General features: G+C 40.8%; 2 protein-coding genes and 1 long non-coding RNA gene across 3 annotated transcripts; 1 reads left to right on the forward strand and 2 right to left on the reverse strand.

The window, feature by feature from the left end:
* Positions 1-5,560: 5,560 nt before the first annotated feature.
* LOC137287299 (uncharacterized) lies at positions 5,561-37,996 on the reverse strand. The gene is made up of 4 exons (XM_067819537.1): positions 37,802-37,996; positions 25,430-25,503; positions 15,923-16,172; positions 5,561-7,026 (listed from the first exon to the last, which is right to left on the reverse strand). Exons 2-4 carry the CDS (start codon positions 25,494-25,496, stop codon positions 6,978-6,980), a joined length of 366 nt encoding a protein of 121 aa, XP_067675638.1. The 5' UTR covers positions 25,497-25,503; positions 37,802-37,996; the 3' UTR covers positions 5,561-6,977.
* Positions 37,997-54,659: 16,663 nt separating this feature from the next.
* Positions 54,660-55,703, reverse strand: LOC137286693 (fap1 adhesin-like). Its single transcript, XM_067818671.1, has 2 exons — positions 55,642-55,703; positions 54,660-55,395 (listed from the first exon to the last, which is right to left on the reverse strand). The coding sequence occupies exons 1-2, from the start codon at positions 55,701-55,703 to the stop codon at positions 54,660-54,662; spliced, it is 798 nt and encodes a 265-aa protein (XP_067674772.1).
* Positions 55,704-55,783: 80 nt separating this feature from the next.
* LOC137287632 (uncharacterized) lies at positions 55,784-78,128 on the forward strand. Its single transcript, XR_010957045.1, has 3 exons — positions 55,784-55,953; positions 58,344-58,470; positions 77,756-78,128. It is a non-coding gene; the product is annotated as an uncharacterized lncRNA (long non-coding RNA).
* The last annotated feature ends 45,899 nt before the right edge of the window (positions 78,129-124,027 follow it).

The raw sequence follows: 124,027 nt of genomic DNA on the forward strand, positions 1-124,027 counted from the left end.
ATCATTCCAGGGATCGCTATCAACTGTAACCTACATGACCTGTACCCAACGAGACCTGTAAACAACATGAAATATTACATCTACCTGACCTGTAACCTACATGACCTGTACCCAACGAGACCTGTAAACAACCAACATGAAATATTACATCTATCTGACATGTAACCTACATGACCTGTACCCAACGAGATCTGTAAACAACCAACATGAAATATTACATCTATCTGACCTGTAACCTACATGACCTGTACCCAACGAGACCTGCAAACAACATGAAATATTACATCTATCTGACCTGTAACCTACATGACCTGTACCCAACGAGACCTCCGAACAACATGAAATATTACATCTACCTGACATGTAGCCTACATGACCTGTACCCAACGAGATCTGTAAACAACCAACATGAAATATTACATCTATCTGACCTGTAACCTACATGACCTGTACCCAACGAGACCTGTAAACAACATGAAATATTACATCTATCTGACCTGTAACCTACATGACCTGTACCCAACGAGACCTGTAAACAACATGAAATATTACATCTATCTGACCTGTAACCTACATGACCTGTACCCAACGAGACCTGTAAACAACATGAAATATTACATCTACCTGACCTGTAACCTACATGACCTGTACCCAACGAGACCTGTAAACAACATGAAATATTACATCTACCTGACATGTAACCTACATGACCTGTGATATAATAACGTTTTATGACCTGCAACCTACATAAACTGCACCACAGAGACCTGGGACCTCTATAAAACGTATAAAATTGACGGACTGGAACGTCTGTCAATTATTACCGTCATCATCTGTAACCTATGTGACTAGTATCACCCAGAACAGTAATTGCATGAATTATCTCCCGGGCGACACATGTCTCTTAGCGGGATTTTGTAAGGTGTCATGGCCATTGTCACTAATACTTACTGACATGTCGGAACGTGAAGAAAATGGAATGGCAACGCCCGAAAGTGCTGCTTTTGATTTTATGCGTCAAATACGATATGTGATTAGGTCGGTGAAGTCGCCAATTCTATCACGTATTTAAGTTACAGAGGGGCGGTGAAGTTACCGAGAGTAATGCAGTGGACATTCAACAGGTGTTATACTAAGGACGCGCTCCAGAGAGTGAATTATTACCACCTGATTTGAAAGTGGACGATTCGCTTCCTAGTGTTGAGAGGCATATTCGAGTTAATTGTGATTTCTCGTAGTGCTTGACATGCCGAGGCACGTTTCAAAGACAAGCGCAGCACCGATAACGTGGATGGTCGTCTTTCGGTTTTTGTCGGTGATAGGCAAGACGACCATGCTCAGATTCGTTATGTGCAGGGGGATCATGCTATGTTGCTAGTCCATTTTATTTTCGGGGACGGTGTTGAAAACGTTTACGGGAATGATCGTAGAAATACAACAGTGTTTGACAATGATGCTGTTACAGGCTGCAGTGACCATGAATAACTGTCACAAAGCAGGCAGTGGCCGTTGTGTCCTAGTAACTCTGCATTCCTTAAATATAATGGGGTTTAGGTCCCTCAGGACCCGAGACACATTATCTTAAGGAATGGAAACTGGTAAGGAATTTGAGGACTGGTACACGACACTTTGTAATGGAGCCAGGAGACAATGGAATTACGTCACAAAAACAATCTAAATGGGCAGTCGTGGTCGCCCATACAGCGCTGATAGTGGTGCAAGATTTACCGGCCGTATATATCCTCCCAGCCATTTCCAGCCACAGGTTGGCGAACGGACTGCCAACAATGATCAATATCAATATTACTGATCACAGAGACTTTATAATTCATACTTTTCAGGGACTCTATTAACCAGCAAATTATCCTTCACTCGCTCCCGCTAGTGTAAATACAGTGGGACGTCATTGAATCTAAGGGAACAGGTGATAACCCCCGGTTGTTTATCACTAAGTAGAAGATAAGGAAATTGAAACAAGACCTTGTTAGAGCTATCATGAGTGGCGTTGCTATCATGGGTTGCTGAAGGCATATTCTACCCCGCTTCGGGTCTCCGCTCAAATAATAAATTCCTCAGTTGTGTGTGTGCAGCAAATCTGTGTTTCAGATGTTTCTGTTGTTTGTAGTTTCTTTTATATTATGATTGGACTTTAAACTTTTATCATGAGCCTAAACAGTTGTGTACTGACTGAGAGAAACTTGACACGGGCTTTTTAGATATATTTATAATTTATTCTTCACGTTTCACGACTAAAAGTATCTCCGGGCAGATGAACAGATAAAGTGTTTACATTTAGAACACACGGGTCAGTGCTTTTACTATGCTGGGAATCCGCTGGTACCAGCCGGTGGCTGAGAGACACTGGCTTGCCCGCTGTGGCCAGCTGCTGTGCCAATGAGTCCGTAACTCACGGTACTAATACCAGCACTGGGCCAATGCTACGAAGCGTAACTCACGGTACTAATACCAGCACTGGGCCAATGCTACCAAGCGTAACTCACGGTACTAATACCAGCACTGAGCCATTGCTCCCGAGCGTAACTCACGGTACTAATACCAGCACTGGGCCAATGCTATCAAGCGTAACTCACGGTACTAATACCAGCACTGGGCCAATGCTACCATGCTACCTGGGATTTCACGTCGTATGAATCAGCATCCAGGCAGGCTAAGTCGGTTACCTATAAAATATGAGTGGATGCTAAATCAGACTATGTTCCTGTTCGTAGACAAGTTGTTGGAAAAAACACACAATAGGTCGGTTTGTGTCCAGCAACACTCAACCCCTTCAATACAACAGCCGGTACTACGACCCGGAGACCTACACACAATAGACCGGTTTGCGTAGTCCAGCACAACTAAACTCTTTAAATACACGAGTCGACACTATGACCCAGCGACACGCGGGATCTATAAAGACGCTTTAGCTCGACACTATTGTAGAAATGCCCCAAGGGAAGTTTGTTTGACTCAAATGGCAGTTGTTAGTCGAACATAGTGTTTCAGTTGAGGTTCTCTATAACTTTCTACCGCATCAAGAATGAGTAAGAAACTGATGGATTCGGTGTAACAGTTTCCTCCAGCGAGTTGTGATAAAGTCGACCCAATAACGACACTTACATTGAACGTACAGAACTACAACAAACGTGTGTGTCTGGAAATCCAGTATTTTTTGTCTTTTTCATTTAACATTGCATAAACCTTACAAAGCTCACCTTATCGCCTCAGACTGTTACCTCAATATCACAAGAGGCAATCCGTTTGGAGGGCTTAAATGACAAAGTCTACTCAACTAAGAACCACTGTATCTACTCAGGCCAATCATGGAGTGAAACACTAGTTTGCCTATAGATTGACTTAACGACAAGGCTCAGTCTCCAACCAAATAATGGTTGTTATGCTATTTCAGCTCAAGTGTTATCTTGCAGAAATAATACTATGCATATAATGTTGTCAAGTGATTGTAAATTTGACTTAAAATATATATATATACCTAGTGATAGTCAGGATGATAAATGCAAGTTGGTAGGGGTGCCAGGTGAAGGTCAGTTTAAATGACTTATACAATATGAATCCTAATCTTGGAACGAGTAATGAGTTATGATCGACTGAATGGATAAATGGATAAATCGAATGAATCCCTAGGCCTTGACCAGCGCTCGTATTTATAGGCATCATGAGGAGGGCATGTGACCTATCTCAGCCGATCAGAACTCAGGTTTGATGGCGTTCATAAAAGAAGCACTGCATGGGCAGTATCGGTTCTAATACAAGTAAGTGATTACTAATTGTCCTTTTGTTGTCCTATTTGTCCGAAATCAATTAGGATACAATAGAAATAATCAGGACATCAAAACAGTTTGTCATAATTAAACGGACAATATCTTTCCGTCAACGTAACGTCAGCAGCCGCCATCTTGGTTGGTGGTCAGCTCTGTGACAGGTGAAATGCACAAAATATTCAGTTTCCGGCATCATTTGGTGTTGTCCTCATGGGATAAACATGTCCGAAATGATCAAACGTGATCGACAACTGCGATTTGTGGTAACATTTGATATGACAAGAAGAAGGACAACAATATCTTGAGACCATGTGACTAGGACGACATTTTGACGGCTTCAACTGTAAGCTGCGACTGTTGTCAACTTGGTACCGATGTAACGTAAATATGCCCTGTTTCCAGGAATTGATGTTGTCCTACGTGTCCCTGATAATTCGGACACTAACAAGATAGTCATTTGGTAAAAGCAAACAAAGAAAATGGACAGGACATGTGTACAATGTCAAACGGTGCCATTAATGATTGTCGGCAATGAATGTCCAAACATGGAACGACTGTCATGTTTCAGGTACAAATGTACAGAATGCCGGAACATACCAGATAACGAATATGTGGCTTTGATATAAAAACGGACATTCAATTTGTAAACCGTCACTCAATCTAACGTAAATGTTGACAGGTCGAATTCAAAGACATCTTTAGTCCATGCCGAAACGGTGCAGAGCATTTTCGGGTGCTCATGGTCGCCACAACAAACATCTGGCACAACGCTAAGCTAGGAACGGACACCTTCACTCTCTTTAGTTATACATGTTAACGGACATTAGGTCCATTTCTACAGTGATTGGTTAGGGTTAGGATTAGGGTCTAACCCTGACGGACACCTTCACTCTCTTTAGTTATATATGTTAACGGACATTAGGTCCATTTCTGCAGTGATTGGTTTGGGTTAGGGTTAGGGTCTAACCCTAACGGACACCTTCACTCTCTTTAGTTATACATGTTAACGGACGTTAGATCACCAATTTCCTTACATCTGTTGTCGTTGCTGAGTTTCCATGATCCTTTAATGCAAATGCAATGGCAGTTTGGCACTGTGCGCCGAGTCGAACATTTTTTGCCACCAGATAACTTTCCGGTGTTGTGATATGTGAATAGGTTATCCGTTACTGAACATTCTTCACCAATGGAACAGGAACCTGCATACTATCCTTGCCTTAGTTTCGATATATTTCATTCAAACTGCAACTGACTGCAAACAGTCCCAGGTGATCCCTATAAGCTCACTTGAATACAGGTCATGTAGGGACAACACAAGACATATAAACTGACGCACATACGTAACAATGTGTCAGGTGTTTTGGGGAAATACGCAAATATTTCAAAAGGTGTTTGATTGCGTACGCATTATGTACTCGTTGCCTTAACACCTCAGATATCGTATCCAACTCGCCCCATGTAAACGATTCATTTAATGCTGACTGATAATATACCATGCCCAGAGTGGTCCAATGAGCCCGATAACAACATGCACTCGTCTAATCACTGCGTTCAAAGTGATTAGATGCCCAACCCTGTTGACGATGTTATTGGCAAGGTCTGGTTGCGCAGATAGAGGTTGCTCTTGTGTTGATGGTCTGTCTTGGAAACAGAGCCTGATGGCAGTATGCTTCCAAAGGCTAATTATCGCTCCGCTGCTGACAATCTTAGCACTTTCAAAATGTTTGTCTTCACCAGAGACATAAGTGTTTGCTTAAACAGAAACATTACTAACAGCAACAGTTGACCGTGTTTTATACGTGTTACAAAATAGTAATATTCCTGACATACAACTCACTGTAAACAAGATAGTGGCCACACGTGCACTTGTGACGTCATATCATTAACGCGAGGTTTAGGGAAAGGGACGTCTGTTTAATAAGAAATCAAGTCGTGTTACCAACACAGTAGTTAACATATACGACTAATCTCGGTATTAACCGATGACCTCGTGGAGTAATGTCCCTATAAGATATACTGTGGCCTTAATCCCGTTACTTGTTTCATATCTGCTTCGCATAAGATGTCAGACTATCCATGGTTCAGCATTTGCATCATGTCTTTTAACTTGTGAGTATACAGTATACAACATATAACTATTGTTTTACATTATCAGAATCTCTATGATTTTTAAATTTTCCATAGCTCTTGTGGTATTATTTCTTTGTTTACCTTCTTCCGGTACTAGATTCCATGGGCGGATGGCAACTGAAAGAATGGACAAAATTTAAAACATGGTCTCGAAAAGATGCTACAATAATTATGTACGTTTATGTTACAAGCAATTAACTCACATATACATTATATCAGCATTGTGTAATATACACACGATGACTTGTTTTATACTATTACCTTCAGACGTTCTTTGCCGGTTTCGTTACATTCGTGTATAATGTGAAGCCACTGAAGATACAAGAGGTGACAGAGTGTGTATCAGTGCAGGAGTCAGTGTGTTTCTATGACGGTATGCAAGTTGTCTAGACACGTACCTATTTGCGGTATTGTCAGTTTGGGTATATTTGAGGGTGGGCACTGACACCTTTAATACACCAATACATGCTACTGATCCCATCACATACAAAGTCGTAAAGGTCCATGTTAATATTTGTCCAGATAAGGCAAAAGCAGGCTATATTCGATCTCTCGTCACCCACTGCTCTGTCATCGTAACCAAATGTTTGTGTCCTTTTGCACATGAATGACAGGGTCCATGACCGCACCGTAGTGTTCGGGTGACAAGAGACAGACGATTACAGAGGGTCAGGTGGTATTTCGGGGTTGCCGGTGACAAGAACTAAACGATTACCTAGCACATTGTGGTGCTGGGTGGCAGTTACAACAAATAGGCGATAACATTGAGTGGTGTTGCCGCCTGACCGGGGACAACAGAAAGGCGATAACATAGAGTCCGGTGGTGTTGCTGGGTGGCTGGTGACAGCAAATAGGCGATAGCATAGAGTCCGGTGGTGTTGCTGGGTGGCTGGTGACAACAAATAGGCGATAGCATAGAGTCTGGTGGTGTTGCTGGGTGGCCGGTGAAAAGGAGTAGACAATTATGTAGTCTGGTGTTGGTGAGTGGCCGATGACAACAGGTAGACGATTACGTAGTATGGTATTGCTGGGCAGACAAACACTCAACGGATAGGGCTCAATGGACTACTGGAGGGCACAGGAGATCCAGCCAAAGTCTTCAAGTACATTGTCCCTGAAAATTTCAATTACAATTTCAAAATTACAAAACAACATTACATAGCTTTATGTACTTAAATGAGTGATGCCTGTCTGCTCTTGTGGACTGATCCAGATTAATGAAATATAGTACACGACACTTACTCGAAAGTAGGCATCACTATTAGAGTGATTTACATTGTCGTAAGTTAAACATCTTTGCCATACCTAAGTGGATCTTTATATGGCAGCATTGTAAGTTTAACCTCCTTGCCATAGCCACGTTGTTCTTTTCGGAAGCATTGTAAGTTTAACCTCCTTGCCATACCTAAGTTGGTCTTTATGACAGCATTGTCAGTTTAACCTCCTTGCCATAGCCAAGTTGGTCTTTTTGGAAGTATTGTCAGTTTAACCTCCTGGCCATACCCAAGTTGGTCTTTATGACAGCATTGTCAGTTTAACCTCCTGGCCATACCCAAGTTGGTCTTTATGGCAGCATTGTACGTTTAACCTCCTTGCCATAGTCAAGTTGGTCTTTATGACAGCATTGTCAGTTTAACCTCCTTGCCATAGCCAAGTTGGTCTTTATGACAGCATTGTCAGTTTAACCTCCTGGCCATAGCCAAGTTGGTCTTTTTGGAAGTATTGTCAGTTTAACCTCCTGGCCATAGCCAAGTTGTTCTTTATGACAGCATTGTCAGTTTAACCTCCTTGCCATAGCCAAGTTGGTCTTTTTGGAAGTATTGTCAGTTTAACCTCCTGGCCATACCCAAGTTGGTCTTTATGACAGCATTGTCAGTTTAACCTCCTGGCCATACCCAAGTTGGTCTTTATGACAGCACTGTCAGTTTAACCTCCTTGCCATACCCAAGTTGGTCTTTTCGGAAGCATTGTAAGTTTAACCTCCTTGCCATACCCAAGTTGGTCTTTTTGGAAGCATTGTAAGTTTAACCTCCTTGCCATAGCCAAGTTGTTCTTTATGACAGCATTGTCAGTTTAATCTCCTTGCCATACCCAAGTTGGTCTTTTCGGAAGCATTGTAAGTTTAACCTCCTTGCCATACCCAAGTTGGTCTTTTTGGAAGTATTGTAAGTTTAACCTCCTTGTCTTACCTAAGTTATTCTTTATGGCAGTGTTGTAAGCTTAACATTTTTAATACCCAAGTGTTCCTTCTCCTTAAACCATGTTGATTTTGGGGCAGTATTGTAAGTTTAACCTCTTTCTAATGCCTAAGTGTTCTTTCTGGCAGTCCTAGCCACTCTGTGTCCGCGATGAAAGCGCATTGTTACCGCGTGGATGTTTGTATTTGTGACGTGACATGACCTCCAGGAAGTGTTATCACCGTGACCTGTAACATTACCAGTAATCAGCACGAACTCTAAGCAGTATGACCTGTAACCACCGTCACCTTTATCATTACCAGTAATCAGCACGAACTCTAAGCAGTATATCCTGAACCACCGTGACCTCTAACAGCATTACATGTAACCAGCACAAACTGTAAGCAGTATGGACTGTAACCACCGTGACCTTTATCATTACCAGTAATCAGCACGAACTCTAAGCAGTATGACCTGTAACCACCGTGACCTTTATCATTACCAGTAATCAGCACGAACTCTAAGCAGTATGACCTGTAACCACCATGACCTTTATCATTACCAGTAATCAGCACGAACTCTAAGCAGTATATCCTGAACCACCGTGACCTCTAACAGCATTACATGTAACCAGCACAAACTGTAAGCAGTATGGACTGTAACCACCGTGACCTTTATCATTACCAGTAATCAGCACGAACTCTAAGCAGTATGACCTGTAACCACCGTGACCTTTATCATTACCAGTAATCAGCACGAACTCTAAGCAGTATGACCTGTAACCACCATGACCTTTATCATTACCAGTAATCAGCACGAACTCTAAGCAGTATATCCTGAACCACCGTGACCTCTAACAGCATTACATGTAACCAGCACAAACTGTAAGCAGTATGGACTGTAACCACCGTGACCTTTATCATTACCAGTAATCAGCACGAACTCTAAGCAGTATGACCTGTAACCACCGTGACCTTTATCATTACCAGTAATCAGCACGAACTCTAAGCAGTATGACCTGTAACCACCATGACCTTTATCATTACCAGTAATCAGCACGAACTCTAAGCAGTATATCCTGAACCACCGTGACCTCTAACAGCATTACATGTAACCAGCACAAACTGTAAGCAGTATGACCTGTAACCACCGTGACCTTTATCATTACCAGTAATCAGCACGAACTCTAAGCAGTATGACCTGTAACCACCGTGACCTTTATCATTACCAGTAATCAGCACGAACTCTAAGCAGTATGACCTGTAACCACCATGACCTTTATCATTACCAGTAATCAGCACGAACTCTAAGCAGTATATCCTGAACCACCGTGACCTCTAACAGCATTACATGTAACCAGCACAAACTGTAAGCAGTATGGACTGTAACCACCGTGACCTTTATCATTACCAGTAATCAGCACGAACTCTAAGCAGTATGACCTGTAACCACCGTGACCTTTATCATTACCAGTAATCAGCACGAACTCTAAGCAGTATGACCTGTAACCACCATGACCTTTATCATTACCAGTAATCAGCACGAACTCTAAGCAGTATATCCTGAACCACCGTGACCTCTAACAGCATTACATGTAACCAGCACAAACTGTAAGCAGTATGGACTGTAACCACCGTGACCTTTATCATTACCAGTAATCAGCACGAACTCTAAGCAGTATATCCTGAACCACCGTGACCTCTAACAGCATTACATGTAACCAGCACAAACTGTAAGCAGTATGGACTGTAACCACCGTGACCTTTATCATTACCAGTAATCAGCACGAACTCTAAGCAGTATGACCTGTAACCACCGTGACCTTTATCATTACCAGTAATCAGCACGAACTCTAAGCAGTATATCCTGAACCACCGTGACCTCTAACAGCATTACATGTAACCAGCACAAACTGTAAGCAGTATGACCTGTAACCACCGTGACCTTTATCATTACCAGTAATCAGCACGAACTCTAAGCAGTATGACCTGTAACCACCATGACCTTTATCATTACCAGTAATCAGCACGAACTCTAAGCAGTATATCCTGAACCACCGTGACCTCTAACAGCATTACATGTAACCAGCACAAACTGTAAGCAGTATGACCTGTAACCACCGTGACCTTTATCATTACCAGTAATCAGCACGAACTCTAAGCAGTATGACCTGTAACCACCGTGACCTTTATCATTACCAGTAATCAGCACGAACTCTAAGCAGTATGACCTGTAACCACCGTGACCTTTATCATTACCAGTAATCAGCACAAACTCTAAGCAGTATGACCTGTAACCACCGTGACCTTTATCATTACCAGTAATCAGCACGAACTCTAAGCAGTATGACCTGTAACCACCGTGACCTTTATCATTACCAGTAATCAGCACGAACTCTAAGCAGTATATCCTGAACCACCGTGACCTCTAACAGCATTACATGTAACCAGCACAAACTGTAAGCAGTATGACCTGTAACCACCGTGACCTTTATCATTACCAGTAATCAGCACGAACTCTAAGCAGTATGACCTGTAACCACCATGACCTTTATCATTACCAGTAATCAGCACGAACTCTAAGCAGTATATCCTGAACCACCGTGACCTCTAACAGCATTACATGTAACCAGCACAAACTGTAAGCAGTATGACCTGTAACCACCTGTTTCCTCCATGAAGTATAATCACCATGCCATGCATGAAATAAAACATGTAACTTACATGAGCTGAACCTAACATGACTTGCAACCACGCTAACCTGTAACCTCAATAACCTGTAGCCTATACGCATTGAAACGTCCATGAATTGTAACCTATATGACATGTAACCTCCAAGAACAGTAACCTATAGTCACGGAGCGGTACACCAGAAATGAGCTTCACACATTCTGCCAGTGCGGTGAGTCAAAAGCAAGTCTTCCTCGCGACAAACGAAGGCTTTCTCTGGGTTAGCCTACTGCCTCTCTGTGAACTGTAACTGTAATCGCCATGAACTGTAACTGTAATCGCCGTGAACTGTAACTGTAATCGCCATGAACTGTAACGACCATGACCTATACCCTCTACGGGGACCTCTATGAACCGAAACCATCTTGAACCTAACATGTCACACTGAGCCATGCTGACTTGGATCAAACACACAAACAACAACAAGTGTGGTAAATTGTGTAAAGGTTGAGATTCAGTAGATTGTGTAACGTTTGAGATTCGGTAGATTGTGTAATGGTTGAGATCCGGTAGATTGTGTAATGGTAGAGATCCGGTAGATTGTGTAATGGTAGAGATCCGGTAAAGCTGTGTAATGGCAGAGATCCGGTTGATTGTGTAAAGCTTGAGAACCAGTACAGTGTGTAAAGCTTGAGAACCAGTACAGTGTGTAAAGTTTGTGTATCTTCTACATGTTGGGTTTCAGTTGTCACAACACTCAGCGAACTTAATCAGCTGTTGAAAATAAACCAGACTCAATCCTGAATACTAAGCTTCCGCCATATTGACTACACAGGTCACGTGACGAGCTGAGGCATACGTTCAGAAAATGGAATTGTCACAGGTCAAAGAATCTGATCCCTGTTCTTTGGCGTGCTGTTATTCCACCCAAAATCATCACGGAGCCACCACCAAAGCGATTTCTCTCCACGACACAGGCCTGTGCATAACGTTCTCCCACGAGTCAGTAGGCACGTTGACGTCTATCACTATGGGAAATGTTAAACCTGGACACATCTGTAAAAACATCATTTCTCCACCAAAACAAAGGTCTGCAAACATGATTTCGGCGAGATTGTCGATGCCGTTGTGTCAGGATAGGTCGTATGGCGGGACGTCGTGGTCTGATCCCATGATGATGTAAACGTTGTCAAAGTGTGTTAGGGTGAATACGGCGAAGTCTTGGGATGGTCCGGGCAGTCATCATTGCAGTCTGAAACCTGTGGCGAAGATGTGTCACCCTTATCCATCTGTCCTGTCTTGGCGTAGTTACACGTGGACGTCCAGAACGTTGCCGATCGATGACGTCATTTGTGTTCAGGTAGCGTCTCATGAGTGCAGAAATGCTGTTCCGGTGGCAGTGGAAATGTGCCCCACGGACCGTCCCAATGGCCTCGTGACGTTGTGCAGACGTTAGCCTTGGCATACTATGCGTTTCAAGGGGGGGTGGGGAGTGGGGAAGGGATAAGCTTTCCAAAGTGACAGTATTGTGTTGCATTCGTTTGCTCTGTTTCTCTTTCCCGGAATGTACGTGCAACAACGTATTTCACGTCTCAATGACGAAACCACTGACGTCACAGAACGTCGCACGTGCATGCATGTTGAATACATGTCACAAATCCCTGAGTTTAAATCCTTATGTGTCTACACTGGTTTGTCAAATTTAGATTTTAAAATTTTTGTATGCAAAGTTTCTTTATTTGTCTAATAGCATTTCACCGACATCTGAATCGCACTGCGACCATACCTTTGCAGCTGCGACCGTTATCTTGTTGACACTGGCAAACTCGGCTGTAATGGTGGCTTTGCCCAACCACTACAGTGAGAATGCGGAGCCAGCAAAGGGAAGTAATAAAATTATCGTGGCAACCCGTAGATTCATCCAGGGTATAGTGGAGAGTCATCGAAACGTATATATGTCATCGAAACGTGTGTATATACTGGCATATACCTAAGCTCTCGGAGCACCCTGAGCCTATCCCTGTGTAAAGGCGTTATATGATAGACATATTATCATTTTTTTTCATAGATTAAAAATAGTAAGCAGCAGAGAGGGTTCAGGTGATCTTGGCACAGTCCGGCTGGCAAGGCTCATCATCGGCTCAGGCCCTTGTTAAACCTACATGCAGCCCAGAATTCCCCGAGAACCGATGTGTAATCGAGCCCATCAACTACCCGCTGAATATGTAAACTCATCAACAATGCAGCCTTCGGCATTACCGACATTCCCCTGATCAAGAGATTCCAGACACTCTCCTGATCCAGAAGTTCGAGAGGTACCAAACCGAGGGCACCGAGAATAATGTTGAGCCTGACGACACTATTCTTGGAATACACGACTGACATTGCTGTCAAAAGGGACAGAAAATTCGATTACATAAATACATTCATTGGCGTTATGAACGGAACAAGATAAGGTACGTTGGCCGAAATTCTCCTGAGACTTTATATAGGCCTCGTCCAGAGAAATGTTCTTTTTTTTCCATGATGCCATGGGCATATTCAGGGTCGTACCATATACTGACTTCAGAGTAAAAATCACAGGCAGGACAAAGGCGAAGACAAAGGCCGAAGACAGTCTGATGTGCTGTGATGTGCTGTTCGTACTACGGAAGGGCATCCACTGACAAGGTGTTGGACAGTCTCTATAAATTAATTGTAACGTCGACATTTCTTATTTATGTTGTTTGTTTAATATAACCACATTGTGGTGATTGCTAGTGGGATGTGCCTGGTCATGGTCAACAAAAAGAAAGAAGCCCTCACATTCACCTTTAAGACTAGACAACCTCATCCAGGCGAAAGATTCGGTTGGGTTACTGTTCTGTACCACACACTGCATGTATGCAGTGGTTTCCCTGAAGGTTTCTCCACCAATGACAAACTCTGCGTAGACTTGATCAATAGCTCCACCTGTTTTACTCCCACTGCTGCATGGTCCATGTTAGGACGTTAATGTTCTGTAAACCATGTTTGTCGACTAATGGGATCGGAAGGTTACACTCGCTGACTTGGTTGCCACATATCATCGGTTCCCAAATGTTCATTCAATTGATCACTGGATTGTCTGGTCCGATTATTTACAGACCGCCGCCATATAGCTGAAATGTTGCTTACCGTGTGGTGCGAAACTAAAGTCACTCACTCACCCATCAATGCAACGTCCAGCAGTACATCACCGTCAATAAAATGAACCGCAAATTTCAGATTGTGTCCTTGTCAACCTTAGCACGTTTTAAATAGCTGTGGAATCCCTTACTTTCATCATGAATCTTGACATGTATTTCACGACGATCATCCGATGAATACATATGCACAGAAGTACACAATACAATTCTGTCATGACGAATTACCTGAAATACATGCATACCGATTAAGAGAGGAACGAGGCTGGTCTATATTGACTCTGGGCATTCTGGAGCTTGTCTCGAACTTGTATTCCATGATAGGTGTAGGCCTGATCTTCCACAAGATGCTCAATAACTCCTCCCCCTTGTAACTTGGCCGATCCATCATAAGCTACCTCTCCACGTTCCAAATGAAGAGTATCACATTTGTCGAGTCCAAATGTCATGCTAATATGATGGAAAAAAGGACTCGACAAGGAAAACCTGTTCTTTCATGATGATATCTCCTTTTCGCAAGGATCTTCATGTTATCCATGTAGAAGAGATGAGCAAGAGGTGTTGGGGATTTGTACCGAGGAAGTCCAGGATGGCAACCTTCCTCCGTATTGAGCAGAAATCACAAATGATTTAAAGACATGCATGAAAGCAAATCACAGAAATAGTTCCCTTGAAATATTCTCCTTCTCACTGGAATAGATTCCTAAGTCTGCGCCTGCTCTTGTGAGTACATTTCAAGTTGAGTCGACCAGCAACTCATTAAAGACTTGAGTAAATCAAGCAGTCTCTCAGGGAGGCCAACACACTGAAGAGACTTCAGAGTCACATGCTTTCTGTAGTCTATCCAGCACATGGAGGGGTTGCGGTGATATGTTTTAGCCTATTCCAAAATCATTTTCTGTACAAGAAGTTGGTCCTTGCACCCCAAATATCTCTTTCTCGCCCCCTTCTGTTCTCTGTAAATTATGTCATTGGAAAGGCAGTACGATGAAACAACGTGTGAATATTTTGTATTGTGTATTCAAACGTGATAGGATCAGTCAAGTCTCCCCTTTTGGGAAGGAGTATTGTGCGACCTTTGCAGAACCATGGAGGAACATCACCTGTGTCCACGAGAGTACTGAAACAGTGACGCAATAGTGTTTGGACGCAGCGGAAGTGCTTCCACCACCGGTTTCGAATGCAATCAGGCCTTGGAGCTGTATCAGATTTGGACTTCTTAATGACACTTTTCAGGCAATCCGGTGATTTGGACTTTTTAATGACACTTTTCAGGCAATCCGGTGAGATATAACATATAAACGACCTACTTGTTTTCTCCTACATTGCATTGTCATAATCACGGACCCATGGTACCTCCAGGTTACAGTTGCCGGGTGCAGACCACAACGGCTTCCAGAACCTTTCACTGGCATCCATGGGAGGCCGTTTATAATGCTCACCATCACCATTTGTATTTCGTTGCCTACAGAAGTGTTTTTCATTACTTCTAAAAAGTTTATTTCGTTTGATAAATGTATTTCTCTTTTCCCATTTTTTCTTTCTCTCAGCCCAAACCTTTCATTTGGCCTTAAGGGAATCGACAAGGATTTCCTGATGATATGAATTTCAGACAAGTCTCTATCCAGGAAATGTACTGGAAATGTTTCTGTTAGTTTTACTTGAAACCGGTTTTTCTTTGATTTATTGTTCTTAGTATTCGAAGATTGTTCTTTTGAAACCGTGTGAAGTTCCTCCAAGGTTCGAGTGGCAGGATAGACACACCAATTAACTTCATGTAGTGAAGAGAAAGTTTCATAGAAAGGTTTATTGTTACTATAATTACGCACCTGCGACTATGGCATCACGTTTGAAGCGAAATTATTTAAAGACAGCATTCCTATGAAGAAGAGTTATAATCAATTACAGACTTGCACTTCATCTGTAAGCTAATAATATGAAAATTCCATAGCGACAATGCGCATACATATATGCACGTCGGACATATATTTATTACTTACATACACACTGCCTGCTTGACACGGCAACTGCCAAGCACCACGGATCCATTGGCCAGACAGTGAGGGTGCTCATCCTTCCTGCACCCAGGCAGGCCCTGGGCTACAGCCATCCTATATTTCTTGCAATAGTCGTCCAGCAGACCTTTTCCAAACTGAAGCCTGGCCAGAGTGCGTGTGTCCTTGTCATGGAGAACATCCTTTACGCTGTCAGCAACAAGTTGAACAGTCACACCCTGACGACTGCCGGTCACTTGAAACAATACGGTTTTCTGAACCAGATGGATATATGCAAGCAAGGGGGCTCTTACTACGTCTGCTAGTTTATGTGCACGCCACGTTCTATAGGTGTTATAATTTATACAATTTCTATAGCTTGTTGTTTACTGTTTAACGCCCTACCCAGCAATGATTCTATGTAATTGGGACACGATACCATGTGTCAAAACAAGTCACTGACCAGCCAATCCTGTTACTCGCCTCTTACGACAAGGATGTGTTGCTGAAAAGCTAATGCTTGCAAAAAGACTGGTTGGATGGAAAATACATGTAGTGCAACTCGTCAATATTGGACATGGTACAAAAGTACGGCGCCAGTAACACAAGTGAGGACCACAGCGATGCAGCACGTGACATTACACAAGTACCTCTGCTATACCACGTGTTATATTGTGTGACTACTACTACTACTACAACTACTACTACTACTACTACTACTACTACTACTACAACTGCTACTACTACTACTACTACTACTACTACTACTACTACTAGTATAGCTCAAATTGGAGAATCAGTGTGCCAAAGGTCGAATATTGTTTGTACTATTCGTTAGGTTTCATAATGCTTACATCATGGTATTGCTTTAGGTTCATATTACTTGCTTTACAAACCACAATTTAGGATGCCTATATTCTGGTTCATTTACTGCAGGTTAGTCGCCTATTATTGTATTCGTTGCAATGCGTTGCAATCTTAATCTGATATTTGTTTGCTCGATATGTAGGTCCTTGATGTAGGAAATGGAAAGACGGACACATTTACTATAGTTCTTTGAAGATTTAAAGCTGTCAATCCTTTACACTCGTATGTCACATATTTGTCAATGTTTACACTGATTGCATGTGACATTCTTGTCAATGCTTTACACTGATTGCAGGTGACATTCTTGTCAATGCTTTACACTGATTGCAGGTGACATTCTTGTCAATGCTTTACACTGATTGCAGATGACATTCTTGTCAATGCTTTACACTGATTGCAGGTGACATTCTTGTCAATGCTTTACACTGATTGCAGGTGACATTCTTGTCAATGCTGTACATGTATTGCATGTGATATTATTGTCAATGATGTACATGTATTGCATGTCATATATTGTCAGTGCTGTACATGTATTGCATGTCATGTTATTGTCAATGCTGTACATGTATGCATGTCATATATTGTCAGTACTGTACATGCATTGCATGTCATTTTATTGTCAATGCTGTACATGTATTGCATGTCATATATTGTCAGTACTGTACATGTATTGCATGTCATATTATTGTCAATGCTGTACATGTATGCATGTCATATATTGTCAGTACTGTACATGCATTGCATGTCATATTATTGTCAATGATGTACATGTATTGCATGTCATATATTGTCAGTACTGTACATGTATTGCATGTCATATTATTGTCAATGCTGTACATGTATTGCATGTTATATATTGTCAGTGCTGTATGTACATGTATTGAATGGGAGATTAGTGTCAGTGTTGTACATGTTTTTTTAATGGCAGATTAGTGTCAATGACTCACATTGTATGGCATGTTATTGATTATGCTTTACATTGACTGTATTTTATATTAATGTTCTCCATGTTTTATTTTGAAAGTATATCACATTGTGGGATGTGGGCCATGTTACTGAGATGTATCCATACTGATTTTGTGTCGAATTCTTGTTAATTTTGTATAATGATTGTATGCTATGTTGCTGTCTTGCGTCCACGTTGATTGTGTGTCATGCTGTTGTCTCGTGTTCATATTGCTTATATGTGATATCATTGTCAGACACAAAATCAGTGTGGATGCATCTCCCTATTGCAGCATTGTTTTCTGGATTTCGTATGTCTCCTGTGTCATCAGAATATTTATGATGTAGTCTGGCACATCATGGTCTTTGTTGTGTATATATCAGGCAAAACTCTAGTATGAATAATTGTGTAACATAGGCAAAAACGTGTTCAAAATAGTTTGAATGTAAACATTTAAGCAGTAGGCTATTAATTTTAACCTGTATGAATGGTTTCTATATCCTCCAAGGACCCAGCACTGACATTATTTTCCAACAACTCAGACAGGCCTGACTTTATTGTCAAATATGGATCACTGATGGAGGTGAAAGACCCAGTTTGAATCCAGGGATATCCCTCATGCACATAAATGTGGTCCTCATATGTGGACACGAGGTCCAAGCTTGCCCAAAATATTTCCAGTGTCCATGTACGAATGCCATGTTGGAAGAGATATGTAGTATAATACAAAATTGCATGCTAAATAAAATAGTTCTCATGACAACCAGTCTGTATGTAAATCAATAGATGTCCTTTATTGGGAAACAACACCACTGAATATCAATTAGAACTTAATTATAGGATGCAAAAAAGAAAAACGTCCCACAGTCCTCGTTTGTGGAGACTTATCTGACTATCAACTGACACTTTCAAGGGAGGTGCATTGGCTGATTCAGACTTCTCCATTAGTTCCCTTGTTGACTGAATATATGTCATGATCAGGTTCCAGTTTCAGGTTCAGGTTCAGATTCGGAATCTGATTCATTTTAGACAGTGCAAACGCAGCATCACGATCAGAGTCCTCAAAACTTTCGGCCTCTCAGGAGTCATGGTCAGTCGTACCGTAATTCAAAGGTGCGTAATTTGTTCATATCGAATTGGTTGTCATAATTCAGAGTTTTTTTAAAGTAAAGCAAATACCCGATGAGGTGACCTGTTGGCTGCTACACATGGGCAATCTTCTTTTTTAACTTCCAGTATGGAAAACTCCAGCATTGCCTCCCTTGAAAGTGTTAGTTGACAGACTAATAGTGTCCACAAACGAGGACCATGTTTATTTTCATCCTATGAATGAATTATAATTGATTAATTGATGAATTGTGTTGTTTGTTTGTTCAGGAAGTGGGTTTCCATACGGATATGATTAATCAATATGCTGGCTTGTATTTCTTGTTCTATAAATGTTCTGAATGATGTAAGATTGATCTATTTCATCAGTACTGCGCATTCCATGTAATTCACTAGTGGTAGTTTCAAAGCTATGTGTATGTTGGTGTAGTGGTAATATTTCATGTGGTGTCTCATGGCCAATGCCTCTGGTCAGTGTGTAATATTCCATGTGGTGTCTCATGGTCAATGCCTCTGGACAGTGTGTAATAATCCATGTGGTGTCTCATGGCCAATGCCTCTGGTCACTGTGTAAAATTTCATGTGGTGTCTCATGGCCAATGCCTCTGGTCAGTGTGTAATATTTCATGCGGTTTCTCGTGGTCAATGCCTCTGGTCAGTGTGTAAAATTTCATGTGGTGTCTCATGGCCAATGCCTCTGGTCAGTGTGTAATATTTCATGCGGTGTCTCATGGTCAATGCCTCTGGTCAGTGTGTAATAATCCATGTGGTGTCTCATGGCCAATGCCTCTGGTCAGTGTGTAAAATTTCATGTGGTGTCTCATGGTCAATGCCTCTGGACAGTGTGTAATAATCCATGTGGTGTCTCATGGCCAATGCCTCTGGTCACTGTGTAAAATTTCATGTGGTGTCTCATGGCCAATGCCTCTGGTCAGTGTGTAATATTTCATGCGGTTTCTCGTGGTCAATGCCTCTGGTCAGTGTGTAAAATTTCATGTGGTGTCTCATGGTCAATGCCTCTGGACAGTGTGTAATATTCCATGTGGTGTCTCATGGCCAATGCCTCTGGTCAGTGTGTAATATTTCATGTGGTGTCTCATGGCCAATGCCTCTGGACAGTGTGTAATATTTCATGCGGTGTGTCATGGTCAGTGCCTCTGGTCAGTGTGTAATATTCCATGTGGTGTCTCATGGCTAGTGCCTCTGGTCAGTGTGTGATATTTTATGTAGGATTATTGCACGTGTTGGCCGCTCTCCTGCTGGCTGCATGAACAGACTCCCGTGTCAGCCACCATAGGGTAGGTGGCTGTATATAGTAGCTGTAGCCTACATCACAATATGACACATGATGCCCTTGTTATAATAATAGTCAACATGCCGTTTTGTACATTTCCTTCATAAGACTTGTAAACTGTTTACTTATACCTGTATGAAAGTATACATTCATCAGAAATGCTTTTACCTTACCATATGTATGTATGTCACACTAAATTCTACACAAAAGTTCAGACTCTGAAGCCACGTGCGCATATCAACCGAAAGCCATGAACAGCGCAATTGCTATTTGTTACCCGAGATGTTCTATAGACGATTTGCTTCCTGCGATACAGAAGGCGTAGGGATAACAGGTTCATTTCGAGTTCGAGTTTGAGTTCGAATCTGAGGGCATTACTCTCACATGAACGTCGATGCCTACAACTGAACCTTTGACAGTTATCATAGACATTAACCACACATGCACGTGCATTATCTGCGCCCAAGAAATTGTGAAACTCAATCACTTCCAGAAAATGCCACGCTTGGCGCAAAAGGAAGCGAATCAGACTATCGGTATTGTCAGTCAAGGTGCTTCAGACTTCAGGTGCTCCTGACTGCCACGTACTGTAATGTGCATCTACCCATTGCTGGTTGTCTCAGCTGCTGAGTGTCCTTTGCCTGATGCAGCACATTGCCGCAGTATTCAATATCGATCTCGTGCAGTCGGTTCCAAACAGCTGCTGATACAGCAGCCAGGACACGTAGGACGATACAACGTCATGTCAGCGTCCAACCGGTGCGAGTCCGTCTTGCTGCCTTCACAACACCCGGTGTAATAAGCCACACCATGGTCCAATTTAGTGCACAGCCCCAGACTGCCAGACAGCGACGGTCAGTAAATTGGGACAGTACTGGCAACAGGCCATGGCGAAATGTCATTGTGTAGATGAATCCGGGTTAAACATGTCCTTTGCAGATGGACATCAACGGATTTATAGACGTGGAGGAGAAAGATTTGCGCCAAGTAGCTGCAACGTTATGTGGACTATGGTCTTAGTGAGACAGTATTCACGGTGATGCATCGGTCGTACGAGTTTCAGCATGATAATGCACGTCCAAGGGTAACATGGGATAGGGGGAATAATGGGAATGTTTGTGTGATGGACTGCCTTCTTTATCTCCAGACAAGAGCCCAATCGAGCATCTGTTCCCTTAGGGACAGTGAGTTCAAAATCAAATTGTACACCAAGTACAGTTGCTGATTTAACATAGGTCCTTCAGCATTAAAGGCAGACCATCTCCCAGCTGTTCATGATACAACTTTTCAATGTCCCAGGGACAGCGAACATGACTTAATGGTGGAAACATACGATACTGCCTGCAAGCGTCCCCTCCCTTGTTTAGGTCACTGATGCTGATGATGATTGGGTCACTGATTTTCACGTGACACTATCCACTCATCTGTCAGTTACATTTATATATGTTGATGTTTGTGTAAAGAGTAAAGAAGGACAAATCGCGTTTATATCGGCTTACGTGACGCTGAAACAACTTTGGCAAGCGTTTAAAGCTATAAAAACAGGACAACAAAACGTGGGATCAAAAGTACATAATCCACCTTCATCCTAATCATGATAGCACAATGTCTTTTGTCAAACGCCACCTTTATGTTATAAATCGTAGTCAGAAAATGAAACGAAAAGCATTTTGAGTAAATCTAATTTTGTTAACACCTGTTAGGGAAAGAAACCTACTCAAACTATTAACGGCATCTAGGTTTGAGTCAGTTAATGATCTTTTCCGAAACTGTGGAGATTCTCTTGTGATACTTGTGAAAGTATACTTGAAGGAAGTTCTATTAACATTGTACTATTTATTTACAATGCTTTTTGTTTTAAGAAATGAATTTATTAGTTTGAAAGTTGATCATATTTAGCCATTTGTAAGATGCATCCCTTTTAGTATATGGGCCTATGGCCTTTCATACAATAAAGAATTGAATTGAATTGAACACCCTGTCAGACATTTGTTGTTAAACAAAACATGAATTGAGACAATTAATGTTGTATACCAATATATGTTGTGGATGTACAAGACAGGTATATCTGTAAACACAGAACAAAACTTGTCATATTTATCAACCGAAAGATGGTACCATTCAGTGAACGTTTAGATAAATGTGGTAACGACAAGTTCAAGGTTTTCCCGATGTATAAATTATAGCACAGGTAATGTGCTGCTCTTGAAAGAAGCATATCTAATGTGGCAAAACATAATCGTGTGTACATGATATCAAGCTATTGTTGTTACCCATGATATCATGTTCCTTTGTGACGTCATAGTGCTACAGAGTCTATCTGACCATGACGGTCTAAAGAAGCAGGTAAAGAATGTACCTGCGGAAACCATTTGCCAAACCTATTTCAACTTCATTTCTATCTACTAGTATATAACACGGTAATATCTGTGTCGTCACGTTACGCGTAACGTTGCAGTTAATGAAATAACCGGAGACAACACATACTTTTTGTTGTTGGCAGAGTTCCTTCTTCCTCTTCCTTCCACCTGTGCTAATAACGGAGAGAAACACTACTTTCCTACTACATCGTCTTTGAATGGCATCCATGGAGACAACATGTGTCACGTCGTGTCTTAACATATTGACTGTTGGACATGATGCTTGTGGGGCATTGTGTGTGTGAGGTGTTACTGAACACAATGGGATTATTTGCTCTGGTAATATCTGCGAAGGAAATCGCTCGTGCGTCAGATTACTGTGTGCCATGCATGTTGTATGTGTGTGGACAAATTGCCAGGTGGCGGTGTTTTATTCTAGATATCCCATGGTGCTTGTGCGTTATATTCTTTCTTTGGTTGCTTCTCAACTGACTAGCGTTACTTCTCCATGTTCAGATTGTAGACATTGTAAACATTGTGTACCGAGCTACATATTTCTGTATAATTTCTTCACATACCTCGCAGCAAGTGGGAACTGGTGAAATAGTTATGGCAGCAAGCCGGAAGTAACGCATGGTTGAAAGTAGAACTACTTCATCCTGCGCCAGATATAGTCTTGTTCATAATTATTGAGAATTTTTCTTCTTACTTTGAGCTATCCTAACACCTCAACTGATTCACTGATACTTAAAACTAAGTAATGGTATAAGGGAGGTAACTCATCTTGGCCTACTGAGTATAGTACAATTAGAGTTACCTCCCCTGAATTTGTAGCAGACGTCATTTTCCTCAGCACTGTCAACAATGTCTGCTGAAGATAAAAGAAGGTTGATTTTTGAGTTGTGTAATCAAGGAATTGATGATGTAAATACATTGGCAGAGAGAACAGGAACTCTTCTTTCTACTGTGTATAGGATTAGGAAGAATTTTGAAGAGGGAAAGGATTTTGGGCACCAGAAAGGAGCAGGGAGACCCAGAAAATTGGACTTCTCAGATCGCGTCCGGCTGGGAATTTTAGCGTCTAAAAAGCAAAGGGCAAGCATCTCCAACATCAGGTGTGAAATGATAGAAAGGGGATCAACAGTTGTATCAAAATCTACAGTTAGAAGAAATTTGATTGATATTGGATGGGAGAAAAAGACTGGAATTCCTTCTCCTCTCATGTAACAAGAACATAAAGACAGGCGTGTTCAGTGGTGTTTGGCACATGAAAACTTTGACTGCGAAAATGTGATTTTTACTGATGAAAGCTCAATGTGGGTATATGCCAATAATGTGAAAATATGGACTAAGTCTGCGTCAGCACCGTTGTATCGATGACCTAAATACAGCCCAAAGTTTCATGTATGGGGAGGGATATCCTTATTAGGAACGACCCCGCTCTGTGTGTTTGAGGGAAATCTAACAAGTCAACGCTACACTAACATATTAGATAATTTTCTCCTTCCAAGTGCACATGTGTTTTATGGAAATGACTGGATTTTGCAGCAAGATAATGATCCTAAACACACCGCAAAACATGCCAAGCAGTGGTTTCAGGAGAAAAATGTGACTGCATTACCATTTCCTGCATATAGTCCTGACTTAAATCCCATAGAGAACATTTGGGGGATGATGAAGGAATGTGTGAATCAAAGTGGTCCGATACTGGGACAGCATAACTCACGAGACACTAACCTCTCTGATAGGAAGTATGCCTACCCGTCTTAGACTGTGCCGTGAAGCTCAAGGAGACTTGATAAAATATTAAATTGTTACCTACACAACATGAAAAGGTCAGTTCACTTTCACAGTACATTCAATTTTTTCTGATTTGTTCTCGTTTAATAATATGAAATGCTTTAGCTATTCTCAATAATTTTGAACCATACTGTATTAGGGCAGAATTCTGGGGGAGCACATAACAAGGAATTGGTGTCTGCTGCCTCTTGCAATCTGTTCTGAACTCTTTTATAATAGATGGGAGATTCTATTCTTCTATGAACTACATTATGTACGTATCACGTAAACGGGCCTTGAGAATTAACATGCTTCAGGCTCCAGGAAACACATGCATACTAGTGAAAGGCAACACAAGGCGAGCATGTTTGTGAGACTTGCACAATACAGACACAGAGTCATAAGTAAAGATTGATCTTGGGAACACTTGTCAGTACTAATAATCTATATTACTATACATTACAGCAGTAATATTCGATACCAGAGGATAATACAGAATGGAATATTACAATCAATTGTGCACGGACACACTGGGTGACTTGAGGCTAGTACAACACACACACACACTCTATTTAGGACAGATTGAGACTAGCACAACATGGAGGCGTTTGAATAACGTAAAGCCAGTAAAACAGACATACGGAGAAACACGATTCGTGCAGCATGGGACCGGTGAAACACAGAAAAAGTTAAGAAATACCACACGGAACCCATTATCCCGTGTGAGTTGAGGCCAGCACAAAACGGGTTAACCAACTCGTGTAAATTAGGGCCAGCACAGCACGGATGCATTATCACAGACAACGTGGGACCAGCACAGCACGGATGCATTATCACAGACAACGTGGGACCAGCACGTATGCATTATCTCAGGTAACATGGGACAAGCACAGCACAGATGCATTATCTCAGGCAACATGGGACCAGCACCAGGACTAGGTGATGGATAAAGGGGTAGGAAGGGGAAGACATGATGGTGGAGGGAGGTAGGAAGGGGAGGACTAGATGATACGGAAGTGGGAGGGGTGGGTGGGTATTTTATAAAGAGAGGGGGTGTTGGGGAACGCGGATTGAAAGGGGAGGACTAGATGAGGAGGAAGGGATATTTTAATGGTGGTAGATGTGGGGGCAAGGGAAATTTGCAGATTAAGTTTACTTACCGACGCAAGCAGTTAGAAGCAATGTCCCTGCATAAACCCAGAAAGTCATAGTCGGCAACTGAGTCATCCGTCTCCTCCAAACATACAACGCACAAAAAATAAAAAACAATACAGTGTACATTAGAAATATCTAAGAAATTACAATGTACAATAAGATTAATTATTTTGGCATATATAATGTACGGTAGCAGACGTACATGAAACCCGTGCAAATGAACCTACGTACTCACCTACCCAACTAACCGCACATCCATCTGCCCACCTGCCCACCTGCCCACCTGCCCACCTGCTCACCTACCCACCTACCGGAACACTCATCCATCTTTTTTCACTAATGTTAAACGAGGTTGTACCTCCTCCATCATCAGATGTAAAAGGTTACGTATGTTCTTAGCGCCATATCGTCTGTAAAACCATGATGTATCTGACTCGGAAGATTCTTTATGACAAATTTCTTGTCATAGTCGACGTGTCTCTACCCAAGAAGGCCTCACAGCAGAACAGTCTAAGGAGGATTTGCCAAGTATAGTCTTAAATATAAATATGGATGTGTAAGAAGGGAAGTATACAAACACAATGATGCATATGAGGGGATGTATACTGACAGATGGATGTGAAAGAAGGGAAGTATACAGATAGGTGGATGTGTAAGGAGGGAAGTGTACAGATAGATAAATGTGTAAGAAGGGAAGTGTACAGACAGTGGATGTGTAAGAAGGGAAGTGTGCAAACAGGTCGATGTGTAAGATGCGAAGTATGCATATGCATGGATGTGTAAGAAGGAAAGTGTACAGACAGGTGGGTGTGTAAGAAGGGAAGTATACAGGCAAACAGATGTGTAAGAAGGGAAGTATACAGGCAAACAGATGTGTAAGAAGGAAAGTATACAGGCAAACAGATGTGTAAGAAGGGAAGTACACAGGCAAACAGATGCGTAAGAAGGGAAGTATACAGCAAACAGATGTGTAAGAAGGAAAGTATACAGGCAAACAGATGTGTAAGAAGGGAAGTGCACAGGCAAACAGATGTGTAAGAAGGGAAGTACACAGGCAAACAGATGTGTAAGAAGGGAAGTATACAGGCAAACAGATGTGTAAGAAGGGAAGTATACAGACAGATTGATGTGTAAGAGAGGATGAGTGATTTTGGTTTTACAAGGATTTTAGCGATATTTTATCAATATGATGACAGGGGACACCGGAAATTTCGTCCCCCATTGTACCCATATGGGGAATCGAACCGGGTCTTCGAGAGTGATGAGCAAACGCTTAAACTGTTAGGTACCCCGCAGCCACGGATGTGTAAGAATCGAAGTATGTATATGAGGAAGTACACAAATATACTGATGTTTGAGAATGGGAATATATGTGTTTAAACATGCGCTTTGTGGGAATTATGTAAATTTCTGCATCAGATGTAGACTGTATGAGTATTCATCTTATTTATGTGTATGTGTTTCTGTTAAATTTCTGCATTGTAACTGCAATGATGTGATTCTAAAATTCTGACGAACCGGTATGTTTACAAACAATTTGCCTTAGTGAGTAGATGTTGGACAGTTTCCCAAAGTGAGCGCCGTGTAGATTACAACTATATAAGCATGTTCGGCCTGAAGCGGCGTAGCAATTATCTGGAAATGCCTCAGCTGAATTGAAGGAGAACCACTTGAAGAAAGATCAGAATGATATAGTTATAAAAGGTCACGATCATAATTACCTTAAAATGGTTTACAACATTTTTAGATGAATATGCACTTTCTCACGTAATCACATATGCAGATGAGAATTTACAGTTTATGTGATCTTAATATGTGCTTCATCCCGCACTACCAAGCCCCGAACACATTACGACCACGTTAACGACGTGTCGGTCATGGCCCTTCCAAGTTCGCCCTAGATATACATCTTGACGTCACACTCGCACACCTTACTACTATTCAGTTTCAGAACAATAACTTGTAAAGTCGACCACTTTGTTCCCATAACTTCTAATAATTGATACATACAGTACTTCACGTTACTTTGGCATTTTCACATAAAATATGAGCGAATACATGGGCGCACGTGTGTCATTAATTACGTAACCCCTGTAATACTCTGCTGTGATTGCTAGCATCGCCTTGTACCTAGTTAAAGCATCTCTAAGATACAATATTTCCCATAATGGGTCATAATGGATAAGTTCATCATATACATCTTAATGTACAGGTAAATAATGTAACTGAACGTGTGGATGTCAGAAGTCGCATGTCACATGTATATATATATACGCATGTTCTTTATGGTATATCACAATTCTACAAACATCTTATGAATGATACATCACACTTCTATAGATGCATCGAATGTATATCACACGTCTACACCTACATGTCAGTGATCGTATATCACACGTCTACATCTACATGTCAGTGATCGTATATCACACGTCTACATCTACATGTCAGTGATCGTATATCACACGTCTACATCTACATGTCAGTGATCGTATATCACACGTCTACATCTACATGTCAGTGATCGTATATCACACGTCTACATCTACATGTCAGTGATCGTATATCACACGTCTACATGTCAGTGATCGTATATCACACGTCTACATGTCAGTGATCGGATATCACACGTGTACATCTACCTGTCAGTGATCGTATATCACACGTCTACATGTGAGTGATCGTATATCACACGTCTACATCTACATGTGAGTGATCGTATATCACACGTCTACATCTACATGTCAGTGATCGCATATCACACATCTACAGGGCAGTGGTCGGATATCACACGTCTACACGTGAGTGATCGTATATCACATGTCTACATGTGAGTGATCGTATATCACACGTCTACATGTCAGTGATCGTATATCACACGTCTACATGTCAGTGATCGTATATCACACGTCTACATGTCAGTGATCGTATATCACACTTCTACCTGTCAGTGATCGTATATCACATGTCTACATGTCAGTGATCGTATATCACACTTCTACATGTCAGTGATCGTATATCACACGTCTACATGTCAGTGATCGTATATCACACATCTACATGTCAGTGATCGTATATCACACATCTACATGTCAGTGATCGTATATCACACTTCTACATGTCAGTGATCGTATATTACACATCTACATGTGAGTGGTCGTATATCACACGTCTACATGTCAGTGATCGTATATCACACGTCTACATGTCATTGATCATATAACACAGGTCTATATGTCAGTGATCGTATATCACACGTCTACATCTACATGTCAGTGATCGTATATCACACGTCTACATGTCATTGATCATATAACACAGGTCTACATGTCAGTGATCGTATATCACACGTCTATATCTACCTGTCAGTGATCGTATATCACACGTCTACATGTGAGTGATCGGGTATCACACGTCTACATCTACATGTGAGTGATCGTATATCACACGTCTACATCTACATGTCAGTGATCGTATATCACACGTCTACATCTACATGTCAGTGATCGTATATCACACGTCTACATCTACCTGTCAGTGATCGTATATCACACGTCTACATGTCAGTGATCGGGTATCACACGTCTACATCTACATGTCAGTGATCGTATATCACACGTCATCAGCATGTAAGTAGTTGTGTACTGTATATCTCCATTAGCCCTTTGTTGATCTTAAAATATGTGTATAAAACAATGTCTACTTCAACTTGGAAGAAACATGCGTTTTCATTCTCCTCTTTGTATTGACGAGCCATAATGGTTTTTTTTATGTTTTGTTTTGTTTTTATTTTATTTTATCATTCTAGTTTTTTATGTGAGATGTTTTGACTTTGACTTGGATTTATCCTGTGGTGTCATGTAAGTGGTTTTGCCTGCAACGGCTTGTAGTTGTTAACTTGCAAACAATTTATAGTTCACGTTTGATTTAATAAGCTCCTTCCTGTAGAGGAGTTTTAATGACGACACTTCCGTGGATCGTTACGCTGGGATGGAGCAAGAAGGATAAGGAAACGTGATTAGCCTGGTACAGTTGGCCGACACACATAGATTATATATAGATGTGCTCATATGTAGGTCTCTGTGGATGTACCTGCTGTTGTAAAGGTAGAGTATTCTGTGCATGGAGCGCACATTGGATAATGCCTGGGCTTCATACGTGTGACCATTTGAAATAAAAAAACTCCTCTACCGATACACGTCACGAAATTTAAAACTGCGTGATCATCACTTAAACCAGGAAAACCTAAGAAAAGAAAACGTGTATAAAAACATATGTCCATGCAATGAATGCACCAATCAGCATTCAGTGAAGCACAACCTTACAACAACCAGTAGTTTAAAGACCACCTAACAATATCCAGTGAAGCACAACCTTACAACTACCAGTGGTTTAATGACCACCTATCAATATCCAGTGAAGCACAGCCTTACAACAGGGAGTGGCTTAAAGGACATCCTAACAATATCCAGTGAAGCACAGCCTTACAACAGTATGTGGTTTAAAGGCCACCTAACAATATCCAGTGAAGCACAACCTTACAACAGACAGTGGTTTAAAGACCACCTAACAATATCCAGTGAAGCAAAACTTTACAACAGTATGTGGTTTAAAGACCACCTAACAATATCCAGTGAAGCACAACCTTACAACAGTAAGTGGTATATATATAAAGACCACCTAACAATATCCAGTGAAGCACAACCTTACGACAGCCAGTAGTTTAAAAACCACCTAACAATATCCAGGGAAGCAAAACCTTACAACAGTATGTGGTTTAAAGGCTACCTAACAATATCCAGTGAAGCACAACCTTACAACAGTAAGTGGTGTAAAGGCCACCTAACAATATCCAGTGAAGCACAACCTAACAACAGCCAGTGGTTTAAAGGCCACCTAACAATATCCAGTGAATCACAACCTTACAACAGTATGTGGTTTAAGGGCCACCTAACAATATCCAGTGAATCACAAACTTACAACAGTAAGTGGTGTAAAGGCCACCTAACAATATCCAGTGAATAACAACCTTACGACAGCCAGTGGTTTAAAAACTACCTAACAATATCCAGTGAAGCACAACCTTACAAGAGCCAGTTTTTTCACAATCACAATCACACCGTTTACAATCACCACCAATACTTACTGAGATCTGCATTCATAACCACACCGTTTACAATTACCACCAATACTTACCCAGATCTACATCCATAATCACACCGTTTACAAACACCACTAATACGTATTAAGATCTACAAACATACTGCCACCTCCTCAAGCATTGCCCATACTTACTACGTGCATAATTTCACCTTCTACAAACAACATACATATTTACTTAGGTCTATATGCATAATCCCACCTTCAACAATCATTACCCATACGTACTCAGCCATACAAACTTAATCACACCTTCAACAATCATTACCCATACGTACTCAGCCATACAAACTTAATCACACCTTCAACAATCACTACCCATACGTACTCAGCCATACAAACTTAATCCCACCTTCAACAATCATTACCCATACGTACTCAGCCATACAAACTTAATCACACCTTCAACAATCACTACCCATACGTACTCAGCCATACAAACTTAATCACACCTTCAACAATCATTACCCATACGTACTCAGCCATACAAACTTAATCACACCTTCAACAATCACTACCCATACGTACTCAGCCATACAAACTTAATCACACCTTCTACAATTATTACCCATATTTACTCATCTATGCATGCATAATCCCACCTTCTACAATCACTACACATACTTACTCAGCTCTGCATGCATAATCCCACCTTGAACAATCACCACCCATGCATACTCAGATCTGCATACATAATCCCACATTCTACAGTCAGTACCCATACTTACTCAGGTCTACATACACAATCCTACCTTCAACAATCATTACCCATACTTACTCAGCTCAGCATGCATAATCCCACCTTCTACAATCGTTACCTATACTTACTCAGATCTGCATACATAATCCCACCTTCTACAGTCTTTACCCGTACTTACTCAGGTCTACATACATCATCCTACATTCAACAATCACCACTCATACTTACTCAGCTCTACATGCATAATCCCACCTTCTACAATCGTTACCTATACTTACTCAGATCTGCATACATAATCCCACCTTCTACAGTCTTTACCCGTACTTACTCAGGTCTACATACATCATCCTACATTCAACAATCACCACTCATACTTACTCAGCTCTACATGCATAATCCCATCTTCAACAATCATTACGGATACTGACATAGATCCATAAACATAATCCCACCATCTACAACCATCACCATACTTATACAAGCATGCACACATAATATCGCCGTCTACAATCATCAGACATACCCATATAGATCTACATACATAATCTCGTCCCTTACAATCATCAGACATTCTTACCCAGATCTACCTACATAATCCTACCTTCTACAATAATCACCCAAATTTACTCAGATGTACATACATGCATCTCACCTTCTACAATCAGCCCATATACTTCTACAGATCTACATACATAATGTCACCTTCTACAATCAACCCCTATACTTCTACGGATCTACATACATAATCGCACCTTCTACAATCAGCCCCTATACTTCTACAGATCTACATACATCTCACCTTCTACAATCAGCCCCTATACTTTTACAGATCTACATACATAATCTCACTTCTACAGTTAGCCCCTATACTTCTACAGATGTGCGATGTCACTTAAATTACTACAGCTCGGCCCTACACAAGGAGATCCACATGTACCATGTCACTTACTACAGCTCGGTCCTACTCACGGAGGTCTACATGTGCAATATCACTACAGTTCGGCCTTACTCACACACATCTATATGTATAATATTACTTGAACAGCCACTGTCTACCTAGATAGGGGAACGCATAGGAGCTCGCTTTTTTGGAAGTGTACTTCAAAAGGCGATACAAAGTGACTGCAGATTCAGCAGGACAAGTCGAGCATAATGATTGAGTGCAGGACGAGTTTCCGCCTGCTCTTTGGACCTGATCTCACAAAAATGCTTACGACAGATTGGCCCAGAGGGACGGCACAATAAATAGCCTATCACCTTTCACACGTATTTTGATGACGAATTCTGTTATTCAAATATTAATCTTTAGTTGGAGAATATACGTTTTCAAAAATTAGGAGATAAACATCGCTTATTGTTAAATTACTTGTATGTCAGGAAATTATATTAGTTCTAAATTTTATTTAAAATCGAACGCGTAGATATATATTTTTAGTTTGTGAAACCTGGCCTGGTAAACTATCATTTTATACGTATAGAAATACCGCTCCTACAACATAACCAGTCAGAAATCGTGATGGATACAAGTAATCGAAAATAACTAATAACTCGTGTGTTTATTAGATATGAGGCGTGTTTTTATTGGATATAAGGCATGTGTTTATTGGATATAAGGCATGTGTTTATTGGATATAAGGCATGTGTTTATTGGATATAAGGCATGTGTTCATAAGTACATGAAGCCAATATGCAGTCAACAGTAGAATATGCTATTAAGTGGTGCAATGTAAACATGCAGTTCTATCCTTTTTAGGTTTTGCAGTCACAATCATACGAAACTTGCCTAAGCATTTACAAATCTTTATTTTGCATTTTTGTAGCATTGTTACCCCACAAGATCATACCCATGGGTGTAAAAGAAAACATTTTCCTGGTTGCACTATATTAGTGAAACACGTGCAAGTAAAGGAATGATGATACGAAATCTCAACTTGGCGCCAAAGAGGGCAGACCGAATTTTCTGATATGTATACTCATCACCAAAAGGAAGGCGAAAATCACCAACATCTACTGTGACGTAAATCCACAGTGTTGGAAGGGTTCCTGACATGTTAACCCTATTTTTCAGGGCAAAAGACAAATGTTTACCACAAGCGCAGAATACGTGACGTGAACTTAGTGGGATTTCTTTACTTTTCCAGAACAGACACAGGTCGTGCACTTTGTGCATGAATCTCTTATTCTTAGGATGGTAATTAAAAAATGGATTCACACTTTCAGGCCACGTTCAAGTGCTAACGATCGAACGTCAGAAAGCAATAGGGAACACTCAGGCAGTTTGGAGCATCCAACGCGTCGCCAGGCCAGATGGAACACATCTGTCCACCATCTGCGGACTGCTTGACCGCTATCAGCAGACAAACACCGTCGCTGACCACTCTCGTAGCGGATGGTCACGTGTGTCGTCACACCGACAAGATCGTTACATTCGGACTTCTTGTTTGCGAAACCGCTTCATAGCACCTACCACAACCGCTCTTGACATCATAGGCAGACACAACAGGCCTATCGTCAACAACACTGTACGTCGTCTTCTCAGTCAGGCTGGTTTACGTTATTGTCGACGGTACGTGTTGGTTCACGTTCGACGCCACGACATAGACGTGCTCGGCTGAACTGGGCGACAGTACGCAACTGGCGTAATGGACAGTGGTAGAACATCGTCATCCCAGATGAAAGTCGCTTTTGTATCGATACTGCAGACGGCAGAGTAAGAATATGGTGTCGTCAAGGTGGGCGATACTCAGAACCCTGAGTTTTGGAGAGAGTTCGTTAGGAACGGCCTTCTATGATGTATTGGTGGTGCCATAAAGTGGGCATGTCATGTTCAACATGTAATGTTTCAGAACAATGGACAAGGTCTTGGTAGGGGTGTCATTGCGCAGCGCTAATTCGACTAAGAGTTGAGACGAGTAATTGGTCCATTTGGAGCCAAAAGATGTCAACTTGTTTGTCAGCAAGATAAAGAGGGAGCACGCACAGCAAGACTGGCACAGACATTCCCCCAGAACATCCACATCCAGGCCATGAATTGGCCAGCTTTGAGCTCTGTTTTGGATCCCATCGAACACCTCTGGGATGAGGTTGAAAGACAAACTCACCAACACCGAGTACGCCCACTTGCAGCAACTGCTACGGAGTGTTGCTGACGCTTACAACAACATTCCCAGGCGGTTTATTCCACGTCTCCTCAACAGCGTGGGGAGGAGATGCCCAGCTGTTGCTGTTGCTAATGGAGGTGTTTATTGACGTTAACATTTGTTTCCCTTTTAAGGACAATGCCTAAAGCCATGCGTTGTGTGGTTTCCATATTGATTTATTAGGTTTTCATGTCATATGGAGAATAAACACACTGAGTGCTTTCTTTCGCGTTATCGTTGTCTCTTGTGAAAGTAAAGTCAGTAGAAAAAATGCCATGTTTTCACTCATTTCACACTATTAGCGGTTATTTTGGCGTATCTTTGCAACGTGTCAGAATAAAGATCACTGTATCCTGGTCTCAGTCAACTGTGAGTTATTTGACAGTTTCTACTACCACAGTATACATCGACGTAAACTTTCCATTTATCTTGTTCTTTTGAAATCAGACAGAGGCATACAATTTCTAACTTCGAGAGGCAGTGCATTGAAGAGTTTGGCTGTGGCTGGAATAGCATATCTTGTTGTTCGGTAATAGATGCTTTTGAAATTGGTGCCATCACGTAACGGATAACAACAATTTTTCCCTACTAATTTGGGTACCAGATTATACAAGTAGTCCGTTAAAGAACAACTAAACTCATTTTTTTACTCTTTTTGTCACTGCATATGAAAGGCTTTCGGTTAGTCATAAATGGAACACCATTTAAAAAAAAACAAAAAAAAACAAACTTGTGGTTGATTAATGCCAAGCGCTCAAAAGTTGCTAAAAAGCCGTCTGCTTCCCTCTCGCCCGCAAACGAAACCGCAGACAGGTTACGTAACTCTGTCGCCAGTGTCCGACGGTGACGTCATAGAAGGAACGATTTTCAGTTAAATGTATAGAGAATGTGTAGGAAGCTCGTCATTTTGCTGATTTCTCGACGTCACCAAAGACATGTCCATTTGTTGTGTTGCCGTCAATTGTTCTTTGGGGTCGGGTGATGGTGTCACTATGCACAGATTTCCACCGGACCCCTTAGTTTGTGCTTAAATTGGTTGTTAGTGTGTGCGAAGTAAGCGTTGTGAAAGCCTGTGGTATATACTAAATCGGATGGTTCGCCCCCTATCACGCTTCCAGGATAGAAAATGGAGTTCAATTTTCATCGTGTATATAAAATCAAGACTGCTTACTACACGTTGCTGACCAAAAGGATTTTGCATGGCTATAACGCTTTCTTCCTCGGAAACGAGGTTGTGGTCGAAGTGACAATATTACCGTAAGTAATATTATATTGACCCCTTATACTGGCCGCTTCCAATAGTGAAATTGTTATGTTATAAGCAATATCATGCAAAATCCTATTGTCCATCAATAAAATACATATGTTACTAGCAGTAGAAAGTAATTTTGCTTTTGTAAGTCTGTGAAAACAAACTTAAATAGCATTCATCCTAAGACAGGGCGTCGCCATTTTTGAAAATCATGAAGAAATCAAAACTACATAAATATGTATTTGAATCATGACCAAAAGGAGTTTTCATGGCACAATCTGTAACATAACCAAAGCGAGGTCGGTGTCGAACTGAAATTTTTCACTTGCTAAATTTACTTGGTTTGTAACGTTCACTCACCAGTATGTAGACACTTGTCAATATACGTCTTTATACTTGGTCTAGTAATCCTAATAACTTTATAATCATACTTGTATGCATTGTGAAATAATAAAAACAAGCGATCTGCGAATGTATAACAGGAATGCAATATGTACACATTTCATAGTTTGCCTATATGAATCATAATTCGCACGCACGCCATAGTGTATGTCGTCTTCATTATTACACTTAACGACGAAAACAATGATTCTGTTGAAAGCTAAGACAACTTAATAAAAACAAAAATGCAATTATTAAAATTAAAGTTATAGGAGCAATGTCAGGCTATTACCTTGTTCGATGAATGTATCCATCAATATCCACAAAACGAGTGATATGTAATTCATCTGCAGATTTCCCAAGTGATGTGTCTTTTAACAGTCTAATATACTAAAACTTGATGTATGGTTTCAGGTTTTTCACATTGCTGTATAGTTTCATTGGTTACCCAAGATAGCACACCTGGCAACAAATATTTAATTGCATAACGTGCGTCATTCTTTTTAAAAAGTTATTTAGTTAGCCAATAATGAGCAATCAATCAATGTATTGGCGGTTAATCCTTTGAAAGAAAGGTGTTGTTTTTACATAGACACAGACACGACAGAGTGTATTCAGTATAGATTAGTAAATGTACATACATAAACACTACCTTTTCACAAATCCCCCATTTAAATCCGCATAAACTAATTAATCAATCAGCATGTTATCCGTTAATCCTTTGATCGATCCAGACACAAGAAATGCCAAAATGGGGGCCTTTGTCGGGTAATCTAAGTGGTGTTACCACTAATTATACCTGTCATAAATTCATTAACTGAGCATCAAGTGAATGATGAGAAATAACGTGTAGGTTTATGCCACCTAACACGGATTACATCCTAGCGACACCAAGTGATTTTGACAGAATCGTCTATGAAAACAAGGGTTGTAACTCGAAAACTAGGCAAAGCAGGAGACAAAACTAAATGATGGTAGATAACATATAGCTTTCATTTTTCTCAACAGCTTTCGCGATTTCAGGTTTATACAGACCTGTATACGAAATATTTAACCCCTGAAATGTAGATGAATACTGCACAGACCCTCATTTCTATACCTACAATTACGTCAGGAAACGCGCCGCTCTGATTGGTTGAAATTTCGTTTGCGGCTGGGAATTGTGCACTGTTGACAAAAAGGTCGAGATAAGTTAAGTAAAGGTCGAAATGAGTAGTTTTAATGCCGGGGTTTCATTTATAGCGATGTCAGCAAGTGATTTTGTATTTGTACCGTATTAGAGTATATGTGATCTTTAATACATTTTATAAAATGTTAGCAATTTATAGCATTTTCTCCTTTCACCCAACGAAGTGAAGGAAGCTTCGTGATAAATATTTTCATGGCCAGTTCCACGGACGTTGTTGTAAGCGTACCTGATGTTGTTGTTTGAAAGTATGAGATTGCTGATGTGTACAATTGTCCCCACTATGACAGCAGTAATCCTCTGAAGGGAGGCTATAGGGGTTGACTATAATTTCTGTTTTTCCGACACACTTCGTTTATCCTCCATTCTATCATAATCGCGTTATTAAGACTTTCTTAAATACACGCGGTGTTGAAAATCACAGGTATATAACGTGACTATGCACTTCTGAATGACATCTCTCTATCTTCAGGCATAGAACATTAATTGTTGATGAATATACTCCCGTAATGAATTCTAGGATGTGTGGTGCATGTTAAAACAAACGTTCGTACTTACGAAGCACAATGCAGAAATACTTTTCTGTGCAGTAATGTCCAAAAGCGCACAACGGGCTATGTTGACAGAAGAATCCTGTCTCAGTCTGATGGTTCGTAAACCGCTAACATCAACAACCAAAGAAGCTAGTGTTCTGTGTGTAAGGGAGGGTTACAGATATGACATGAACGGCCTCTCCCTTTGCTGCCTCTTGCTGCAAACTCCAGATCGGCGTTAGTGGCATAGCAGCGAGGGCAATTATCCCTGCCCTACATTAGGGAGGGAGCATCCTTCATTTTCTATGTAAACTGTCTGAATGCAACCGGTCTTACATTTGTCAGAGGGGTACACACAGCATGTGGCAGGGAATACCAGCTGTCAGATTTCTGTGTATGTGGAAGTAGTTTGGCGCTGAGTAGCTTTTGGAGTGCTGGTAATTAGGTGTATGACTCACAGAGTGGAGTTAGAATCCCGTATTTAACTCAGAGCAGTAAAATACTAGAATCTGTACTTTATCATTTAGTGTATTTTAGACCTGTTAGCATTGTATTCGTGAACAATTTCTCAATTATAATAAAGGCGACGTTTTGGGGTAGATTCTAACACCTTATCAGACCACATCTCAGGCAATATCGACCACAACATCCAAAAGGGACAGAATCAAAACCCGAACAAGCAATTTTTAGATTTGAATTCAGCTGGAAGCTCAAAAATTAAACCTACAACTTTATAGATGACACACTTCTTTTTCGTTACCAAGCTATCAACATTTAGCTTCATAACGATTTAAGAACCTACATCGAAACGTCGCTCTATGCAATAAATAAGAAGTTAACATTCATAAAGTTGTATGTTTGATTTTTCCGAACAAGCAGCTTCAAAGACTTTGTAATTAGAAAACTCGAACCATCAAACGACTACCACCACCAATCAGCAGCGACCAAGGCTAACTATGACATACCTTTTGCATACTCACCGAGGATCAAGGCTAGCTATTACACACTTCCTGCATACTCACCAAAGATCAAGGCTAGCTATTACACACTTCCTGCATACTCACCAAAGATCCCCACCAGTCATATAAACCCTTGGTTTACATTTCACTTGGAGCTTACAGCTGAGCGTCCACGTGATAACTCTTCTATCTACCTTAAATGTCACATGCAACGTAAAGCATAACTTTGCAGATTATGATACCTTTCGGTATGCACTTACCGAGACAAAACATCAAAAATGCCAATTCAAACTACAAACTTGAATAAAACGCGATGAAAAAAGCCCCCGAAATCGGAGTTGAAACGATTCACTAATTTTCAATTGTGCCTCAGCTGTCGTTATGTAAAACATATATAAATGATATCTGCTACTGAACCAAATGTTCACTTTAGTTCACTATCAGCATAATAATGATGCAAGGTATATCTAATGTGTCCATACATGAGTGCAACACAGGCGCAACTAATCCATGACAGCACATCTAGTTCACTTACATGTTCAAATAACGACTGAGATATTATGCATGACGATGTTCATGCAAAGACACTATTGCATAGTCAGTAAAGACTTTGAGATTATACATGACGATGTTCATGCAAAGACGCTATATACATGATATTGCCACTTTCTATTCATAGATAAAACATTTTAGTCATGGCATTAAAGGGGCACTGATGCCGAGCGAATACTGTTTCTCGTCAACGGTCTAATTACGAAACCAAACCTCAAATTGGTCAGCGCCCGCTCCCTCGACCGTGACGGACAAAGGGACTGGGCTCCTGTCCATATTAGCAGAATTTCTTCATCTAAACAGTCAGGAGCCCGGATGCCCATTATATGCCATTATTTAAAAAATATCCATGGTATTCCTTATTTTAGTGTAGTGTATTCCAGTGTAGTTTGTTTTCGGATGCTTGGATGGTATAGTGACTGATCCAATTTGATCCTATTTCTGTGTTTTTAACCTCGACATTTAATCATGTTACGTGAAAGTCTGATGTCTACAGACACGTAGAAAGCCATTTGTTTCAGTCCAAAAGATGGCAAAGGTTTATATTTAGGTAGTTTTGAGTGTTGGTTCAGCTGTGATAGCAAATATCATACGTAAATTTTGGTAGCTATGGTAGCTACCCTGGTATAATATTTATGATAATAAAAACAAATAGTTGATTTATTTAAATTCGTAAACTAAAAACGATGACTTTGCCTTTGGTAGAGAAATCTGAAAATTTCCTTACGTAAAACAAACCCCTTATTACACCTATTTACCGAAGTACACAGCAAATGCCTGTATGTATTCCTAATACAACGAAGTTCCGTTGGTATCCTCAAAACAGTTTCGGCCCATAAGTGTTTTCACGCTGCTTGCGACACAGAGATTACATCTTCCTTGCTGTAACTTGCGTTTGATTGTGTAAACCTACACGTGTTATTTGTCATCATTCTCTGGATGGTCAGTTAATGAATTTATAACAGGTATAATTAGTAGTAACACCACTTCGGTTACTCAACAAAGGTTCCCATTTGGCATTTCTCCTGTCCGGAATAAATACTCATCATTATAAATAAAGGTCTGTAATGGCAAATGTATTGTATGTTGTGTAATATGTGCATGTAAGTGATGCAAGAGAGTTTATCAGCTGAAAAAACAAACATCGATGAAAGGATTAACCGATAACACATTGATTGATTAATTACTTTCATCTTCTACAGCGGATTTGTCAAAAGGCAGTGTGTGTAGATGTGTTAACTCGCGAGTTTGGGGAATCAGCTCGCTTGGCAGCTAGGAGGTGTAACTATACCAACCCACACACAACACGAGAACCTGAGTAAATAAACAAGGAGTTTATTGCGCCACAGTCACAGGATGATTTGTGACTGTGGTCGTCCCTGTTTTATACCCTTTCCCAGTTGTCATAGCTAATCGGGTTTACTGATAATATTGCTGATAAGTTGTTGTATCTCAATCCTATTGCCTAATTCGAGTACCGATAACGTACCTACTGCGAAGTTAAGTTACTCTATCTGTCAGAATTACATAAAAATTTTCATAACGTATTTGACCACAACGGCGTTGACAAGCGAAAGACATGATGCAACTGCTGACACATACAAGATATTGGTCTTGGACATTCGATATCAGTGTGACCACGAGTGAAGTACACGATAAATTGGATTAGCCTATCTCTATCTGTTGACACTTACAAGATACTGGTCTTGGACCTTCGTTATCAGTGTGACCCTTGGCAGACTGAAGATGTGGAACGTGTAGCATTTCGATATTTCAATAAAATATTCTGTCATAGAATCTTTATAAAATATTGTGCTTTTCCGCCATGTTAATAAATTTCAATAAAATATTCTGTCATAGAATCTTTATAAAATATTGTGCATTTCCACCATGTTAATAGATGTACTAATTTATATTGAATACACCCAGTGGTAAAGTGCGAGTGTAAAAACAATATCCTCCATTCAAGCGTTGATTGCTTGATTGTTCATTATTGGTTAACTAAATTACTTAGAATGGCGGACATGATACAATTAGTTGCCAGGTGTGCTATCTTGGGTGACCAATGAGAGGTTTATCAGGTTTTCACTAATGTGAAAGACGTGAAACGATGTGTTACTTCTTCGCAAATGAGACGGTTGTAAGACACGCGACAGAGAGCAGGATTATTTACCAGCTGCAGATGAATGGAATACGATTTCTTTTATGTGGATATTGATGGATACATTCCTGAACAAGGTAGTAACCTGACATTGTTGCTCTAAAATTAGTCTGTTTTACATTCATTATTTGCATTTTGTTTTAATTTATTTGTTGTAGTTTTCAGCAGAATCTAACTGGCAGAAAACACACACTAAATCGCGTATGTGTGTGAAATATGATCCATATTGGCAATCTATACAACGTATAAATGTTGCTGTCATGTTAGAAATATGCTATAAGTATAAGCAGACCGTGTGTTCTTTTATAAATTTTCAAAATCATACAAATATGACAACAAACTAATTAGGGTTATGAGACAAAATATAGAGACGTACACTGGCTTCGTTATTTTTCCGTCCTAATAGTTTTTTACCATTTCCACCACTGGCAGATGATTAACCTTCAAAGTGTTTCATTTGTTTTCATAATACATTTGTAATGAAGCAAAAGTGACTTCACCTCAGTTGATCTGTCTATAATTGAACTATTAATTGCGCATACGGACGGCGCAGCAGAGGTCACGAACCAGTCACGAATTCTGGGATATCATTCGGGTACTCACGGGAGAAAAACAATAACAAAAGTTTACCCCAGTCCACGGAAATCGCTCCGCATCAGTGCCCCTTTAAATAATATAATATCAGTGTTGTACAAGAAAACTTACCTTAAATAGAATGTAGAATTCCGTAAGTCAATGATCAGTCAAGGAGATGTTTCAACATTTATTGTGAGGTCAAGTTTGTAGACAAGAAATCACTGACCTCTTTTATAGCCGAAACACCACTGATCAATTCTGGAATTCTTTTGTGATTGGCCGAAAAGGTACAATAGGTGTTTTCGTTACCATTTTGATTCAGGCCCCCTAAGTAATTGAAGGAATTATAGCAAATGTGAAGGAATTGCATCTCAAATGTAAACAAACGCAGCCACTCGCGAAACTATTGCAGCCATATCGGCAATTTAACGGTAATAACTGAAACACATCGGCCATATCGGAAGCAATGTCGGTAATACTTGAAACACACGCGGCCGTCTTCGGAGATGTTTCGGCTCACATCCGTGATTTGTCGGTCGCGAACGGAAACTCACGCAGCAAACCATGGCGTCGTTCGAAGAATCACCCGTCTCGGTGAGTTTTGTTTTTAGTTCCTACTATTACATTTTTATACTTATCCATCTTTGACCACCCTTGTTGAATGCGTTTAGGTATGAGGTGTTGTAAGAGCTATAGCTTATATTTTTAGGAAAAGACTGTCACTGCAGAGGAGTGTCACAAGTCATGCCCCTGGAGGTTCAGATGTAAACAACACCGACATTGCTTCCGATATGGCCGATGTGTTTCAGTTATTACCGCTAAATTGCCGATATGGCTGCAATTGTTTCGCGAGTGGGCTGCGTTTGTATACATTTGAGATGCAGTTCCTTCAAATTTGCTGTAATTCCTTCAATTACTTAGGGGGGTCTGTGATTGTTTGACCAAGATCAGATATATTTACTATTGGTTACTGATTGGACAAGCCGAAATGAATTTTTGGAAGGGTAGTCACGTGACCGTGACAGGATTGTTACACCGACTTAATTTCGGTTTGTTTTACAACCTCCTACAGCTGATGGGGCTGTACTTGGGGCTAATTAGCTTGGGGTTAAATAGACTGGATTTGTTACAGTTCTGGTCTGGATGTCTATACCGCGTGTCATTCAGACATTTACTGGTGCAATAAACAGTAGCCTGAGTTTTAAGCGTGACATGTTCAGTGGTATATGGCCTGTGCTATTTATTCTTGCCAGGTGCGCTACATCAGTTTGAACCATAACATGAACGCTAATTAAAGAGACATTTCAAACTTGCAACTCTTCAAAAATGAATGTGAACACACAGAAAGATATAAGTGGCAAACATATACAAACTACATACATACAAAAATATACAAATATGAAGAATGCAAAGATGAATTGTGCACTGTCACAATAGTATGTCTGCCCGGAGTATGAGGTCGTGAGCAGTAATATCATCTTGATTGTGTACACAAACAAGTAAATAATCTACTCGTTAACGTTACATAAAAACCCATGTTAATGGTGATAAGCTTATCATATATCATGAATAATTGATAACTGTGTTTTAATTATGTTTGAGTTTATGGTTGCATGTGACCTTTAAGCAATGTTATTCTTCATCTTCCTCTTGCGATTGTAGTCCTAACCCCAAGTGCTGCACAAGCACTGCCTCAAACGCGTGGACATGCCTCTCGGTACCTATTCTGTTCAGCACCTGCTATTCCATTATGTAAAGATTTGCCTTTCAGTCCATTGTATTGAAAACAGGGAGTACAAATTAGTTAACCAGGGCAAATAGAATAATGTACAGAATTGACGTAACGCACCTTCCCATCTAATCTATGATGACCCATCTCGGGTGTTTGAAGCATGCTCTGTTGTGGAAACGCGACCCTGCGACAACAATTTCACGTGCCAAAATATCATCACGTGTCTAGAATTAGCTGAATGATACACGTCAACAAACCTTGAGAGGCCATGCTCGTAGAGTGCCGGTCTCCCGACGTTGTTCCCACGAGATACAGTAAACAAACAATTCAAACGTGTTCTTGAAACGGGTACGCCACAGGTGACGTGCATGTGTGACGTCACATACCGAGGACAATCATATTCGGCTTCTGTATTTGTACAATCGTATAATGTATACATAGTACAGCCAATAGTGTACTATGTAGCTGTCACTCAATTAGCCGACTCAACGTCAACCAGTAACGCACTGTGTAGCTGTGAGGTTACAGCCCTTCTTAATGTCAACTGGTAAGTCACTGTGAAGCTGTCACATAACTACCCTGTCCATATCAACCAGTGGCGCACTGTGTAGCTGTCACATAACTACCCTGTCCATATCAACCAGTGGCGCACTGTGTAGCTGTCACATAACTACCCTGTCCATACCAACCAGTGGCGCACTGTGTAGCTGTCACGTATCTACACTCTGTATATCTGTCACTTCACTTTCCGGCTCATAAACCATAAACGCATTTTTTGCAGCTGTCAAGTAACTATTACAGATGTGACGTAACTCCTCGGCCAAAAGCCAACAAGTAACACACTGTTAGATGTGACGTAACTGCCCGTCCCAAAGGCAGCTGGTAACGTACTGTTAGATGTGACGTAACTACCCTGCCAAAAGCCAACTAGTAACACACTGTTTAGATGTGACGTAACTTCTTGAACGTCGATCAAACAATTAGGATAGGACAAGATATAGGATATACATATAGCGCACATACCCGCACACTGGTGCATGCTCATGGCGCTGGTATTTTCCCCTTGATCACTAGATGTCAATCCCAACAGCACATCGAATTATCAATCTCAACTCCCTGAGAAATATACAACTCTTGTTGACACTAGGCTCACCGAGTTTATTGTAACTCTCTCATCCTAACGAGGTACCCATTAACAGCTGGGTGGACTGGGACATAGTCACAGTACTTTGTCCAAGTTCACTGCACGTTGCTGTACCCGCAACTACGTGTTTGTACGTATTCATGTGGCCACCATCTGGTCACATACCAACGGATTCGTGGGTTCTTTTAAGTGCACAGGGTTGTGTACTGTACACTGTACAATAAGTTAACTCTCAGATTTTTATACCCGGTCACAGGTGGGTTCAATCCCGGAACCTCAGCCTCGCTGGATCACTAGCCTGGCGCCTTAGTCAGCTCGTCCAACGCACTGTTTAGATGTCATGTAATTGCCCGGTCCTCACAAGAACCTTAATCCCAGAAGAAAGCGACAACCACAAGACGTTGATGTTCATTATATTCACATACATATATTTATTAAATATTTCACTTCTTAATTCTAAGAATAACTTCCTTCTAAATCATCAACATGTGTTTAAAACGTATACAAAGTATCACGTGACATGCAAATCATCGTGGCATTACATAAATTAGATGTACATTTCACTTAAAATATTTACAAAGTTCACTTCCACTGTCCATCTTAATCATTAAAATATGCACGGAGTATAATTTAACATGCTAATTCAGTTCAAGAACATGGCAATCATGTGACCATAATTATGACATAGTATTAATAATTAGGAGATAAACATCATGTGTTGGCCAATTTCCGGGTGTTATTGGTGTTATTGAGTATTTGAAGCACGGGAATATTTCATTTGAAACGGAGGTTTCAAATGAAATATTCCCGTGCTTCAAATACTCAATAACACCCGGAAATTGGCCAACACATGATGTTTATCTCCTAATGTTAACACAAAAGTAAACCAAAGGGGTTTTAGTGTCTGCACTCGTTTACATCGAATACGGACACAGCAGTCAAGTGTCATCAGCTGGCCGTTTCAGCTGGTTTTCATGGTGACATCTGGAGTTGCTGATTTGTGACGTCATTCTAACTTTACGTCACAATATGATTTGAATGACGTCACCACTGTTGATGACACAGCAAAACAATTGTTTACGTGTCAATAAGCGGTGAATAGTCTTTCAGTTTCCGGGATTCTAATACCATTTAATCATGTTTTTCAACCAATCAGATTACAGAACACGGTAACTTTTGGTTTACAGTGTATCATATAAATTATAAGGCATTTAGAAGCCGGAATTTTACATAAGACAGAATGTTATGGATGTCATCTTCCTCTTTATTGTCTACACACCGTCTCTGGCCTATTGCTTGCCCCTGCGTCTGGTTGATATATGTATATATATATGGCTTGTCTGTCTGTCTGTCTGTCTGTCTGTCTGTCTGTCTGTCTGTCTGTCTGTCTGTCTGTCTGTCTGTCTGTCTGTCTGTCTGTCTGTCTGTCTGTCTGCATGCATGTATGTATGTATGCATATATATACATATATATCCACCTGACGCAGGGGCAAGTAATAGGCCAGAGACGGTGTGTAGACAATTAAGAGGAAGATGACATCCATAACATTCTGTCTTATGTAAAATTCCGGCTTCTAAATGTCTTATTATATATATATATATATATATATATATATATATATATATATATATATATGTGTGTGTGTGTGTGTGTGTGTGTGTGTGTGTGTGTGTGTGTGTGTGTGTGTGTGTGTGTGTGTGTGTGTGTGTGTGTGTGTGTGTGTGTGTGTGTGTGTGTGTGTGTTACACACTACTAGTAATGTACATGAAGCCAGAGGGATGGTTTTTAAACCGGTCTGGTGTTGTTACAGTGGATTACGCAATAGAAGCCAGTGTGTCAGATTGGGGTACAACAGTGGAGGCTGATAGAAGATTGTGTTGGGAAGAGAAGGGCTGGGATGAAGCTGTAACAGTGGATTAGATGGTGACTGGTGAAGCCTTTAATTAAATATATAAAATCATCACACTAGCTTCATGTACAGTACTTGTTAACGTCGTGTAAACAATAAAGAAGAAGTTGACATCCATAACATTTTGTCCTTATATTAATATTAGATATACTACAAACAACAAGTATGGGAAAACCCTAAAATTTGGATAGTCATTTATACACTTAAACGTGTTGTGGTCCTTTATACTGCTAAGGTGAATGCAACTTTTTGTGTGTTGAATGTGCACTTCAGGCAGCATCTTATGGCTTGTAATGAAACAACTGATACAACCGATCCATATTCACTGAGTTTAAGTCAAACGAAACATTGTCACACAAGCACCATGTTAGATTCAAACGCGCAAACACAACAGCATGTGCAAGACATTCTTCCTAACATAACAGCATGATGGGACGGAGTGTCATGACGTGTTTGATTTCGCTCCTGCTGAAACGGAAGTAAAATGGCTTAAAACAAATTAAATACAGCATGGAATGTGGAACTAAACGGTGATAAAGTGTATTCCAGTGTGAGAGTTGATATTCATGAGGAATTATTGACGGATGGATGATGAATTTGGAGATTTGGAATGGATTGTTATTGTTCACAAAGCGGCGAGTAACACGCCACATTGAACACTAATTAACTTTGTGTAGTGACTCTGATACACGCCGTCGTTGACTTTTCATATATCATTCCATTTAGCTTATCATCAACAGTCCACTACCATCAACCAGTGAATGTCGAAACCATCATTTTCAACGGAACGTCGACGTAGCTCCCCCGACTTTCCAACGCTATCTGATTTTGGTTAAAAAGCGTACAAGATCTTTCTCTGACAGTTCACTGTGCCTTCCATCCAGTCCAGAAATATCCACCATCTTGGACACGAAATTAAATGCTTTCAACGAAAAGATTAAAAAGAATGAAAGTGACATCAAAGTGTTTCATGAAAAACTAACTAATCTGTCCGAAAGATCAAATATTAAGGACAAACAGGTGTATGAACTCTACCAGTATGTCTGGCGTAACAACATCAGAGTGCACAGTATTCCTGAAGAGCGCAACGAGAAAACCGACCAACTCATTCTTAATCTATCCAATGTAATGGGTGTTCAGATGGAACTTGAGTATTTAGATGGTTCACATAGAACGGTCGACTCGGCTAAATATAGCCCAGGCAAACCCAGACCAATACTGTTGAAGTTTGTGTCTTTTAGGTCCAAACGGGCTATTATGTTGAATCTGTCGAAACTAAAAAATCGTGAACCTAGGATATTCATCAACGATTATCTGACGAAGGAGAGAGCTCGTCTCTCAGCGGAGGCTCGCCAGCTGGTGACGTGTAAACGTCTGGCAGGGACATAGGCCAGAGATGGAATATTGTATGCCAAGAAGCTAGATGGCTCAATTCACTAAATCAAAACCTGTGATCAGTACACTAAGCTCACTGAATCCTTATGACGCAAGATGCGATTCAAGCTATCCCAAGGTCCACGTGACCTTGTGGAATACACTGACGCTGACGACAGCGATAACTGACCAGTTCCGTCTGGAGTGGCTATAAGAGTGAAATCACAAATTGTATGAGTTGTTTTTGTGTACCCACGTGTTGTGTGGCTACCTAAACTGAACACCTTCTGCCCAGACAACATCAAATATTCAAGGAAAATAGTTGTCGATATGCATACTTAACTGCAATGAAGTTAACATAATTTGTACCATAAAATACATAAACATTGTCACTCAGTGACTTACCTTTCACATGTATTTCAAATGAACAATTGTTCCTCTTCAGATTCATGGCAAATCTGTTCAACTTGATGTACTACTCAAAAGAAGTTAGGGAACGCTGATTTATTTACGAATACAAACTGACAGGAACAAACGACAAAGACAGTGGTACGTTCTTTATCTTGTGAGTGTAATGAAATCAAAATTCATCATCAGTTCTCGATATTTCATAACATGATCATATGGTGATGTCATGGAAGTCACTGGGGTCAAAATTGCAAATCAAGGCTCAGATGCAACAGTCAGTAAGGAGTGAGACCGCCTCTTGGAGCCAGACATGCAGCACAACGACGTCTCATGGAGGTTACTAGCGTCTGTAACATGTTCTGTGGGATAGCCTGTCACTCCAGAGTCAGCCACTGAGAGAGTTGATGCAGATCTTGAGGGGAGGGTGTTTTTTTCTAACCCATGCATGTTCAATCGGCGCCATATCAGGAGAATATGCAGGCCATTCCATTCGAGTGACATTGTTTTGTCGAAAAAGTCATTGACTATGCGTGAACGGTGACGTCTTGCATTATCATCCAGGTAAAGTGCACGGTGACGTCTTGCATGATCATCCAGGTAAAGTGCACGGTGACGTCTTGCATGATCATCCAGGTAAAGTGCACGGTGACGTCTTGCATGATCATCCAGGTAAAGTGCACGGTGACGTCTTGCGTTATCATCCAGGTAAAGTGCACGGTGACGTCTTGCATGATCATCCATGCCCATGCGTCTCTGGCAACTCTGTGACGCGGAAGGAGGCGTGGTCTCACGGCTTGACGTCAGGGTCGGAGATTTCTTTCCCTCAGATGGTTCATGATTGTCTGGTCACTAACATTGGTCCCTGTCGCAGTCCTCAGTTGTCGTCGGAGATGGTTTGCAGTGACGGTTCTCCTTCTCAATGCTTCAAGGGCGACAACCCGATCTTCCTTTCCTGTTGTCACTCGAGAGCGCCCAGACCTTGGTCGATCACGTACATTTTGGGTCTGTAACGATGACGCAGCCTGTTGATGACGGATGGGCTAACATTTAATCTTCGAGCTGCTTCCCGCTGCGAAACACCCTCGTTTAACCAACCAATAGCTCTAGCTCGTTCATCGATACTCAGGTGCCGACGATGAGGAATGTTGAACAATGTGATGCATTTTCGCAAATTTCACTCTTTTTAATACCAAATTTCGCACACAAAGCCCTTGAAGCACCTGCATTCGGAGGACAATTGAGAAAAATCACGTTTTCAGTTTTTCTGGCAGCTGTGTTGGGTAGATCGCAACCCAAATGTAGTTTGTGTTTTCTCGCATCCTGGTTAGATGGGTTCAGATTGTATCATAAATCACAAATCAACACTGTCTTTTAGTCTCTGACTTCCCAGACGTTTCCATAATGTGTTGTGTCCATTGCGAACTGTTGCTTTTTGTTGGGTTTAGTAGGTGGTCTTTCGTTTTCTTTATAAAACCACATATATTCAACCTGAGAATGTTTTTCTCCTCCACAAACACTTATTAACTGTTTTTGACAAGAGTATTAACAACACAAACAATTTCCTCCCTCTGCATCACAACGGTGTCATTTATGAAGGCGCAAGTGAGAAAGCAACTATACTTAATGATTTCTTTACTGATCAAGCCAAAATTGACTTCAAAGTTTTGAATCGAAATGAAGTTAAAGATATTCTTTTATTAGTTGACATAAACAAGGCATGTGGCCCTGACAAAATAAGTTATATGTTTATCAAGTTGACTGCAGAATCAATTTCTTTGCCCCTCACCTATATATTTAATAAGTCATTGCATGCATGTATATTTCCTACTATGGAAAGAAGCTTCAGTATTTCCGTTGCATGAGACGGGTAGTGTATGAATGTCTGAATTACAGGCCCGTTGGACTTACGAGCTGTACTGGGACGGCATTTGAAAATGAGTATTCAAAATATGTTTTTAGTTTTCTTGGGGACAATAATGTCTTAATAAATTTGCAGTCCTGATTTATGCCGGGAGATTGCACTGCTTATCAACTTACATATCTATATGACTTTATAGCAAATACCTTAGATCATGGAAAAGAAGTAGCAGCCGCTTTCTGTGACATTAATAAAGCTTTTGATAAAGTATGACATAAGGGTGTACTGTTTAAATTAGAGGCCTATGGAATATGTGGCAGTTTAAATGAATGGTTTCACAGTTATCTTAGTAATAGAGTACAAAGAGTAGTTATAATGGCCGATCATCAGATCTAAAACCAATATCGGCTGGGGTCGCCCATCGATAGGGCCGCAATTGTTCTTAGTGTATATAAATGATTTTAGTGTATATGAATGATATTGCAGATGGCATCAGCAGCAATATTCGACTATTTGCTGATGACACGTCAGTATATGTAATTGTAGATGATCCAGACAAAGCAACAAAGGTTTTGAATAATGACTTAAATCGTATTTCTGACTGGGTCGATAACCCTGGCAAGTAAATTTTAATCCAACAAAAACCGAAACGATTTTATTCTCTCGCAAAGTTAATCCCTCTGTTCACCCATCAAAATGAAAGGAACTCAAGTAAATGAAGTACATTCCCCGAAAGATTTAGAAGTTTACCTTCAAAAAGACTGTTATTGGAGAAAAAACAAATTGAAGAGATAGTAAAAGTTGTAAGTCCTGTGGTAAACTGTTTAAGAAGCTTTAAACATAGATTAACTAGACATACCTTAGAATGTATGCATACTTATTATATACTTCCACACTTTGATTATTGTTGCCACATATGGGACAACAGTATGACAGAACTATCTGTTATTTTAGCACTTTTACAATTAGGCGCTCTAAGAACGATTTGTGGAGCAGTGAGAGGAACTAGTCATGGCAAATCTACATTGAAACTCTCTTCGTACCATTAGTCAAGCGTAGAGAAATCAAGAAACTTACTTTATTCTACAAAATGAATAATAATCTTACCCCAAACTACTTATCTGATTTAATTCCAGAACATGTTTCAGCTTCAAGTTCTTACAATCTGAGAAATACTGATAGTATTCGCACAATTCGTTGCCATACAGAGTCGTATGTTCGGTCCCTTTAGCCAGACACCATACTCTTATGGAATAATTTACCACCTGAAATAACTAACTCAGAACCAGTAAATTCATTCAATAAACGACTGCAGACCAAAGAAAGACATGTTTTCTTTCACAAAAACTTTGTATCTAGATTTTGTCAAATAATTCATGCTCGTCTCAGAATTGGGTTTAGTGACCTGCATGTTCATCGTTTTGATAGATATATGTCAGATAATCCAAATTGTGCTTGTGGGTATCCATGGGGAGAGTCTCTCCACTCCTTCTTTTCTTGCCGTTATTAAGACTTAGTAAGATCAAATCAATTTTTCTACACTAATTTTTGACTTCTTCAAGGTAATCGAACTTCAAGCAACAGAATTAATCAGTTCATTCTTGACTCTGTTACATACATACATACATACATACATACATACATACATACATACATACATACATACGTACGTACGTACGTACGTACGTACGTACATACATATATACATACATACTACTTTCAAACAGATTCAAATATTTCTACACTACAATTACTATGAATTTTTTTAATGCAACTTGTGTAGATTTATTTCCCGAATATGAATAATCTCATGCCCTTGTGGAAATAACTGTTGTTTTTTTTTTTTGCTTTTTCTGAAATTCATTGCCTGTATAAATTTTTGATTGTATGATATTATAGTTAATGGAGAGGCACTTACATACGCCTTTGGCTTGTTGTGCCAATCCATATACATGTTATTTATATTTTTCATGAATAAAAATATGTTTATAAAAAAACATTCTTCCCAAGTCGCTTCTGGCATCGTTTCCCATAAAATATCTACAGACATTATTGAAGGCTCACAATTTCTTCTACATGCCACAGCTCAAACATGGGCCCATGTCAGAAGCAGGGCCATTGCATGGTTACAAGAAGCAGTGTTGTTCGCCTTAAGCAGTGCTGTTCGCCGTCCACGGGTGTCTCCCCCTGTCCTTCACAAAGCGAGGGACAGATTCGACAAAAACTATTCACGAAATCGATGTCAGTATGAACGTCCCAATAATTTCAGGAACAAATTTAGTCTCCACCTGTATAACCCCCCTTGTATAAACATTACTGTCACATCACTAAACATCAAAGAGTACCTTGTTTCGTCTTCGTGAGAATAACTAAAGCTAAAACGTCGCGTCCTGCGAAGGCATGATTCTGACACAAGTAAGCCCTACCCTTAACTTGAACATCTACGCTGGACATAATTGGACTGCAACCATTGACAGGGGAGTAGGGTTGTGTTGTGTATAGCTGCTCAATTTACGCATTGATACGATGAAAGAGTGCGAGTGCGTATATAACGTTACAAGTGTTGCGTATATAACGATATATATATGACAGTGCTACACACATCTGTTTTACCACGACGTGGACATCGCGACAACCTGTCCTGCATCCAGTCGAACACGCGTGGAAACCCTTGTGAGGAGTCCGTGTGTTTTGACGGTCCATCCCACAATGATCAAGAGCCATACTGAAAAAAGCACAGATTGCCAGATGCTGTGTTCACGGGTTGTTTTCTCTATATAATCTACAATATTTCATGGTCTGATACACTTATGTACCCTCACTGATCTACACGTGGACTCTTCTAGTTCAAATAGTTGAAGGACAAAACCTCGATTTCAGTATTCGTTTAAAGCATTTATTGATTTCTGATACTTGACATTTTCTGATCACAGTGAAATGCTGATTATTTATCACGTATCAGATTGTACACTGAGTCACACTGAAAACGAAAAATAACATGTTAGCAATTTCTAACAAGGTTGTGTGACGAAATTTCATTCATCACTCGGAAATATATTGATGTGAGATCGCCGAAATCATAAACGCATGTGGGTTCGAAACCTTTTCGTGTTTCTTCCGTGACGAACATGTTATCTTGAAACTTTCAATATTACAAAAAAGACATAATACAACGGAAAATATAGATAACATCTTGAGTGTAATTGTCACCTTGTAGCCTACGACTATGCGTATGGGGGCTTCCACATTGTAAGGGGAAAATCTTGCTTGAAACAGCATAAAACAACAAAACGCCCTTCGTCCCCTGTGAGATGAGAGAGGACAATGCAGTGAATGGGGAGGTTTTATACAGTAAGGAAAAGAATGTTTGCATAGCAGAGAGGTGAAAGCAGAAGCAGGATGAGTCTTTCATTTCTTGATGGTACCGCCACTCACTGGGGCGTGAAATACTTGATTCTTCTTAATTTCGGGCATTAATATTCTTGAGTTGATTGATCCGAGATGTTGTCTGACATTTAAAACCATGATATCAGTGTGTTGCCTGTTGATAGAGTGATTTTGTTTGTTAACAATGTGTCCTGTGAGAGCACATTTGTGATCAGATTTCTCAACTAAATTTTATGTTCATTTAGTGTTATATCGAAGGGTCGGCAAATATATCCAAAACAGCTGCTTCCACAATCACAGCGAGTTTAGGAGTATCCTCTGTGATGCGCAACTGCTATTTCACTGGACAATTTGTCAACTGAGATATCAATCTTGCATCCATGTCCTGTGGCAATACTGAACGGCAAAAACGTTCAAATTGTCTGTCTTAAAATAATTTTTATATAAGGCTTATAGAAAGAAAGCTTTCAAAATCATAACTTTGCGATCAAGTTCATTATGTCACAGTGCAGGTTATTGCAAGAACAAGAATTATATAAGAATGGCTAGGTAATATTGCGTGATTCCGTGGGGAGAATCATTGTTATCACTGTTGACCATGTTCTGTATTGATGTATTGAGAGATTCACTTTTATCACTGTTGACCCTGTTCTGTATTGATGTATTGAGAGATTCACTTTTATCACTGTTGACCCTGTTCTGTATTGAAGTATTGAGAGATTCACTTTTATCACTGTTGACCCTGTTCTGTATTGATGTATTGAGCGATTCACTGTTATCACTGTTGACCCTGTTCTGTATTGATGTATTGAGAGAATCACTTTAATCACTGTTGACCCTGTTCTGTATTGAAGTATTGAGAGATTCACTTTTATCACTGTTGACCCTGTTCTGTATTGATGTATTGAGAGATTCACTGTTATCACTGTTGACTCTGTTCTGTATTGATGTATTGAGCGATTCACTGTTATCACTGTTGACCCTGTTCTGTATTGATGTATTGAGAGATTCACTTTTATCACTGTTGACTCTGTTCTGTATTGATGTATTGAGAGATTCACTGTTATCACTGTTGACTCTGCTCTGTATTGATGTATGGAGAGATTCACTGTTATCACTATTGACCCTGTTCTGTATTGATGTATTGAGAGATTCACTGTTATCACTGTTGACTCTGTTCTGTATTGATGTATTGAGACATTCACTGTTATCACTGTTGACTCTGCTCTGTATGGATGTATTGAGAGATTCACTTTTATCACTGTTGACTGTGTTCTGTATTGATGTATTGAGAGATTCACTTTTATCACTGTTGACTGTGTTCTGTATTGAAGTATTGAGAGATTCACTGTTATCACTGTTGACTCTGCTCTGTATTGATGTATGGAGAGATTCACTGTTATCACTATTGACCCTGTTCTGTATTGATGTATTGAGAGATTCACTGTTATCACTGTTGACTCTGCTCTGTATTGATGTATTGAGAGAATCACTTTTATCACTGTTGACCCTGTTCTGTATTGATGTATTGAGAGATTCACTTTTATCACTGTTGACCCTGTTCTGTATTGTTGTGTTAGAGATTCACTTTTATCACTGTTGACTGTGTTCTGTATTGATGTATTGAGAGATTCACTTTTATCACTGTTGACCCTGCTCTGTATTGTTGTATTAGAGATTCACTTTCATCACTGTTGACTCTGTTCTGTATTGTTGTTTGAAGAGAACCCTTATTATCATTTCCCAGTATGTATATATTTGTATTGTGTAGTTTCAGCTCTCTCTCTCTCTTTCACTCACTCACTCTGTTTCTCTCTCTGTTTCTCTCTCTATTTCTCTCTGTCTCTCTGCCCTCCCTCCATGCATGTCAACATGAAGCCAGGCACGTATTTTGTGGGTGTTTTTGATAGTGCGCGACGTCACATATTGATTGACATCGGTGGCTTGAGTGTGACACAGGGCCCTGCCGCGACCAGGGACATATATTTCACCCGCTGCTACATGTGGGCATTACGGTTGAGAAACGTCCTGGAAAGGATAATCTATCAGTTCTTCAAGCGACTGAGGGAGAGATATACTATGAAGTCGCTATGCATTCTACTCGTCCTGGTTTCTGGTAAGTAAGATGTACTCACCAGGATGTAATACAGCAATAAACGTTATATTACAGGATATTACAGGATATATTTTGCATTTCGCAAAATAATGCCGATGACAGACATTCCCATGATTTGAAAGTGACCATGTTTCTTCAATATTTGATTACGAGTGCGATCGCTCATTCATATTACATTCAAACGCTGAAGACATTGTGATTTTGTAACATCATAATGAACATGTGAGTTGACCGTGAATAGCTGTGAAATGTTTACATGCGTTTGAAGGGAAGTGCGACTTGAAGTTATGTCTTTTATTGAAATGTGTCCAATATGTATGGCGTGGCACACATTGCTAGTGTGCTGTCCGCGTGGCTGATCACACCACAGGACATATTTTTTTACACATTACATGACATTCAAATTTCTGTCCAAAACATGAAATTACTACAAAAGTGGCAGCTTCAAGGTTTTATTACAAACAACCTTTAAACACAACAATAACCGTGCCATGTATCCGTGCATTGTATCAAGTCTAGCAGCTACTAGATGTCAATATCAGTACGGGACATCCTCCTGCAGCCGTATCCGAGTGTATCCGTATCGAATGTAAAGGAAAACAGTTTTGATGTCGCCTCCATAGATTTCAGCAATGCCTTCCATCTTACTGATTAGAAAAAAGTAATTTCCGCTTCTTGAAAAGAGTTTACACGGCAAGACGCATAAGATCGTTGCAAATATGTACTCATACATGTGTGCATCTGTTCATGTTACTAAGGCTGGAACTGATTCCTCTTCAACTAGCAATGGCGTCTACCAGGCGGGTGTCCGCTACGCTTCATTCTGTTTATCCAAAAACTTGCAGACGATCTTCATCGGGCCAATACTGATGACTTTATAAAAGTTATTTAGATAGTATTGTTGTCCGAGGATGATGTTGTGCTCTTAGGGAATGGCATTATTGATGTACAAAGACAATTAGACATTCTTGAAGATTTTTGTAACATGTGGGGTTTTGAAGGAAATCTGCATAAATCTAAAGTGGTCGGTTTTCGACACGAGGGACGTGTTAGGAGGAATGAACAATGGTTTTGAAGTAAATCTGCATAAATCTAAAGTGGTCGGTTTGCGACAGGAGGGACGTGTTAGGAGGAATGAACATTGATTTATTAACAGTTTATTATCATACATACTTAGGAATTGTATGTTCCTCTTATCTAGTTTGGTCCAAAGCCCGTGAAACTATATTTACAAGCCAAACATGCATTTTCCGTCTGTTTCAACTGTTCATCAAATATCAAAATATGCCTTTGTCTATTTGTCAGTACGATATTAACGATTTTGAGACAGGGAAGTGAATTTGGGGGCTATAGTTATTGAACGTGTATTATAACGGTTCATAGTATTTTAAAAGATTGTTGTCAGTCAGTAAAACAATAGCATCATGTGCTGTACTCGTTGGAGACTTTGACATATACAATGTGTACGTACATTATTATCCAAGGTGTATGGAACATTGGTGCCCAATAATCCGTATGGACAAAAATAGTCGCCCAAATACCCTCTATAATACGATAAACGTCTATGATGACAACGGGACACAACTTGGGTTTCACATGTTCGAATGCTTTTATTTACGACACGGGTTTCCTATCTCTGTTTGCCCAAAATTGTGGCGATTGAAAAGTCGCTTCATGTTAGATACTGAACAAAGTTGTTTAGATATTAACATGTGGCACTGGAAGAGTAAAACTCAAATAACTCAACATTTCCAGTAAATAACAACACCTTTAAGTCACTTCTTGAATCTGAAAAGTATATATCCTGTGGCGCATTCGATCTAATGCGAATGAAAATCAATCTCGAAGTAAATCATTTAACATGAATATGCAAAAATAACGTCTTTGAAAGAGAATGGTTCCGTGTAATGAATTAGTTTGTAACAAGTGTAATTAGGAGTGGCTTGAAGATGAACATCACACGTAGTAAGCTAATGTGTCCATTTTGTAACCAATGTATTCCAGCCTATTTCTACAGTCCACCGTCAATTGTCAGATTTCGAGCTCTTATGAAGGTACAACATATCAATATTCTCAAAGGGATACGCATATTTCAGAAGTACAACCGAAGTTAACATCATTCAATTAGCATTCATTATATTTCAAGTCTACTCACTGTGACACTGTTCTTACGATTCCTGTTGTATACTTGGCCACGTGGCCATCAATTCTGAAAAAAATGTGAGAATAATATATGTCTCCAGGAGCAAAATCCCTTTTCGTCAAAACAGTATAGACACGAGGGGGAACAGATAAAAAACTGTACAATACGTTTATGAAAATTTTGAAGGCACAAGACGGTACCTGTTTTTAAACTTGTGTTGGTATTTTTGCCTTATTTTGTGTTACAGTTTGTGAATTACGGCGTCCACCGCATGAGTGTCAGCTGCCGGGATGTCACTACGACCTAAACATCTACTGCCTTAAATCAGGGCATCTCGTACTTGGCGACTGCAGACGCAAGCGTGCTGTATGTCTGTAAGTATCACGCTAATGTTTCAACTAAACCCAGCAATTCAAACTCTCATATTATCAAAGAAACCCTCTTAGTGGAACAAGAAGAACAATTCTTATTCATTCACAATCCATGACACACAGACACACACAGACACATACAGACACAGACACAGGCACTCACAGACACAGACGCAGACACACATACACACACAGACAGACATACATACAGACACAGACACACACATGCACACACACAGACACAGACACAGACACACACCAACATATATTTATGGTCTACCTAAAATACACAATAGTCAATAAATAAACAAAGCTATAATGAAGTAGAATTGTGAATATATGGAAGTAAAGAACCCCAAACACCTATCATTTAGACCCATTGTTGGGGGACCAAACAGTCCTGCACAAAATGTAAGTAACTTCATAGATATCTTTTTGAAAGCACTCACAGACAAGGTTCCAAGTTTTCTTCGCGTTGACGTAGACTTTTAAGGCACCTGCCCTACGTCATACCTACGGATGCAAAGGACTTTGCGTGTGTGTATGTATACGTGTGTGTGTATTAAGTATTGCAAATGCATAAGAATTTGTGTCCCAGGTTGTGTGTGTATACAGGTACATCATAGTTACAGTTTGCAATATTTTCATTATCATGTTTTGTAAAAATGTAAACATGTTAAGTCTTTAGATTTAGAAAAAATATATATAATTAACGAGAAAGTTTTTCCTTCTTTGTTCTACACAACGTTGACATTTAAATATACTTCTGGCAAAAGGTTGGGTGATATTGAAGTAAAAAGAGTGACAAAAACGCAGGGATGTAGATTTCTCCAATTACTTTAAGGATGTTTGAAGACAACCATCGGCCTTGTGTTGCACAGTTGCCAATAGGTGTCCTTAGATCCGAAAAAACAGGACCTAAACCCACCAGAGGGCAGGCATGCACATGACACCAAGTTAGGGCGGGGCAGAACTGAGCGCAGCACTCCAGGAGAACTAGTAGTGTATTCCTCACTGGTCGCCATCTTAGCATTTTGAAACGTCGGTGTCAATGTTGCTTGAAGCTAATGGTGGGCCACCCGCTGTTCACATGTTTGTGGGTTACCACCCCTGGTGTACTTCGCATTGTCTGACAAGAACATCTGCATCGTTATCAAAGTTTATTTGTTGAAAGCTGTCGCTAGACATTCCTATTTCCACATGAACACTGTTTCCCCATGGCAGTTAAACATACATGTACTTGTTATTGTCGCTTTTCAATATCCCCTACATTTGGTAAGCAGTATAAGTAACACCGAGTGATTTATTTTCCTGTTTTCTCGATCGATGTCCTGCCAATGGGCAACTTCAACAGTCAGGTCATTTTACAGGTTCTTCATTTCCAACTTGGTAAATGTACATACATCAAGCAGGAAGGAGGAGATTGTTGTCTAAAATCGAAGATGTTTAGTGTATTTGCATTTGATGCTATTGACTACCTCATCTTTCCAGCTTGCATAAGATGAATGTTTTAGAACTGATTCTACCCGAGACCAGTGTTATGAAACATTTAGAGGGTTGTGAATGTAAAGTTCGGACACATTTATAAAGCAAACCTTCTACATATTTGGTCAAAATATCACATTCTTTCTCTCTAGTGCCTTGGATAAGTGCATAATTATAAATCATTTTCGATAGTTTTGGAGTACTTCCAACAGAATGTGCTGTATGTCAGTAAAGAGATTACCGTTTTAGCGGTAACATAGACAGTTCTCAATATACCATATCATGAGGGGTAGAGTTGCGTAAACCAACAGCTAAATTAGGAAATCTCAAATCAATCCTCTGCCCAGGTTTCTCATCCAAAGTGCAATATCGGTGAGATCATAACATTAAATGTTTTCAATAAATAATATAAGGCGGCTATGTTTGTCGTAAGAGGCAACTAACTAACGGGATCGGGTCGTCAGACTCGCTGACTTGGTTGACACATGTCATCGGTTCCCAATTGCGCAGATCGATATTCATGTTGTTGATCAGTGGATTGTCTGGTCCAGTCACGATTATTTACAGACCGCCGCCATATAGCTGAAATACTGCGGCGTAAAACTAAACTCACTCACTCACTTCAGTAAATAATCTCTACGTGTATTAAAAGTTATATTTTTTAAAAGCTTTAGACGCATTTTCTTGAAGCTTTTTTTTATTGCTGTCTTAAATTTCCTGATTCTGTTCTAAGTCACCCCAAGATAAGTGTAATTATCTACAATTTTTATCAAAAGATTTCCAAAGCAGGACGTTACCTTTGGTGTGTATTTGCTGTTACAATATGTATGGGATGAGTCACTGATGCCACATGTTACAATATGTATGGGATGAGTCACTGATGCCACGTGTTTCAATATGTATGGGATGAGTCACTGATGCCACATGTTTCAATATGTATGGGATGAGTCACTGATGCCACGTGCTTCAATATGTATGGGATGAGTCACTGATGCCACGTGTTTCAATATGTATAGGATGAGTCACCGATGCCACATGTTACAATATGTATGGGATGAGTCACTGATGCCACGTGTTACAATATGTATGGGATGAGTCACTGATGCCACGTGTTACAATATGTATGGGATGAGTCACTGATGCCACGTGTTTCAATATGTATGGGATGAGTCACTGATGCCACGTGTTTCAATATGTATGGGATGAGTCACTGATGCCACGTGTTACAATATGTATGGGATGAGTCACTGATGCCACGTGTTACAATATGTATGGGATGAGTCACTGATGCCACGTGTTTCAATATGTATAGGATGAGTCACTGATGCCACATGTTACAATATGTATGGGATGAGTCACTGATGCCACGTGTTACAATATGTATGGGATGAGTCACTGATGCCACGTGTTACAATATGTATGGGATGAGTCACTGATGCCACGTGTTACAATATGTATGGGATGAGTCACTGATGCCACGTGTTTCAATATGTATGGGATGAGTCACTGATGCCACGTGTTACAATATGTATGGGATGAGTCACTGATGCCACGTGTTTCAATATGTATGGGATGAGTTAAATGTAGGCTGAAGGCCAGGAGCTCAATCAGCAAATCGGACTGTCATCTGTATTAGGTAGTATCATAAGTGAAATGCATAAGTTTTCTATCAGTACCTGGGAAGTTACGAAGATTCACAGATGAACAGTCATCCTTCGGAAGGTACTCGTCCAGGCCAGTTATGAATGGAACCACAGAGGGGAAATAACATATGAGGAGTAATCAAACAAATTAGTATGTGATAGTTTACAAGATTTCATAATAGTATACATATTTTGTACTTCTACCATTAGCTCCATAGCATAGTTCAACCATCCATACATTATCAAAAGCTTCCATAAAAACACAAAACAGTTTCTGTTACTAGTTTTTAATTATTAGTTGAGCATATTCATCACAAAGATGTTATATTTTTGCTGAGTGATTATTCCTAAAACCTGCCTGGGTACGGGTTCATATACTATAATATCATATACATAAACTATTCAGCATATGGGCTACGCAAGTGAAATGAATCGATAAGACAATAATTTTCAATCTGATCAGTTCCAGACGCTTTGTTGCATGTAAGAGTTTCAACTGCCAACTATGTTCCTTCAAATCATATGTCTTTATTAAGCACAGAGTCGTTGTAAACGTTCATGCTGATTCGCGGTCAGTGTCGTGGTAATCTGTACACTGTTTCCCATTTATACGACTGAAGTGTTCAAAACACTTACCGATATCACGTGCATCACTGGAGATATTGTTTTAACTCTTTGTAGGGATTTTCCAATATTCACCAGGTTTATGCTTTTGGTTTTCTCTTATCAATTTACAAATTTCAATTTTATACGACTTGATATGCTTCGTTTTATTCTTCTTTTCTTCGCGTTTGGATTTTAAAAAGTTACTTCGTTGAAATGCATTCTTTGCCAAACCAAGGTGTGTGATCACTAAGTGCGTCTGCTTCATTTATAAACGCTTCGCATAAAACGTGGAACGTGTAACATTAGAAAGTAGATTGGCTACTCCTCAGGCAAATCCACTGATGGTGTGGGCTTTGTCATCATGAATTGTTGCCGATTGCAATATGTGTGGCAATCTGGAAACATTATTGTTGATATCATCTTCAAATAATGTAGGCGAATTTATTCATAACGTTTAAGATCCCGGGTATTCTCGTCTTGGGGTAGCTTGGTATCCATATTTTAAACCTTAAAACCTTGTTTTACTATTTATATCATTGAGATCGTAATTCAGAGAGGACACAAACTGAGATTAAATCTGATTAAAGGGCTGAAAATTCTGTAATCTCAAAGTCTGTAAAAAGTAAATATGAATAGATCACTGAAACCTGTTTCCTGTTTACGTACCTTCGTGTGTATATCTACAACAATGAAGGTAAGCCAGTGATGATGTCAACAGAACCCAGTTTAACCGTGGTATTTCAGGCACATGGAGTGTTTTCATACAGTCGTCGATGCCACACGCAATATGCTTTGTCTACACGCGCGTAGCACAATAAAACAACTCCTCAGACTTGAATATATTACATTGGTACAGACCATTAACCTTCGGGTGATGTATTATCACTTATCACGGCAGGGTACATCACTATTGCGAACATCAGGAAGCTTCTACGACTGATCGTTAACAGATAACCAAGGTGATCTTTGCCAAGTAGTATGACATGTGTTCAACACATGCAGTATTATGCAGGTTCTGTCCCTCTCAGTAACGTATCTACAAACAACCTGCACTGTATAACTGTATGCAGTTTCTGTTTCTGTATGCACTGCTAGCCTGCACTATATAACTTTATGCAATTTGCATTTCTGTATGCACTGCTAGCCTGCACTATATAACTTTATGCAATTTGCATTTCTGTATGCACTGCTAGCCTGCACTATATAACTTTATGCAATTTGCATTTCTGTATGCACTACCAGCTAGCACTATATAACTGTATGCAATTTGCATTTCTGTATGCACTACCAGCTTGCACTATATAACTGCATGCAATTTGCATTTCTGTATGCACTGCCAGCTTGCACTATATAACTGTATGCAGTTTGCATTTTTGTATGCACTGCCAGCCTGCACTATATAACTGGATAGTTTCCATTCCTCTCGACACTATCATATGCAACGCCAGCTTGCACTATGCCCTCAGCGTACTGTGAGTCAGTTGTTGCATGCTCCAACATGTCGCTTAAAGTGCTCATCAAGCACACAATAAGTTGCATGTACCTTACAGTATAAATTACCTCAGGTCATGCAGGTTTTCGTATAACTATCAATTTTAAGATGTTCCTACACTTTTTGTTTGTAGTGTATATGACAGTCATAAATATGTAATTGACAACGATTAATCGTCAATAAACAAGAATTTTAGTTGAAAGAGGCACTGGATAGTCTGCAATGCGCAAATTGGAATATTCAGCTAGAACGAGGGCCGTGAACGTGAAGAAGTGGGTCTCGTGACCCCAATTAATGTCAAGAACAATGCTAAGAACAGTGTCAAAAAAGGAGAAGAAGCACATCGTCACTGACAGACCTAAATGTACGTACTGATTGTCAAAGTGTGTCAACGTTGTTGAGAGTCTGGAACTGACGCAGCTGAGTTCTCAACTGACGGCGTGGTCTGGTTCACGTCACGTGAGTTTACCGAGCGGTTGTTTGACCTGACAACTCCATGAATAGAACCTGAATGAACAATGTCAGATGTTGATGAGGCATTGAAACTTGTCATAGGCTGTGAAGTATAAGGCAGTGGATTATACAAGGTCGACGGTGACACTGTACTTGGATTCGGTGTTTGAACTGGGAGTTATAGCCTTGATCCCTGACGGTAGGAAATCACTCACGCATACTACGGTGGTGTTCGTCTGAAACGGATGAGTATTTGTTAATACCATGAACTTTACTGTCCATAAATTTGGTGGAACATTTGCATTGACTAGTTTTTGTGCAAGATGTTGCAAGCACTACGATTTGTGAGTCGTTCGCGGAAACAGTGGCGTGTTTAGCCATTTGTATCATCACAGACCCGCGAGTGTATTTGGTGATTTCCATACCTTTCAACCATAGCTGATCCGATCTCGGGCTGGTACTACAACTAGTTCAAAGGCAGACAGGAGAATCGCCCACACGCGAGGAGGATATTTTCACCCGTGCGAGTTTTTGTCCGACGCTTATTGTACTCGAGTAATTCACAGCTATTTGAATCCTGTTTCAGGGTTAGGGTTTGCCCTCGTAGATAACACATACATGTACGCAGTTGATATCACTCTGTGCACAGTGAACTTGTACTGGATGCAGCTGGATGCAGTGCCTATATCCCTCTAAGCATAGGCAGCATGTACTATATAGCTGGATGCAGTGTCTATATCCCTCTATGCATAGGCAGAATGTACTATATAGCTGGATGCAGTGCCTATATCCCTCTAAGCATAGGCAGCATGTACTATATAGCTGGATGCAGTGCCTATATCCCTCTATGCGTAGGCAGCATGTACTATATAGCTGGATACAGTTTCTGTCCCTCTCGGCAGTACCTTATGTACAGCCATGTACTATATAACTGGATGCAGGTTTTATTTATCCTTTGTTGAACAGCCACCTTGTACTATATAGCTGAATACAGTTTCTGTCCCTCTCGGCAGTACCCTATGTACAGCCAGCATGTACTATATAACTGGATGCAGTTTTTGCCTCTATGAGCAGTAACGCATGCACCAGAAGCTTGTACCAGATATACCCCATTCAGCACTTATTGCTTCATGAACTTTATACCTATCCTGCTTTACGATCTGCTTCTAAATGTAAAGTTTACAATTATTCTTAAGCTGACACCGATATAAGCACCATGACAAGCTGACACCAATATGAGCATCAAAGCAGCATGACAAAAGCATGATCATCACCATGGGCCGACATCACAAGCTAACACGAATATAAACAAACACCTCACCTCTGCATGACAATCACATCAGCATGGGCAAGCTGACATCAGCATGGGCCTCGTGAAAAGCTGACATGAACATGGGCCTCGTGATATGCTGACATTAACAGGGGCCTCGTGATATGCTGACATGAACATGGGCATCGTGATATGCTGACATGAACATGACACTCGTGATATGCTGACGTGAACATGGGCCTCGTGATATGCTGACATGAACATGGGTCTCGTGATATACTGACATTAACAGGGGCGTCGTGATATGCTGACATGAACATGGGCCTCGTGATATGCTGACATTAACATGACACTCGTGATATGCTGACGTGAACATGGGCCTCGTGATATGCTGACATGAGCATGGGCCTCGTGATATGCTGACATGAACATGAGCCTCGTGATATGCTGACATGAACATGGGTCTCGTGATATACTGATATTAACAGGGGCGTCGTGATATGCTGACATGAACATGGGCCTCGTGATATGCTGACATTAACATGACACTCGTGATATGCTGACGTGAACATGGGCCTCGTGATATGCTGACATGAGCATGGGCCTCGTGATATGCTGACATGAACATGGGCCTCGTGATATGCTGACATTAACATGGGTCTCGTGATATGCTGACATTAACAGGGGCGTCGTGATATGCTGACATGAACATGGGCCTCATGATATGCTGACATTAACATGGGCCTCGTGATATGCTGACATTAACATGGGCCTCGTGATATGCTGACAGAATGGATGTACATATACATGGATATATGTACACAGAATAGATGTACATATACATGGATATATGTACAAAGACTAGATGTACATATACATGGATTTATGTACACAAAATGGATGTACATATGCATGGATATATGTACACAGAGTGGATGTACATATACATAGATAAATGTACACAGAATGGATGTACATATACACGGATATATGTACAAGGGCTGGATGTACATATACATGGATATATGTACACAGACTGGATGTACATATAAATGGATGTATGTACACAGACTGGATATACATATACATGGATATATGTACACAGAATGGATGTACATATACATGGATATATGTACAAAGACTGGATGTACATATACATGGATATATGACTTTTGTACAAAGACTAGATGTACATATACATGGATATATGTACACAGAATAGATGTACATATACATGGATATATGACTTTTGTACAAAGACTAGATGTACATATACATGGATATATGTACAAACATAAGAACACAGTCGCGTGAATGTGCAAGATAAGATGACAAAATAATTACAATAAGATGCAATAAGACAAGATACAAAGAAAACAATTCGTTTAAAGGACAAAAAAAGAAAACAATTCGTTATAAGGACAAAAAAGAAAATAATTCAGGGCCAATCCCAGCGCGGGAGGTGAGGTGTGGTGATGGCCAAAGATAGCACCAGTCAGATAGGATTAACATGCAAAGGTAACAAAGTGATGTAAGACAAAACCGGCGATCATACACTATACACGATCATACACTATATACCATACACTATACTGGGGCATTAAATGCCTTGTTCCCGGTTCATGTCTAGTTTCTCTCTCTGGATTTCGATGTTTTCTTTAAGTTCTCTCCTTTTCCAGCGCTTGATGCTGGTGTGTAGGAACTTTGTTTGTTGCCAGGAAATTTGGTGGTCGAGAATGTTTCATGAGATGTTCTAGATCTACATAAATATCGGTTTAAAATAATCACTGAAAGCCGCCGTTCACGGTTATCAAGCGTTCGAAGGTTTACTCCAGTCAAAACTACGACTTCTCCTGTTGATACATCCCGGGTCAAGAATTTATTTATAGTTTAGAACCTTGTGGTGTGTAACATGTTTCCAAATTCAGCAAAATAGTTTGAATTAATATTTTTAAGTGGCAAATGGACCGCTAGCATGGTCTATCATGTCTAGGGCTGAAGATCACACTGTTTTTCTGTGATGGAATATAAACCCATTTATCTGCACTTTTAGTTAAATAATAACCCTTACTCGTTTTTAAACGTAATACACGTGTGAAATCAGTAGCCATTCGATTTCTGTTACGACCATAGTCCATGTTTTACTTTCAATAAAGACAAGATGGCACAATGTGTTTTTAATAAACCCCAGTCTAGAGATCGTTTAAAATCTCCTAGATGACCACTTGGTGCTGAGAATTTGACTTCTTAACTTCGCTTGTATGCATTACTTTTGCAATTGTACGACAAGTAACTTATGGTGAGTACCGGGCTTATGGAATTAGGGTGTGTGTTTTTTTCTAACATAGCCAGGGCGTGAAGGGTCAGTGATCCTATGTGCACAAGCTGATCCATGTTATTAGTGTGGTTAGAGAGTCAGTCCTGAGAGCGCAAAATCGCGAGTTCGATCCCCAGTCGCGAGTTCGATCCCCAGTCGTGCCATAGCAAAAGACTCTAAAATATGGTACTTGTTGCTCCCTGCTTGGAGCTCGGCATGAAAGGGTACAACAAACACTGGTCGTCTCGGAGTCAGTATAATGTGTCTGAGTGGGGCCTTCAAAATTAGCTACGTCATGGTATCTTAATGAGCTGGTACTATAAAGGAAGCTTAAGTGAGGGCTAGCACAAGTAGTCACACATACACACGCGGGTCGTTATATTAGCGAAATATCCTTAGGTGCGACGTTAAACTCAACTTCACCTTGCCTAATATCTACTGCAGACACTTTGGGACACTTTTCGGAATGTAATAATGCAAAGTTTTAATTCTGTTGCCATTGCATTTTTCATCTTTAATCGGAACAGCTATTATTTTAGGGACTTTCGCTTTCAATATTATCCGTTGTGCTAATGTCACGGGGGTAACACCTATCCATGGTCAACCAGAAGTTGGCGGTCATCAACTACTATTTCCCTGGTAGTCCTAAACTTCGACTGATTTTGATATTTCTAAGCTAGAGGTTAGAATCCATGACCACTCAGCTTATGAAAGACAAGTCGATTTCATACGCATTTACTAATTGGAAATATCAAAATCTCTTAAGAGCGATATTGAGCTGCCCACATGTGTTATCACTAGTGTCAAGCACTTGGATAAACTATTCGTTTCTTATTCACGAGAGCGTAACAGACATGGTAAATGAGCAAAGACATTAGTTCATACTTAAAGTTTCCTTTTCTTCCAAAACTGAGAACATAAGTGCTACCTATCTCAAACAAATGATAACTGTGGCTGGTGTATGTGGTTCCAATTCCGAGTTAGGATTATATGCATTTTAGGTTTGCCCTTCAAACAAGCCAGAAGACGCTGCTTTGGAAAACCTTTGACAACTGTTCTCACTAAAAGGTTAACTCTAATTTCCTGGATATAAATAATATCTTTACTCCAGCGCTAGTTACTCTGCAACTGACATCATTTTTGTCTCGGATATATTTAAACAGATACTGAAACAATGTATAACATGTGGCGTTGAGGGTGAAATCTTAAAGGTCACATGCAACGTAAAACACAACTTTGCAGATTCTGGTACCTTTCGGTATGCACTTACCGAAACAAATAATAAAAATGCCAATTCAACCTATAAAGTTGAAAAAAAACGCGATGAAAAAAAGCCCGCGAAAACGGAGTTCAAACGTTTCACTAAATTTTCCCCAGGGCTGGGGGCGGGAAACTGGTTTCAACAGCTGTGCTGCGCTGCGTCCATAACGCATGCGCAGTGAATAGGTTCGCGGAGCTTGAACAGTATGCATGTCCAGAGTCTGAGGTTGTGAGCAGTAGTCTAATCTTGGTTGTGTACACAAACAAGTAAATAATTTACTCGTTACGTAAAAAAAACTTGTTTATTGTGGTAAGCAGTCTCTGTCACAGAGAAAGCTCAGTGTCTGGTTTATTCACACCTATATGTCTGCCTGCCTGTCTGCTAAAGACAACATGCAGTACACAGCTTCAATCATTGACCACGTGCAATTTGAATTTAACACCTATCAGACTATACGACATAAAGAAAATAAATTGATTTATGACTCGTGCACCCGAGTCCCGTCTCTGCCACACTATGTAATTAGGCACGTGTGATACACATGACATGTTTTTATGTCTGTGGGTTGCAAACAAACTACATTCATTTTTTTCGGATGACTGGATTTGACGGAAACTGGTGCAAACTCTTGTCAGTTTCAAGTCCTGCTTTGTACTTGGACGAATGACAGATTCCAGCCACGCAGTAGTTTACCATATCTACTGAGATGATTTTTGATTGAATCGAGCGCAAATTTAGAGAACATTTTCAAAACCTAACATCTCTATATACATTCTTCATGGATAACGACTTCTTTTAGTGCATATGATTTTGTTTGACAACAGTATATGAATCCATACTGAAATGACGCATAAAGTACACAAAAAGAAGTTGTTTTCCATAAAGAATCTTACTTTCTTGTGACTCGCCATACTTCTAAAATGCCCATCAAACAGATCATCTTTCTGTACACACAATGAACCCTCAGCATATCAGCAAATGAAACAGCCAATCGGAAGTCGTCCTTACACTTGAGTGCATATCCACCCGCTATGACTGGGTTCTGTCTCCCGAGGGCTTCATTTCGGGGGAAGTAAGCTCAAGTACAAAATATTGCACTTTTGAATTGTACGCTTATAATTTTGTTTGTTTGTTTTTTTAAAGCAACAGTGTATATGACATGTCATGAATAAGTGATAAATGTGTTTTAATTATGTTTGATTTTTTGGTTGCATGTGACCTTTAAAGCTTGTTCACAGTTATGTATGTAAAAGAAAGATCGGATGTGTCTGTTTTCAAATGGTGCAGTAGTATACACGATAGTGGTTCTGTGACAGGTCCTCCCGAAAGTTGGTTCAGTCCCGATCACAGTACCGCTATTGTGTACATTACTACTGACATGCAGGGAGAAACATGAGTTCGGCTTGGTAAATGTGATTTGACGTCAAAACGTCAAATTTTCTTCCCGAAATATACCAAGGTGCTGGCAGGTAGACTTGCCAGATGGCTTGTTTTTGGAGCTAAGCTTTGGTTTTCTCTTCCAAGAAACTTTGGCGAGCTTCAGGATGGCATTTCAATTCCAGCTCCCACGCAGGCTGTAATAAATTCTCTCCAAGACGTTGTGTAATGCAATGTGTGCGTGTGAGTGTTCAATCAATTGTTCGATACCCGTATGTGTCCGTACACTTAAATGGTGACTCCATTGATGTGATCCATCGTTTTGTGTCCATGGGAGACAATGAGGTCTTGTTGATTGTCACTCTGTATATCTTATTCCCTTACTTCTCAGCATGTTCTTTGGTGCTTGAACATTTTGGTTTCGATCAAGGCCTCCTTGAATTCGACATGCTTGTGACATATTTTCTCACACCTTTGGCCTTTCTGATTGCCGTGGCAGCAGCTATTAGGATGGAAAGTATCTTGGGTCTCAAGCTGACGTGTTCGGCAATGGGTGTGCAGGCTCATTCCTTCTTCATCTTGCTGACCACTTTTATGTTAGTCTAGCTGTGCATCAGGTGGTCTTTGCGATAGTCACTTGTGTCATAGAGGTGCATGCATTTATTCATGCATCGGTGCGAATTTCCATGAGGAGGGAATCCATGTACAGCACTTCACATTTGTCGTCATACTGCGTCTTGAGCTCATTGTAGTCTAATTTGTACATCAAGTATTTGCATAAGTTGAGGATGCTCATCCTGACATAAACGGGTCTACTGAATTTGATGTGGTTTTTGTTATTGTGCAGCACTGACAACAGATGACTGCTGTGTGCATCATGTAACTCCACTGGGTATCAAATCAACTTCGAGGATGTAACCTTTGCTCGAATCCGGGGCAATATTGATAATGTCAGTGGATGAAGGAAAGGAGACCCCTTTGAATCCACTGATGGGGAGGTACTGACTCATGGCCTAGCTGTGCGCGTTGTTGGCATCGAGGTAGAGGATGTGTTCGGTCATTTGGGATGGATCATAATCTCTCACGTAACTGTTGTTGGATTTGGTTGAGTCTTTGGAAACCTTTTTCCATGAACAGGTGCACGTCGTAATCCATGAGCAGCTTATATTCCACGCCAGCTTTCAGCAAGGCATCCCATGAGAGTCCCTAGTACCATGTGGGATCCAGCCGTACTTGTCAGCCAACAACATCACATCAGTTTTAATGTAGAGGTCGTGGTCCACACTTCGATGGCGTGTGCACAATCGACCTGGTTGATGTCACAGTCAAACTGCTGCAAATGTAATCACATTTTGTCTTGGGGTCGGTGTAGTGATTGGTGATAGCAAAGCCTGCTGTTTTGGCTTTCTCCAGGAACTGAATGCTGTTGAAATTTATCAACAGTTGTTGAGGAATTTTAACAGCGTTCCAAAGAGAACGGGTCATTTATGTCGGTGTTTTGGGGGATTACGTTATTCTGCTGCTGACTTTCACGATGGCCTGCATGGTCAGATAGGAATATATGCATGAACGTTGTGAATGATGACAGGGATCTTCATGGTCTTGGAGTCGATTCTGAGCTTGAGCGTTGTGAGCGGCATCTCTGTACTTGCCGGCGATATGGCAGTGATCTCTCACGACGTTGCCATTCAGGGGTTCATTGCACACATTGCAAATCTTGGCATTTTCGTGGGTGAGTTTGTCCTTTTGCGTCATGAACATGATAGTAGGATAAGATAACTTTTTGGCATGTCCACAGTCCAACCTGAGTCCATGTGCATGTTCAGCAAAAAATGGTGTCGATGGATTCGTCGACAATCTCAGGACTGAGTCGTGACTTCTTGTTTGCCTCTGAACCAAACTGGACGTTTTCAGAGTGTTGTCCGTCTGCTGTTTGTCCAGTGAAATTGTCACCATGAGTTGAAATTTGAGGCTTCCCAGATTGTTCAGTTCCTCGCTGACTTTGGCGGCAATCATGACTGATTGTTTTGTCAACGATCATCCTTCAATGCTTGAGATACTTACATACGACATTACCGAGTGGCTTGTGTTCCTCCTGCAGTTTGACCAGCTCGACTTTCCTTGCATAAATAACCTCTGAGTCCGCGCTCCTTCCCTAGGAGCTTGAGTTGTTGCACTGTGGGAGGTGGTTAGCGAGGGGGATTTTTTAACATCTTCAACAGCCAAGGTTCCTCAAATGGGAGCATTCAATCATTTCTCGTTCTTTGACACGCTTTGTTGAGTTCTCGAACAATTGACATTGCTTATAGGGTCTTTCACTTGTGAAGTAGATTGTTCGTGTGTGAATTATGTCTTGCCATTAAGTATTAGGAACCCCACCAATACGTTGGATAGTTAAACTTTCAAAACAAAATTTGCATACACATTTTTCAGATTTTGACGTAGTCCCATTTCATCAAGTAGATGAGATCAGACCACATCCGCCCTGTGAGCCTTAACAGCAGCAATAATGGCATTTTACGCCTTTGCAACACATATCACACGTGTAGTTAATGAAACCTTTGTTAATGGACATCATGTGCATAATGCTGTATTCGTGGTGCATGTCTTGCAGGTCTTGGCTTTGCAGAAAATAAAGGTGCTCGTCGTCCCATGAGTTTCATATATAGTCACATAGATACGTTCTAGTCTAATTGTTCTAGACGACAAACGCGGTCGCGACCGTTTGCCGATGAGCATTTAGTCATTTTATGCCATGTTGAAGACCACATCTTTGGTGGCCAACACTAGCTTGGGCACATCATGTGGATTGAAAAGGAACATGGTTATCATTGTGCTCCTATGGCCAGCAAGCTGACCAGGGACAAACGTTTTCCTGTCAGTCATCGACTTTTTTTTATAACATGATGTGAGGGTTTACTTCTAATTGATAAGTTTTAGGTGCTTGTGGCCTCAGCAGTGTTCTGAAATGCAGTTGTTGCATTGACTCTGCACGTCACAGCTGCGGCTATTGCGTGCAGGGTGCATTAACAATAAAGAGTGTTTTTCTTATTCATCTTCTGTTTAACTAACTGCAACCGGCAGCTTCTCTCATGAGATTCTTCTTTTTCTGGTTATGGTATCAATCATTCATTCTTCCTCGTCCATCAGTGGCAGCATCTGTTTGAGGAGCATTCTCCTGCTCCTTCACCGACATTTTCCACTTTGTTTTGCATGTTTTGTTTCAGTGAACTGAGGTTTCTTGTCTTTTCTTTTTAGGCTGCCACATTTTTTTAGGCTGGTTTGCTCGGAATCACATCGTTTTCTTGCAAGCATTCTTTAAATGAATCCCTGTCCTTACAGTGAAACAGGACAATCCATAACATCTACTTCCTCAGATTTTTCAGCACCGAGTTGAATTTCTGCATCAGCAACAAAACGCTGTGATTCGTGTGTCGGCCCGAGAAGACAAAGTACGACAGCGCGTCTCTCTTTGTCATGATTTCTCTGTTGGCGATGCAGTTACCCAGGAGGAACAGTGTCGATTCTCCTTTCAGGTTGCTATGATAAATGCACAACCAGTCCTGCAGATACGTTCCAGGACTGACTGGGCTAGTCGTCACCCATGCTCCCTCTGCATACGTCTTGCTCACGCTCACAGACAGGCAGAGGATGGTGACGTGGTCAAAGACGTCCCGATAGTGGTCTTCCAACAGATCCAGCGTGAATGCCATTTTGCTGCATCCGATTGTGTAGTGAGATGGCTTGCAGAAAACTCCCATTGTGTATGTTAGTTGCCCGTAAATGTACAAGTTCAATTTGCCCTCAGCTTGAGCCTTCTTGGTGACCTGGCCAGTGAACCCCTCACTGCTGTTGTCGATACGACATCTGCCATGCAGCCAGTCATTGTCTGTGGATTGCAAGTCCAGCCACAGGCCATACTTTTCGGTCAGGTACTCTCCAGGCACTCTCGACAAACTGACGACATCACTGACCACCACATGGGATCGCCAGCAGATATTTTATCTCGTCCCAGTGCTTACGAGCCTTTGTGCCTTGGCTGAACAGCTTGTTGAGCATGCCTTTGCTGGTTAGTTCCACTTTCGTGATCATAGGGTTGATAACCTTTTGGCTGTCTCTTTCAAATGGTTCGTAGTCCTAGGCGGGAATGATCAAAATGCCTTTCATCGATCACATCATCGATCACACGGTCACATTCAGGTTGACCTGTTGAACTCCAGCTAAATGTTGTCTACAGTGTAGCCGCTGGGATCAGTGTTTGGGGTGCGAACGACTTCAACGTAGTCGTTGAAGGTGAGTTCATATTTCAACCTGTTGTCAGCACGGACTAGTAAAGCGGCACATGTCCCTCGAGCAGATCGAAATCGAGCAGCATGCAAAGTCTTTTCCTGTAAGTAATTTGCCCAGTGTGATCTTCGCGTGTTGGTCTGTACTGTACCCCATATGCAATGGAGTATCTTCATCACCTTTTGCATTCTTTCGTCATTTTCCAGAGACTCACGTAGCTGTAAAACATGTGGCTGTCGCCAATAGTCTTCACCTCGTTCCCGCTGATTTTGATGGTGTTTTATTAGACGATGGCATGACCGAGGTTCTGCACAACTTCCTGCTTGTTGTTGTTCTCAGTCAAAGTGATGTCCAATGCCAGGCAAACTGTGCCAGGGACGATGACGTTGTTCTTGCCCAGGTTGGGAAACCAAACGAACAGCGTTGGTTTTGATTGCTCGCTTTGTTGGTGAACATGGATTATGTTACATATCAAAAACCTTCTGTTTAATTCAAAATCATGGATGACTTTCCGATGGACGACGATGCAGACTTTCCTGGACAACAATGCACAAGCGGACACCCAGTTCACAATCAATCTCATGACTGATAAACTCTTAAAACAGACTGTCGACGATTATTATGATCATTTAAACCACTCCAAGTTTTTCATTGACATGAGGGGTGCGCTTGTTTAAGATCAGGTCGAAAGATCAATCTCATGAACACCCGGACGATAAAGCTGCTATCTCTGTCGAGCTCTGGTGGGAGAACACAGTGTTCAATTCCTGTGAATTCATTTTGATACTACGGCGGCACACGACCCAAACGCATCAAAGAAACGTTGGACGGTCTTGAAAACCATACTGCAGGTGAAAAGGGACAAACCTTTCCCCAATGTGGAATTCACCCTCCGGGAACTTTACAGTCTAGACAAAGACTAGGGGCAAGACTACAAGGCCTTGAAAAACAAGGAAGATGAGAGAAGTACCTGTTTGGAAGCCAGTTCCTTAAACTGAGAAGCCTATCTGTCCAACATCAGCCACGTGCACAAAACCATCGACTGGGTTCTAACGAGGACACCACGTTGACTGACAGGTTCCGAATTTTGCTCCGGGAACATGGCATCAGCAAAGTCAGTGTTCTGACTGCTCCTGGGTTTATCATATCGACCCTGGTCGTGTTCCTGACGGGAGCAGGATGAACACTAACCCCGCCATGTACAGTCCGAACACGTAGTCGACTTTCGAATAGGCTCATTCCAACATGTCTTTGTATTGCTCCATGGTGCTCAGAAAATCCATTGTTCTGGTAATGGCGTCCTCGACGTTGTCCATGAACTTTTTCTGTGCATTGTAAGCCGCCCCTCAACTCAAGATACTGGAACGCGTTGTGGCTGTGCACTCAGCACGGTCCAGATGTACGTTCGAATGGAATCGTTCATGGGTCCCTGTCCCTGTCAAAACCTCCAAACAGGTAATCTTTGCTGTTGTTGGAATGTAAATGTCGTTCCGCTCGTTCGTTACGAGGTAATGACACGATCCGTCACCAGCTCTTTCCTGGCTTTCGCGAGAGGCTTGTTCTGAATAATGGGAATGAACCAAACCATGAACGTGATGTTGAAAGACACGCGTTGCAACCGCACATAGTGCAACACAAGGCAAAATTAAACTGATTCTGCCAGAATTGCATCAGGTTGTCAAACCAAGTGTGCACCATTTCCGATGTTCATGACCTAAAACATATACTTTTGAAAGACGTTGATGAATTGTGCTCGAAAGTGCGAACCATTCTCGGCGTCCACCATGATGGCAATGTCATTAACATTTTCACTTTTACGCCTCCCTAATATATAACAAGCACGACAATACGTTGGATTGTTAGCCTTTCGCCAGACCGATGCCATGCTCACTAAAAGGTGATTATTTCTGTTTGACCGATTTTCGTGAAGTTTTGCATGTATCGTGGCGGATGGTAACGCTATAAGGTAATGCTCTTTATGACTTCATTCGATTAATTAACACTTATAATTAATTACAACAAGACGGTGGACATTTTGCCGTTTTCCGACCCCATGCTCACTAAAATGTTATTATCTCACAAACTATTCGACAGACAGATTTTACTGAACTTTTGCATGCACATCGGTAGCAGTATACACGGTAGCGGTACTATGATAAGGGCTCACCATTTCTTTTTAAATTAAGCCTAATGGGAGCTCGAGGGCCTGTCACAGTACCGCAATCGAGTATGCCCCTCGAATCACATCTTCTAAAATAATTTTTACAATACCGAAAATTGGATGTTAATAAAAAAAACCACACACACTCTAAAAATTCCCATCAATAGGAGAAGGCCGTCCAAAAACAACGGTTGTGTCATACGATTCGATATAACTACTGATGGTGGATGTGATTCCAGAGAAGTCGTGTTAGGGTTAGAGTCAGTGTCAGGGTTAGAGTTAGTGTCAGTGTCAGGGTTAGAGTCAGGGTTAGAGTTAGTGTTAGTGTCAGTGTCAGGATTAGAGTCAGGGTTAGAGTTAGTGTCAGGGTAAGAGTCAGGGTTAGAGTTAGTGTCAGTGTCAGGTTTAGAGTTAGTGTCAGTGTCAGTGTCAGGGTTAGAGTTAGTGTTAGTGTCAGTGTCAGTGTCAGTGTCAGAGTTAGAATCAGGGTTAGAGTTAGTGTCAGTGTCAGTGTCAGTGTCAAGGTTTAGAGTTAGTGTCAGTGTCAGGGTAAGAGTCAGGGCTTTAGTTAGTGTCAGTGTCAGGGTTAGAGTCAGGGTTAGAGTTAGTGTCAGTGTCAGTGTCAGGGTTAGAGTCAGGGTTAGAGTTAGTGTCAGTGTCAGGGTTAGAGTTACTGACCCGGTGCAGCTACTAATGGTGGATGTGATTCCACACAAATCTAGGGTATCAATGAACAAAGTTTCATTATCAGTTGTTCGTTGCGTGATTTAGATTGTGTAAATAAATTGAGCGATATCTTTGCACTCTCGCAACTTTTTTCCAGTAAGACTTATTCAACAGCTCTCATTTATATAAACATTATCTGGAATAGCTGTGACATCACTGTTTGTAATGGTCAAATCATTCAAATATATATGCAAGTCTTTCTGTCTTCAGTGTTGGTGAAGAAGAGGATCCTACATTTCGGTCCTGTTTGGTTGTTATGGAGTCAAGACCATCCAGCTGAACACCAGCTACAAATGGATTCATATTTGCAGTGTTACAGATTGTCTGCTGGTGTTGGTGTCATAGCGACAGATCTGCTGTGACGTCACGACGAAACTCCAGTCCAGTATGTTTGATAGTTAGCATGGAGATAGAGAAAAACAACAGTAGCATACTGTGATTGTTTGATGTTTGATGCAATGCAACCAAGGTAATCGGCTAGATCGAACGCAACAAGGTTATCCTCGTTGATTAGTAAATGTATGTACATCATGCATGTTTCCCGAGGAAAGGGCAGAAATAAAGTATAATCTTTATGCATTCAGAGGTTGTTATTGGTTTAAATATATGTTTTATTTCGCCAAACCATGTAGAAATTTGGATAGGCGAACAAACCAACTGGCTTATATAAACGCCGCGCCAGTACATTCAATTATCCCAATAGCTGGATACATAAATGAAATAGTTTGGCAACAAAGAATAATATTGAAACCAAATAACATATGATTATTGCTGGTGTTGGTTGCCTAGTAACCAAGTACGCTGCTGCAGGAAGTCAAGTTGCATCAAGCTTGTCTTACATTGAATATATTCATGTATACAGGTGATATCACTGAAAACGGTTACTTTTTGCAATGAATTGACGTAATGAGTTGATAATATCACTATTTGTTGAGCTATTCAAGCGCCGTTACCGTGTAAAGTAGTGTCATCGTCATATCCTTGAGTATAAAAACACATGGTATATTTAGATTCTTGTTGTTCTGACATGTAAAAAGAATAACGTCTTCATTATAATGACCACATGAACACTTGGATGTTTCCGATATACGTCGATTATGTATGTTCGAGTATAGATCGCTACAGCCGAGCATGCCCTGACAGTGGGTGATTTCACAAAATCTATCAAGCTTGAATTGCACAACATAATCGCGCTTGGTAAAAATGATATTTTGAAGGTAAATAGTTTGAACGGAGGTAATATTCCCAAGATTGTAGTTGCTCTGTTGGAATACTCTACCGGGTACAAGATCGTTCATGTAATCTGGAGTCAGACAATGAAAGTTAAGAGAATAGAGCGGTGTCGTCTTTCTGTCAGTGTGCTATAATTGGTTGCCCTGTATAGATGAACATGACTTGTGTGCACCACATATAGAGATACATGTTTTTTTAAACTTCTCAGACAATCAATCATTGGACTATTTTTCTTTATCATGTCGCCTAAATGAACTTTCAAAGTGTACTACCTAGGTGTTTGTGGTTATCAACTTCTTTAATAATGTCGTCATTCATTAATACGTTCGGTCTGACATAGTTTTGCTGCGAGTAAATGCTATACTCTCAGACTTACTAGGATTATAACCAGCTTGCCACTTTTGAGCCCAATCTGAACTGTAACCATTTATTATAACTCTCTCTCGATAACGTTTCTAAGAGATTACCCCTTATGCAGTAAGCATGAAGGTTATGAATAATGCCTCGATGACAAACTCTGAGTGTGTTTCTTTATGTTTCCACTCCATCATGTGAACCTAGCCGTGAAAACATTGGCTGATAACACACTCGCATTGCACATTTTAATCGCTACAATTTTCTCACAAACGCCGAAACTAAACTGACAATCAAATGAAAACACGCATTCGATTCATTTGATCGCTTGCTTGAAATGTGGCTCTCTTAATGAGATCTTGCAGCACCTTTACAAACTGGCGGCCAAATGTGTACATCTACATTATTGTGATATGTTAAGTATATACGAGTTGAGTATTCCACACCGCAGTGATAAAAAGTGATAGGTTTGAAAGAAACGGAAAACAATGTGCATTTATTACTTTTTGGCTTTTATTTCTAGAAGTATTTATCTGTTGTGCTGTCTTTCTGTTAAATAGAGTGACTGCTTCCAGTGGTGACGGTAATATCGAGGTACTGTTTAGTTGCCTCGGTGAGTCATATGATACACACAGAACACAAACAAAATGCTTGTACAACGGACTTATTATTTGTGTCTCGTATTGAAGAACCTTCCACTGAAAGCGCAAGGGACGTAGAATATTAATGTTTCTTTCAATGCTATAACATCAGAGAGAATGCTTTAACCACTTGGCTACCCGACCGCCCACATTCACAAGCGCATTTGCCAATTTGCAGTGAAGTTATGGGGTGTTCCCAATATTTATATGCACCATCTCACTGTTTATGTGCTGACTTGTCACAACTTAGTTTTTATGGATTTAGATATACTAAACACCATTAACATTATTACGGATGCTCATTAATCATGATTTTATTTGACGCACTTACTGCTGCGAGTAATTTTGACATGACTCACGTACCTGTATAAACAAAAACTAGCTTGTTCAGCCTGTCCTGAGCTACTCTACATATGCATACACCAAAGGTTAAATGGCACAAACGGCAGGTCGAGGATGTCAAACGGTGACCTTGTCTCTGCAGTTCGGACTGACTTGCTGACAATCAACTGACAAATGTGCACCCCTTCACAATAGTAGGCCCAACCAGTTGTAACACGTCCACACAATATATAATGACGATGATGATGATGATTATGATGATGATGATGACGGTGATCACACACACACTCACTCACTCACACACACTTTCTCTCCCATACACACTTACACTCACACTCACACACACACACGCGCGCGCGCACACACACACACACACATGCATACATCTACAATTATGGTTAAATGACACAAGATGTATATGTACATTGATATTTGTGAACAAACATGTTAGTCGTTGTTGGGTATAGCGTATGTAAGAACTGTACGGGCATACGTGATTATAGTACAATTAAGTAAAAGTCTTCATGGACGTAATCAGCAGCTTTTAAAGACAACATTGACAAATATGGGGAAGGTTTGCAGTTCCATAAGATTTTTTTGTTAACGTTAGTCAGTTACATTTTATCAAATTTGGCAGACATAGCAAGAACGGTTAATCACCCGTTGAAGAGTCTCGTTCTTCAGCAAGAAGTGAAACTCGTTACAGTAGTTGTATCAACCACTGAAGCAAGTCATGATGTTGAGCAGATTGATAGGTTTTCAAAATAAGAGAGGAGGCCACATTCTTCTAGAACTGAAAACCATAAACTCTGTTTTTCGGTAGATTTAATACTTATGGACATGAAGGAATAAGGAACCCGGAAAAGTTTACGCGACTGCATGATGGTTGCAAGTTTATGATAAGGGAAATAACCCTTTCATATATAGCTATGTGCAATGCACATCTTCCAAATTCACTGTAAAGCACGAAGGAAGGAATAGAGGTTTTGAGACTAGCCGCCAATTTTAAAAACTTTCAAGAGAAACAAGATTTGCATGATATATGCCCATACCTTACAACCATACAGCAGTATCGGGACAACCATAACGTCAAAAGCTGATACCTGACAATCATTTGGTAAACTAACATCTCTAGCCGGTTGTAATAGACATAACTTTGCTTTGTAACACTTTCTGACAGAATCTTAATAGCTTTCTATGAAAGCTCATTCAAAGGTATGTGTAATCTTCTGCTATGCTACGTTTTTTTATGTTTTGCAGGGCCATCACCAAATATCACAATATTTGTTTTCGAGATATTGACGTTTAATTTCCATTTCTCACAATAATAGTAGAAACTAGTGAGAGACTTTCCAATATCATCTGCAATATCATTTACCATGTGGTTTTGCTAACAAATTTATCTCTCCCAATCCCGCTATTGGATATAAACATATTCCGGTTGTTACATGTATCAATCATTTTAGATCCAAAACTGTTATTCATTTCTTTACTTCAGACATACTTCTCTTCAATAGGTAAACGCAATGTTTCAAAAATAGTTTCTGGTCTTAAGGTTGCATTAATATCGGGTAAACCAATATTCAATGACAGTGGTCACACAAGTCCCAAGTTCGAGCTTTAAAATCACTAACATAGTCACTCATCGATAAGTAGTTCAAAAATGATTCTTCAAAAATATCAAACATAAAATTAGAAGGTCTAGAACCTTCTAAGGGAATATAATCATTTTCAATGTGCATGCCGTTGTCAGTATCAAGGTGTGATTTTTGTTTGCTTTTAACTGGTCGGGCGGCAGAGGTACCAACATCAACAACATACTTATCAGTATCTGCAAGGAACAAAACGTCATTTACGCCTCACTGCCCGATGCCGGTTACAACACATCATACGCACATAAAAGGTGGGAAGAATATTTCTGAAACCTTTCAGTAACTACAAAATGTTGGAACACATTTATTTAATGGTACACAGGTGCACAGACAGAAATGAGCTCATCCGGTCGCATTACAATATAATCTGTGGAATATGATCAAGTAGCATATTCTGACACAATATTGGACTCAAGGATTCCTTTCTATGCGAGTGGAAGAGTACCTGAAACTGACATGCATCTGTTTTACATGTGTAGCCAAGTAAACAAGCTTTGTGGACGTCTGACTGTTTGGTTGAAAATTGCCGCAAAAGGAGAAATTACATCTAATGCAGACAGTAATACTCTTAGGATTTCAAGGAAAACAAAATAACAGACTACATGCTGAGTTTCCGATAGTAAAACAAGTGATGTTAAACTAATAATGAAAAAAAGTATACCTTTTAACCACTCACAAAGATAAATTATATATTTTTACGAAACCACCAGATATAACGTTTCTTCAACTTGCTACAGGAAGTCTACAGGAATTAGTCCATACTCTTCCTGAGGAATGGCGGAGGATTCAAGTGATGCACGTTCAGCGTTTCATTTCCAGCTTGAGGAGGAGGAGGGTTGCAGCAGTTATCCGTGCGAGGGGAGGATACACCAAATACTGATGTCAGGGTTACTGTTGTCTTACGATTGAACTGTGAATGTTTTTGAGGACTTTATGTACGTGGGACATAGCTTTGGACATGACTATTATTAACGTTTTAGTGCCCTATATGACTGTCAATAAATTATAGCCGAAAGTAGAAGCGGTGTTGGTAGTTGATGGATTGACACTTTAGATGGTTCAGTTAACGAAATTATAACCATGTGTTTGGTTTCCATATCATGAATGATCAGTGTGTTGTGTTAAACACAATCTTATAGCATGAAAATGGGTGGTGCTTAATCAATGCTCATGTGTATAGCAGTTTCTTTATATAGACTGCTACTCAACCACCCCTTGTTGCCCTATCTTATCTGAAAGGTAACTGAAAACCGGCATTTCTGAATCAGAACTTTCTATTCATTCATTTAACCAACTTTCGAAATACAAATAACACCATAATCGCTTACTTCACTTTCAGTTGAGTCAGGTGTTTCTCTTAGGCTACTAACATTAACATGAACACTTTTCAGATCTCTACTTACTGGCGCAGGGTTTGGGTGGATATCTTTAAAGTAGACTGCTATAAAGAAAACTGATTTTGAAAACTGTGCAGTCTGACAGATGAAAATAGCATTTTGAAATAGTAGAACTTGTATGTATGTATGTAATGAATTTGTATGTAATATCTTATGAAAGAGAATAACTAAATGTGGCACAAGAACATATTCGGCAGCTTTGAAAAATTTTGCTGTGGTACCATCATCACCCGGGAACTTATTTCATTTCAATTTTTTATGGCATTAATAACATCCTGTTCGTCTACTGAGAGAATATTATCTTCAACACACCATTCTGTACATGCAGTATAGTCATGATCGCTTAGATAATGTCCTTTACAAAACCACCATCATCCGGTTGTGTAGAAAAATAAGGGGAGAAGTAACCAGGGGATTCAAATAAAGAATAGAATAAAATGGTGCAGAGAAGGTGAAAGCCAACAAAATAGTTCTGCCATTTGGAAAACCAAAATTACACAAGCAAATTGATTAGAAGACCAAAAACAATTTTATAAGAATATGTATTCCCAAAATGACAGAGCTTCAGATAGAAAAATTCAAAAATTATCTCAAAATATAAATAACAAAGAGACGATCTGGGTAAAAGAAATTAGTCCGTACGAGGTTTCAGTAGCGGTAGAGGGAATGAAAAACAATAAGAGGTTTGGGGTAGATGGCTTTCTGATAGAGATTTCCAAGTTTTTTTTTTTGAAAGAACGGAAGGTTTTTGTGTACAGATTTATTAGCGAATCATTTAATAATGACTGTTTGAGCTTAAATATTAACAGAGGTATTTTTAACTTGCTTGCCTGTAGGAAATAAAGATAGGACCTATCTTAAAAACTGGTGACCAATTACCATTTTACATTGTTTATACAAGATCATTAGAATATGTATTACCAAGAGAATTAAGACAGTGTCATGGTTAAGAATGTACCGTGACAAACGATGTAAGAAATCTCTTGTGAACCATTAGAACAGAACAAAGACACGTCATAAGCGTTCAAATTATGTGTTATTATGCAACGAGATACAAGGTATACAAAGTCACAAGTCAATTTCACAATGTCGATTGCAAATTCAATACAAACGAGACAAATCTAAGTCAGTTGGTCACAAAATATATTTAGTAGCAAACTCACCAAAGTCTTAGTGCGAGAGAGAATCAGCAATGCAGAATGTAAACACAGCGATCGGTCTGACAGGAAATAATGTAGATTCAGACGTTGACGGGTTTTGATGATCAAGCGTTGGCAATGACGTATATCCTCCAGTTATGTGATTGTGTGTCTGTGTCCCCCGCAACACGGCAACAGCCTTTATATATATACCCAGTCATTGTCGAAAGTGCGGTCACTAACGACAATCGTCAACACTGTAGAATGCCGTCGAATAAGGCTCCTGGAAGTAAACACATAGAAAACTAGGAGCAGATAAAATCCGGAAAACCAGAATCATAAAAGTGCTCATCATCTATTAAAACGAAATGTGGCCCATCATAATTATTATTCAAAACACTACATGTTGTGACCCAATAATAATTATTCCTTAATTAATAACAAAATATACAGAGAATACGCATTCTTAACAACAGTTTTGGTGTATTTGATGCATGGCAATCAAACAGGATTCATTCCTGGGAATTCTCTTGCAGATAACATAAAATGAATGTATGACATTATCCTGGAAACAAAATTTAAGAATAGAAACGTATGTTACTTTCTATGGACTTTGAAAAAGCCTTTGATTCTGTATCAAAAATAGCTATGCTTACAGTTTTTGGAAAGGTTTGGCTTTGGCCCTCAAATGATTAAGTGGATATATATTTTGACAAGCAATGCAACCTTTTGTGTTTTACAAAATGGCCATCTTTCTTCATTCTTTGATAATGGTACTGGCTGTAGACAGGGTGATCCGATCTCCCCGTACTTATTTCTCGTTTTTGCAGAAACATTGGTCACAGTGATTAGAGACAATGTCATGATTAAAGGTATGTATTTAAAACACACAGAGCACAGATTAGGGCATTATGCCAACGATACATTTTTGGGCATTGCTAAAAAAGCTGCACTAAATTCTTTGAGGAGCCTTTACTATTGCTCAGAATTAAGAATGAACTCATATAAAACTAAGGCAATGTGGCTTTGGTCAATGATTGGGAAAAATGTCAAAGTCTGCGAAGATGTTAATTTAGATTGTGTTCATCGTTACTTTGAAGTGACTATGGGCTATCAATACCAGAAAACGACTAGAAAACAATACGAAATTGTTAGCAGATTGGGGTAAACGTAAATTAGCATTAATTGAAAAGATAACTGTTATTTAAAAAATAGCATTATCAACATATGTCATATTTGGGATTTCACTTTCTCAGTAAAGTACAAATTCTAGTACTTTTTTGGTTGAGTCCCATCCGGGATTCGAACCCACACCCTCAGAGTCAGGCACCTAATCGCCAGCAAACAAAGTCAGCCACCTAACCCGCTCAGCCACCGCGACTTCCACAAACATGAAAGTCGGACAATTGGTAGTGTAGACTGCGTACTTTGTGTACCCTTCTGATAAGTGTGAATTGGCACGGCCCCCACGGCCGAAAGCTATGATTACACGATGCCATTTATAAAGTGGTCAGATGCAACATATGTCATATTTGGGATTTCACATTAGCACTATCTACACTTGTACATATATTTACTGCACTGTCTGTACTTCCCAAAGACTTTGTCGATGAGCTAAATTCAATTTTCTCTAAGTTTATTAGGAACTCCAAACCAGACAAAATTAAACGAGCGAATTAAATGAAAAGTTATGTGAATGGTGGGATAAGAATGGTATATATAAAGCTGAGTGTCCTTGACGGTCACTAAATCAAACACAATTAAAACACAGTTGTCACTTGTTCATGATACATAAAACGCATTGGTGATTGTGAAAAACAGATTGTTGCGAGTGTTTATTTTCTGTAAATTGCATTATTAATTAAGCAATAATTCTTATTTGGGCCACAATGTTTATTGTTCTGAATGATAATTATTATGGGTCACATTCCGTATCATGAATGGTCAATAATATATAGTATCTTATCGGCAGGTAGTTCTCTAGAGTTACCTCCCCTTTACCTTATGTTTGATTATTTGTGTTACTTGCGGGAGACTGTTCTAGAGCTTTCCATGGTCGTAAGTGCTCGAAAGTTCTTGAAACTATGACATTATATATAAAGGCTAGTTGCCCTCTTGTCGACACGGAAATACACGGTTACACACATTTACAGGAGTATATTATTCTGCCAATATCTGTCAACGCCTGAAAGAAAAAAATCAATCTAAAGGTTAGATATTTTGACCACTATCGAGTTATTAATAACCTCCCAAAATAATGGAGAACTGCAATAAACAACTGTGACCCAATATCTACCATCTTAGAATTAAGAACTTCCTCATGGAATGGATCAAACTTTCAAAGGGATCGCTGAAGATATATGATAAACTTCCTCAAAATGATGACCTCCCTGCTAGGTGTAATTACCTCACTTCTCATCCGAGAGTATCGACTTGAAAACTACAATTGCGGGACATCTTTACTGACACATATAACGGGACGTTATATACGTCAATCAAGATCTCCCGACCAATCGTGGTCTTGTGGCAGGCGTATTTTAGTGTAAATATGGTATTTTAATCTTATTATCTTAATTATTTTCCTTCTTTCCTCGTTACCTGTATTATTATTAGGCAGGTTAAGGGTTAAGCTTTAGAGCTTGGCCACATAGACTAATTGCCCAAGTCATGACGCTTCTCAGTTGATTGGTCTCACTGCACAATTACACTCATTTCGCACTGAATCTTAAAGACAGCTGAGACAGACAGTGTAAGATTAAGGTTAGTATTCATTTAATTAAAGTAGTATTGCATTTAATCCTTGCAGTATGTATTTAATAAAGATATGTCTATTTACTATCATTCATATAAGCATTAAATTGTATAGCATGTCAAGTGCGCTATATAGAATTACGCTAGTTTTCCTATCCTAAGCTATAAACACGAATAAGTATTACTAATATATTCTTATGTTTAGTATCCTTTCACTTTATGTGTGAGATGAGAGAATGTGTCTTAATAATCTTAATAACTGCTATGTTTTAACCATGATAAATATTTGTGTAATTATCCATGTGTGGAAGTATTTTCAGAATGTGTTCTTGAATGTGGCTCTAACTCTACTCCACATCACATTAAATATGATTTATTATTTAATATTATTTATAACAGATAAGCCCCCCGTTGATAATACCGGTGCTGTGCACGTGACCGACTGGTTAACACCCGTGTGCCAGCCACTAGGGTACATGTATATAGTATCATTACACAATGAATGAAGAATCATACGTTATTATTATCACTAAAGAGTAATGATGCATTATTATCTACCTTAACTGTACTGCATTGTATGTATCATTATTACGATATGCTTAATGATGTAATATTTAATGTATAATTATAATGTTCTTTATGTGTAATAAGTAACGCTATTCATGCTTTGAGTCATTCTCAGTATTTATCACAAAGTATTTATGAGTATGAGTGTCAGGTAAGTGACTTGTATCATGTTGTCATGTGACTTCACATGCTTGCGCCATACAAAATTTGCCCGGGCATTTTAAATCGCTCAACGTTGTCACAAATCGCCGATTCCTTGGAGATGGAACTTCTTTTTGCCTCGGGTTCCGACTTTTCCTTATCACAGGCCTTCGAACTATATGAATTAACAAATGAAGGTGTGCGGCACGGTGTGTTTCAGCTACAGTTTGACCCGATGATTGATACTGACAGAAAGGAGTTGAGTGTTAGTTCACAAACTGAAATGCCTTTAACTAAAAACATTCAAAATGTTCATTCTAACACAGATGGTGTCAACAGCCGATTTGCAGAAACTGTCAGTGACCAAGATAAACACAAACTGGTATCCGAAATGGAAAGTTAAAATACAAGAACACACTGTGGGCGACTAAGGTTTTCGAAAGTTGGAAAGTACAACGGTCAGAATGCGGTGTACCACAACTGAAGGATTTTACTGTGAATGACATTAATACATGGCTTTCTAAATCTGTGGTAGAATGTCGTAAAGGTGACGGTTCACATTATCCACCAAAGACTATTTACATTCTTTTGACAAGCTTGCTGTGCAGCATGAGGTAGCAAGGGAATTACCTTATTTTCCTGGATACAAAGAATTCTATGTGTTTTCCTTTTCGTAAAGTTTTGAATTCACAGATGGCCAAGCTGACGTAACAAGGGATAGGAGGGACAGAGGAAAGTGAAGTGAAGCAACTTTGTGGGAAAAAGGCTTACTCGGTGAAACGTCTTCCCAGACTTTACTGAATACTGTCTTCTTTTATAATTGCAAATTACTTGAGGCCGCGAGTGATGAGCACAGATCCCTTCAGCCTGCACAGATAATCGTGGGGAGTGACCAGCAAGGCCCGTTTATAGAATTTCACGGTACAAGTGTGAAGAACTACAGTGGAGGCCTACAGCATCGTGCACTTCAAGCAAAGCATCTACGGCATCATACTGAATGCGATTTACCCCGGCTGTACAACATGCACCTGAAGGCCATTGGAAACGAAGGATTCTTCTACAGATGTCTACTTCCCCTGGGAAAAATGGCGTCATTAGATTCAGCATCCAAGTGATAGGTGTTAATAAACTGAGAGGCTTGACGCGAACCATGTGTCACTCAGCTGGTACAGAAGTATACATTACGAACCACTCCGGGAAGCGAACCTGCGCCAGTGGTTTATTTTCTGCAGGAGTAGAACAGCAAGTAATCACTGGACACCGTAGCACCGAAACTGTACTTAAATACAAGCGACCATCCGAGAAAATGCTTGCCGACATTGCAAAGAGTTTGGACCCACCAAAGAAAGTCATGTCGGAAATGAAAGTTGAAACAAATCCACAGACTGAAAACGTGAAAACACAAGTTCCAAAAGAAATAATTTATGTGATGATGACTCGAACGTTACATGTGGACAATATTGATGCGTCATTGCAGTGATTTGATTGTTTGTAATTTAAATTGCTAAAACGAGTAAAGTTTCATGTTAGTTTTGCAATAGTCTTGCAGGTATTGTGTTTTGAGTTGTAACTTCAAGCAACTCTTTAACCTTGTTCCTATTTTGCAACGTTACTTTCTGAAAGTATGTGAAAGCGAAACGGTGGTCTTTGTGATGCAAGGACCACAGGGAAGATCAAAGGGCCGACGCTCTATCCACACCTTCGCATGGTACAACATGTAGTAAATGACAGCAAATGCTGTTAACTGACTTAAATTGGAAGGGAATATTCAGTCCTTTCAAACAATGGTGTAGGGATATTAAGCTACAATATTTTCAATATAAATACTTACGTCGTATTTTATACCCCAGAATGAAACTGTTTAGAATGAAATTTATTGACAATAGTCGTTGTCAAAGATGTAATAATGAAAATGAATCCACCCAGATCGTATCACCTATTGCAGCACGGCTCCCTTGGGAGCTGCATTCGCCGCCTTACACGCGCATCCTGCACGTCATTGGATAGCGGGACCCTTGCGCGTCACGTAGAATTTTTCCGTTTCTTTTTTGGCAAATTTATAGCCCAGCAATTAAGGTTTCCGTGATTTTAGGCCTTCTGAATTTCTTCCACAGGAGTCTCGGTGGAAGACTTTTCTTCCACCCAGCCTCCGGTGGAAGTCGTTCGCGCCATTGTATTTTGGAAGCCTTTCACTTTGTGATATCTATGCATGTTATACATGGTTGGAAACCCGATCCAACGCTCTCTCCAAAAATGCAAACGTGATTCTAATGGTGCCCCTGGTAACCAGTCCAGATTGAATCTCCGACATGATGGTTTGTGTAATTTTGTTGAACTTCAATTCTTCTATATCACAGTAGTCATCATGCCACCATAGTCCGGTCATGATGTAATGGCAACCACTCTTACGATTCACCTTAGAAAATGCATTTCTATACTGCGTTTGAAAGCCAGTTAAAGCGTGTGTCAGACAGTGTATAAAACGCACACGTTGCGCATTTAGTGGTGGAGCTACATGGGTATTAATGTGCGAAATGCAACAAATACCGCAGGTGATATAGATTGGCGGAATTTACATGAATCTGTTCACCGGCTATACCGGCGTCGTTAATATTTACAACTACAAAGCATTTGCAAGGGGATTTATGTGGGATTCTGGAAATGTGCAACATGCTGGTGTGCAACATTAGACATTTGCTCTACACAGGAATCAATATACGTGACAGAGCTAAAGTTGCAACGAACTGGAATAAAGCCATAGAAGCAACGCCTGTGGTCTTAATATATAAACTTTTACGGTGGTGGAAAGCCCTTGAAAGTGCGGTTCTGCCAAGGTGTAATGTGCATTCGAGTCGCGTCTGAGAGTCAAGCAATGCGCGCCATTATGTAAATGCATTTGCGCCAATGGCGGGTAAAGTAGTCGGGGATCCGGCGCTCGTCTCCCGTCAGTGTTACGGCAGCTATAATTTCACGATCCACCATCCAAAATTTAATGTTTAACATGCATCTGAAAGCCCTTGAAAGTGCGGCTCTGCCAAATTATAACGGGCGTTCGAGCAACATGAGATAATCAGGCAATGCGCGTCATTACGTAACTGTTCTTGTGCGACTGGTAGGTAAAAACGGAGATCTGGCGCGTACCTTCCGCCAGCTATTATTTCATTATCCTTCATCCAAAATGAAAGATTTAAAATGCATCGGAAAGCCCTTGAAAGTGCGGTTGTGCCAAGGTGTGACGTATATTCGTGTCACCTCAGACAGTCAAGCCATGCGCGTCATTATGCAACTGCTGATGGCGGATAAAGTCGGGGGTCTGGCGCACGTCTCCCGTCAGTGTTACGGCACCTATAATTTCACGATCAATCATCCAACATTTAATGTTTCAAACGCACCTGAAAGCCCTTGAAAGTGCGTCTATGCCAGGTTATAATATGCATTCAAGGAACGTCTTTTAATCAAGGAATGCGCGGCATTATGTAACTGTACTTGTGCGTGTGGCTGGTAGAATTGGGGATCTGGCGCGCATCTTTCCTCAGCTGTTACTTCAGCATCAGAAACCAATGGTGTAAAAGGGGTCGGTAATACCTTGACAATGTGGATGTGCCAAGGTATACTGTGCATTCGAATAAACGTTCCCTTATGTAACGACGCGCATCAAACAGACAAGATGGCGCCATGCTCTGACAACTGTAACTTATCACAAAGGCCGCCTCTGTCTGGCCACTTAGTTACTGAGTTGCGTTCGCAACTCCTTATCATCATTATTTTCATAACTTCTTTCAGATCTGTCCGCATGGACTGATTGTATATACTACGAGTACACGTTCTTCTCTACCTTCCTGTAAACTTAATTACTACGTGATTAGCTGCATATCACTCGTCTGTGTTCACATCTTCGTACCCTGGAGATGCTATTTATCAGCAATTGTAATTTCGTCACCTGCCTTGCTCTCTTATGGTTATAATCACTCAGCTTGGGTCACTTCCTTTTGACATGCCGCTACTTTGTGATTTTAAACCTCGTCGCCCCACTGACTTCAACTTTGCGTATAAAATTCCTTTGGCATGTGCAATTCACACCTTTTGGCATGCTCTTGCCCCTCCAAATGGACATCACGCATGGAATGGAGATGGACAATTTCCAGTTTCCTCCTCCCCCGTAGAAACATCCGGCTTGGCCACGTGAACTTCATCTAAACCATCCCATTGGTTGTCTGACCGCGACATGGTAATATAAGGGAATGCATGTCACTGCAATTTCATCATCACAGACCAAGTGTCTTAGTGGATCACTACCAGTCAGCGCTGGCAATCACCATTGGCAAGTGAACTTTACTTTTATTTCTTCTCGTTTGTTCTTAATTTCTGCATTTTTCAGTCATTTACGTTGCTCACTTTATCAAACTGATACTCAACATTACTAGGTTTATTCCCTAAATAGACATATCGTATAAGCAGTTTATTTCTTAATTTGTTCAAGACTGTGACATCCAGACCAATCATTCCCAGAAAGTAAGTGTCCCAGCACTATCATCAAGTATGCCTTCCACAAACATTTCGGTCGTTTGTCAAAAGTGTAAAACATATTACAAAGGCATCGCGCATTTAAAGCAATGTTATCCTGGTAGCTCTACTCCTGGTCTACACGCCATACACGCCCAAAATCGCCGCCGTAGCGAGTCCTATACTGCTACACAGCTGGTGTCAATGTCGGCTCTACTGGCATTTTGTGGCACATACAGTGTCAACAAAAATCAAATCCCTGATTACATCAGGGTACTTAAACACTTTGGCCACACAATTCAAGGAGAGGACGCATCTGCAGCCTCTCCTTCAACTAGTAATCCAATGCCGAGTACCAGTGCTGGTTTAACTGGGTCTACCAGAAGTGGTACTCGGTATAATTACAAACAAAACACAGTCAGGGCTAATCTTACAAACACTGGCTTATACGATAGGTTCCCTGAAAGTGAGCCGACACTTTCAGGGTTTTATCAATATTTAACCAATATTCTTAAAAAAGCAGGGCGTAATGCTGGTGACACGTGTCGCCGCGTTTCTAAGTTTTTCTATTATATCCAAAAACATGTTTTCCCAAATAGTAATATGGCTTGTATCAACTTTGATATATTTGAGCATGTAGATGAAATTCATTATTTTAACACGGTCCTTTCACAAAATGGGGTATCTGCAGGTGGCATTAAAAATTACATGTCAGCTGTCAAATCCTTTCTCAGCTACTGCCAAACGTACGTTCAAATGTCCCCAAGGGTTTTCGATAATTTGCGTAGGTTTACAAGTGCTACGCATTGTTCATATACAGGTGTCTCTAGCCAGTATAAACGCGAAGAGGTCCGTAAATCTGTTACAGAATTCAGAGATGAAACCAAACAACCGCCGCCCATTTCCGTTGTTCAAAAGGGGTACACCGATCCTGCAACCAGACAAGAGGTGAGGGACATCCTGGACCGGGCCAAGGCAGATCAACTTCCATCTGAGGACGATCAGCGCCTGGTGATGCGGTACTTGTCTTGTGGGATAATTCAACTTGGACATGCCCAAAGACCTTCAGTGCCGTCGTGTATGAAGTTGGCAGATTTCAATAAGGCACGGTGTGTTGCCGGGAGGTACCAACTTTCTTTCATGGACCACAAGACGTCCATGAGCTTCCTGGTCACCCTAAGCTTGTCCAAAGAGGATTACGACATGTTCAGGGATTACCGTCAATATGTACGTGGTGACATGCCTGAAGATGCTCTACCGGACAAATCGCCTTTCTTCAGGAGAGTGGACGGCACTGAAGTGGGGAATATGTGTCTCGAGTTGGCCCGCTATCAGAGGACAAGAGGTTTCCTTAAACCCAACTTCGAAAACGAACGGAGGACATTTACGGCCACGGATGTTCGGAAAGCTTTGGAGACTGAAGTGGCAAGGCAGCATCCCGATGATGCTGCAAAACGTAAGATGGCCAGTGACTATCTTGCACATGGCCAAAAGACTGTCAGTAGGTACTACGCTAAGAAGACTCCCTTACAGGCTGCTAGTGAGTGTGCTTTTGTGCAAGATGTTATCCAACAAGCAGCGGGTACATCAAACGCTGAGGAATCTGCATCGGCGTCAGTTCCAACAGATTCCTCCAGCCAGCTCCAGCCCCAGACCCAACCCCTTGAAGGTAGGGGGAAGGGAAAAGGGAAAAGCAAAGGAAAAGGCAAGCTCATAAAGCCCAAAAGGTGAGAAACAAGTAGATGAAAGTGAAAGTAGACCGGAAAGTTGATAAAGCCAAACCCGTAGGATAGAAGTAGTAGGTTATAGCCTGTAATTCCATAACCTTATGTCAGTTTCGACCCATTAGGTTTATACAGCAGTAGTAAAGGGGTTCGCTGTTCGAACTTGCTGTTGTGGGAATGGTGCAGGAAAAGCTACATGACACTAGACCAGAGAGTAGATCAAACCAAAACCGTAGGATAGAAGTAGTAGGTTATAGCCTGTAATTCCATAACCTAATGTCAGTTTCGACCCATTAGGTTTATACAGCAGTAGTAAAGGGGTTCGCTGTTCGAACTTGCTGTTGTGGGAATGGTGCAGGAGAAGAAAAATGGCACTCTTAAATGAGCAACCTCCACGTGGTGAGTGCTGGTTAACACAAATAGCTCATAATGTATTTGGTTCAGTTATACAATTCTTTATGTATCTAATGTGTTATGTCTTTTTCAGATATATTTTTCTATATCCATTCTGCGCTACATAAGTCAAATTTCAAATGCAATGCAATGTTTCGTTCATGTGGTTTCGCAAAAGTCTATTTCATGATATATTTGGTTCAAACATACAATTCTTTATATATCTAACATACTATATCTTTTTCAGCTATATTTTCTTTCTACCAAAGATGCTAGGCATGTCCGTAGGTGATGCCGCTTGTCCGTTCCGTCGCAACGGCGCCGGTAGCGGAAGTAGACTTTCGTTCTAATTTCGTTATCCCTCATTGGATTTCTAATATCTATGATTCATTTGAAAGGTCTCTTCATGGGTTTTCTGGCGATGCATAACATGCACGTCTGCAATGCTGTGCACAGCTGCAACCGTCTGCATATAGTGCCGCTTTTCTATCCGGCTTGACTTCCGCCGCCGACTCATGTCGACCCCACCAATAACCCCTTATAATATCTCTCTCCTTTCGAAGATCGCTATCATCTACAGTGCATGTGAAAGCCCATGCAAATGGGCTTCAAGACGATGTAAGACAAGCCCATGTGCACTGGCATGGCAAGCTACATACGTCTGCGTGTCATGCCGCGTGTCCCGTGCGTCGCCAACACCATCAGTGCGTTATTTCTTGGTTAATCATGTGTACATGTCTGATGCGACTTTCAGTATCTTATATTCATTAGAAAGAACATTTCAATTCGCTTCTGGTGGTGTATGGCATGTGCATGTGCGACGTTGAGCAAAGATGCTAGGCATGTCCGTAGGTAATGCCGCTTGTCCGTTCCGTCGCAACGGCGCCGGTAGCGGAAGTAGACTTTCGTTCTAATTTCGTTATCCCTCATTGGATTTCTAATATCTATGATTCATTTGAAAGGTCTCTTCATGGGTTTTCTGGCGATGCATAACATGCACGTCTGCAATGCTGTGCACAGCTGCAACCGTCTGCATATAGTGCCGCTTTTCTATCCGGCTTGACTTCCGCCGCCGACTCATGTCGACCCCACCAATAACCCCTTATAATATCTCTCTCCTTTCGAAGATCGCTATCATCTACAGTGCATGTGAAAGCCCATGCAAATGGGCTTCAAGACGATGTAAGACAAGCCCATGTGCACTGGCATGGCAAGCTACATACGTCTGCGTGTCATGCCGCGTGTCCCGTGCGTCGCCAACACCATCAGTGCGTTATTTCTTGGTTAATCATGTGTACATGTCTGATGCGACTTTCAGTATCTTATATTCATTAGAAAGAACATTTCAATTCGCTTCTGGTGGTGTATGGCATGTGCATGTGCGACGTTGAGCAAAGATGCTAGGCATGTCCGTAGGTAATGCCGCTTGTCCGTTCCGTCGCAACGGCGCCGGTAGCGGAAGTAGACTTTCGTTCTAATTTCGTTATCCCTCATTGGATTTCTAATATCTATGATTCATTTGAAAGGTCTCTTCATGGGTTTTCTGGCGATGCATAACATGCACGTCTGCAATGCTGTGCACAGCTGCAACCGTCTGCATATAGTGCCGCTTTTCTATCCGGCTTGACTTCCGCCGCCGACTCATGTCGACCCCACCAATAACCCCTTATAATATCTCTCTCCTTTCGAAGATCCCTAACATCTATAGTGCATGTGAAAGCCCATGCAAATGGGCTTCAAGACGATGTACGACAAGCCCATGTGCACTGGCATGGCAAGCTACATACGTCTGCGTGTCATGCCGCGTGTCCCGTGCGTCGCCAACACCATCAGTGCGTTATTTCTTGGTTAATCATGTGTACATGTCTGATGCGACTTTCAGTATCTTATATTCATTAGAAAGAACATTTCAATTCGCTTCTGGTGGTGTATGGCATGTGCATGTGCGACGTTGAGCAAAGATGCTAGGCATGTCCGTAGGTAATGCCGCTTGTCCGTTCCGTCGCAGCGGCGCCGGTAGCGGAAGTAGACTTTCGTTCTAATTTCGTTATCCCTCATTGGATTTCTAATATCTATGATTCATTTGAAAGGTCTCTTCATGGGGTTTCTGGCGATGTATGACATGCACGTCTGCAATGTTGTGTATAGCTGTCCAGATTTGATGCCGCATGTTAGTTCCGTCGCAAAGGCGCCGGTAGCGGAAGTAGACTTTCGTTCTAATTTCGTTATCCCTCATTGGATTTCTTATATCTATGATTCATTTGAAAGGTCTTTCCATGGGGTTTCTAGCGATGTATAACATGTACGTCTGCAATGTTGTGTATAGCTGTCCGTATGTAATGCCGCATGTTAGTTCCGTCCCAACGGCGCCGTTAGCGGAAGTAGGCTTTCGTCCTAATTTCGTTATCCCTCATTGGATTTCTTATATCTATGATTCATTTGAAAGGCCTTTCCATGGGGTTTCTAGCGATGTATAACATGCACGTCTGCAATGTTGTGTATAGCTGTCCAGATTTGATGCCGCATGTTAGTTCCGTCGCAACGGCGCCGTTAGCGGAAGTAGACTTTCGTTCTAATTTCGTTATCCCTCATTGGATTTCTTATGTCTATGATTCATTTGAAAGGTCTTTCCATGGGGTTTCTAGCGATGTATAACATGCACGTCTGCAATGTTGTGTATAGCTGTCCGCATGTACTGCCGCATGCTATTTCCGTGTCAACGGATCGGTAATCGGAAGTTAATTTCGTTGATAATTTTTATATCGTTTTCTCGTTCCTAAATGTCCATAATGCGTATGAATGCCCTTTCAAATCTGCTTCTAACGACGTATCACATGTACATATACAATGGTTTTTGGAGAGGCTACACACGTCCGTATATACCGCCGCTTTTCGCGTCTACGGCCTTTCAATGGCGCATTTGCTCTCGTGTTGCCTTATTGCGTCTTTTTTGCTTCTAACTGCAGCACTCTAGTCTGTAGCATACATTTTTTGGTATCATTAGAAAGCTCTTCTGGTGACGGCAACAATGGTGTAAGCAGATTTCATCTATTCTGAAAAGTAAAGTATATTGCACAATTTGTTCGAAAAAATAGTCGTTTTTTACTGTACTTTTTAAAAAAATACTATGTAACTTCTTTTCTAAAAGTCAGATGTCAAATTGGATGGTATTGCCAGAAAGCCCATTTAATGGCGGAGGTACATGCAAAATTTCGTTGCTCTATCTTTTCAAATAAAGTAAATCTAAACTTTTTAAAATGTGTACTATCGTCAGGTGAAAGTTTAACTATCCAACGTATTTACGTACTTTTCTACACAAGGGGAACCCGAGCCAGCTTGGCCACTGCTCGGAAAATGCCTACGTTCCCCGGGCACGAACGTAGACGGGACGGGAACGGAACGGCGATGCGGAAATTGCGACGCTGCCCTCTACGTCTGCCCACGGAGGTTGGAAAGTATCAAGGTTGTGCATAGGGGGATAATTCCGACCTCCACCATGATCAAGCACTTGGTTGACGTGGTGGTTAGCGTGAGCAACGGCGCGCGACGTTGTTCATACTATTCATCATTCGTTCTGCCGAAGACGCTCGATCCATAAGCGGCCATGGTGTAGCAAAACGGAAAACTATCGAGTCTTGACAGGGGGCTCAATGGCGAGTTTGCGAGAAGCAGAACGATATGCTGGTGTTGCATAGCAGGCGAGGGGACGATCCCGAGAGGAGAGTCGATGATGGTGAAACGGTAGCTGGCGCAGGCAAACCCGTTCGAGTCTTGATTTGCCCGTGAGCAAGTGTAGACTCTGCTGACTTTTGCCTAGAGATGGGTGATAGTGTCGGAAGCAGATCGACATGCTGGTGTTGCATAGCAGGCGAGGGGACGATCCCGAGAGGAGAGTCGATGATGGTGAAACGGTAGCTGGCGCAGGCAAACCCGTTCGAGTCTTGATTTGCCCGTGAGCAAGTGTAGACTCTGCTGACTTTTGCCTAGAGATGGGTGATAGTGTCGGAAGCAGATCGACATGCTGGTGTTGCATAGCAGGCGAGGGTCGATCCCGAGAGGAGTGCCGATGATGGTAAAACGGTAGCTGGCGCAGGCAGACCAGTTCGAGTCTTGACAGGAGGCTCTAGGTCGATTTGGTGGTAATTGTTCATGATTTGCCGTGTCAAATCTTTGCGATTCCCTAAGGTGTGGCATATGGGAAATGAGCGGTTTATTGCTGTAGTGTCTACAGCTACGTGAGACATCTACTTGATGGGTAGATGCGACGGCATGACATGCCAGACGGACATTGACGTTTTGTTATGCATGTTGATGTAAAGCGTAGTGTGTGTTGTTCACGTGTAGCAGCTCAACTGCCAACAGTACTTGAAGAACCACGACCTCCTTCCTACGTCGACTCAAGTGTGCCTTCACAGCAATCAGACTTTGGAATGAAAGTTGTATCCTTCCAGGTTTCATGATTTGTATGATACATTTGTGTTAACATATTTGAGGTATCTGTCCATTATGTACGGCAATTGTATGGGTATTCAATAATTCGTGAGCTATGGTTATCATGGTGCATGATAACGCTGTTCCCTTCTAATCCAAACCATTAACCTCCAATCAAAGTAACATAAAATTAAAACGGAAAGTCCACGTCCTTCTCTCTACACCAAATCACTAACCCATTCCGAATTAACCTAAATGACATAACCTTAAAGCTAAAATCATCAATACCGACAATGTTAAAACTAATCCGCTAACCCAAACCTAAATGACATAAATTTAAAGCTAAAACCATGAATACCGCGGTGCGTATAACTGAATAATAAACACTGACAATGACAGAACGTAAAACTGGAGATAAACGCCAAACTAAAAGGACAAAAGTAACACCGCCTAAACCACTTAACCCCAAACCAAAAACATTAAATTAACGTGAAAAAATTACCAAGAGAGAGAGAAGGTGACTACGAAACTCAAACATTACCAACTCAAACCAAAAACACCTAACACCACTAATAAAAAACTAAAAGCGCGAAATAAACAAAGTAGGTGGAAAAGGGTAGATGATGTAACCCTTGACCCAAGTGAAATGGTATACTTGCATCAAGGTCTACAAAGTCAGTCGTTCGGCCGAGGCATTGATAATATGTTACCGGGTGAAGGTGCCATATTTTCAATGCCTACAAACTGGCCCGGAAAAATTGTCTTTAATTCCAGCTGGTGTGATGCTTAGTACCGGGTTTCCATGTTTGCCGATAGTTTGATGTTGCATGGAAATGTAGCCTTGGTATTGTCTTTAGTTCCAGCTGGTGTGATCCGTACTCCCGATAGTTTGATGCTGCATGGAAGTTGTTTGATGTTGTATGGAAATGTAGCCTTGGCATTGTCTTTAATTCCAGCTGGTGTGATGCTTAATGCCGGGTTTCCATGTTTGCCGATAGTTTGATGTTGCATGGAAATGTAGCCTTGGTATTGTCTTTAGTTCCAGCTGGTGTGATCCGTACTCCCGATAGTTTGATGTTGCATGGAAGTTGTTTGATGTTGTATGGAAATGTAGCCTTGGCATTGTCTTTAATTCCAGCTGGTGTGATGCTTAGTACCGGGTTTCCATGTTTGCCGATAGTTTGATGTTGCATGGAAATGTAGCCTTGGTATTGTCTTTAGTTCCAGCTGGTGTGATCCGTACTCCCGATAGTTTGATGCTGCATGGAAGTTGTTTGATGTTGTATGGAAATGTAGCCTTGGCATTGTCTTTAATTCCAGCTGGTGTGATGCTTAATGCCGGGTTTCCATGTTTGCCGATAGTTTGATGTTGCATGGAAATGTAGCCTTGGTATTGTCTTTAGTTCCAGCTGGTGTGATCCGTACTCCCGATAGTTTGATGTTGCATGGAAGTTGTTTGATGTTGTATGGAAATGTAGCCTTGGCATTGTCTTTAATTCCAGCTGGTGTGATGCTTAATGCCGGGTTTCCATGTTTGCCGATAGTTTGATGTTGCATGGAAATGTAGCCTTGGTGTTGTCTTTAGTTCCAGCTGGTGTGATCCGTACTCCCGATAGTTTGATGCTGCATGGAAGTTGTTTGATGTTGTATGGAAATGTAGCCTTGGCATTGTCTTTAATTCCAGCTGGAGAGAAAGCGAAGACACTGCCTTTGTGATTCTTAGTGTTACTACAGGTCACCCTCACACAAGACAAACACAATCACATCACATCACTACATTGTCTGGAATTGTGCCGTGACTGGTGTCATGTTTGCAGAAGCACTTGTCGGGGTGGGACACACAAGCTTGACTCTGATGCTTTGATGGTAATGCCTAATCCGTGAGTTTCTGAGTGAGACATGGAAGCCAACCAAACTGGCGGCAATTACGACTGAAAACACCAATCATTGACTCGTTGTTTTATCCCATAACTGAACGAGATGAGTGAGTCGTGTCAGGCTTAAGCTAACAACAGGTCTTAATCCATGAACGATTGATCCCGTGAGTTCAATGCAGAGCTCAGTACAAACACTTATCAATGACCCAGGCTATATATACTTAGCAGTCAGATATGAGCATCACGGCACTTGTGCTGATATTATTTGACACAACTCATTGTCAGAAATCGTTCTTGAAGACTAACTTCATTCAAGTCATGGCCTGCGCACTTTTTGAAGCTCCTGTTTCAAAGCCACTGCACTTTGCCATCCTGAGGCATAGTTTCGTGCGGCGACTTGTTCAAGTCTGTCCCCCTCCACATGGCATCCTCACTACCGTGCGTGGGATCGGAAGGGCGACCGTCGCTCGGATGAAAGCTATTTTCACAGGAGGAGTCTCAAAAATGGTTTCGTGAACTATACATGCTCCCTGTGTGGTAATGAGTGAAATTATGAGAAGTTATTTACGAGAAGAAAAAGGAGTACGTAAACTAAAGTAAGCATCTCCTCAAGATAGAGGTATAAGGGCTGCCTTATTATCATTTTTGAGGCACTAATTAGAGATTGGCTTTACACCTGGGTATATTAACAATGAATAATCTCCAGTTCGAGCGAAATACACCCCAGACATCTGAGATACTGGATATGTATGTAGATCAAATTACAGACAATGGTCTCCAACATCTTATCATTATCAAATTCGGTGAAGAACTGGATGACCTGGAAAGCCTCAAATTTGAAATCATGGTGAAAGTAACGCTTCTCGTAGAGATGAAGAGTGAGGCCTGTGAGCATGTTCCAATATGTTTCTTATTCAGGCAAAAAATAGTGACTAAACTAGAGGCAGATATGTATGCCGACATCACGCTGCCCAAAGCATGGGAATACCTGGAATACAACCCATGCAGGAAGGTACAGTGGACCATGGAAGTATTCAATATGGTCTATCTAAACATAGTGAAACCTGGAGCAGGCTTTTATGGACGCCTCCTTTATTTTTTTGACCTGGTAGAGAAGGCTGATGGAGTTACCTCCCCTACCTAGCTGGAAACCCAATGAGAGCTTGTAAAAACTGAGTATAATAATGCCTACGCAGATTGCAAGAGAAGGAGGGATAGTCGCTTATTTCAGAATGGGGAAGCCACAGCTGTTGAGATTACTCAACGTAGGTGAACATCGGTTCATGAGGAATGAACACGCTACAGGTAATTATCTGTGAGCTATCCAGAAAACGACAAACTTAACTGGGATGGCTTAATAAACCCACACACATCTCCTACGCAGCCAGATTTGAAAAAAGTGAACAATGTGCTCAGAATTCATTTATTTCTGACAGGCTCCTATGCGTATGAGTCAAGACGACCGGCAAGCTGACAATAGTACTCACATATGTCACATGTGTTACTTACCATTGGATGATGATTCGGTGAGAGATCACTGCCACATCACAAAGCACACAATCTCAAAGCCAAACAATCCCCAAACCACCCCCAAACCATCATTGAGAAAGGCTTGCGAAATGGGATTTTCATGGCCTCTAAATGCTATGCAGGGGCTAACATAAAGTACGTGAAGGGATATAATCCAAACCAACCCACGACCCATAAATTCTAGCTGAATGCCAACAGCCTGTATGACTGGGCCATGAACTAGTACCTACTCAATGGGCCATTTGAGTGGATGCCTGAGAGAGACATTATGAGTATACCGCGAGACTCTCGGAAGGGTTACATACTGGAGGTGTACCCTGCGGCATTCCACGCAGCACACCAGAGCTCCCCCGTGATAGTAATAATAATGATAATAACAATGAATTTACAGAGACTGTCCAACACCTTGTCAGTGGATGCCCTTCCTTGGCACAAACAGCATATCTTAAAAGCCATGATGGCATGGCACGCTACTTTTACCATCGTCTCCACCATGCCTGTCGCTTTGACCCCGAGGTCCATCTATGGTATGACCCTGAACATGTCCAGGCCTAGGGAGTCCTGGAAAAAGATGCTTTCAAAATTCTCTGGAATAGACCAATATACAGCCTGAGACGAATTCCTGCCAACAAACCTGATCTTGTCCTTTTTGATAAAACCAATGAAATTATTTATATCATTGAATTTTCTGTCCCTTTTGACAGCAATGTGATTGGCAAAATTCAGGACAAGCACGATAAATATGCAGACCTCGCCTTTGAAATGTCTCGCTTGCATCCCAAGTACACTGTCATCAGGTTCCCATTGTTCTCGGTGCCCTTGGTTTGGTACCTCCTGATCTCTTGGCACAGATGAGGAGAGTGCCCGGGTTCCCCACCGGGAGCACAACCCTTCTGACAATCTGGAAGAAGGATGCAGTGTTGGGGAGCCTCCATATTCTCCGGAGACCCGTAAAGGTCCCGGGGTAGAATAGGCCTTCAGCAACCCATGCTTGCCATAAAAGGCTTGTCGTAAGAGGCGACTAACGGGATCGGGTGGTCAGACTCGCTGACTTGGTTGACACATGTCATCGGTTCCCAATTACGCAGATCGATGCTCATGTTGTTGATCACTGGATTGTCTGGTCCAGACTCGATTATTTACAGACCGCCGCCATATAGCTGTAATATTGCTTAGTGCGGCGTAAAACTAAACTCACTCACTCACCCATATTCTCCGGAAAGTTCTTGGTGGGTGTCAAGATCACAGATGATTTCGTTTATATAATTAGTTTATGGTACTGTAAATAGATGTAGTATGGTATTGTTAGAGTGTGTTATATATTGTTGGGAGTTGTTGTTAGATTATGTTCGGTAATACTATGGGAACAGGGTTATGTTCAGGGAAGCGTGACCAGGTATGGCCAGAGAGCTGGGGTGTTAATTTGTAAACAATAGAGAGGTGTTGAGTAGCTTGGGTATGGGAGGTCAATATAAATAGTGAGGAAGGGTAGTAATCTGCACAGTCAGCCAGAATCACCACTGTGTTCACTTGTATGGGTTCAACTTTTGTATGGGATTGCATCTCACGCTGGCTGGCGTAAGTTTTTATTATCATTATTACTTTTGTATTTATTGATTGAGTAGATGTAGCAAGAAATTGTTTTACTGATGTAGTATTTCTAGATATATGTGCATATTGTAACACTATATAGCCACAAAGCCATTCAAAATTTGAATGTTATCGTTCCACAAAAACTGTTCCACTTTCAAATATGTAAATCGGAGTAAAGTACATGCATAAAGTATAAGACATTGACACATGTCTTACTGAGTAACTGTAGTTACTTATATTGTATTGTAGTGTCCCGGAACTGGCCGGTTATCCTTAAAGTAAGGAGAGGGGTAGTATCTCCGCCTGTAAGGAGACAGACAAGAGTCTTCCCTGTTGTACAAGGAGCATGTATCTCCTAGTAATGTGAGATGTGGATGGCACAGCCATCAACCATTACACAGGCCCCTTAAACTCCGTGAGGGAAACCATCGCCTGGGTGTGAGGGATACCACACAAATACCATGACGTCACCAAGTGGAACCACAGTGCACTGACATTCTGATTACATTGTAAAGAGAAAGTGTTCTCTCTGAGTGGCAAATTCCTTTATTGTTATTTAGTTCAATTGTTTAGTTTCTGATTGGGATTATATGTAATCATTATCTATATTAGTGAGGGTATTAGGATTTTAGTGTAGTTAGTAGTAGTAGTAGTATTATTAGAACTTTAGCAATATAAGTGGTAGACAGAACTGTATATGTAGCTAGGTTAGGTAATTAGATTAGTTAGTTGTATTTGCACCTGTAGAATTAGTTTAGTATAGGTATTGGGGTTACTTATATCTTAAGGGGAGGAATAAAGTTTTGCAAAACAAACTATTCTTCTGTTGTGGTTACTTTGGTATGTGACAGTGGGTTCGACTAGGCAGTGTTTCCTTGTAGGAGTCCCATTCGCTGTCTGGGCTGCGTGTAGAGAGGGCGAGCTGATGATGAGCTTTACCAGCCTGACTGTGCCAGAACCCTCTCTGCTGCATTTTATTCTTAATCTGTAAAACATAATAATTTGCATTTCTATAGCGCATCTATTCACACGACAGTATGCTCTGTGCGCTGCTCAGACAAAGTGGTTGTTGGAGAAATGTCCTTTGGAAGAGATAAGTCTTAAGATTATTTTTGAAGGCAGACACAGTTTCAGACATTTTGATGGATGCAGGCAGCTCATTCCATAAGGTGATGGTAGTAAGCCAGCCAACGTTGAGAAACTCGTACCCAACCTGATGAACAAGACCAAGTACATCGTGTACTATCGCAACCTGCAGCTGTATTTGTCACTGGGCATGAAGCTTACAAAAATTCACAGGGTACTCAACTCCAACCAAAGCCCCTGGACGGAACCCTACATCAGAAGTAACATGGACTTGCGAGAGCTGGCCACCAGTGACTTTGAGAAAAACCTGTACAAGCTCGTGACCAACTCGGTATTCGGCAAGATGATGGAGAATCCGAGGAAGCCTATGACTGTGAAGCTAGTCCAGGTGAAAGAGAAAGACTTGCTCAGGAAACTGACAGCCAGCCCCGGCATACGACCGTAGCAAGATAGTCACCAACAATCTGGTGGCCCTGCATACGAGGAAGAGCCACATCAAATTCAACTCGCCCATCTACTTGGGGATGAGTTTCCTCGCCAAACACCTGATGTATGACTTTGTGTACATGTTGGGATGCATGAAGATAAACCTGTACGAGACCAGCGACTACCCCAAGGGCCATGCCATGCACAGCCATGTCAACAAAGAGGTCTTTGGCAAGAGTAAGGTCGAGTGTACTTTCTCACCAATCGCCAAGTACATAGGCTTGAGGCCTAAGATGTACTCCAGTCTGAAAGCTGACAACGGCGAGATGCGGCAAGGGGGTAAAGAATTATGTGTTGGAAAAGCACTTATACGACTTGAAAGATGGGCCACTGAGAGTGTTTGCCAGGGAGAAGTTTATGATCATACCCCGTGTCACTATGATGCACCCCAAGAAAATGCTAAGCATTTGCAAAGTATTGCTAAGCAATTAGTAAGCTGCGGGTTGGTTGGTTTTTAGAGCTTGGTGCGCTTCGTTTCGGCAAGGTGTTTTTTCAATCGTTCCCATTCTCGTTTGCTCATTACATCGTTCTCCCACAAGCACTCCTTGAACAAATCACTGTCCTTGCAGTGGAATAAGGCAACCCATCGCATCTGTTCCCAAAGGTCCTTCAGTAGCGAGCTGATCATGTCAGCCAGAGAAGACAAGGAGCATATCTCTCTTTTTTGTTATTTTTTTGGTAGCACTGCAGTCATCCAAGATAAACAGCATAGACTCCCCTTGACTTGCTTTTGGTAAGCATTCAGCCAGTCCTGTAGGTGTATTCCTGGGTCGACTCTGTATACGTTTGGGTCCATCATCACCAAAGATCTTTCCGTGTACGTCAAGGTAGGGCACATGCTAACATGTACCCCTCCAGCATATCCAGCACGAAAACTTCCCACTGCCACTCTGCCTACTATAGCACAGTGCGGATCGCTAGATAGATCAATAAATGACTGGCACGAATTTCCCATTCTCCATATTAAACTGCACTTCCATAATCACGTACAGATATAATTTCAACTTGCCTGTGGGTTATCTTGATGGTTATCCCCTCGTTGCCTCTGTCCCCTCACTGTCATGTAGCCTGTCATCGTACGTGGGCCGCGTGTCCAATTACAGCACATATTTGGCGGTAAGGTAGTCAACGATCTGCATGGATGATAGGTCCAGGTCCAGGTCCTTGGCTAGGTTGTTGACTTGTTGACTTTAGTTGGGTGTTGTTTCATGTGTTGTAAATTTGTTATTTTGTCCCATTGCTGGTGTGCCCTCATGCCATGGCTGAACAGCTGTATGGGCATGCCCTCGATGGTCACTTCCATCTCCGTGATCTCGGGGTTGAAAAACTTCTCACTGGCCCTTCGAAATGGTTCATAGTCCTCTATGTGGATGATCAGGATACCTTTCATCAATCGCGCCAGCATGTTAATTCAATGATGTTCCACCCTGTGTCCCTCTTGTCCCGTATTATTGTTCTATGACGCAGGACCTTGTTGTACAGGATGACCACCTTTCCCGGATATGCTTGACCAGTTCCATGCTAGTGACCATGTCAGAGTCCAGAGAGATGTGGCACAGCCTGATGAAACAATGTGTGCCCGTCAATGGAGAGGCATTCCCCCGTATGCTTTGGCGATGGCATTTTCACTCGCTAGGAGCTTGTCGAGTTGGTCTTGCATGAAGTCATACTCTCCTAGTCCACTTCCTGATACCTTGGTACACGTCCTTGACATGCTAGCCCTTGCTTTTCCAGAGGTACCTGTAGCAGCAATACACATCGCTGTCATCGATGCTCAGCACCTCATTGCCTGCTCAAGAACAGTGAGGGCTGGGCAAGGCCATGAGATATGTGCGAGGAGAACTCATGGAAACTGAACAAACTCATCAGAAAGTACAATTCAAGCACGTCCAAGTCGACGAGTCTCTGAAACCCATCATCGAAAAACGATTGTATGACTTGCAAGAGATGGACTCATTTGATATTGGATTGAGAACAGCTTCCATCTCAGTTCAGCCACGTGTGGGAAACCATCAATCAAGTCTTGAACAGGATCTGAATTTTATTCAGACAGCAAGGCATTACCATCACCAACGTTCTGATTTAGCAACGTTGGGATTCATCATATAGACCCTGGTCATATCACTGACGGGGGATGGAGGCACACCCACACCAGTGCACCCCACAAAGGTGGTGGTGGCGTCAGAGACTGGATAAAAAAAACATCTGAAATTACTCGGGGAAGCCCTGGCTACTCTCTTGTGTAAGGGTGCCGAAGCCCTCTCCAGGATTTTGGGTAGTATCGTCTATGGCTATTGGGCTTGATGTCGAAAACTGTCACATGATTCAGTCAATATCAGTGGCCGTTTATCATCACTGTGGTTGAGTTGGTGTATGTGGCTGCTAGGGAATTTTTAACCAGATAAGGGACAAGCCGACTGCAATCCCGCAGAACACCAGGGCTGTCTTGCCATCGATGTGCTGCTGATTTATCGCCTGTACATGAGGAGGAAGGGGTTGTGGTGGTGGAACGGGTTGAACCCAGGGCTCTGGGGATGGTGTCACTATACCAGTTTCACCGGTTGTGGGTGATGGGATGCAACTCACGTTTATGTCGGGGTTGATGTCCAACTTCTGGTTGGTCGCAATGACGACTATCTCATCATTGTAGCCCCCCACTTCGTTGATACTCATGTCGCTCAGAGCCATGTACAAACCCACACCGAACATGTAGTCAACTTTCCATCGGGCGTATTCCAACGGGTCCTCATATCCTTGACGTTGGCTAAGAACTGTTTCTGTGCATGATAAGCAGTCCCTGTACCAATAATAGGTGAGTGCATTTGCGACTGCCAGCCAAGCACAGCCCACATGTACTTTCGAACAGAATCATTGAACCTTATAGTACCCGCGTGAGTGAGCCCTCTAGACATGCATAAACATATTCCAACCGTCTTCAATGTAGGGTGGATTGCTCGACCTTTTGGATAGTGCAGCAACACAACAACAACAACCTGTTCTTCAGTGGCATCCGCAACCATGTAACCAACGGCTACTACAGCATATGCTCACTAATCAATAAAGTTGGAGCCGAATTCAGAATGAATCACTCAAACGGTACAGTAGTGTTAATCAACACAGAACAAATGCCTTGAGGCTCGACAGACCATTGGTGAGGATGCTTAGACTGTCACTGGATGAGATAAAGGTTACGGTCACCGTCACGGGTACAAAGTTACCCGATCATGTCTCGTACCACGAGTTATGCATTCAGCCGACCACAACGGACAGCATGCAAGTGGGCACCCTTCCACGCTGCTGACAGCAGTACCGGTGAAAAGGGAGAGGTACAATGACGTCAGAAACGAGTCGTTTTCGTCGCGGTAGTACAAGAAGTTAACTCGGGGCACCATCACAGAGTTGAGAATAGCAATTTAGAGATAAAGCATAATCCTGCTGTGAATATAGGATACCTCAACGTAACGCTGCACATATGATAGTGACTAGCACCCAAGAGCCCAGAATGGCTATGACGCTGACAAAAATGTAGTGATCACCGACTTTGGGAATACTCACGGGTTAGATGAAGTAGGAGTAGAGGGTAAACTGTACAACTTGCAGTTTGAAAACACCATTTCCAAACACGTCGGAAGTCCCCATCGGATTTTGTAGTATCGGTGACATCATTCTACTCGAGTATGGCAGCCCACATGCTATTGAGTAAACGCGGAGTGCAAAACGTTGCAATTGCAGTTGATGTCTGAATTCGAAGGCGTGACCAAAATCCTGGAAGATCGACCAGTGAATTCCACTTCAATCATCCAAGTCTACCTAGGTGAACCATCGCAGAGAAAAGTCGAAATTGTGAAAGGAATCAAACTCTTGTGGACAAAACAACACCTGTATCACGTTTGCTCTGTTTCCATATGAGTGAATGTTGATTCACACACCAGTCTGCAGGGAATCACCATGACAGTGGAAGACACGATATCACTCATCAAGATCTTCCAACCCAACAACATACACCTCACGGGGTGGAAGTGCACCCCTGAGAGGTTGTCAGGAAAACAGTTGCTAACTATTTTGTGATAGTATATACAAAGGCCAGTCACCATGACCTAGGAGACACGGAGGGTTTCGATCTGCCTGGTGATGAAGACACCTTGTACATCCTACACTTGAAAGGTATCTTTCCTTGTCTTTCATTCCAACTTCTAGTATAAAAAACAAACACCGTTACGATTGTGCAATATGTTCGTTGCAGATGTAGCTTCACATGTAAGCTTCAACTTACCTCCTGCTTACTACCCGCACACTCTTTTACGGCACACTCGTCATAGATATCCTTCTCAAACAAACCCCACGCAATTTACAAAGATCGGAACTCCAGATTATATCTGGGATGACAATACAAAGGAATACAAAGAGTAAGATCACCTAGTTTGCCATAACCGAATTACCTGACAAATGGGTCGGATAACACCCACCTCAACAGTGGGGTTTACTTATATGGTCATATATCTGTTCACATCTCACGTATCGTCCTAGACAATAATGTGAACCTTATAATACCAAACTTAAAATACAGTAATCATAGCTTGAATACAACCCAATTATATTTTATCTCTTAAAGTGTATTATATGCACACAGAATGGGACTGAACCCAGTCGTAGAGGAAGTAGCAAATACACTGACAACCATAGACGGATTCCGGTTGAAACAGTTATATGACATCAAACGACACCTAGAGCAAGACCACGATATGCGTATACATCTGTATAAAAAGTACCACAGAGCCGTCAGTTGCGTGGATGGCATTGACACTGTCTTGATGGCAACTGTTATGGGGTTAGGTGCAGCAGCTGCCGGGTTGCTGTCTACCATCGTGGCCGCGCCAGCGGTGCTGAGTATTGAAATAATGGCCAGATCAGTGGGGTTGGTGGGGTTGACCCTCAAGTACATATTACGCAAACTGCGATGTAAAGTATTGAAACACTGTGAGATCAGAGTTCTCGTCGAAGCCAAGTTCAACACGCTAGACGATCATATCTCTACAGCACTCACCGATACCAAAATCTGGGAGTTTCGTTTGGTACTATCTCAAGCACCACAGAAAATACCACAGAATGACAGCAGATCTGGGCCAAGTCTTGTAAAATCACGGTTATTAGTGAGGACGAAAACAAAGTACATAGAACAGAGGGTACAACAAGCCAGACACGCCTTCATGACGAAAGCCAAAGAACTCATGCGAAATTCACATCAAATTGTTTCACGGATATTAACATAATATAGTGACCAGGGCTGCATTTCACAAAAGCCTCCTAAATTTAGGAGGTCGTAGCCCATAGGACCTTGTTTACGACCCTCTTCCGACCTCCTTTACGGCCGTTTCACAAAGACGTAGTATCCATGTCGTATCACGGGGTCCTAAATCCATGTCGCATATCGTTTAACATGTACTTTGTCGCATAGCAACGCATACAACGAGACCAAACAGGCACCTGCATATCCTGTTATTCCCGAAGTATTTCAAAATAGAAACAGTTTCAATACCAATGCAAATGTTGTGATATTGAACATGCTAAAGGTAGATACTGGTTTCGTGAAAACATATATGGGCCATACACAAAATATACATTATGTTACGGTTAAGAATGTACGGTGACAAACGATGTAAGAAATCCCCCAGTGAACCTGCAAAACAGAACAAAGACAAGTCATAAACGTTCAAATTATGTGTTATTATGCAACGAGAGCACGGTGTAAAATGTCACACATCAAAAGTCACAATGCTGATTACAAATTCAGTACAAATGAGACAAAATCTAAGTCAATGGGTCACAAGATATAATATAGCAAACTCACCAAAGTCTCAGTACGAGGGAGAATCAACTATGCAGAATGTAAACACAGCGATCGGTCTGACAGCAGATAATGTAGATTCAGGCGTTGATGCGTTTTGATGATCAAACGCTGGCAGTGATGAATATCCTCCAGTTATGTGAATGTGTGTGTCGCCCTCAACAAGGCAACCAGCCTTTATATATATACTCAATCAGTTCCCTAAAGTTCGGTCACTTACGACAATCGTCAACACTGCAGAATGCCCTCGAATATGTCTCCCTTAAGTAAACACATAGAAAACTTGGAGCAGATAAATTCCGGAAAACCATAATCCTAAAAGTGTTGACCATCTATTAAAACGAAATGTGGCCCATCATATTTAATATTCAAAACACTAAACATTGTGAGCCAATAATAATTATTACTGAATTAATAACAAAATATACAGAAAATACACACTCGTAACAATTAGTACTGAAAGTGTTATCGGAAACTTTTCTGTTTACTCTTGTACATCCGACCTTCACGTCCAAGAAATTGCCTAATATGTACAACAATGTCGACGTATGACATCACAACCGATGCCTGATTTCTTACGAAATGGCGGCTTCGGTGACGAGGGTACACAGGATTTTGCGAGGACCCTTCCCTCGATTCAGGGATCATTTATGCATAAATATGATTTGTAAGTAATCAGAATGACTCTAACTTTATGTGTGTTGTTATATGGTTTCATCGTTTACATTGTAAGTAAGAGAAGAAGGCAGAAATGCTGAGAATTACCGTTGTTCTGCGTGATGTTGCTTCTGTTGTGACGTCACGCTGCAGGGAAATTTTAACAATTACTTATGAAGCATCAAATCTTTGAATTGTTTCTGTTTTTAACTTACTCTTTCCTGCTATGATACTCTTTCCGTGCAAACTGGTATTCAAAGCATTGAAGAGCCGGTTGGATGTCAGAAACTTTCTATAAAATGCTACACACCCTAAAAATCTGAATTTGTGTTTGTTTACATTTCAAATTAGCGCAGTCTTTGTCTTCAACCCCAGTATGTTTCGTTTTATTTTATCTCTGTTGGCATTAGTGGCAAAGACCAGATGTAATAGCATGTTAACATGTATCGGTAATTCAGTGATGCATTTGTCGCAGCTGACTATGGAATATTCGTGATGTAATACCGGCCTTCGCGAAATGAGATTTTGTACACACTATCCAATACGGCGGAAAGTGCACTTTGGCGTTCGTGTGAGTGTAGTTTCGAAAGCAGCTCAACCGATTCTAGGTTCATCGGCTGTTTTTCAGATTTATCATTGGTAACAACGTGAAAACTGTTTAATTTACGTGGTTACTGCACAGAATTTTCCATTTTCCCCCAAAGTGGCTTCAACTTCACAATTAAAACACAGATTTTGAGATGCTGCCTCCGGAAGTACTGAATGAACTCAAACGCTTCTACGCTTCTTCGCAACGCTAAGGGGCAGTACTATTCCAAATCATCCTTTGTCAGAATCAGGGCTTCCATTCACAGACAGCCCCCATTCCAAAGAAATATCAGTATCATCCAAGACAAGGAATTCCACACAGCAAACAATATTTTCTCAGTAATGTTGAAGCGTCTTAAGCAATTAGTCTTAGATAACCCCACCCATCATGAGCCCATTTCAGAGGGTGATTTACAATAAATCCGAAATCATCTCAACGCTGATAGTCCCTCTGAACTTCAAAGAAAGGTCTGGTTTGACCTGACGTTAGGTTTCGGTCGCCGCGGATGCGAGGAGCAAAGTGATTTGTCGAGCATGTCCTTCGCTGTTGATAAAGACGATGTTGGATGCGAATTTATCACAATGACCCACAGTGAGACCACGAAAAATCATCGTAGAGGTATAGGGGAGAATGATCATGGGATACCGAGTATTTATGCGACTGGCACTGCTTCCTGTCCAAAACCCAATCCAAGTAACACAGCATTTTTCAGCAGCCCCGTAAAACGCTTGCGGCTCTGATCCCACGTGCTTCACATCAAAAGCACCTGGCCACAACGCTTTGGAAAAGATGATGATGGTGATGTCCCATGATTGTGGTCTCAGTAAAATCTACACTAATCAACTGTTACCCGTTTGTCACATGCCTGTGTCGAAGGTCGAGACATCACCAAAATAACGGGACTCAAGAATGTGCAGAGCTTGTCATCGTTTAACCGAGATTCCTCTAGCGCTCAAAACGCCAATATCCTGCAGTTTTGCAAGGCGGCCAGTTTCAAAACGTAGGAGATTGAATATTTAAGTCGAACAACACAATCACTGCTTCTTCGTCGATGTCTTGTCTCTCCAAAATTGACAACTGTCAGGTTGCCATTAATAACTACTTTCAGAACTAAGCAAAGCACCGACACGTACCGAGAACAGCCACGTTTCGAAATTGGCACGCGCCTGTGAAGTCAGGTCAAACCAGACGAATCTATTTTTGAAGTTAGAGGTGTATTCCATAATACATTGAAAGTCATTACATTAAAGTTGTCCACAAAATAAGAATTAGAATGTCAATACAGATACTGCAGCTTATAAATGCATTTAAAGAACATCGTTTTGGAAATAATTACAACATTTGACACTTTGCAAATTGTTTCTTTTTCTATATCACCCCGAGTATGGGCGAAACCATTTAGAAGGTTTTCATCCGCAGTGCGAGGGTAATGAGTGCATATTTAAAACGCGTTTTATACATGGTGCATAGGTCATGGTAGAATTAGGAAGTGATTATAGCCGGTTGAACGCTGCTAAATGCGTTAGCGTGAGGTTTTAAATTAAACATCTAGCAGCGTTCAACTAACTATAATCACTTCCAAAATGGGCACCCGTGGCGAGCCACCTCCTCGTGGTGGGTGCTGGGTAACGCTAAGTGCTCGCCAACCCCCCGTTGTGGACCCGGGGGCATATTTGGTCCACCAACCCGTTTGCCGTGGGTTGCGGCCCTGTGTCGGTGGAGAAGGGGATCCTGGTGGTTGAGGGCATAGGAGCAGGACCAGTGTTCCTATTGCTCAACACACCACTTTGGCCCTGACTTCACCTAGACGGGTGGTAGAATGGGCCCGGTTCTATCAATCGGCTGGTCACGCCAGGCCCTGTGCATGGGGATTATTTTTGCACATTTTCATTGTACTGTTGGGTCTTGGGTCTTGGGTCAGATTTTATTTCTCTGCATCGAGGAAATTGCCTAGAGTCCTATGCCAGAAGGCGGTGGCTCATGGGCCAATCTGGTGATGTTGACCGCTGAATTCTATATGTCTTTGGATTATTGTTATGGGCCGAACCAGCCTGACAACTAATCTTTTGGACAAATATAGCTATTCATGTCATATTTACTGGAGTATACCACCCCTGTATCCCTGGTGCATCCTGGAGATCCGGTGCAAATTGACACCGTCCTTGTTGACACTCCATGGTGGGTGGGGAGCAGGGGTGCTGAATTCGTATGTTATACCATGTCTCAATACAATTCACCTGGTTCCTACAAAGCAACTAAAGGCAGACATGTAGATGTGCTCTCGTCTGATGAGGAGGTAGCTCCAGATATTTCTGATTCTTGGCCACGGTTTATCACAATTGCATCAGTTGACGGAAGTCCTTTAAAACTAAACCCGTTTGCTATCTCACTGGGCATCAGAGGTGTCTGTGGAGATGTTAAGAATGTCACACGACTACGGACTGGTGCCTTACTAGTGGAGTGTTTGAGGAAACAACAATCAGTGAATCTGTTGGGTTTACAACAATTTGTTAATACTCCCGTTGTTGTTTCAGTGCACAAGACACTGAACACGAGCAAAGGCATTGTGAGAGATGTTGCTCGCTGTCTTTCTGATATGAGCGAGGAGGAAATTGCTGTTGAATTAAAATCTCAAGGAGTCACACATGTAAAACGTTTTTCCAGAAAAGCACAAGATGGTGTCTTTGTTAAAACCAACACCTATCTTTTCACTTTTTCTCAACCTGTAATACCTAAATCACTAAAGGCTGGATATTTCAACATCGGGGTGGAGGTTTATGTACCAAATCCACTCCGATGTTTTAAGTGTCAAAAGTTTGGTCATGGTGCTAAGTTCTGCCGTAGCAAGATGGTAGTATGCTGCCGTTGCACTGGCATGATAGCTCTGAGTGCACAAATGACCTCAAATGTGCTAACTGCAATGGTGATCACATGGCGTCTTCTAAATCCTGTCCATCGTTTGAATTTGAAGCCCAAATCTTAAGAATTAAGCACACAAACAACATAACCTACCAAGAAGCAAAAAAACTAGTACCATCTCCTGCTCAAACATATGTAAAAACATATTCCGCAGCAATTGCATCCTCCACTCGAGTTTGTAAGACAGTCTCCGCGTCATGTCAGACCGACATCTCCTGGGTCAAGGATGACCAGACTGTACTGCACCAACCCTCTGACATATCTCAGAAAAGTAATATGAAATCAACCACTTCACAAACAGACAATCCTACTCGTGATGTACCATCTCACTCCATGGAAAGTACACATACCGATGATGCAACTTTAACTAGAAAAGAGAAAAAGAAAGTACAGAAAAGACGAAAGGCGCTCACTAACGTGGAGACGCCCACTCAAGTTCTTGCATCTGTTGAGGTTCATAACTCGTATGAACCTCTGGAGATAGACGTTCCTCCTTCACAACCAATTCATAGGAGTGAACACTCCTCCCAATCACGATCTCCAGTTAAGCCTCCATGAACACTTCCAATACTATTATTCAATGGAATTGTAGGGGACTGAAGAACAATTTTAATGATATACACTTACTTATACAAGATTTTAAGCCATCAGCATTTTGTTTACAAGAAACATATTTTAAAGAAAACGATCACATCGATATACGACAGTATACTCCATATCACTGCTTTTCTCCTCCTGGGCCGAAAGCAACTGGAGGTTCTTCAATATTAGTGAGACAGCACCATTCACAGTCCTGTTCCTCTAAATACCCATCTTCAAGCCGTTGCTGTCCGTGTAACGATGCACATTGTTTTTACATTGTGCTCTCTCTATCTTCCTCCTTCCTTTTCTGTGCAGCCTGTCGATCTGCAGGCACTTTATGACCAACTTCCTAAGCCCTGTATCATCATGTGCGATATGAATGGACACAATCCCTTGTGGGGAGGTACACATACAAACAGCAAAGGTAACATACTAGAACATTTTATTTCTGCCAACAATATCTGTCTCTTTAATGATGATTCCAACACTTATTTACATCCTGGTACAGGAACATATTCTTCCCTTGACTTATCAATTACTGACTCTACTCTGCTGGGTGAGTTTGAATGGTCAGTCCATGACGACTTGTGTGGAAGTGATCATTTTCCAACTATTCTTAAAGCTATATGTCCATCTGACGTCCCTCCTTTGTCACGAAGGAACTTTACCAAAGCTGACTGGCTTTTGTTTGAATCACTTTCATCCAACAGATTGACGCCTGAACTGTTTATGGGAGTTCCTGACCCCGTCCAACTCTTTTCTGATGAACTGAACAAAATAGCCGATGACTGCATTCCAAAGTCCTCTACGATTCCACACATACGAAAACCATGGTTCAACAACGACTGCAAACAGGCTAGGAAGGCACGGAAAAAGGCTGAGCATTATTTCCGTCGCCACCCTATGGCACGACGTATCTTCATACAAAATAAACGTCAATCTTGGCGAAACTATGTGTCGAAAATCAATTCGCGTACGCCGATATCAAAAGTATGGAACATGATCCAGAGAATCAAGGGCAAGAGCTCACAATCTAGCATTAAACATCTTAAAGACGGAGACCAAATATTAACTAGTAAATCTGACATTGCAAATAAACTTGGAGAAACTTTGGCCAGACACTCTTCCTCGTCGAATTATGTACCCCGGTTTCAAAAGTATAAAAACCAACAAGAAAGGACACCTATCAATTTCACTTCAGATAATGGGGAAGATTACAATGAAGTATTTTCGATCCATGAGCTTCGTACTGCTCTTGACCAGGCTCATGATACTGCTACAGGAGCTGATAACGTGCATTATCAACTCCTGAAGCACTTACCAGAATCATGTTTAGAAACGCTCTTAAACATTTTTGATGATATTTGGACGTCTGGAAACTTTCCCTCGTCTTGGCGAGATGCTATAATTGTTCCCATTCCCAAACCTGGACGTGATCATACTGATCCTTCCAATTATAGGCCAATTTCACTAACTAGCTGCGTTTGCAAGACCATGGAGCGCATGATAAATAATCGACTTGTTTGGTACTTGGAAACCAATAACCTAATAACAGATATACAGTGTGGTTTCCGTAAAAACAGAAGTACTATCGATCATTTGGTGCGTTTGGAGTCTTTTGTTAAGAATGCCATAATTAATAAACAACACGCAGTGTCAATCTTTTTCGATTTAGAAAAAGCATATGACACAACATGGAAACATGGGATTTTAAAAGATTTACATGATTTTGGATTACGAGGCCGTTTGCCTCAGTTTATATCGAACTTTTTAAATGACAGACAGTTTCAAGTTCGAGTGGGTTCTACCCTGTCTGACCATTATAGTCAGGATCAGGGTGTTCCGCAGGGTAGTATACTGTCTGTCACATTGTTTAGTATTAAGATCAATAGTTTATCCAAGGTTTTAAACGATTCAGTTGATGGATCACTTTTTGTGGATGATTTTAATATTTCCTGTCGTGGGAAAAATATGCATACCATTGAACGGCAACTGCAGTTATGTTTAAACAAAATAAATAAATGGTGTTTAGAAAATGGCTTTAAATTTTCAAAGTCAAAAACTAACTGCATACATTTTAGCCGCAAATATAAACCGCATAAGGACCCTGAACTGTATTTAAACAATACACTTATCAAAGTTGTAAAGGAGGCCAAGTTTTTGGGTCTTATTTTCGACTCCCACTTGACGTTTTTGCCGCATATTAAATCACTTAAGGCCAACTGTCTGAAGGCACTAGATTTGTTAAAAGTTGTTTCAAATTCTAAATGGGGAGGAGATCAAACTACCCTGCTTAACTTATATAGATCACTTATCCGTTCGAAACTAGATTACGGATCCATCATATATGGTGGAGCTTGTGAAAGCAACTCTATCCACCACCAAGGTCTAAGACTTTGTCTTGGGTCCTTTAGAACTTCTCCCGTTGACAGTCTCTACGTTGAGGCTGATGAACCATCTCTTGAGCAGCGCCGTATAAAGTTAGCTTTACAGTACATTACTAAATTATACTCTAATGAATCTAACCCTGCCTATAACTGTGTTTTCAATCCCCTTTATGAGGATTTATACAACAAAAAGTCTTCTCTTGTCCCGCCCCTAGGACATAGAATTAAACCATTTCTTTCTTCGGCCGGCATTGAGCTGGAAAACATAGCTCCATCCCGTCTTCTTTCTTCTCCTCCTTGGCAGTTGGTTAGACCTCAAGTCGACCTAACATTAACTTCATTTAAAAAATCAGAAACTAATGAATTACAATATAAACAAGAATATAATCAATTAAAATTTAAATATAGCAATTACAAACCCTTATTTACAGATGGTTCCAAGGACGGTGGTGCAGTAGCTTGTGCCACTGTCATTGGATCGAGAACAATATCTTCTCGAATTCCAAATAACAGTTCTATTTTTACTGCAGAAGCGAACGCCATATTAACAGCTCTCAAATATATTCAAAGACACCCTAAACATAACCAATATATTATCTTTTCCGACTCTCTTTCTTGCCTTCAGGCCATCAAAAATATTTCTTGTAAACATCCTCTTTTAATAGAAATAATTGAATTAATTAATAATCTTGCTACTGGCCAATACCACATCGTCTTTTGTTGGTTACCAAGCCACGTAGGCATTTCTGGCAATACAATGGCTGATCTTGCTGCCAAGGCAGCACTCAAGAAACCCGTGACTCCACTTCTTATCCCATACTCTGATTATAAAGCTACAATCAGATCGTACATCCGAGACCTGATGCAAACGAGGTGGGACACCAAAGTGGGTATGAATAAATTACATGAAATAAAACCTTATATTGGTTATACCCACTTGGGTTGTCAGTCCAGATTTGAGGAGGTCATTATGAGGCGGTGTCGTATTGGCCATACACGATATACTCATGAATACCTTTTGAAAGGTGAGGATCCTCCGTTCTGCATCCCTTGTGATGAAAGAATCACAGTCAAGCATATCCTGCTTGAGTGTGTTGAGTATTCCATCACAAGGAATCAGTATTTTAATTCACGAACTATGAAGGATCTTTTTACTCATACCAGCTCTCATTTAATTATTGCCTTCTTAAAAGAATTAGATTTGTTATCAGAATTGTAAATAGATAAATATTTTATTATTGGTAGTCTAGATTAAAAACTGAGATTGTTAGTGGCTGTGCCCTCGAAGGGGGTTGAAGTATTGTAAAATTATTGTCCTCCTGAGAGGATACGTAAGTCCAAAACATTCTATGTAAATTTAGTACGACCAAACTTTTAATCGTAGTATATTTGTTGTTTTTAATAATGGCTAACTTTCAGTATAATCGCCAACGGCTGAGGGGATGGTGTAAATCCATCTGGGGTCCACGCAGGTAGCAAAGGTACTGTAAGTCCCCATGGCCCCTAGTATGGTGATCTACCTTCCGTTGTTGGCGATCTGCAGCCCGTATTTTATGTTGTATTGTCCGAATAGTGGTAATTGTTTTAACTCTCCACACTAGGTTTAATTGTAAATGTGATGCTCTAGTAGTTTTACTGTCCTTTGACGACAGGATTTTATAATGTATACATATTTCATTTCAGTATCAAAATGTTCTCGTCACGATATGGCTGAAATATTGCCAATGTGACGTTAAGTATTAACTCACTCACTCACTCACTTCCAAAATGTAAACACAATAGGATTATCTCCTAAGTATAGGATTATAAGACCAAATATAAGACGTACATTGACTAAGGTCTACATACAGGTGAGTAAACATTATAAACCAGGTAAATTTAGCAACTGAAGGAATTTATCGCTCAGTATTGTTACTTCCTCCTTCGCTCCCTTGTAAGAAGTCTTTATGTTGCAAGTTGTGACATGCAAAATCCTTTTGATCATGATTCAAATACACATTTAACTACCAGTAGAAAGTAGTTTTAACAAACCATAATCTCATTAATTCTAACGTACTTTAGCCCGTGACTTCACGATTTTTAAAAATGGCTAACTGCTATATAAGTTTGTTCTCATCGACATACAAAATCAAAATTACTTTCTACTCATAGTAAAATGTTTTTGTAAATCATGACCAAACGCATAAACGTTTTACGCAGCTTTCATAGACTTTCGGAAGGCTTTTGATTATGTAGACAGAAACAAGCTTCTATATGCTCTTATCTCCAAAGGTATACATGGGAAAATAATACGAATTTTAAAAAGTATGTATGATAAGGTATCTGCTTGTATGAAAATAGGTAGTGTGCGCTCAGACGTATTTTCGACATCATCGGGACTACGGCAAGGATGCATTCTAAGTCCTGTTCTATTCATTTTCTTTATTAATGAATTAGTTGATGAAATGAATACATGTGGCCTACGAGGAATATTCGGGAAAAATGGAATGAATGATATACTTTTACTCTTATTTGCAGACGACGTCACTCTTATCGATGACACAGTAATAGGACTACAAAGAAACCTCATACGTTAAATTAAATCTGTATCAAATGGGGTCTAGAGGTAAACTTGGATAAATCCAGCATTATTGTTTTCAGGAATGGTGGTTACCTTCGTAATAACGAAAAATGGTTTTATGGCGGTACAAGCATGAATGTTTTACCTCATTAAAAATATCTTGGCATTGTCTTTACATCGAAATTGTACTGGTCTAAAGCATGTGAAACATTAGCTTTACAAGCTAGGAAGGCTTCATTTCATATTTTTCTTCTATTCAAGACATATCAAAGTATATCTTTGTCTGTGGCATCCACTATATTCGATAGCAAAATTGCACCAATTTTACTTTATGGTGCAGAAATATGGGGTTTTACTTATCGTGCAAACATTGAAAAAATGCACAGCTATTATTTCAAAAGATACCTTCGTGTTAGCAAAAACGTATCGTCAAATATTGTACTCGGTGAAACGGGTAGAAGCCACCTTTGTGTGCAGTATGTCACCCGTTGTATAAAATACTGGTGTAGACTCCTGAATATGGAAAGTTATCGCATCCCAAAGGCATGCTATGAACTGCTAAAAAGATATGACGACAGTGGTTTTCACAATTGGGTATCCCATGTACGTTTGCTTTTATTTCATTCTGGATTTTCTTTTGTGTGGTTACCGCAAGATTGTGGCGAGGTAGCAAGTTTTATTAATGTTTTTAAACAGAGATGTAAAGATATAGATTTCCAGAATTGGTATGCAAAAATCACTTCTTCGTCATTCTTAAATCATTACTCATAATATAAATCTGTACTTGAACCTGGAAAATATATATCAGAGTTTTGTTACGAAAAAGATCTTTTACGTGTTTTATTTAAATTCAGATGCATGAGTCATAAACTTAAAATTCAACACCGTCGCTATAATAGGATAAACTCTGATTCCAGATGTGATAAATGTAACCATAATATAATACAAAATGAGTATCATTTCTTGCTCGTATGTCCATTTTACTCACAACAACGTTCTATGTACATTCCTGATTTTTATATTATATCCCCAACCAGATCAAAGTTTACTGAGTTCCTTGCAACAAAGAACGTAAAACTACTAAAAAATATTGCAATTTACCTGAAACTATGTCTACCCGTATAAACTTGTTCACCTGTCCATGCGCTATATTATGCTCATTTAATTGTACTCTTGGTCATGTGGCCATAAATACCGAATAAAGCTCTTCCTTCCTTCCTTCCTTCCAAAAGGACTTTGCATGACATTGATTTTAACATAACAATTTCACTTTTGGAAGCGGGGCAGGGTCAATATGATATTACTTACATGTAACACGAGTGTATTTTCTGTAAGTTGTGACACAATTACCCGACTCCAAGGAGCAATTGATGGCAACACAACAACTCAGCATGTCTTTGTTGACTTTGAGCAGTTAACAAAATGACGAGTTTCCAACACATTTTCTACACAGCTATCTGAAAATCGTTCCTCAGGGCTCGGGCGACAGGTACGTAACCTGTCTGTGGTTTCCTTGGCAGGCGAGAGAGAAGCAGACGGCGTTTATACTTTTAATCGCTCGGTATGAATTAACCACAAGTTATTTTTTAAGAATGAGTTTGGTGTTCCGCGCAAGACTATCATATGTAATGGTTAAACGAGTACAAAAAATGTTCATTCGTTCTTTAAAGATAATAGTCCTCTGCACCATGATCTTTTAATGAATAGAGCGTTGTGTACTAGTTTCAAATGTAAGAATGTGATGGAGAGCATGAACAATACGTCGAAACAATCTTTTCACTTTGACTCTAACCAATTGAAATTGTAAATAAGTATATGCATCAACTTTCACAGCAATAGGAGATTTACTTTCGCAATCAATGATTTATTGTCCACCTCAAAGAAACCAGGTTTGCATTACTGATGAAATCATGAAACAACAATTTTTCACTCTATACTGTAATTAATCTATTCGATATTTTAATACTGCCTATATGGCAGCGAAACATGGGGATATGAACATATTGTACATATTGAAAAGTTTCATCTTAAATTCTTAGGTTTGCTACATGCCTACGATTATCAATCCCTAACTTTATACTTTATGGCAAACTGGGTCGTTTCCCTGTAAAAAATACAGTCGCTAAAAGGATCTTTCCTGTATGACTTCTCATCGCGTTTCCGTCAACTCTTCAAAATAGACAATACATCTTACTCTGTGTAGTGATAACGTATGGGCATCCCACATCAACGTGTTTTGAACAGCTTATCTCATGTATTTGATAACCCTAGCTGTGTTTGTAAACAGGTGCTCGTCTCAATGCATAAATCAACTCTTAAAGATCATTATATGCTGAAATGGAGGAAAGATATTTATATAAGTTCAAAGGGTAATTGTTATAAAATTTTCAAAGATCTGCCGTCGTTTGAAAAAGTACTTTCTGTTACCAGTGTACGTCTCTCCGACCATTATGTCCTTTCGGACACCGAGCCATGATTTACAAATAGAGACTGGCCGCTGGAAAAATATACCAAGGATAAGCATAAATGGTAATTCTTGTAAATCACAGGAGGTAGCCGACGAATTCCAGTATCTATTTAATTGTTCGGTTTTTTTACAACATATACAACATATTCTTACGTACTGTGGTGACCGAATCTCGCAATAATGAAACTACTCTTTATCTTAGTTGATTATTCACTTAAGAATATTTCAAGTTTTATAAGAACTACCCATGGCACTATGAAAAGATAAAGAAGGTAATATACTGACTGTTACCTAGTGATCATACCATTTTATCATATGAAATTTTGACTTTATTTGTATTGTTTCTGTGCCACCAGTGGTGGTTTGGCGGGAAAAAACATTGGATTGAATTGAATTGATAGTTCGTTTCAGTTGGCTATTAGGATTACCATTACTTTGATTCGTTTGAATGCAGTTTAAGTAGGGTCACATCCTCGGGACTCTCAGGTCTTTGCGCTGCTGCTGGAATATAAATGTCAGCTGGACTGTACATCCTCCTCACACTGATGCTGAAATATGGATGACAGCTGGACTGTACATCCTCCTCACACTGCTGCTGGAATATAGATGGCAGCTGGACTGTACATCCTCCTCACA

The sequence above is a fragment of the Haliotis asinina genome, chromosome 6 (assembly GCF_037392515.1).
Source record: "Haliotis asinina isolate JCU_RB_2024 chromosome 6, JCU_Hal_asi_v2, whole genome shotgun sequence".
Lineage (NCBI taxonomy): Eukaryota > Metazoa > Mollusca > Gastropoda > Lepetellida > Haliotidae > Haliotis > Haliotis asinina.

Coding starts and splice junctions, on each gene's coding strand:
- LOC137286693 (XM_067818671.1), bottom strand. CDS start 55,703: ATGCATGGAGGGAGGGCAGAGAGACAGAGAGAAATAGAGAGAGAAACA. Junction 55,396..55,641: donor GAAACAGAGAGAGAAACAGA/GTGAGTGAGTGA, acceptor AATACAGAACAG/GGTCAACAGTGATAAAAGTG.
- LOC137287299 (XM_067819537.1), bottom strand. CDS start 25,496: ATGACTCAGTTGCCGACTATGACTTTCTGGGTTTATGCAGGGACATTG. Junction 16,173..25,429: donor GCTTCTAACTGCTTGCGTCG/GTAAGTAAACTT, acceptor TATTGTTTCAAG/TGACCGGCAGTCGTCAGGGT. Junction 7,027..15,922: donor GTCAAGCAGGCAGTGTGTAT/GTAAGTAATAAA, acceptor TGAAATTTTCAG/GGACAATGTACTTGAAGACT.